The sequence below is a fragment of the Rhineura floridana genome, chromosome 7 (genome assembly GCF_030035675.1).
Source record: "Rhineura floridana isolate rRhiFlo1 chromosome 7, rRhiFlo1.hap2, whole genome shotgun sequence".
Taxonomy (NCBI): domain Eukaryota; kingdom Metazoa; phylum Chordata; class Lepidosauria; order Squamata; family Rhineuridae; genus Rhineura; species Rhineura floridana.
Window position 1 is genome coordinate 113,099,158 of NC_084486.1, and position 144,179 is coordinate 113,243,336.

Below are 144,179 nucleotides of genomic sequence, written 5' to 3' on the forward strand. Positions count from 1 at the left end.
GCAGACTGTGCCTCATTGCTTTTTCAGGCTTTCTGGGTGGCTGGCCCTGTGTTGGTAAAGAATAAAAGCCTACCTTTTTGCTTTAAGCCTGTGTCATAAATTACTTAAAGGACCGCCAGCAAAGATCCCATAGGAGAAAAGAAAAATTCTCCATCACCTGCTCCCATGGTGCATTCACTATAGCTGCCCAGTTTCCCTGATTTTTAAAGTTTGATGGACATTTGGTACGGTCTTAAATCGCAAGGTGTTTTTTTCTCCTATTAGCGAATTATTCTATTGTGCAGCTGGACACATTTTGTAAAATGTCAAAAAATGTGCAGTGTTAAGTAAGTTCTGGTGCAGTTGAGCACATGAAATTTAATAAGGCTAGGTAGTTTCTAAAAAAAGAAATAGATGAGAAAATATAAAAACTAGGTCTTTTCAACTTTTAATAACGTTGATAAGTTATGAGACTAATTATTTGACTAGACTGAGGGCGAGCAGTGCGCTGGCTGCTTGTGCGGTGGGAGAAAAATTCTTAGAATAAACCCTGCAACTGTGGTGAGGAGGAAGAGGAGGAGCTGCCCCTGCCATGGCTGGTCTGGCAAGCAAGCAGGTGGAAGCAATGATGAGGCAGAGGAGCAACACTAGCTGTCAAAAATGGCAGTGAGGGGGGCTCATAGAGTGTGTCGTGCCCGAGTGCCCCCCTAAAATCTGGAGCTACCGCGGGATCACTCTTTCCTGTAAGTCCTCGGAGGCAGGAGACCAAATGACAAGAAAGAGGGAGACGTAAAAAGGAAAAAATCTGTAGCCCGGAGGGAACAAGTGGCTCTCGGCACAAGCCAGGCGGAACTTTGACGCACCCTCCTCTCCCTTCTCCTGCCCTGCAGGCGAAGGCTGCAAGACAGAGTCTGTCGCGCGCGATCAGGCTCCCTTACCTAGGCCCAGCTTTCTGAATCTCGCGCTCGGCTATCGGCTCGCCGTGCCTGCTCCTCCTCCTCTTCTTCCTTGGATTCCTGTCTTCAATCCGTGGAGTCGGTGTTCGATTCTGCGCCGCTGAGACTTGAGCGGGGGACAGAATCAAGATGGCGGACAAGACGCCTGGCGGTTCGCAGAAGGCCAGTGGGAAGGTGAGGCCGGTCTTGGGACTGAGTCAGCGGCGCTGCAGCTTTGGGGAAAGCGGGGGGCAGACAAGGAAGCGTCGGCGGCTGAATACGGAGGGCTGGCGGGGGAGTGTTTGCGTGGAGGGCCATGCCGCCGCTGGGGGGATGGGTGCGCAAGCAGGCGAGAAATCAAGCTCGCGGGTTGGGTTCGCGGCCTAGTCTCCTCTCCTTCCTCCCCAATCCTCAGCCGGTGGTAGTGCGAGCCGGAATGGTAGAGAAAATAATGGGGAGGAAGCTGCGTACAAATCGAAGGGGTCGAGTCGCCTCCGTTTCCTTAAACGTATATGGTTTTTTCCCTTAGAGGGCCAGGTGGATATATGTCTTGTTTTCCCTTTCCTCTCATACAAAGTCTGTTCAGGTTTTATGGGAAACAGGCTGCAAAAATGTGGGATGTATATATGTTATTCCATTTTGCATTAATTTCTTAATGGAGTTCATCTAGTTGTGGACTCCCCCCATATTTTTAAGCCTCCCCCGCTGTTCTTTGCCCGCAAAGTCTGGTCTCGTACCCAAGCTTGTTAACATCCTATCTACCTCTGAGCGGTCCTCTTGTGTGTGTGAATTCAAGTTATGTCGCCTAGTGTTCATTTTTTAAAATATTAAACATGTGTTCAGCCTTCTGTGACACAAGTTATGTAAAGCAGGTAACAATGTTATTTTTAAATATATATATACGCTGGCACAGATGAGGTATTGTTAAAAATGGCGAAAATGATCAATGCAAAGATTTACTAAGACTGAACCATTCTCATGGCCACTTCATGAAAGATCCCCCCCCCTTTATAAAGTATAACAACTTATACTTTATGTAGAAAAAGAGTATATTCTGTTTTATCTGTGCAGGGGAAGTCATGATTGTCTCTGGCTTCGTATTGCATTTGCACACCACAAAGTTACCTATGTGTGTGTTGGTGATGTATAAGGGTTTTTTCTATATTAAAAAAAACTATGTAGGAATATGGACTAAAGTGAAGTGGTCCTCAGTATCTTACATGTTAATATAATTTTAGAACAATTTCTTGTTCCTTACATGAGCTGTGTTTCAGAGTTTAGTTGACTGATTTTGTTCCAAAAAATGCAAGATAAAATATTTAATTTTTTCACTTAAAACTTTTATATCATACTTCTGTTGTTGATGCATATCTTTTTACATGTGTTAGGTATATATTGGATTTGTGGTGCCACCTTACTTCTGCTATGGGAATTAAGCAGTATTTATTTTAAAAGGGGGTACAGCGGTGATGACTTATTAAAAGTTGGCAGTATGCATATTTTAACTTGGGAGAAGTTTTTGTTTCAGGTTCTTAGTCCTATTGCCTGGTCTTTAGGTAGTCATTTCCTTTGCCTTTTTATACAGGAATTGTTTGATTTCTTACTTTCACTATTCTGATAGTTTCATGTATCTTGTGTGCATGCAGATGTAAGATTGGAGATCAGAGATCATCTAGATTGGGGTAGCCAACATGAAGTCTTCTAGAAACTGTTGAACTCAGTAAGCCCCAGCCAACATTGCCAATAGTCAGGAATAACAGGCGTTGTAGTCCAACAGTGTCTGGAGGGGGATTACATTGGCTATCCTTGTTCTAAATAAAAAGTCACAAAATGATTGGAAGCTCTGGGGAAATATGTTATCATGGCACTATCTTGTTTTTTTTAAAATAGTGCCTATGGTTTCCTAGATGCAGTACAAAGATTTAAAAAACAACACAAGGGAATAGAAAAGCAAAGCAATTCCTGGTGCTAATTCTTCAACATTTAATGATTAGGTGGAGTAGCTTTTGAGAGAGTTCTGATAGGAGTGTTGCCATGTTTAGTCCAAGCTTTTACTACATTGGCAGTTAAATGTTTACAAAGATTTGCACATAGCTGGAGTTTTCTGCTTTTCTGTGTGATAGTTTGTGTTAGGATGCAGGTAGCCAGTGTCATGCTCTCCAGATATTGCTGGGCTACAACTTCAATTGTCCTTGACCATTGTGCATGCTAGATGGGGCTGATGGAAATTGTACTCCGACAACAGCTGGAGGGCACTGATTTTAAAATCCCTGCACTAGGATTTGTTAGTGGTAGTAAGAAGCACCAATGGCTTCATAAAATAATGGTATATGAAGCTGGGATTATTATGTCCAAACTGATCAAATGTTGCACACCACCACCACCACAGTGATTTTAGTTGAATTAGTGCACTTTCTGTGGCAAAAAGTTAGTTTTTCCTAAAATAGTATGACAATTTGAACAAATACAGTGCAGTGATTATTTGAACAGATGGCTATCACTTTATTATTATTTCATGTGTAACTGAGTGAAGTTAATCTTACTGGCCAGAATTCAAAGAACTCTGAATCCTAACCCTTAGTTTTCTCTTTTCTCCCCCTAGCCCTCAACCTACCCTGCCACATCATCTGAAATTGAATGGAGCTTTAAAAGTACTTCCTGGTACAGATAGGGCCCAGCAGTTTAAAGAGGGGAGAGAATAATGATTTCCACTTGCCTAGTGCAAGCCCCTTGTATGAGCTTGAGCAGCTTTTTGGAATGTAGCCATTCCCTGGAATGGTGTCTTCAACTGGATTATTCTGTAGAAAATGTTGGCAAACTTTTTTCTAAAATTCTAAATATTATCTAAATAATACTTGCAAAGGAAATGCGGTACTCTTCTTGCCTTTATTTTAAGAGGGAAATGTTTCTACTTCCATTTTATGTAGATGCATTAAAAGATCTGTTTTTAAGTCCCATAAATCACAAACTTTAGGTTGTAGTCCTATCCTGTTAAAATCAATGAGAAATATGCTATTGACTGCCCTTTAAGTCTTTAGAGAACTGAACAATAATATGATGCATTACTGGAACCTGCTTCATCATTTCCAGATGCAAATTAATTTTTTTACCAAACTTCAGTGCTCAGTTTTCAGTAAAGCATGGTAGCCTTTTGTATTAGAAAATTCATTACCAGGTTGTGATTGTTTAAGTTATTCCCTTATTTTCTGTATTCACATGTGTATTGAATAAGGAAGTTAGACTGAGGTTAACAAAGATTTTTCTTCATAAGATTTCAAAATAGATTAGTTTTGGAAATTTTGGGTAAGGATCCAGTGAACCATAAAACTAGTTCTGTAGTGTGTTTTTCTCAAAGTGCAGATAGTTTCAAAAACAGTATAGGGTTCATCATATGCAAGCTGAAGCTGCTTTTCTGATCCCATGCTTTTCCTTTGTTTTGTTTCTTTTCTAGCTTCATGAATGAATTTAGCTTTTGTGTACTAAGTGGAAAAATGGATTAAATTTTCCATGAAATCATGTCATTTTTTTTTCAAGGGTACAGTAGGGCCCCGCTTCCCAGCGCTTCGCTTCCCGCCGTTCTGCTAATGCGGCAGCTTTGATTCTCCATTTTTAAAGCCGATTTTGCCCTTTTGCGGCATTTTCGCGTGACTCGCCCCATTATATTCAATGGGGTTCTGCTTTACGGCAATTTCCACTTTACGGCGGGGGTCCGGAACGGAACCAGCTGTATAAGCGGGGCCTGCCTATATAAGGAATGGATTAGTTTTGGCCAATAAAAATAGGAAGAATATCAAACTTTGCTAAAATGCTATAAGACATATGTCATAGCAGGTGGGTTACATAGATATGAGATAGATAGAGGAGTTCTCTTGGTCAGCAGATGGCTAAAACCTAGTCACATTGGACTGTTATGGCATAAACAACTTCATGATTACAGCTGGAAAGACTTGCACAGTGAAGGAAAGTGATATATCAGTGATCCTACATGGTGACTGCATGACTGCTTTGTGCAGTTAAAGGTTTGGAAAAAGAAGTCAGTAGTACAAACATGAAGTTGTTTAAGCTGAGAGCTATGAAAGCTATAGTAAAGAGTCAAAAATCATATCTCTAACTTAGATTAACTAAAAATGTGTCAATGTATAAAAATATTTGGGTGTGTGTAAATAATGGGCTTATATTAATGCCACATTGGAAATTGGTTATTACTGCTCAGTAAACTTCTTGATGGTCATTTTAGATTATCAAATTTTATTTTCTGTTGCTTTGCTTGCAGATTGTTTAAGCAAAACAGAAATTTGCAAGGAGGCAAGCTGTATCATGGCTTTTCACTCTTCTGCTTGCTTGACTTTAATTTGTCATTGGTATTCCTGAAACTGTGTTATATGGCATTATCTAGCACAGGATTGATGCTTTGGTTCCATGATAGAAGAAAGGCAGCATATAAATGTGAATGAATGAATAAATAATAAAATGTGCTTTAATGGGGTCCCTTGCATTTTTGTGTTGTATTTTTGGGATTTGTCAGTACTTTTGAATATATTGAAAATGACACCAGTGACACTTAACTTGCATGCTAAACTTTTAGCTGAGGGTCTTTCAGAATCTATTTGATTTAAAGTAGAGATGAACAGCATGCAAGTTGCACTTGACTCCAAAATGTGTTTTTGCCTGTGGTGATGGTTCTTATAATCGTTGTTATTGTTAGTTAAAAACTAGGCATCCTTCACAGCTGTAAACCCAACAGCTGTACTACCTCTGGGCAGGGCTGTGGAGTCGGAGTCATGGAGTCGGAGTCGGGAGCAATTTTGGGTGGAGTCGGAGTCGGTGGAAATGTACCGACTCCGATTCCTTCATAAATGGCAAATGTATATTAACTAGTAATAACAAATTTACTGTAGTAAAATGGTAGCACAAGGCATTTCATCACCACCACGTGAATCCAGAACTTGGAAAAGTTACTTTTTTGAACTACAACTCCCATGAGCCCAATCCCTGGGGCTGATCTTCCATTTTGTAGTTCAAAAATGTAATTTTTCCAAGCTCTGGATTCACATGGTGGTGATGAAATGCCTTGTGCTACCATTTTACTACAGTAAATTTGTTATTACTAGTTAATATACATTTGCCATTTATGAAGGAGTCGGAATTGGACAGTAGAAAAATAGAGGAGTCGGAGTCGAAGGTCTGGCGTACCGACTCCACAGCCCTGCCTCTGGGCTTATTTAAATTGTTTGTACTCTGCTTTTCCAAGTTTGGTGAAGGTGGCTAAAATCAACCATCAGGGTGCTGCTTTGCGTTGTTTAGAAGAACATTGGCTCCTCCTTTTAAAAGCATTTTGTCCTTTATTTATAGGACTTAGATCATTTTAGAATCCCAGGAATGGATAATGACTGTATTCTTCAAATAATTTTCAGAATGGTTAAACCTATGAGTTTTAAGTTAATAGTGGAAGCAGTTTAAAAGAAAATTGAATTTTTATGCATGTAACATATCAGTGTGTTGAAAATCAATAAATGCTTTCAGATAGTGATTCTTGTATATCTTCCTTTTTTAGCCCAGGCCGCCAGACACAACACGTTCCACTGTCTCTCCAGAGACTCATGTAAGTTTCAAGATGGATGTGCTAAAGTCTAAGTAGGTCTGTTCTTGTCCCCACTGGTGGATATGTTTGAGCTGTTGTCTGCAAAAAAAGATTATACATCTACATTGTTTTCCATGCTTTACTTTTCCCTCTTAAGGGTTTTTGCCAGTCACATTACAATTGAATATAGTACAGTGCTCTGTAATGTCTTTTATCTCATTTTATACTGTTGGTGCAATTTATTGTAATTAAGAATTTCAAGAAATATTCTGTAAAACATATTTTAAAGCCATTGTTAATTGATACAGATCTTGCTTCATTGATAACCCAGAAAAGCACCAAATAAAAGAAGCACCTTCTTTTATTAGTAGTTACATTAATATAATTTGGTATACACTTAATTTATCTTTTGAACACTTTACTTCCATCCCTTCTATAACTTATGATTTCCCCACTATTCTGTCTCCCAGATCTTATTCTCTTCTCTCCCACCCCAAAAAACTTTTCATTTGGTCTGTAAACCCTAACCCAACCCTAACCCTTCCCTACCCAAAAATAGTCTGATCTCTCATCCTGAAATCTGTCTTGTGTGTTCAAATAACAGATCCAGGTTTGGATAGACTTCAGTCCCTGTAAAAATCAAAGTTGCTCATCTCCTGAGTCCAGGTTCCTCTCATAACATCCTGTGAGAGGGACTTCCCACTCTGCAGATGGAGGAGGACTTATCCTCAGGAGATGTGCATCAAAGGGTTTTCATTGGCCAAGACTTAAAGGAAGAATGGGGAACCTGTGGTCCTCCAGATGGTGAAGAGCCCAAGCTCAGTGGTAGAGCATCTGCATTGCATGTGCAAGGTCACAGTTTCAACCTCCAGCATATCCAGATAGGGCTTGGGAATGTCCCCTGTCTACAACCCTGGAGAGCTGCTACCAGTATCAGTGTAGACCATGGGTGGGAGCCTCTGGGCCAACCAAGTCCCTTCAGGAGGACGCATTTGGCCCCTGCAGCTATTTTCCCCAAACCACATCCACATCAGCTGATGGGCAGGAGGACAGGGTTTAATCTTGCCTTGGCAGAGTGATCCTGTTCCCTGAATGGAACAAGATCGCTCAGCAAAAGCACCAGGAATTAATCCCAATTTACCAGTAGAACGGGGATTAAAGCCTTGTGCAAAAGTGCTCTTTGAAGCAGCTTGCATGCAAGCTACTTCGCAGATCCTTTTGTAAAAGCTTTAAGAGGGCTCCTTTGCTCCCATTTTCTCAAACAGGAGCATGGGAGCTGCCTTAAAGCCTTGTCCAAGTCTTCCCCTTCCCCTATTAACTTCCCGATATTGGGGACAAAGGGGGAGGGGAGGGACAGATTGGAAAAGCCTTTGCGAGTCTCCTTCCCTCTTTCCACAAGTCCCTGATGGACTTAATGTGAGACGGGGGGAGACTCGGAAAAGCTTTTCTTCATTCCCTTTAGGCAGTACAGAAAGGGAGAGAAGGAAGCCAGAGGGATTTCCAAGCGCCAGCTATAAGCGCTGGCTTCCTTCTATCCCTTCTGGCAGTGTGATGGAAGGGATTGGGGGGGCACAAATTGATTCCCTCCTTGCCACCACTGGTAGTGGAAGGGAAGAGTAGGAAGTCAGTGCTTGCTGCTGGCACTTGGGAACTCCCCACAAGGGATTTTGACAGGTGGGTAGGGTTGCTTGCCTGTCAGTCACATAATGTCATAACGATGCCACGTGGTTGATAGGCATGTGAGGCCAATCCTGATAAGGATATCGCCTGTGGAGCCAAAAAGGTTCCCTACCTCTGGTGTAGGCAATACTGGATGAGGCAAGCCAGTGGTCTGATTTGGTGTGTGAGGCTTCCTATGTTCCCACGTTTTTGGGACTGCCTGTCCCACCATCTGTGACCATCGGCCACACTGCTTGGGGCTTATGGGAATCCAACAACATCTGGAAGACTACAGGTCCTCTGTCTATATATTATTACGCTTATATCCCACCTTTTCTCCAAGGAGTTCAAGGTGATGTATATGGTTCTCCCGCTCCTGATTTTATCCTCCCAACAATCCTGTGAGGTAGGTTAAGCTGAGAGGGTGACTGGCCCTAGGTCACCCAGTGAGCTTCATAGCCAAGCGGGGATTTGAACCTTGGTCTCCCACATCCCAGTCCGATGCTCTAAACACTACACCACCCTGGCTCCTGTTCCTCCCTTATAACTAATTTCCCTGCTAGGAGCTTACTGGGGGAGTGGCTTGGAGTGAGGTATACCTCCCTGAAAGGAGCTCTAGCTGCTGGTATAGAAGGGAAGTTAAAGACATTACAGGATTTGTTTATCTGCTTTATCCCAGAATGTCAGTTTTTAATAGTAGATGGGGATGGGGTACAAGGAATTTCCCCTCTTCAGCATTGTAGCAGCTCACCTGCCTTTCAGCTGGCAGTGGGAGATTACAGCTGGGAGTGTGTGTGAAAAGGTGAATGGGGATAGTGCAGTTGAGTCCAGAACTGAAGTGCAGATGGTTCAGTGGTCCAGGTGATTGCCACTGAAAAGAAAGAGTTATTGTGAGTTATTGTTCAAGGCCCAATAATCCTTGACTTGGGTCTGAAATTGGAAAAGCAAGGGGCTATGACTCAGCCATCTTTTAAAAAACTTTTTTGTATGTGTAGTGTATTTTCTTCTGCTAAGCTTCATCACAATATATTTTATGCTGAACTTAATTTTGTTCATCATCATCAATCTTACAGTCAACTGACCACAAATACAAAGCATAATACTGGGAGTTATAAAATAAGACTACATAGTAACACAGGGTACAACAATCAACAAACTGGGTTATATAAACAACTCAAATTATTTGATTACCATTGACAATCATAGAGGGTCTAGTCTGGATGGCCAAGTTCAGGAATTTTGCCACTTGCTCAGTAATTGCCTTATCTGAACCCTCAAATAAAACAATCAAAAGGGACTCAAAAGAACGGCTTGGAAAAGACTGCATAATAGGGTATATTAGGTCTTTCCTTAATTTTGTGTCACAAAATTTCTTTGGATGGTGAGCATTGTAGTTTTCAGTGCCTTTTGGAGGCCTAATTATAATTGAAGTAATAAGTCTGTGTCTGGGCTTCATGCTACAACCTGTGGGAATAGTTGTAGAATAGCTTTCTCCTTGACATTTAAGTTTTTGCGTGGAGGAAATTTTTTCATGTAGTTGGTCCTCACCTGCAATCTGAAATGGTGCAGCTAAAACATAGGTTTACCATGTCTGTGAGAACCAGATCAAAGTTTAAGGAAATGATAGGATTTGTCAGTGATTGAAATGGAGCAGCATTTCAGACATGGCTTCAACTGGGTCATGCTTCACAGTGTTGGAGAAAAACTGCACACGCTTGCTTCATCCAGCAGGTGTGGTGCGACAGTCCTGCTTATGTGCCCTTTGTGCAGCAACATATTAATTGAAACTTTAATAGAACATCTAAGCACAAATGCATGATCCTTCCTCAGACACTTCAAGGGTTAACAATCACAAGGATTGGGCTGCTTATTCGGAACTTCTATGCAAAAATTGCATCTAATGCATCATTGTCTAGCTGTCTAATGCATTGATGTCTAGATAAGCTGTTTGTTTATCTAGCTTATGTTGCTTATGTTGCATGTTGGCACTCTGTTCTTCCAGCTTAACCCTTCTGCTTCAGGTTTCACTCTCTCTGCTAAAAACCCTGTCTGTGAGTCCCACAGCATGCCTCACTGACCAACAGCTTAATTGTATTTATTTATAAAAGTGTTTATAAAACATCAGGATGTTGTTTAGCAACGTAAAAATATTTAAAAGCAATAAAAAACAATCCTTAAAATGACTGGCTACTCCCGAAAGGAATAAAAAGTGGCTATAATTATAAATATTAACAAATTATGTAGCATGCACATATAAAATGATGGCAATGGGAAATGCAAAGCACTTTTTAAAAAAAGCATCCATCCGTCTACACACTCATAAAATTTCCTGCTTGGACCCACGTTTTAACTTGCCTTAAAAAATAAATGGCGTTCTCACCCACCCACTAGGTACTTATAGTTGCGGCAAAAACTCTAAGCAAGGCAGATTCTTGTGTCCCATCAGATCTTGCTTTGAAGGCAAATAGCTTTCCTGAGCAGTTTTAACATGGGAGATTCATATGGAAGGAGGCACTCTTTGAGATATCTTGGGTTCACTATAAATTGCCTTTATAGAATTCCCAGGGCTGCTTATAATGAATATAATAAAGAAATAATTTCCGTCATATGGTACTCTGTACATGCCAGAAGGCGTGTCAAATTCTTTCTTTTTAAAAATATATGACTGAAGCTTTTTTGATAAGTGTTTGGATTCTTTCGTATTAGAATACTTAAAGAGTGACCTTGCTTTGTATGTACACACGTAGCTTGTTTATTTCTAAGTAAATAATTGATTTTAAGTAAACCGTAATTTTTACATCTATCGAAAAAAATGTTGCTTCAGATGGTATGAATACGTTTTAAAATCCCATTCTTAAGAACCAGTTAATATTTTTCTCTCTTGCAGCCACTTTTAGAAAGCAAGCTTAAAGCATTCAGTATTGGCAAGATGAGTGCTGCCAAGAGAACTTTAAGTAAGAAGGAACAGGAAGAATTGAAAAAGAAGGTAATGGTCTTCAAGAAACTATTGTATTTATTCAGATGTTGATTTCTACTTATTGCTGTTTGTCCCAGATTGCTGATATAACCAAAATTTTTTATTTGGATAATACTAACCTTTTTAGTTTAGTTTAGTCTCCTTTGCTGTACTCTTTTTGAATTGTATCTTGTTAAGATTTGCTACCATATGCTTTAAAACTGTGTATGCAGCCTTTTCTCTAAACCAACAGATGGACTCCAGACAGGAAATTTAGGCCCCATTGAGTGTAAGATAGTGCTGTAGGATATGTTGTGGGGGTCTGCAGATGGAGGAGGGTCTTGATAGAAATCACCTCCTTTGAACTAAAGGAAAAGCAATTTAGGATCCCTGCCAATAATACTTAGATTTATGATATAGTTTATTTTTAGATTTTTTTTCCTCCTATGGAGAAAAATATAATAGGAGAAGTTCTACCCCACATCATTGTTTTATAGTGCAGTTTAGGATGAGAACAAAAATGAATATAATCCATGAGAAAATGTCTCAGGCTTAGTAACTTGCTTAACATTTTGGTGAGCGTAGGAGGATGAGAAAGCAGCTGCAGAAATTTATGAAGAGTTCCTCGCCGCTTTTGAAGGAAGTGATGGCAATAAGGTGAAGACATTTGTCAGAGGAGGCATTGTTAATGCATCTAAAGGTAAGACTTGCTACAATGCTACATAAAAAATAAATACTTTCAGCTTCCTTAGAATTAATTCTTAGCAATACTTATTTCTATTATTTCTTAGTAATATGTAGATTACTTTTTTATTTTACTTAAAATGTTTGGGTTATTCTCTGCTGATGGAATGGAACAGGGATCAAGGCAATCTTCAATGACTCCCCCTCATTCCTGGAGCCCCTACACCTCCTCCCACACTGTTTCAAAGCACCCCCAAACCTCCAGAGCAGATTTGAGGGGAGTGTGAGGGACTGCAGAGGGGAGGGGGAATATCCAGATATCTCCTTGTCTGCAGATAGAAGGCTTTGCTGGATCAAACTGCCTTCTGTCAGCAGAGGAACATCAGTTAGGTACCACCTTCCTATTTTTATATAGGTGCATTTGTAGATATTTGTGAAGGTGCTGTTGTACTGTTAACCTAGGGTTGTATCCAATGAAGTTATCCCGTTAGTACAAAGTCTTCAGTCTGCACAATGGAGCTTTCTCTTCCTCTCCCTACCCGCTCCCATGCCCCCCCCATCTGCTCCAGAAGGTTGGGTGAGCCAAAGAACAGATTTTGGGAGGTGCAGGGACACACAGGGAGAGAAACTCCTTTTGTGTAGGTGGAAATCCTTGTGTTAACAGGGTGACTTTGTTGGATGCTTTCTTACATGCAAGCTAGTTAGATCACTTTATGATGAAAGTGTACTGTTCATAATGTTGTTACATGTATAGAATTTATTTATATGCCTCATTTAAATTGAATATAATAGTATTGCTCTTCCTGGCACCTAACCTAATTGATAACTTTGAGTGCAATTGTCAAAAGGGTGTACGTGTTAGGATAGTTTGTAGTTGCCTTTCTGTTCGCCTCCACTGGTGGAGAGGAGTACCAGTGGTGGTGGGTGTTGTCCCATGGTAGAGATCTCAGTTTTGCGCTAGCAGACAGAAAGCCCCAAAATGGGATGTTTTGGGGGTAGGGTGTTGATGATTTTGGATGTATTAGATGAAAAGCCCTGTGAATTCCTCAAGGACATTGGGCTTATCAGCTATGCAGATCTAGAGCTAGAATAGCAAAAAAACAAAACTCGCCCACCCACTTCCACTTTGGCAATTGAGCTGGCAGGGCTTTGGATGTGGTGGTAGATCTCTGTTTCCACCCCCTCATTAGGATTGCTCTGTTAATGTCTACAGCTTTAGACTAAGAATGATTACTGACATGGTCTCTTCCAATGAAGAAACGCAGGAGTCCTAAATAACCACGCATCTAGGTTATTTAGGTGCTCAAGTTGGCTTTGGGCTTGAGTTTTGGACAGCAGTACTCAGATTCACATGCAGTCTAGCAACCTTTCTTTGAAAAGGGGTGCATTTGTGGTACTGCAGGATGGCATGCTCTGTTTAAAGGGGAGGAATCAAATGTCGCATTGCTAATGAAATCAAATAGACATTTCAGTAACTATCAGACTGTCTTTCAGAAGAACATGAAACTGATGAAAAGCGAGGAAAAATCTACAAACCTTCATCAAGATTTGCAGATCAAAAAAATCAGCAAAATCAGTCATCCTCTAATGAGAGGCCTCCTTCACTTCTAATAATAGACACCAAAAAGCCGGTAGGTTTAGATAATTGCAGAAATCTTAGTTGCTATCTCTTTTTCTTAACCAAAATAATTAATTAATATTTTTTATTTATGCTTTTCAGATGAACCTTATAAAGTGATTTAGACAAAAATTATAGAATAAAAAAGAAAGAACAATAAGGAAATTCTTGTAGCACCAATCCATGGTTTAGTTTTACTTATGAAATGTGAAATTGTTGTTATTATTTATTTCATTTATTTGCCCCTCACTATGCAAAATCCGTCAAAGCAACTTAGAATTCTAAAAGCATGCAGAATACAAAATTTAAAATATAAAAAAGGTAAAAGAACATTAAAAGCTTCTCTTACTTTGAAGCTATTGTGTGGCCTTTGATTTAAGAAATATTTCTAGAATAGGGTTGCCAGGTTCAGGGCCTGAGACTGATGCTGTATCTTTAGGAGAAGAGAAAGTCAGCCAAGTGCAGGTGTTCTTGCAACCCTGTAATGGGAAAAACCACAAAGTGGAATTCTCCCTTCCCCCGGCACAACTTTTAAAGATACAGAAGACCTCTTGGAGACTGGGCCTGGCAATCAAGAAGTCTTCTGTATCTTTAAACGTTGTGTAAGGGGAAGGGAGAATTCCACTTTGTGGTTTTTCCCATGACAGGGTTGCAAGAACACCTGCACTTGGCTGACTTTCTCTTCTCCTAAAGATACAGCATCAGTCTCAGGCCCTGAACCTGGCAACCCTATTCTAGAAGGATGTGCATTATTGTATTAGTTTCAATAAAGAAATTCATCGATAAGGGAAAAAATGTTATAAAATGCTAGTTGGAAAAATAGTATGTTTCCCCCCTTCTGTGCAAACACAATAAAAGGCATCTTGTTAGTCACTAGCCAGCATAAGATAATGCTACTGTTGGAAACTTGGGGATATCCCAGGGCTGCTCTGCAGGTCTTAAGATGGGGTGCAAGTGACTGGTGGCAATGCTGCCCTCCTTTTCACCGTCTCTTTACCTGAAATAGCTCTAGGCATAATGGCCTTGCCGCCCTGGACTCCTACTGGGAGGAAGGACAGAATATAAATTAAATAAATAAATAAAGTGGGGCATCTCTCAGTGTTGAATAGTAAGCCATTTCAGTATTGAAGTAAGATCCACTGACACTGAATAAGTGTGACTATGATTGCATTTCTATTTTATTTGTTGCAATACTGTGGGTTGGGATGACCTGCCTATTGTTTGCGTCTATCCTCTGATGTGGTGGGAGGGAAGGACCAACTTTGCGTCCTTTTGGTGGTTCATTTTTGAGCATTGGCACTGATCATATTAATTGCACTTAAAGAACAGAAGAAGAGCCTGCTGGATCCAGCATCCCGTTCTTACAGTGGCCAACCAGATGCCTATGGGAAACGCACAAGCAGGGCTTGAGTGAAAAGCATTCTCCCCTCCTGTGGTTTCCAGCAACTGATACTTGGAAACATACTGCCTCCACCTATGGAGGCAGAGCATAACCACCATGGCTAGTAGCCATTGATAGCTTTTTCCTCCATGCATTGGTCTAATCCTCTTTTAAATCCATCCAAGTTTGTGGCCATCACTGCCTCTTGTGGGAGTGAATTCCATAGTTTAACTATGCACTATGTGAAGAAGTACTCTTTTGTCTATCCTGAAACTTCCAGTATTCAGCTTCATTGGATGTCCACGAGTATTATGAGAGAGGGAGAATGTTTTTTCTATATTCACTTTCTCCATGCCATGCATAATTTTATACTGTTCTATCATGTCAGCTCTTACTCACCTTTTTTGTTAACTAAAAAGCCCCAAATGTTACAACTTTCTTTCATAGAGGAGTCTCTCCATCCCCATGATCATTTTAATTGCCCTTTTCTGAACCTTTTCCAACTCTAAAATACCCTTTTTGAGGTGAGGCAACCAGAACTCTGTACCCAGTATTCCAAATGTGGCTACACCATAGATTTATATAATGGAATTACAATATCAGTTTTATTCTCAATCCCTTTTCTAATGATCCTTAGTATGGAATTTGCCTTTTTCACAGCCACTGCACACCGGATCAACATTTTTATCTAGCTGTCTGCTGTAACCCCAAGGCCTCATTCTTGGTCAGTCACCGCCAGTTCAGACCCCATCAGCGTATATGTGAAATTAAGATGATTTGCTCCAATATACGTAACTTTACACTTGTTTACATTGAATTACATTTGCCATTTTACTGCATATTCACTGCAGAGAGGTCCTTTTGGAGCTCTTCACAATCCCTTTTTGTTTTAACAACCCTGAACAATTTGGTATCATTAGCAAACTTGGCCACTTCACAGCTCACCCCTAACTAGATCATTTATGAACATGTTAGAAAGCACAGGTCTCAACACAGATCCTTGTAGGACTCCACTTTCTAAATCCCTCCATTGGGAGAACTGTCCATTTATTTCTACTCTCTACTTCCTGCTACTTAACCAATTCCTGATCCACAAGAGGACCCCTCCTCTTATTCAATGGCTGCGAAGCTTACTCAGGAGTCTTTGGTGAGGTACCTTCTCAAAAACCTTTTGAAAGTCTCAAGTACATGATGTCAACTGGGTCACCTCTATATGCTTGTTGACACTCACACTCTAGAATAGTGAGACAGGACTGCTGGTTCTGTTTGAGCGGAGGTCGCTCTTTTATGTGCTTGGTTATTTTATCTTTAACAGTATTTTCTACCTGTTTTCCTGGGACAGATGTTAAGCTAACTGTCCTGTAATTTCTGGGATCCCCCCGATCCCTTTTTAAAGATTGGCATTACATTGGTCACTTTCCAGTCCTCAGGTGTGGAATATGCATTGATACTGGTTTTAAAATCTCATTGTAGGAACTTTCATTCTGGTGCAATGGTGTATGGGGTTGGGCTATTAGTTGTTCTTGTTACATGTTCTTGTAACATATTCTAACTTATTCTAGGATGGTATATTCTAAATACCAGACCGTATCTGTATTGGGTTTGAAATTGTTCTTATCTATGTAATTGTGTTGTTTGTATGTATGTAATTGTTTTTATGTATTCAACTGTTTTATATAAGTATTTTATTATTTTTGAGTATTTTATTTTGAAACTGTGATGCTTCATAGAAAGTGATTCATAAATGAGATAAAAATAAAGATATTCTATAATTTAGATAAGCTAATGTGTTAGTATTTGCATTATGAAATAGTCATTGTGTGTTCCTATTATTCAACTTGTGCTTTTAGCCTTTGAAGAAGGGGGAGAAAGAAAAGAAAAAGAGCAATTTGGAGCTTTTTAAAGAAGAACTAAAACAGTAAGCGATTCCCTTTAGTTTAAGATATAGATAACTATTGAAGATGGATACTATCTATCAGAAGCAGACTTTTAGTGTGTGTGCAGAATTTGTCCTAAATTGATGATTAACAGAGATCAGATTGTTAATTAATGATAACCTGTTAGTGTATTGTTTTAATATGATGTTGTCTTACAAAACTAACAAAACAATTAATGGCCAGGAATGGCTGTAGTCCTATAATCCCTTCTATGTAAGATTTGGAAAGTTGCAGAAAATGTAAACAGAATATTTATGAATTAGAGAAGATAAAAAGCATGTTGAGTGTTCTGAAAAATCCTGGTTCCTCTTTAAGGAGAAAAATAAATATGTAGCTATATGTTCTCTTTTGTGTTTTTGTGTTTATTTCTCTTATGCGTATATGCTGTTTTCATTTGATTTAATAAGATGGAAAAAAATGCCAGCAGAGAGAGTTTCTTAAGGCGTTACACAGTGTAGAGAATGCAGAATATATAATAAAATTGGCGTAACGTGAAATTACTATTTCCTTGCATCTTAAAAGGTTTTTCTGTTAATAAGTAACAACTGCAGTGTAATTAATTGTGAAATAGGGCTGCTATCAGTCACTTGCACTGTAATGTTTTATTTTATTATTTATTAATAAAAAAATTATTCCGCCTTTCTGCCAAATGGTGCTCAGGGCGGTTAACAATAATAATATAAATATAGTACAATAAAATAGCAATAATACAAAGACAGTGTTGAAGTAAATTATAAAATACTTAATGAAAACAAAAGTTTAGGGTAATATTCAACTAAGTCCTACGGGGAGTAGACCCACTGCAGTTAGTGGGCCTAAGTTAGTCATGTCTGTTAACTTCAGTGTGTCTACTCTGAGTAGGACTAACATTGAATACCACCCAATGTTTTGAAAGCATAGATTTCATCAGACTTCCCCAGCCTGGTGCCCTTCCTATGCTGTGGGCTACAAATCTCATAATTCCTTATTGACTGCACTGGCTGGGATTGATGGAAGTTGTAGTCCAAAACATCTGGAGAGCACCAGGTTGGGGAAGGCTGCTATACATCAAGGGAACAAAAACACCCCCTATGAAATTTGAATTGTTCGTATAATTGTTGGATCCAGGCTCTTGAATTCAATTCCTATTGTAACAGGTTCCATTGCTTTCTACTAGCTTAATTGATTTTAGTGAGATCTAAGTCAATTAACTTAGTCCGGATCCAAACCACTGTAGCTTGAGGGGGGAAGTTTCTCCCCTTAAATGGAAACCTAAGTTTACCTTAACTAGGTAGTTTATAGAAGTAGCTTGAGGTTTTACAACAGCTGCTAAAATGACATTAAAAATATACGAAAGTATCTAATTCCAAAGCTAGGGGCTAAGGATTGAATGTCCAGGAGTTATAGCTTAGATTGTATTGGGCCTCAATGAAGATATTTTTGAGGGACTGAGAAATTGCTACACAAACTTTCGTGCATCAAGAAGTGCTTGTGCAAGTGGAACTGTTTAGTTGAATACACCTGATTTGGTGATCTTAAAGATGTCTGTACTAGAGTTGGATCTAACATTACATGCTAGTCGAGGAAGTGTTCTACATTCTGATTGCATATCTAGCCCTGCATCCAGCCAAAATCCAGCAGGAATTATAAAGAGCACCCTGCTGTGCATGGACAGTATGGAGCTTTTGGATCACTCAGAGTAGGAACTGGGACTTCGGGTGGTGGATCAGTAAAAAATGCAGCAGAAGCCAAATCTGTTCAACCCACTTGTGTCCCATAATGGTGAAATTTGTAAAAGAAAGTGAGCTGATGTCATTCATCATAATGCAGCCACAGGTGGTGTGACTGTCATACAACACTGATGAAGCCACCTTGGGGGTGAGCTGGAGTCAAGGATTAATTATTAGCAGTCTTCTGCTTCCCCTCATCTTCTCATAAGTGGCTAGGATGAAATTTTCACCTTTTCAGGAATCCTGATTGCCGTTCAAGTTTGTATAGTTTTTTTGTTAATTAAACCTAGACCTAAGCAGTGGATGTGAAACATAGCTAGTTTTTAGTTTTGAAGTGTGGCACCTGAAAATAGACCTTTTTATTATGAAACTAAGCATGCTTATCAGGAGGTAACTCTTATGGGTAAGTCCTAGGATTTAATTCTGACTAAACTTGCTGAGGATTGTACTGTAAGACATGCTAATACAAATATAATCACAATGATTTGAGTCCTAGGATAAGTTAGCTTAAGGAAATTCACAGGAGGAAAGTTTCCTGCCCCATCCCACGCTGCTCAGGACCCCCCAACACTCTGGAGAGCCTTTTGGGGTTGCTGCTGGCTGGAGAAGGGGATGGGAATCTTTCCTTTTGTGAACTTCCTTAACTTAAGGTCCAAACCCACATATTTATATTGCATTTGTAATGTCAGAATATTTTATAGTTTGATTCTGTTTTTAATGAGAAGAAATAGGGAAGTTATACTTGTTTGAAATAGACCTTCTCTAGGGCTGAACTTGACATCATGATGGTTGAGCAATTGTCCTGTGAGACATTCAGTTTTAAGAATTTTTAATAGTAAAATACAAATGCTTAAGTGTGTGTGTATGTTTAAAAAAGCCTACTTAACTATTGCCGTTAGGATTGCAGCCCGTTATCACTTTTATAAAATATCTTCTATAGAATTCAAGAAGAGCGTGATGAAAGACATAAAACCAAAGGTAGATTAAGTCGTTTTGAGCCACCTCAATCAGATTCTGATGGCCAGCGCCGTTCCAGTAAGTAGTCATATTTTATTGTGGTGTTTTAATTCTACAAAAACTTTGGACTAAATAGGCATCCTTTCTTTCCCTTAGTGGATGCACCTTCAAGAAGAAACAGATCTTCGGGTGGTAATATAGTTTCATAACTATTTAATTAAGATATTTCGTTAATGTCAAATGTACACTTCAGATTACATCTTGTTTTCTCTGTTTTTAGTATTGGATGACTATGCTCCAGGATCACATGATGTAGGAGATCCAAGTACAACAAATTTGTACCTAGGAAACATTAATCCCCAGGTAACAATTACAGTAGTTGAGGTTTGGACCAGTCCTATCTGTGTTACCTTTACATATGTTCCCATGTCTGAATGTACAAATGTTATTGGTTGAGTAGAGATTTGGGTCCAGGCCTCCTAGTTCCAGCCCCACCTGCTGCAATTAACCGCCATTTATTTGTTGAATTTTTGCAAAAAATTGCTACAAATACCTGCTCCTGTCCTTCATAATGAAAAATATGGCACATACTATAACAACATGACTGAGGAGCTTCACAAGAACCTCTTTGTTCTCCACTCTCCCACTTAATAAGACATTGGTGGAGCTAAATAGCCAGCATTCCTGTGTCATGCATAAAAACCATAGCCCCTTTTCCCCACTTCCACGCCCTGTTGATACCTTTCCTGTAATTCTCTCTGCTTTGAGATTAACCTTTCCCTTGTGGATTCATTCTCTTCCTCTTCTCCCTCTCCTTAATTCCTTCTTCCTGCTATGTCTGGGGAAGAGTGGCCAACTCTTTTTCCCCACACAGCCCAGGCTTTTGGACCAGCATATATGTGCAGCCTTTTCACCATCCATTTCTATTTCTTGGGTTAAGTTGAGGGATAAATTGCCGCATGCTATGTCAATAGACAAGGAAGTCAATCTGTTGCAAGTTAAAGATATTGCTAGCTACAGTAGACTTGTATGTCTTACGGCTGGTTCCAAACCATGGCTTGGTGCTATGAGAATGAGCCTTCAATGTGTCTCAGGCTTATTCATGGCATCATAATACTTTTGTAATACACAGTCCTTCAACTGTTTTCGTCTTGCATCAAGTTGAAACGAAATACTTATAGTTCATTCTGGTTTCTTCCCATTTCCTATAGATGAATGAAGAGATGTTATGTCAAGAATTTGGACGCTTTGGGCCTCTAGCAAGTGTCAAAATTATGTGGCCAAGAACGGATGAAGAAAGAGCAAGAGAGAGGAATTGTGGATTTGTTGCATTCATGAATAGGAGAGATGCTGAACGTGCATTAAAGAATTTAAACGGTAATAGAGGATTTTGAAATAACTTCAACAGATGTTTCCCAAAGTATTTGGAGACGCAATATCTTTTTTTTTTTTTTAGTGGAAATTAATTGGGGGGAGAAACTATTTTAGGTGTGCTCCTTTTTTTTTTCATTGTGAGGCTCTCTGTATTAAAAAAAAAAAGACCTCCCTGAGCCAACTGTCTGAGCATCAGGCTTGATGACTTTTCTTGTGGCAGTTAGTCATTCCCTTATGTGGGGCTCAAGCCAATCAAAGGAGTAGGGTGGGAGTGCATTTGGAATGCATTTCAAGATACCAGAGGAAGCAGTCTAGGAAAGGAAAAAAAGGGAAAATAAAATAGAAGATTTATGTACAGCCTGTGCAAGTATATTGGGCACTTCATGAAAATAAGTTGAGTGGGTATACAGTTGTTAAATGTTAGATGTTGAAGGCATATGAATGATACTGCTTGCATTAGTTATGAGTTGCATCGGTAGGAGTTGGGTAGAATCTGGTATACCCCAATATCTCCTTGTCTCTCTTTAAAGAGTGGCAGATTTGCATAAAAACCTTGAAGAAGAGGTGATGCTAGTAGCCATTAGCGAAATTACTAGTTTTCAGATTCCCTGATGTCTTTCAAATATCTTTGAAATTGTTTAGCACTTACAGATAGTTGCAAAATAATAAAACCAGACCAAAAATGCATTCTTCATGTACGAATTGTCTGAAATGCAAAAGCTTTAGTGTTGCAATAGTACTAGTATTACATCTTTTAGATGTAATAAAGTATTACTATATTGGCTAGTATTTAGAGCCTGTAATGCTTAGTTATTGTAGACATAGTGGGCGGTTTTCTGCTAGTGCTAGAGTTAATGCAAACGCGATGGGGTTCCTCCATCCCCCCACAGGGCTGTGGAGTCGGTACGCCAAACCTTCAACACCTCTATTTTTCTACTGTCTGACTCCTTCATAAATGGCAAGTGTATATTAACTAGTAATAACAAATTTACTGTAGTAAAATGGTAGCACAAGGCATTTCATCACCACCACGTGAATCATCAGGCTAGATTGATAGAACATAAAATATATTTATTTGATTAAAATTTCTGAACAAGAAACCTTTCCTAAATTCCTATAAAAGTTTTTATTTTGAGGCTGGAGTCGGAGTCGGTACATTTCTACCGACTCCGATTCCACCCAAAATTGCTTCCGACTCTAACTCCACAGCCCTGTCCCCCCACATGCCCTGCATTGTCCTCAGATCTGTTCTGGAGTGTTGGGAACCTTCAGAACAGATTTAGGGGGAGGACAGGGGGAGATAATTTTCTTTGCCTAATGTCTTTGCCTAATGTATCAGCCTTGCGCTGATACACTGATTGCCTTAGAACTACATTGAAAACAACCCAGTATGTGTAGGCAGATTCTTAATACTGTGGTACAGAAAACATCGCTCATCCACGACATGATCGTGGATGAGAACGCAGACCTAATGTGTATTACGGAAACCTGGCTGGATGAGGCCTCAGCTCCTGTGCTTGAGGCCATGTGTCCAGCCGGTTTCCAGTACGCGCAGCTGCCGAGGATTGGTAGGCGGGGAGGGGGAGTGGCAGTCATATACCGGGGGTCCTTGAGTTTTGCCAGACTCCCTCTCCATGAGACCAAGTTTGTTGACTGCATGTGCTGGAGGTTGGGCCCTAAGGGCAGTTTAGGGATCCTGCTTGTGTACCGCCCATCCCGCTGCACAGCTGCCTCCTTGACCGAGGTGCTCGAGGTTGTCTCGGGCGTGCGGGTTCTCTCCCCCAACCTTTTGGTTTTGGGGGACTTTAACCTGCATGCCGAGGCAGCTCTCATAGGAGCTCCTCGGGATTTCATGGAAACCATGACTTCCTGGGAACTGCACCTTAGTAATTTTGGGCCCACCCATGTAGCCGGTCATGCTCTGTCAGGAGGATGAGCTGGGCTCCTGGGGGGTTGTCAGAAGAGGATTCAAATGGCTGGCAGAGTGAGGAGGGAGGAACTTACCCTCTGTGGAGCGAAGCCGAAACAGAGGACATGCCAGAGATAGGGTCGCCTAGCAACGGGGAGCCTGAGAGCCTTGAAGTTTTAGAATCCCCCCCAGACATTCCCAGGCCCTCCCTTCTCCGCAGGTCAGAGCAAGAGGGAGGGCTGATCACAGCAGAAAGGCGGAGAGATGGTTTACCCTCAGCTCCTCCTTTATCACCTATAGGGGAATCGGACACTTCAGAAGAGGAGGAGGTGATGCCTCCCCCCTCACCACGCACACGCAGACGGTTGAAAAGACAGGAGAGAAGGGGGGGAAGGCGGGCAGTACCTGAGGGGGAGTTAAGGAGGAGCGAAAGGTTGCGTGCCCGTTTAGCCCCTTCTTAAAGAACAGGCGGGAAGCAGCCCCTTGCTCTGTCAACTTTCTCCCAATGTCGCAGGACCTGTATCCCTGTATTGCTTCATGAGAAAGCGCAGTCTTTGTTGGACATTACTCTAATAAAACACGAATTAACTACAACCTCTGGTCTGGTTCCTGAGTCGCATCCTGGGCCTGACATGCTCTTGACCTTGTGTTTGTCTCGGGGGGAGGGGGGAAGAAGTGCTCTGAAAATGGGGGCTGTTTCTTCGAACCCCGTGTCATGGTCAGATCACTATCTGGTGAACATGGACCTCTCATTGCCGCACACCCTCCGCAGGGGAAAGGGACCTATTAGGATGGTCTGTCCCAGACGCCTGATGGAGCCAAAAGGATTCCTGAATGCCCTGGGAGATTGGGAGCCGTCAGAAGGTCGCCCGGTCGAAACCCTGGTGACAGAGCGGAATAGGGAGATCACCAGGGCAATAGACTGGGTGGCTCCGAAACGTCCTCTCCCCCTGAATAGAACTCAGATTGCACCCTGGTATACACCACGCTTACGGGGTCTGAGGCAGGAGGTGAGACGACTAGAGCGCCGGTGGCGGAAATCTCGCTCCGAAAACGATCGGACACTGGTTAGAGCAGCAATAGCTGCCTATCAAGTGGCAACAAAGGCAACAAAGAAGGATTTCTTTGCTGCCTCTATTGCATCCGCAGAGTGTTGTTCCAGGAGGTTGTTCCAAGTGGTCCGAAGCCTGGTCGGTCCAGTTGCGCAGGAACCCTTGGAGCATTCTAAAGCCTCCTGTGACACATTTGCCAAACACTTTGCTGATAAAATCGAGCGCCTGAAGAACACGATTCCGTACGCCGTGGACACAGGAAGTGGGCCAGAGTCGGCCAGTTGCATTCCGGTCCGGTGGGATCAGTTTCAGCCTCTTCCCTCTGAGGAAGTGGACAAGGTGCTCTCTACTGTGAGGCCGACCACCTGTCTGTTTGACCCTTGCCCTACGTGGCTCATTGTGGGCTGCAAAGAGAGACTGAGTGAAGGGATCAAGGCAGTGGTAAATGCTTCCTTGGAAGAGGGTGCACTGCCATTAGCCCTTTAGGAGGCAGTAATCAAGCCCATTCTGAAAAAGTCCTCCTTGGATCCCCAAGAGTTGAACAACTTTCGCCCAGTCTCTAATCTACCATTTTTGGGCAAGGTGATCGAGCAAGTGGTGGCCACACAGCTACAGTCACACTTGGATGAAGCAGATTATTTAGATCCATTCCAATCGGGCTTCAGGACTGGACATGGAACTGAAACAGCCTTGGTCGCTCTGGTGGATGATTTGAGGAGGGCGTTGGATAGGGGAGAACATGCCTTCCTCGTCCTCCTGGATCTCTCAGCGGCCTTCGATACCGTTGACCACGGTATCCTCTTGGATCACCTGGAGGGAATGGGAATAGGGGGCACTGTTTTACAGTGGTTCCATTCCTATCTCTCAGACAGGCACCAACGGGTGGCACTGGGAGATGAGGTTTCAGACCCTTGGCCTCTCAATTGTGGTGTGCCACGGGGTTCTATCCTCTCTCCCATGCTATTTAACATCTATGTAAAGCCGCTGGGGGCCATCATCAGGAGATTTGGGTTGCAGTGTCACCAATATGCGGATGACACTCAGCTCTATCTCTCATTTAAGTCCTCACCAGAGTTGGCTGTGGAGACCATTTCCAAGTGCCTGGAGTCCGTAAGTGAATGGATGGGAGGTAATAGGCTGAAACTGAACCCCGACAAGACCGAGGTACTGCTTGTGGGAGACAAGAGGAGGTTGGGTGATATTGACCTGGTGTTAAATGGGGTAAGATTGCCCCTAAAGGACCAGGTTTGCAGCCTCGGGGTCATTGTTGACTCCCAGCTGTCCATGGAGGCTCAGGTTTTGGCAGTGAGCTGGGCAGCTTGGTATCAATTACATCTAATACAGAGGCTGCGTCCCTACCTTCCTGTCCATCTCCTCCCACGGGTGGTCCATGCCCTGGTCTCCTCTCGCTTAGACTACTGTAATGCGCTCTACGTTGGGTTACCCTTGAAAACGGTCCGGAAATTACAGCTGGTACAGAATGCGGCGGCACGTTTGATTAAGAACAGCTGCCGCCGTGATCATATCACTCCAGTGCTAGAAGATCTGCACTGGTTACCAGTTGTTTACCGGGCCCAATTCAAGGTGTTGGTATTAACCTTTAAAGCCCTACACGGTTTTGGTCCAGTTTATCTAAAGGAGCGCCTCCAGCATCATCAAATATGCCGCCTGACGAGATCAGCCTCACAAGACCTTCTCTCGGTCCCGCCAGTTAAAACAGCTAGGCTGGTGCGGACCAGAGAGAGGGCATTCTCGATTGTGGCCCCCACCCTCTGGAATTCTCTGCCATGTGACCTTCGCCATGCCCCCTCCCTGGTAGGTTTCCGCTTAGAATTGAAAACCTGGCTGTTTAGGCGGGCCTACGGGACTTTTCGGTAATCTAGTTTTATTCTGTAAAGATGTGGGTGGATTTAGATTAAGTAGAGTTTGATGTTGTATTTGTATTTATATGTTATTTTAATTTTCTGTACGTCGCCTAGAGTGGCCGTTAATTCGGCCAGATAGGCGACTTAGAAATAAAATTTTATTATTATTATTATTATTTTTCTTAAGGATTAGAAGCATACATTTCTCTTAAAAAATCTCAGAGTATGTGATTTACGGAGAGAATTTGTGTTTTGACAGCAGGCAACATTGATTCTTGGATAATATATACTTGGTAAAATTAATAAGTGAGCTTTAATGTGGATATCACCTATTTTCACTGAAATACTGATATTGCTATCAACCTACATGTTTCTCAATCAATGTAATCTTTCATTTGCCAGGCAAGATGATCATGTCTTTTGAAATGAAACTAGGCTGGGGCAAAGCTGTTCCTATTCCTCCACATCCTATATACATTCCTCCTTCAATGATGGAGCATACTCTCCCACCACCACCTTCGGGACTGCCATTTAATGCTCAGCCCAGAGAGAGATTGAAGAACCCTAATGCTCCAATGTTGCCACCACCAAAAAACAAGGAGGATTTTGAGAAGGTAAAAAATCAAGCATGGCCATCCCTCATCTTATAAATGCTAAAGCTATGGTAGTCTTTAAAATTGCTTTTGTAGAATTGCACTGTGCAGTTATTAGCTAAAACTGAATTGTTCCCTGCCTTAGCTTAAGGAGCCTCATTTCTGAGGCATTGCCTTGGTTTGTTTAAGCCACAGAATTGGGCCTTGTTTTTCATTGAACTTTTAAATCTGGCCACTGTGGTTTTCCCCCTCCACACTCCCTGGGTTTTTTTCTCCTATGTCCCCCTTTTTGGTAGCTGCCAGATTTGCAGTATCTAAATTATTTCATTTTAGAGACTAAATTTTAAATCCAGGCAGATAAATTACCACTAAAATGAGCTCACAAATAGTTTTTATGAAGAAAATTATTTCAGACATTGAGTCAGTCGTTGAAGATAGGTGTGAAGTCAGAATGTCAGGATATTTAAAAGGATATTAGTCTTTAGTAAATGGTAAGTATCTCTTAAACACAAGTTAAAGGTCACATTGATTTAATACTTTGTAAGGTTTCTTAGGGTTGGAAACGAGGAGCCAGTTCAAATGTAACATTCCTGATTGAATTGATAGCAGGCTGCAAAGTTGTGTGCTCTTTCCCCCTTCCCTTTCTGAAGTGGAAATAACCACTCTTGGCCTTAACCACGGTTAACTGCTGCATTAATAACAATGTTAATTGTGGTTAAGGCTACCCAGGGATCCCTCCCCCAAGCAGGATCTGAAACAAAATGTCCAAGCTGGATTCAAATCCTGGTTAAGCGAGAGCCCTTAACTAGCCTCAGTATTACTTGCAGATGTAATGCTTAGCTGTGGCTAAACCCAGTGGTATAGGTTATGGGGAATTCAATCTTCATAAAGGAGAGAATGGAAAAGAGCACATAATTGCACAGCCTGATCATTTAAGCACGGCTAAGCAATCATAAACATTAGTTTGTACAGGACCAAAGTAGTAAATAGAAGAAAAGATGATTTAATATTTTTTTTACATTGGCCTTCATCCAGGAAGCCCTTTCATATGCATGCAGTGGACTTGCCAGGGCACAGTAGGGTTTTGATTCTTTAAAATTTCTTCAAAGTCTTTTTCCTGTGCTGTACTGGAAAGCTGTTTCTAAGACTTGAGGCATTTGGAAATGGCTACTGATGCAGTAAGAATGGCTACTGCTATTCTTAAAGTAACAACCCTACTGTGTGCACAGATCCTCCTAGTCCTCTGGATTGCTGCCATTATCAGTATAGTACCTATTCAGTGCATTGATGTGCATTCTGTCAGGAATGTTCTTGTACTTTGAAATTAGTGAACCTTTTGTGGTTCGCTGCACACAGCCATTTGCTCTTTATGTAAATGCGTAGTGTATAACTTCGCAGCAGTGATTGCCTGCAGAACTTGTGATAGATGTGTAGTATTTTCAATGCATATGTATTTTTTGCTTGTTACTTGTTAACAATACTCACATATTCTATGTTTATTATCTGATGTGACTTCATATACAGACTCTGTCGCAAGCCATAGTCAAAGTGGTTATCCCAACAGAAAGGTACATGTTTTTCTTTATTATTACTGATCTAAATATAGAAAATATCCCCTTTGGAATTTTACAGAAAAAGTGTGATGTTGAGGAAAAGCTTACACTTGACTGAGCAATGGTTTATTATACTACCTATATAGTAAGTGAGAATGCTGGGTCTATATTAATATTGAGGTTTCGTTTATTATAACCAGTATTTCAGTTCAGATGAAGATTTTAAATGGATTATATATGGAATTATTTTTACAGGTGGACATGAAGACTAGTGTACGTCAGTAAAATTCTCAGTGGTATTAGACTAATTGATAGCTTAATGGTGGTATAGCAATACAGCCTCACTTATCCAGATAGCTTGGGAGCGTCCAATAAATTTTGCGGGTCTAACCTGTGGCCCTCCAGATGTTGCTGGACTCACAACTCTCATCAGCTCTGGCCAGCATGACCAATGATCAGGGATGATGGGAGTTGTGCTCCAACAACACTTTGAGAGCCACAGGTTAGATACTACTGCTCAACTATACAGAAGATCAGAAAAATAGAAATGCTGCTTATGCTGTCAGATGCTTTCATGGAGGGTGTCAAATTAGGATCATCGGGAGACTCAGTTATTACTGCAGGGAAGAGGTATTCTTTTGTGTAATAAGGCTATAGCTTATTCCTAAGTAATGGTGTTATTCTTCTCCAAGTTAGAACTCTTGTTTTCTAGAACTGTCTAAACAGCGCAGATAGCCACATAGCCCTGTGATCTCCTGATACAGAGTGTGCAATTTATGTTTAGAGTAGTGTTAAGTGCTAGGCATACCCTTGCTCAGCCAAGCATAAAATTCTTCTCAAACATAGCAACACAAACATTTAATTAAAAAAGAAAAAAGAGCACCAAAGAATTCCAAATTCTCTTTGACATTGGCCTTGGTGAGCAACACCAGCTGAACTGTCTGCGGCAGCGGGGGACCAGGAAAACATCATGGGATGGATTGGGAAAGTATACAGTTTTTGACCAGACATTGGTACGATCAGCTCCAATTAATGTGGTTTTATTATAACTGAAAGCCTTTTTTGTTGGCCAACTTAATGTTTGAGATTTTTAAACTATCATCCTATCATGCTACACTGTTTTTTGTCATGAACATTTGCAGTTCGTTTGTAGCAAGGCTGTAAGCTTTTAAGAGAGCAATGGAAACATCATTTCCATACTGTACATAGTAGTAATGTAGAGGAGTTGCAAATTCCATTGTTGGGAGTACTATTACTATGGAATAGTTGAGATGGGCCAATAGAACATTTGCAAATCTTTCGATTTTTTGTTGGTTAGCATTGAAATGAGTATTTCATTATCTTTAGAAAATGTAGTGCTCCAAATTTTGCTCACTGCAGCATTTTAGAGTCTGTGCCATAGAAAGTATTCCTATGCACTTCTGTGACTGTATTTGAAAATATTACTGAATTAACATTTTGAGCTGCCTCCTAGAAATTCTGTTGATATGATTTTGGTGAAATTGTTAATGAAGAATTCCAGGACATGTTTTGATCTAGTTGGGGTCTCTTAACATTTCCAGTAAAGTTGTTTTATCAGTAACACTGTTTGGCAACCAGAATGTAGAACATTAGCTTTAAACAGTAGGCAGTGGTAAAACAGCAGTTCCTTTTTAACAAGTTAGGCATCCTATCCTGTTGTCGCTTCCGAGTATGATGCAAAGTTCTCCGTAAAAAACTTCATTTGCGGTATGCTGGTATACAAAGAAAACACGTTTGGGAGAAAACACAATACAACTTTGGCATGTACCAAAGGAATGCAAAGAAAAGAGTCCAGTTTGTGCTATGGGAAGAGTGGATCACCATCTGGGCTTATTGTGAAGCTTAGCCCTAAATCACAGAAACTTGCCCTATAGGGTGCAGTAGCTTTGAGGAGGGTTTTCATAAAACAGGTCCTGTGGGCAATGGTGTAGCAATGGTAAAATTATTGTCCCTGTCATAAAACTTGGCTTTCTGGTTTGATAATCAAGATTGAATGCCTTCCTTCAGAAAAAGACTTGAGCAAAATCTGAAGTGGATTTAGTCAGAAGTTCTCTAGGTCTTACTCCATACTAAGTGTGTTTAGAATTGCAAGACTTGAAAGAAAAGAAAATAAGGGAAAATGCTCCTTGATCATAGCTTTAAAACTGAATCTCTGCTGGGAAACTTGGAATGCTATATTTTTATAGGCTGCCCTATAACAAAAAGGTACCTAGCCAGCTCAAAAAATAAAAATAAAAATATTAAGCTAAATACAAGAACAATACAATAAAGGAGATGTAAATGTACTACCTTCAAGTCGATTCCGACTTATGGAGACCCTGTGAATAGGGTTTTCATGAGGCCGAGAGGCAGTGACTGGTCCAAGGTCACCCAGTGAGCTCATGGCTATGTGGGGATTCCAATCCTGGTCTCCCAGGTCGTAGTCCAACACCTTAACCACTACACCACACTGCAGCATTAAAACACCAGATATGATCAAAGACAGACAAAAGAGCAGATAAGAAAAATCACAAAGTTAGGACAGCTGCAACATGATTTCAAAAGGTCTCAGAAAATAAGGTCTCTGAGTGGTGACAAAAGACCATTAACATAGACACCATGTGTGTGCCTCTGTGGATGGCGTTCTATAACCGGGGTGCCATTACTGAAAGGCCCTTTCTTCTGTGTACGTGAGATATGCTCAGGTGGGACTGGAGTACCCCCTAGTTGTTGAAGTCAGGAATTGCTGTTGTCATCCAAAAGCTTCATCTGAAGCTATTTCCAAGTATTGAAGTCCCAAAGTCTCTTAATGGTCAAAACCAAAATTGACTTCCTTGCGTTGGTATTTTCAAATACAGTTTGCTTATGCTCAAATATACTTTCCACTTGAGACTTTCAGAAAACTGCAGTGAATAAAATGATTACTAAATTATTTGGAATATGTGTTGAGCAGCTGTTCTAGGATGATCGTAGAAAATTAAGCTGAACTGAGGATAAGACTTACAGGCTGCTTCTAGTAGTTAACAGCATGTTTTAACTGTAGTGAGAATAGTGCTAGTATTCATAAAGGTAAGGACTAGATTTTTCTTTTTATTTAAGTTGTCAAACAGATGTGCATTATTACCTGTGAGCAATTAATATTAAGATTAGACAAAGTCCTAATATGAATTTTATGCACATTGAAAATTCATGAAAACATTTAAGCTGATTATAACACTTAGGAATAATTGTAGTTTTAAAATACTGGGACATGCATCTTGCTTAGTTGAGTGTGGTAGAGAGCCAATACTACCTTGATTTAATGGAAATGACATTTATGGTAGGATAAAATTGGGGTGACGGGGGGAAAATGAACTGCTTTTATTCTAGCACCTCGTATGTATTGTGAAGTCTGTCTTGGTATATAACTGAGCAGCCCAACCCAGTGAGGCCCTTTTCATGTGCAAATGAGTATGCATGTGCAATGGGCTTTAGTATGGGTATTTAATACCTACCCCTCATAGCGTAATGGACTTCTTTTTAAATTCTGGAAAGCATAAACTGCAGTTTACATCATAGCATGAGGTACTGTTATTCCGCAAAGTTTATTTTAAAAAAACAACTACCACCACCACCCCACACCCATTGCACGTGGATCTCTTTGCTCTTCTCTGGATTGGGGTCAAAGGCTTGGGTCTGAATATAAATTAATTTAATGAACTTCATGGAAGAAAGTTTCTCATCTCCTCCTCTTCCTACAGTCTCCTGCACTCCCTAAAAAGCCTCTCTGGAGGGTTGGGGTGGGGGAGCTCCTCAGCAGTGTTGGATGGCATTAGAAGCTTTTCCTTTCGTGAATTGGCCAACTGGGTTTTGGCTGTTCCCCCTCACCACCACCACAACCAGAAGTCCCCTACACCTCATCCCACATTGTTGAGGAGAGGCCCTGACATTCCAGAGAAACTTTCTGGGAAACTCAGATGGCTACAGAGGGAGGAGGGAACAAGCAACTTACTTTCCATGAACTTTCTTATCTTAGGATCTAAGCAAATCTGGGAAATTTCAAAATTAAGAACTGCTCTTTCTATATTGTAATAGTTCAATAATTTTTTTTACTATTTCTCACTAGTTGTCTTACATCTTGAATGCAATTTGAAATGCTTAATGATTTGAATTTCTTTAAATTCTACTTGGTAAAGAAGTATAACTGTATATGGGACTTCAAACGTGTGGCTCATTAACTGTTACTAAATGGAATGTTGTCATTAATGATGACTTCCTGGCATTAGTTTTAAACACTTGAAGAAAATAATTCTTCCTAATGTCCTTTAACATAAAATGCTATCCTATCCAAGGAACTGATTATGATCAAATCCTTATCCACTCAGCTTTTAGCACTGCTGAAGCTTAAGTTCCCAGACTATTTCCTGCCCCCCATTGTATTTTGATTGTTAGTATTTGTACACATAACTGTGCATCAAGTTTTTTAGTCAACATTTAATTTTTTATTGGGCTTAAACAGATTTTATCAAGCATTGTTTCAAGCATTTTTGAGCACAGTATTGACTTACAGTGCAATCCTATGCATGTCTCCTCAGAAGTAAGCCCCATCAAGTTCCAGTAGACTTACTGTCTGCTAGTGTGCATAGGACTGCAATATTATATTTAGAAACGACTAACACACCATTTTTATAGCATTGTATTAGTCTTGATTCAGGAAAAATGAGCAACTAATTGGGAAAAAGTTACTGGAATTATATTATAAATATAAATGCTTGAGCCACAGGGCTTTCTACTACAGTTTCATTTTTGCCCATCATTGACGGTTAGAACACTGCTCCAAATTTTTAAATTGTATAAATCTTCTTAACTGTACAGGAAAAATAATCTTCTCCATTTATTAATACCTTAGGTGGAGTGTAGTTTGTTTAGTGTTAGGTCTGAATCAATTTTTCTTTAACTGTGTTGTTGTTGTAGGAATTTGCTTGCGCTGATACATCGAATGATAGAGTTTGTGGTGCGTGAAGGACCTATGTTTGAAGCCATGATTATGAACAGAGAAATCAACAATCCAATGTTCAGGTGGTTATTTCTGTTCTACTTCTGTTCAGTATTGAGCAGTACTATCTGTATTGCATGTACTGTTGTTGTTGCTGCAGTACTGTTGGTGTTGCATGTAGTTAATCATAGGGATTGGTACAAATGCCCCATACTACTTAAGCCAATCTTTTCATAAACAGAAGATGAGGTTGTAAAGCTATGTGTGGAACGTACTTTTATATACTGAAGGTGGGGCTCAGATGATTGACTGTTCCCCCCCCCTTTTTTTTACGGCACATAGAAAAGTAACCTAACCTTTTATTTGACATGCCAGTTCTTTGTTTATATGAATCCTTTTTTAATGATGGAGGAATAGTGCATCATGTGAACATTCACCTGTAGTCTGAACTGGTATAGTTCAGGCACAGATTTAAAGTCGCACCTGCTGCTTATTAGAACGAAGTCTTGTAAAAGTGAATTTTGTTGGGTACATATTCTGGTAGGGGTGTGCTATAGCGTCAGAAACCTTTGTGTTTTTGTTTGGAGGCTTCTCCTTATGTTAGCACTTGACTATGGTCTCAGTAGAAGCATGCTTTGATTTCACACTTTGCTTTTTGTTTAGGTTTTTATTTGAGAACCAGACTCCAGCCCATGTATACTACAGATGGAAGCTTTATTCAATTCTGCAGGTAATTTTTTTTAACTTCTAATACTAACTTCTAATTTCTAAAATTACCTATGGTAACAGATTGGTGGCTTTGACCATGTTTCTTTGTTAGGGTGAATCGCCAACCAAATGGAGGACTGAAGACTTCCGTATGTTTAAAAATGGATCATTTTGGAGACCACCTCCTTTAAATCCATATCTCCATGGGATGTCAGAAGAACAAGAGCCTGAAGCATTTGTAGAGGAACCTAGCAAGAAGGGTGCACTTAAGGAGGAGTAAGCATCTTTAAAGTACCTAATATATCATCTTTTCATCTAGACAAATTATAGCTCATCTGCGCCATTCCACTGTGTTTAGATAGGAGCTAACTCAAATTCCAGTTTGTGGAAGAGCTGCGCAACTTTCTTGAAAGTGTTTCTTAGAAGTAACTAATTTCTAAACATCGCCATTTCCCCTCCTTTGAGTACAGATGAAAATGATAAATTACTACTAAAATTATCTCGTCTCTGTAAAAATGTATTGCAGATTGTTCTCGATTATTGTGACTCTGAAGTAGAATGTTCAGTAAGGCTCATTTATAAATATACAGAAAAGGTGTTGCAAAGTTTTCTAAAAATTTGAAACTGGAATTTTAGACAGAGGGACAAGTTAGAGGAAATCCTGCGTGGGTTAACACCGCGTAAGAATGATATTGGAGATGCAATGGTTTTCTGTCTTAATAATGCTGAAGCTGCTGAAGAAATTGTAGACTGCATTGCTGAGTCACTGTCCATCTTGAAGACTCCACTTCCTAAAAAGGTATGACTCATCTCTCTCAACAGTTTTTCTTTATAACTTTGTGCATTGTTGATTGACACTGATGAATTGGCAGCAAATATATATAATAAAAACCAGATATAAAAGAATTTTCTTTACTGTAGTTGTAACATTTCATAATATCCAATTTTTTTCCTGTGCTTTCCCTCTTTTCTTTGTTTTTTAATTGACAGAGGTGTCTGCTTTCAGACAGATTGGATCAACTGTTCATGAAAAATCTTTCTACAGAAGTTGGACATTAATGTTTTTGTGTTGAACTTCTGATAATTTGGTGTTTTGCAGCAGCAGTTGATATCATGTACCTTTGAATACGCTTTTTTAAAAAGCTGTTGGTGTGCTATTCTCTAAGATGGCAACATCAACTGGATTTTCATGGCTTTATGCTACTGCTATTGGTATAAGATAACTTATTTTATTTGGAATAGTAACACTGGTAACAATTCTGTTTTCTTCGTAGATTGCAAGATTATATTTGGTGTCTGATGTGCTGTACAATTCTTCTGCAAAAGTTGCCAATGCTTCATATTACAGAAAATTGTAAGTATCGACATTTTAAACTTTAAAAAACCCCTTAGATTTAGAAGTTTGCATGTGCTACCTAGTAGTACTGTCTGGTACCTTGACATAATCTACAGGATTGTCAGGGCCATTCTTACTAAGATGTTTGTACTGCCCATTGATAAATGGCATTTGTATCTCCTCACCATTTGTTCCTCCCTCCCAGCCAGCTTAAAACTATTTAACTTTACCTTGTAGCATGCACTTGATATTAAAGTAGGGTTAATTATTTTATTTATTTTATTTTATTCAGCTTATATCCCGCCCGACTAGCAAACAGCTCTCTGGGCAGCAAACATAGAAACATATACAATAATAAAATTACAAGATCAATATAACAAATATAAAAGTACATCATCTAAAATACCAATTACATTTACATAAATAACTTAGATTAAAATGCCTCAGAGAAGAGAAAGGTTTTAACCTGGCACCGAAAAGATAATAGTGTCGGCGCCAGGCGTACCTCCTCGGGGAGACTATTCCACAATTCGGGGGCCACCACTGAGAAGGCCCTAGATCTTGTTACTACCCTCCGGGCCTCCCTATGGGTCGGGACCCGGAGGAGGGCCTTCGTAGTAGACCGTAGTGTACGAGCCGGTTCATAACGGGAGAGGCGTTCCTGCAGGTATCGTGGTCCCGCGCCGTATAAGGTATAGGTTAATACCAACACTTTGAATCTGGCCCGGTAGCATATTGGAAGCCAGTGCAGGTGAGCCAGAACAGGTGTTATATGCTCAGACCGCTTAGTTCTTGTTAGCAGTCTGGCCGCCGTATTTTGCACTAGCTGTAGCTTCCGAACCATCTTCAGAGGTAGCCCTACGTAGTAGTACATTGCAGTAGTCCAAACGTGAGGTTACCAGAGCATGAACCACTGATGTAAGGTCCTCCTTACTCAGATAGGGACGTAGCTGGGCTACCAACCGAAGTTGGTAAAACGCATTCCGTGCCACCGAGGCTACATGGGCCTCGAGTGATAGGGAAGAGTCTAAAACGACTCCCAAACTACGAACCTGATCCTTTAGGGGGAGTGTAACCCCGTCCAGGACAGGGTATGTATCCACCATCTGACCAGAGAAACCATCCACCAGCAGCATCTCAGTCTTATCCGGATTGAGTCTCAGTTTGTTAGTTCTCATCCAGTCCATTGTCGCGTCCAGACAACGGTTCAGCACATCGACCACCTCACCTGAAGATGAAAAGGAGAAGTAGAGCTGCGTGTCATCAGCGTACTGATGACAACGCACTCCAAAACTCCGGATGACTGCACCCAACGGCTTCATATAGATATTAAAGAGCATGAGAGACAAGACCGAACCCTGCGGGACCCCATATTGGAGAACCCACGGGGTCGAGCAATGTTCCCCAAGTATTATCTTCTGGAGACGGCCCGCCAAGTAGGAGCGGAACCACTGCCAAGCAGTGCCTCCAACACCCAACTCCACAAGCGTCTCCAGAAGGATACCATGGTCGATGGTATCAAAAGCCGCTGAGAGATCAAGGAGAATCAACAGAGTTACACTCCCTCTGTCTCTCTCCCGATATAGGTCATCACACAGGGCGACCAAGGCCATCTCAGTGCCAAAACCAGGCCTGAAACCCGATTGAAATGGATCTAGATAATCGGTTTCATCCAATAGCGCCTGGAGCTGGTCAGCAACCACTCGTTCCAAGACCTTGCCCAAGAATGGAACATTTGCCACTGGTCTATAGTTGTTAAAGTCCTCTGGGTCCAAGGAAGGTTTTTTCAGGAGTGGTCTCACCGCCGCTTCTTTCAGACAGCCAGGGACCACTCCCTCTCGTAAAGAGGCATTTATCACTTCCTTGGCCCAGCCAGCTGTTCCATCCTTGCTAGTTTTTATAAGCCAAGAGGGGCAAGGATCAAGTACCGAAGTGGTTGCACATACCTGTCCAAGCACCTTGTCCACGTCCTCGAACTGAACCGACTGAAACTCATCCAACAAAACATGACTAGACTGTGTTCCAGATACCTCATTAGGACTAACTGTCATAAAATGGGAATCTAGGTCCCGACGAATGCATAAGATCTTATGCTGGAAGTGCTTAGCAAACTCATTACAGCGGGCTACCGATGTATCTACCATGTCCTGTGGGCCAGGGTGGAGTAGCCCTCGGACAACTCTAAAAAGCTCCGCTGGGTGGGAGAGAGATGACTTAATAGTGGCGGCGAAATGTTGTTTCTTCGCCGCCCTCACCGCACCTACATACCGCTTGGTAGAAGCACAAACCAGCGCATAATTGCATTCGTCGGGAGTTCGTCTCCAACTCCGCTCAAGCCGTCTCCTATCTTGCTTCATCGCTCTTAGCTCCGGAGTATACCAAGGAGCTGTATGAGCTCTACAAAGGGGAGGGCGCGCATACATGTACTCTGTGTTTTGAAAGGCTGGAAGGGATACAACAATTTTTCACATTTGTAGTAACTATTCTACAGTCCTAAATATTTTATTCATGAAGCTAATTTGAGACCTACTCCTAAATAGGTGTGTTTGGGGGCCTCTTTATAATTGCAAAATTGGGGGCAAGTTGTAAATTGTAAGGTGTCACTGTGAGTTACTTCATACTGCAGAGTCTTAATATATGGCAATTTTCATTTCAGTTTTGAGACAAAACTATGCCAGATATTCTCTGATTTGAATGCTACCTATCGAACAATACAAGGCCATTTACAGTCTGAAAACTTTAAGGTATGCACATGATTATTTAATGAATTTGTTTACTGCAGTCCAATAAGTATTTCCAGGGATAAAACAGCAGTCTGTTGTGCCTTGGAGACTAACCAATTTATTGTGGCACGCATTTTTCTGGATTACAGGCCATTTCATCAGATGGATTATATGTAATCCTGAATTTGCAAGCATATATACACTTGTGGTGATGGGTGTGGGTGGATGGGAGACGGAATAAAGAAGAGTGATTCAGAGGGAAATGAAATACTAAACGACAACTAACAGACAGTGACAAGTATCTGGAGACAAAATAGCTGTAGTGACCAATTAAACAAGGTAGCGTTGTTTATAAGTGTAATCTCAATTCTAGCCACAGGTGATACAATTTATCAAGTGTTACAGTTCTGATTCAGCATTTTTCCTTTGAAGTTCCTTTGTTTATATAAAGATATGAAACTATTAATACATAGCACATAATATAAAACAGCAAAAAGAATTAGCATAATAAAAATATTAGTACTAAATGAAAAAAAGCACTTGCTTGGTGCCAAAAAGTCATTAATGTGAGCCTTTCTGGAGAGAAAATCTTGTAAACCTGTCCTTCAATAAATAAAATTCAGCTTGTGCGTACTTTACTTTGAAAATAAAAACTGAATTAAATGTAAATAGTGCAATCTGCATCCCATTACAGATTTGACGCGGACTACAGTTTTTATTGGCTGTTCCCAAAGGGTGGCATCTGAGTTATAGTCAGAGTAGACCCACTGAAATAAATGGATTTAAGTTAGTCATGATCAAATCCATTGATTTCAGTAAGTCTGCTAGTTGGATACCACCCATTAAAACTAGTATGAGTATTCTGGGAGAGACGCAATGCTAAATAGGTTTATGGCATTGTGCTTTGTAATTTTCTTAAAGTACTTCTCAATACAAATGACTAGCATTGTTTACTACTTTTAGCAACGGGTAATGACATGCTTCAGAGCATGGGAAGACTGGGCGATTTATCCAGAACCATTTTTGATCAAACTGCAGAATATTTTCTTGGGGCTTGTAAATATTATTGAAGAAAAGGAAGTAGAGGTAAGTGTGAGATCAGACCCTTACTGGTACTATTGGTGTAGAAGCAAACGAGAATCCGAAGCCTTACAGGTAAGGAAACTGCAGCAGAAGTTTACAGCTGGACTCTAGGGCACGAAGGCATCTCTAGTTTTCCAATGAAATTTCCCTTTGATTTGAAGTTGCATAAATACAATTTCCTCCCTAATATGAATGTTAACATTGTCCATACCTTTGCCTTTGAACTAGCTCATTTACCCCGTTACGTATTGGAATTTGCTTGGAACCTGAAGCACGTGCATTGCCTCTTTATCAGTATTCAGGTGTGTGTGTGTGAGTGAGAGAGAATTTTAAAATACCTGAATGCTTGAGGCGAGCCTCTAACCTCTTCCATATTATGTGGTTACAGTTGGAATTAATGGAATTAAAGACATGTTATCTATAAGGGCATTTGTGCCAAGTATTTGGAAGGTGCCTAAAAGTTGTTGGAGCCAAGAATTTCTGACTTGTGGATAATTTCTCATAGGTGCAAGGAGAAGCAATTTTGAGAAATGTCTATGAGAGTTGGTTAATTTTGTAATTAGAGCAGAAGATACAAACTACCATAAATTATCTGCTTCACATATCACATGAAAACAAAGATAAACTGTGGTTTAATATGAATGAATGAGGTTTGTTCTTAGTTTATTGCTTGTGGTTTGTTAGCCCGGGTTTGGATGTAACAGCAAGCCAAGTTATGGTTTGCTTCCTCCCACATGCAGTAACAATGGGGAAGGAATGAAGTGTCCATGATTTCAACAGCATGCTACTTGTTCATGTTTAAACCATAGTTTATTTTAACTATTGTTTCATATGATGTGAAAACTGGGTCAGTGTGTTGGTTAAAAATGATTGGGCTTTAAAACGATTGGGCCACCCAAAGTATCAATATATGCTAATTGGTGTTTACTAATGCCAGATACCTTTTGTGAGGGAATTCAAGAAACTAAGGAGAGACTAAATCTTTCACACGTGGGCTTACTGCAATGTAAACATTAAATGATGTTGAACTTTAAGCAAACTACAGTTAATATGGGTGCTGGGCTGTCTGGTATCTGAAAGAAAACATGGAAACAAACTATTTATGCCTAATATAAAAGGGTTCCGCACATGCAGATATTGCTGTATCCTCCCCCCGAGCAAGGCAGTGTGTGCCTATAAAACCTATGGACCTTTAGGCAGATGTATTTTATCTGTAACCAGGGTTTAGCTACTTTGTGCACAATGTTAGGTGGTGGTTGCATCAAGTAAATCCAGAAACGTTCTATGCATGGTGAGCTACTCATCTGACATTGCATGTGCAGTAGAATTTTGATGCTAGCATACTTCGATATATCCATGTGTGCAAAACAATATACTGGTTACGCTGAAGCATCCACTCATTACTTGAGGTTGAGATTGTGGTTTTTTGTCATATTGTGCAGCTGCCCATGTTACATTTTATATTGGGATGAGACACAGGTCCATAAGAAAGTGCTAAATTTGTGAATTGTCCCATATTAGATGTGTACATGCTAACTATTTGGGCACAATTTAATGTGAATTATGTGCACAAAACTTAACCTGAAATAAAGCGGTAACAACTTGAGGAGAACACTAGGTGTGTGTGTGTGTGTGTGTGTGTGTGTGTGTGTGTGTGTGTGTGAGTGTGTGCAGATGTCTATATAAATGTATGTATATATACATTTAAAAACTTATACTTGGATTATAGGAAGTACCTGATGATCTTGATGGAGCCCCCATTGAGGAAGAGCTTGATGGTGCTCCTCTAGAAGATGTGGACGGAATTCCTATTGATGTCGCTCCGATTGACGATCTTGATGGAGTCCCTATTAAATCGCTTGATGATGACCTTGATGGTGTACCTTGTAAGAAATATCTAAATTTAGTGTGTACTTAAAAGCCTACATTTTCGTGCTGTAAAATGCACATTTAATGTGCAAATGGAGGCACCATCTTTCTGGCACTTAGGCATTTAAAATGCAGTGTTGCTAAGATTTCACAGCAGCTGTTTTTACTAGAAACTTGGCCTTCTATAGAATACTAGGAGAAAAATGGAAGATGTGAGGTGCATTAGTTATTACCATTCTGTCCATGTTCAACATTGTATAAATAAGAACTGTATTACCTTGCATGGCTGTAAATCTTCTTGAGGCTGAAATCCTAAGAACATAAGAACATAAGAAGAGCCTGCTGGATCAGGCCAGTGGCCCATCTAGTCCAGCATCCTGTTCTCACAGTGGCCTACCAGGTGCCTGGGGGAAGCCCGCAAGCAGGACCCGAGTGCAAGAACACTCTCCCCTCCTGAGGCTTCCGGCAACTGGTTTTCAGAAGCATGCTGCCTCTGACTAGGGTGGCAGAGCACAGCCATCATGGCTAGCAGCCATTGATAGCCCTGTCCTCCATGAATTTGTCTAATCTTCTTTTAAAGCCATCCAAGCTGGTGGCCATTACTGCATCTTGTGGGAGCAAATTCCATAGTTTAACTATGCGCTGAGTAAAGAAGTACTTCCTTTTGTCTGTCCTGAATCTTCCAACATTCAGCTTCTTTGAATGTCCACGAGTTCTAGTATTATGAGAGAGGGAGAAGAACTTTTCTCTATCCACTTTCTCAATGCCATGCATAATTTTATACACTTCTATCATGTCTCCTCTGACCCGCCTTTTCTCTAAACTAAAAAGCCCCAAATGCTGCAACCTTTCCTCGTAAGGGAGTCGCTCCATCCCCTTGATCATTCTGGTTGCCCTCTTCTGAATCTTTTCCAACTCTATAATATCCTTTCTGAGATGAGGTGACCAGAACTGTACACAGTATTCCAAATGCGGCCGCACCATAGATTTATACAACGGCATTATGATATCGGCTGTTTTATTTTCAATACCTTTCCTAATTATCGCTAGCATGGAATTTGCCTTTTTCACAGCTGCCGCACACTGGGTCGACATTTTCATCGTGCTGTCCACCAGAACCCCGAGGTCTCTCTCCTGGTCGGTCACCGCCAGTTCAGACCCCATGAGCGTATATGTGAAATTCAGATTTTTTGCTCCAATATGCATAATTTTACACTTGTTTATATTGAATTGCATTTGCCATTTTTCTGCCCATTCACTCAGTTTGGAGAGATCTTTTTGGAGCTCTTCGCAATCCCTTTTTGTTTTAACAACCCTGAACAATTTAGTGTCGTCAGCAAACTTGGCCACTTCACTGCTCACTCCTAATTCTAGGTCATTAATGAACAAGTTGAAAAGTACAGGTCCCAATACCGATCCTTGAGGGACTCCACTTTCTACATCCCTCCATTGGGAGAACTGTCCGTTTATTCCTACTCTCTGCTTTCTGCTTCTTAACCAATTCCTTATCCACAAGAGGACCTCTCCTCTTATTCCATGACTGCTAAGCTTCCTCAGAAGCCTTTGGTGAGGTACCTTGTCAAACGCTTTTTGAAAGTCTAAGTACACTATGTCCACTGGATCACCTCTATCTATATGCTTGTTGACACTCAAAGAATTCTAATAGGTTACTGAGACAGGACTTTCCCTTGCAGAAGCCATGCTGGCTCTGCTTCAGCAAGGCTTGTTCTTCTATGTGCTTAGTTAATCTAGCTTTAATAAAACTTTCTACCAGTTTTCCAGGGACAGAAGTTAAGCTAACTGGCCTGTAATTTCCGGGATCCCCTCTGGATCCCTTTTTGAAGATTGGCGTTACATTTGCCACTTTCCAGTCCTCAGGCACGGAGGAGGACCTGAGGGACAAGTTACATATTTTAGTTAGCAGATCAGCAATTTCACATCTGAGTTCTTTGAGAACTCTCGGGTGGATGCCATCCGGGCCCGGTGATTTGTCAGTTTTTATATTGTCCATTAAGCTTAGAACTTCCTCTCTCGTTACCACTATTTGTCTTAGTTCCTCAGAATCCCTTCCTGCAAATGTTAGTTCAGGTTCAGGGATCTGCCCTATATCTTCCACTGTGAAGACAGATGCAAAGAATTCATTTAGCTTCTCTGCAATCTCCTTATCGTTCTTTAGTACACCTTTGACTCCCTTCTCATCCAAGGGTCCAATTGTCTCCCTAGATGGTCTCCTGCTTTGAATGTATTTATAGATTTTGTTGTTGTTGGTTTTTATGTTCTTAGCAATGTGCTCCTCAAATTCTTTTTTAGCATCCCTTATTGTCTTCTTGCATTTCTTTTGCCAGAGTTTGTGTTCTTTTTTATTTTCTTCATTTGGACAAGACTTCCATTTTCTGAAGGAAGACTTTTTGCCTCTAAGAGCTTCCTTGACTTTGCTTGTTAACCATGCTGGCATCTTCTTGGCCCTGGCGGTACCTTTTCTGATCTGCGGTATGCACTCCAGTTGAGCTTCTAATATAGTGTTTTTAAACAACTTCCAAGCATTTTCGAGTGATGTGACCCTCTGGACTTTGTTTTTCAGCTTTCTTTTTACCAATCCCCTCATTTTTGTGAAGTTTCCTCTTTTGAAGTCAAATGTGACCGTGTTGGATTTTCTTGGCAATTGGCCAGTTACATGTATGTTTAATTTAATAGCACTGTGGTCACTGCTCCCAATTGGTTCAACAACACTTACATCTCGCACCAGGTCCCGGTCCCCACTGAGGATTAAGTCCAGGGTTGCCGTCCCTCTGGTCGGTTCCATGACTAACTGATCTAGGGAATAGTCATTTAGAATATCTAGAAACTTTGCTTCTTTGTCATGACTGGAACACATATGCAGCCAGTCTATGTCCGGGTAGTTGAAGTCACCCATTACTACCACATTTCCTAGTTTGGATGCTTCCTCAATTTCATATCTCATCTCAAGGTCTCCCTGAGCATTTTGATCAGGGGGACGATAGATCGTTCCCAGTATTAAGTCCCTCCTGGGGCATGGTATCACCACCCACAACGATTCTGTGGAGGAGTCTGCCTCTTTTGGGGTTTCGAGCTTGCTGGATTCAATGCCTTCTTTCACGTATAGAGCGACTCCGCCACCAATACGTCCTTCCCTGTCCTTCCGATATAGTTTATATCCAGGGATAACCGTATCCCACTGGTTTTCTCCATTCCACCAGGTCTCGGTTATGCTCACTATATCTTTTTTTTTTTTTTTTTTTCAATAATTTTTATTCAGATTTTCATAAAACATACAAGACAAAATCATAAAACATTCAAAGACAAAAAACAAAATCAAAAATAGTTAAACAAAAAGAAAAAAAGAAAAAAAAAAACAAAAATAAAAAATAAAGAGTAAAATATTGACTTCCCATTTGTCAAAGATCAAATCAGTTATAAGTCTATAATATATAACAATCCTGTCTCTTAAGTCATATTATAAAATCACTTTCCTCCAGTAGTTATCTTACTTAATCATCAAATCTCATAAACATTACTTTATTCTTTCCACAAAAAGTCAAAGAGAGGTTTCAATTCTTTAAGAAATATATCTATCAATTTTTTTTTCCAGATAAGCATATCGATTAATCCATCTCATTACTAATTATGATAATCTTATTGTCATAACCATAGTCAAAATAAACATTTCAATTAATCCATCACATCAGAATCTGTTAGGTTCAATAATTTCAGTAGCCATTGTTCTATTATCTCTATTAGTTCCATTTTCCATCTTCCATCTTCAGTAGTCTTGTTAAGTCCAGTAATTTCAATATCCAATCTTCCATTATCAGTATTCCATAATAATCTTGCTGTCAAAGCCATAGTCATATAGTAAGAGTCTGATGGGAATTACCTCTATCCCAAATATTTTCTTGCCATCCATTCTGAATAGGTTGCTGAAATACTGCTGTAAAATCATATCTCTGTTCTTTTTTTCAAAATACACTGGGTCATCTCTTAAAAGTTTTTCCATTGTCACATGGCTGCAGTTAATTCCATAGATTTTCTCTATATTGGGCTCCATCACATCATTCCAGTCCAGAAGATTATCCATGCCATTGATAACTTTATCTCTAGAATCTTCATTCATTTCTTCAGAGATAACATTGAGTTCCAAACAATAGATTTTATTTCTAAAGTCCATAGACTCCAAATCTTGTTCCTGTTCCACGTTGGTTCCAATCTCCGGGATCTCCTCTCTCACAGGGACCCCTATTCCAGTCTCCAGGGTCTCCTCTCTCACAGGGACCCCTGTTCCAATCTCCGGGGTCTCCTCTCTCACAGGGACCCCTTCCAGGGTCACCTCTCTCACAGGGACCCTTATATCTTTAATCTCCTGCTTCATTTTACTCAATTCAATTTTCATTATCTCAATCTCATCCATTATTTTCTGAAACATAGTTATTTCCAGATTTTCAGCCACTTTCTTAATTGCCATTTTAAAAGAAAAATATAGGAAAACCACTTCTTATTTCAGCAACAATTGGGTTAATACTCCAAACTTGGTGACATCACAGTATAAACAGAGCAGACAGCCTTATCTCTCCAATAGTTAAGTAAACAAAATGCAGTTCCCAGGATCGAAACAATTAATGGCAATCGTCAAGAAACAGATTCGTCAAAATAAAATAGACCAAAAAGAGAGTAGTCTCAAAACAGTATAATATTTTTCAAAATAAAAATCTGGAATAGAAATCCCTCTTCTGTGTATATCTTTAGAATGCAAATCCAGGACAGCTTTTTGCAACAAAAACAGAGATAAGCTATTAATTAGTGCGTAGCAGAGAGAAGTTATGGCTCCCCAGTGAGATGTCAAAAACTGATCAATCTGGCAAATCTCTTTTAAACAGCAACAATTTAAGTCAAGTAAAAGAAAAATATAGAAAGAAGGGTGCTTGCCTGTTAGTGCGTTCTCTCTTAGAAGATAAGATGAACGTTCGCTTTAACAGATAGAGCTTGCTGTTGAAAATCCGTCCCACCTTCGTCGGCTGGACCTCGTCCCATAAATTAATGAGATCTGGTCGTCCCAACAAAAATAGGCTTTGAGGTTAATCTCTTCGTTTCTCCCTACCCGGGAGAAGTTTAATCAGTCAAAAAAAAAAGAAAAAACTGACTGATATATCTGAATAAGCTTCTTTTGAGGCAGGAGCCCGTCTCAAAAGCAGGCACAGGCTAAGTCACCCTTCCCGGAAGTCCGGTTATGCTCACTATATCAATGCTCTCCTCTAAGACCAAGCACTCCAGTTCTCCCATCTTGGTTCGGAGGCTCCTAGCATTAGCGTACAGGCACTTGTAAGCAGTGTCTCTCTTCAAGTGTCTTTGGCACTTGTGGTTTGGCCTGTGGTAATTTTGCTCTTCTGAATTTATATCCTGTGCCCCTGCTCTCACAATGCCTACTTCTAGGCCTACCCCTTTTAAAATTTCATCATTTCTTTGGTTTTTATCCCAGGGGGGAGGTTTATTCCGAACCGGACCTTTCTCAGCTCCTGTCGGGTTTCCCCCCTCAGTCAGTTTAAAAGCTGCTCTGCTACCTTTTTAATTTTAAGTGCCAGCAGTCTGGTTCCATTCTGGTTCAAGTGGAGCCCATCCCTTTTGTACAGGCCCGGCTTGTCCCAAAATGTTCCCCAGTGCCTAACAAATCCAAACCCTTCCACCTGACACCATCGTCTCATCCACGCATTGAGACTGTGAAGCTGGGCCTGTCTGGCTGGTCCTGCACGTGGAACCGGTAGCATCTCAGAGAAAGCCACCTTGGAGGTCCTGGCTTTCAGCATCCTACCTAGCAACCTAAATTTTGCTTCCAGGACCTCACAGCTGCATTTCCCCATGTCGTTGGTGCCAACGTGCACCACGACCACCGACTCCTTCCCAGCACTGTCTACCAAACTATCTAAACGACGGGCGATATCCGCAACCTTCGCACCAGGCAGGCAAAACACCTTGCGGTCTACACGCCCATCACACACCCCACTGTCTATGTTCCTTTTTTTTTTAACAATAATTTTTATTCAGATTTTCATACAACATACAAAACTAAACATTCAAAGACAAAAAACAAAATCAAAAATAATTGAACAAAAAGAAAAAAAAAATAAAAAAAATAAAAAGTAAAATATTGACTTCCCATTTGTCACATATCAAATCAGTTATAAGTCTATAATATATAACAATCCTGTCTCTTAAATCATATTATAAAATCACTTTCCTCCAATAGTTATCTTACTTAATCCTCAGATCTCATAAACATTACTTTGTTCTTTCCACAAAAAGTCAAAGAGAGGTTTCAGTTCTTTAAGAAATATATCTATCAATTTTTTTCCAAATAAGCATATCGATTAATCCATCTCATTACTAATTATAATAATCTTATTGTCATAACCATAGTCAAAATAAACATTTCAAACAATCCGTCTCCTCAGAATCTGTTAGGTTCAATAATTTCAATAGCCATTATTCTATTGTCCCTATTAGTTCCATCTTCCATCTTCCATCTTCGATAGTCCTGTTAAATCCAGTAATTTCAGTGTCCAATCTTCCGATAGTCCTGTTAAATCCAGTAATTTCAGTGTCCAATCTTCCATTATCAGTATTCCATAATAATCTTGCTGTCATAACCATAGTCATACAATAAGAGTCTGATGGGAATTACCTCTATCCCAAATATTATCTTGCCAACCATTCTGAATAGGTTGCTGAAATACTGCTGTAAAATCATATCTCTGTTCTTTTTTTCAAAATGCACTGGCTCATCTCTTGAAAGTTTTTCCATTGTCACATGGCTGCAGTTAATTCCATAGGTTTTCTCTATATTAGGCTCCATCACATCATTCCAGTCCAGAAGATTATCCATGCCATTGATAACTTTCTCTCTAAAATCTTCCTTAGTTTCTTCAGAGATAACATTAAATTCCAAACAGTAGATTTTATTTCTAAAATCCATAAGCTTCAAATCTTTTTCCTGTTCCACGTTTGTTCCAGTCTCCAGGGTCTCCTCTCTCACAGGGACCCCTATTTCTTTAAGCTCCTGTGACATTTTGCTCAATTCAATTATTCCAGTCTCCAGGGTCTCCTCTCTCACAGGGACCCCTATTTCTTTAAGCTCCTGTGACATTTTGCTCAATTCAATTATTCCAGTCTCCAGGGTCTCCTCTCTCACAGGGACCCCTATTTCTTTAAGCTCCTGTGTCATTTTACTCAATTCAATTTTCAGCTCCTTACAACCCTGTCGCAGGTCTTTTTCCTGTTCCACGTTTGTTCCAGTCTCCAGAGTCTCCTCTCTCACAGGGACCCCTATCATTTTGCTCATTTCAATTTTCAGCTCCTTACAACCCTGTCGCAGGGTTCGTTTCGTTATCTCAATTTCATCCATTATTTTCTGAAACATAGATACTTCCAGGTTCTCAGCCACTTTCTTAATTGCCATTTTAAAAGAAAAATATAAAAGAACCACTTCTTATTTCAGCAACAATTGGGTTAATACTCCAAACTTGGTGACATCACAGCGTAAACAGAACAGACAGCCTTATCTCTCCATGCTTAAGTAAACAAAATGCAGTTCCCAGGATCGAAACAATTAATGGCGTCGTCAAAAAACAGATTCGTCAAAATCTGAACTAGGAAAAAAGTAATCTCAGACAATATAATATTCTTCAGAATAAAAATCAGGAATAGAAATCCCTCTTCCGTGTATATCTTTAGGGTGCAAATCCAGGACAGCTTTTTGCAACAAAAACAGAGATAAGCTATTAATTAGTGAATAGCAGAGAAAAGTTATGGCTCCCCGGTGAGATGTCAAAAACTGATCAATCTGGCAAATCTCTTTTAAACAGCAACAATTTAAGTCAAGTAAAAGAAAAATATAGAAAGAAGGGTGCTTGCCTGTTAGTGCGTTCTCTCTTTGAAGAAAAGATGAACGTTCGCTTTATCAGATAGAGCTTGTTGTTGAAAATCCGTCCCACCTTCGTCAGCTGGACCTCGTCCCATAAATTAATGAGATCTGGTCGTCCCAACAAAAATAGGCTTTGAGGTTAATCTCTTCGTTTCTCCCTACCCGGGAGAAGTTTAATCAGTCAAAAAAAAAAAAAAAATCTGACTGATATATCTGAATAAGCTTCTTTTGAGGCAGGAGCCCGTCTCAAAAGCAGGCACAGGCTAAGTCACCCTTCCCGGAAGTCCAGTCCCCACTGTCTATGTTCCTAATGATCGAATCACCCACTACAAGGATCCCTCCACCCCCTGGAGATATATCCTCGGCACGAGAGGATAGCTGCTCATCCCCCAAGGAATGGGTCCCTTCTAAGGGATCATTTCCCTCTTCCTCAGCTGGATGCTGTCCTTCCCTGAGACCATCGTTGTCCATGATAGCAGGAGAGCTATCATCGTTGGAGTGGGACACAGCTATAACGTCCCTGAAGGCCTCCTCCACACACCTCTCTGTCTCTCTCAGCTTTTCCAGGTCCGCCACCTGGGCCTCAAGGAAATGAAGTCGTTCCCGGAGAGCCAGGAGCTCATTGCACCGAAAGCACACCCACGACTTCTGTCCAACAGGCAGATAGTCGTACATGCTGCAGGCGGTGCAAAACACTGGAAAGCCCCCACACCCCTGCTGGCTTCTTACCTGCATAGTTTTGTTTAAGGTTTATTACGTTAATGGGTTGGAGACTGCGGTTTAGTAGAGGTCAGGGAACAGACGGGCAGAGTGGGGGGCCCTGGCCTCCTCGCCCTGCTGCCGGCTGCCGAACTCGCTCTGCTGCTTAACTCGCCTTGACGCTTCGTCAGCTGGGGCTCCCTCTAGCTTGTGGAGCAGGCTCCCTCGCTAGGGTGCTCTGACTTTATATGTGTGGCTGGTTCCTCCCAGCTACTGCTGCCAGCCAATGATGTGTTACTTGAGGCTGATGGCTATCAGCTGGGGCTTAACTCTTTAGTATTCTCTCAGGCTTCCTTCCTTCCTGAGCGAGGGGCGGGGCTGTTTAAGCTTTTGGCTGCTTTTAATCTAATCAAGGGGCTGTGCCTTCCAGGCAAGTCTTTTGTGTTTGTTGTTTTCCCACCTAGAACAGCCTGACCTTTCTTTAACCTAGGGAAACAGAGCTTGTGGTTGTGTTTCAGGAAGGCTGAAGCTGCCCTTTTTAGCAAGGACTGAGCTGACTCTCTCCCTGTATGTGTCGGTGGAGTTTCCTTTTCCCCCTTCTCTCCGACTGGAATTTAGCCTTGTTTACAGTGTTCCCTGAAGCTTTCCTGCTAGGGTGGTGTTGAAAACTAGCTTTCTATGGGCTTCCTTCTCCTAGGATCTGTTTCCTAAGATATAGGTTCTTTCAGGATTTGGCTCCTAGCTCAGGGTGACCGTGGGCTGCCCTTATTACTTATTGCTCTGAGCTGTTTTACTTCAATTAAATAATGGAATAAATGGGAGCTACCCTCTTTTCGCTCTGCTGCTTAACTCGCCTTGACGCTTCATCAGCTGGGGCCTTGACGCTTCGTCAGCTGGGGCCTTGACGCTTCGTCAGCTGGGGCCTTGACGCTTCGTCAGCTGGGGCCTTGACGCTTCGTCAGCTGGGGCCTTGACGCTTCGTCAGCTGGGGCCTTGACGCTTCGTCAGCTGGGGCTCCCTCTAGCTCGTGGAGCAGGCTCCCTCGCTAGGGTGCTCTGACTTTATATGTCATGTATATATGTATATATCCTTTTAGTATATGCTTATCTTGAATGTGTTCTGAAATTGATAGCTCCATTGCCAAATAAGGGAAAGCCTTGATCTAGCAACCCCTTTGCACAGAATAGCTCTAATGTGCGTATTTGGATCCTGCAGAACTTTAGATCAGGCCTCCTGTCATTTGTGCTCTGATTCTGGAATTTAGAGTGGCTTCAAATATTCAGAAGGAGTACATGATACAGTCTCCCAGAATTATGATTTCTGTATGTGTATGTTAGAGAGCTAACTGGGTCTCTCTCACATACAAGCTTTCACATGCAGAAAGCTTTTATGTGAAGTGAATCCTCTTATTTATACTTTGAAATGGTGTGATCCTGATAGGATTGTACCATGTGCCCTTCCTGAATGTTCAGGGCTGCCATCATAAAACTAAGTTCATAAACCTCATTACTGGGACGCTTCTGAGTAAACTTGCAAAGACTTGCTCTGCACATAATCTCTTACATGCAAGTACATACCCTGAAGACTACACCTTTTTCAAATGCTCTAAATGAGAGAGAGCATACTAAGTAAGGCTACTTGGGAACTTTAGTGATTGCTTTAATCTTTTCTTCAACAGTGGATGCTTCTGAAGAGTCTAAAAAGAATGAGCCAATTTTCAAAGTTGCCCCTTCGAAGTGGGAAGCAGTGGATGAATCTGCACTTGAAGCTCAAGGTTTGTGTCATGTCTAATTTCTGCCACTTTTGTTACAGATATTGGTTAAATGTATTTTAGTTTAGTATTTGATGCTAAATGAAGCAGTACTTTAAACTCACTAGTAGATATCCAAGTATTGTTTTTATTCTGAAAGAGTACCATTAAATAATTAACTATGCTATGCTGGACAGCTACAAATACCCTTATAAACATATATATAATTTCATGAGACACTTGGTAATTTTTCTTTTGCAATTTTCTTTCTTCCTAGCGGTAACAACATCTAAATGGGAGCTATTTGATCAACATGAGGAATCTGAAGAGGAAGAAAATCAAAAGTAAGAATTAAGATGTTCTGTGTGTGTCTCCCCCTTTTGCCCTGTCCACTCTGGTCCTAAACATATTACACAGTAATAAGGATGGTTTCAAGCCATGCTGGTGTGAAATTTCCATGCTTCTAGAATCCCATAGTGGGGGGAAAGGGGGAACCTATCCATGGAAAGAGATGTGCAAGTTGTACCCTCATTAGCGCACATGTTTCCCTTTTATGCTAGACTATGGAAGCTTGGACTGAAGGAGTGTCTTATACATATTCTATTCCTTCTGCATATTGTGAAAAACTGTTTGAAGTACGTGGATTAGGATCATTGTAAACCTGTATGGAATTTTCTAGAAAGGAATTCTGAAATCTGTTCCTCATTAATATCCTAAATATGAATGGGCCTTGGTGCCAACACATCCAAGAGAAAAGGCAGGAGTGGTTTCCTAAGTATGTGGGGGACCCTGGTAGAAACAGGCTGGTTTTTGGAAAAAAACAAAACAAAACCTTATCTATTCAGAAATCTGGGAAGAGGAGCTGGGAGTTGAGTTGAAGAGAAGCAAGCTGCTTACTTCGCATCAACTTGAGTCTAAAATGGGGGCCAGAGGAGATGAGATGAAGCCTTATATCTAGCACCAGTTTTATCTCCTACATGTGAAGGGTACTGAGAGTTGCTAGGAGATGCCTTGTTCCCCTCACAGAGCTTCAATCAGAGCGGCTGACTATTAAACCACTCTGGCCACTGGAGCTCTGTCAAGGGAATAGGAGTGTCCTCTCAGCCCCCTTCACAAACTACACTTCCCAGGATTCTTTGAGGGAAGATGACTGTCTAAAGTGAAATCAGGGTCTGGTGTGGGTGTGGCCCCCTGATTAGGCAAGCCCAGCAGCTTTGAGTCTGGCTTTTAGAACACTGATAGTTGGTTCTTACTGAGCATGCCCAACGTTATCACAGGGTTGCAGCCAAAATTTCTTAAATTAATTAAAAATCAGCCAGGCATTTTTTAACTTTTAAACTGCAGAAGATGAAGGTCAGAGTATGGGGCAAGGTCAGTAATAGGATTATAGGTACTCTGTGAAAATGGCTGATTTTAATTAATTTCAACAAATTATGAGACCACTGACAGAATAAAGTCCAAGGGTCTGGATTCCCCCCCCTTTTACACTTTGAAAACTAGATTCTCTCTGAGTGTTGTGTATCGCCATGAAAACTTAGAGGGTTGTTAAGCAAATGTTTCTGAGTTCAGGGCTATATGTTTTGTAAGGTTTTGTTTTGAAATGAGTTTATGGGAAGCATCAGAATGGCATGGGGGTATTTTCAATTTAACATTGCGGAATCCTGGCTGTATAATTATGCATATGTGGTGGGAGGAGAGGCATTGACCTTGGAAAACAAAATTTTTGAAAATATGCCTTGTTGCCACTTTGGCCCTGGTCTTCTGCATTCAGGCAGCAAACAGGTCTTCCTGTGTGCAGAGGATGAATGTGTTGCTATGCTTACATCGGGGTTGAAGAGTCGGAAGATCAAGCTCTTAATCAATAGTTTCTGCCCCCAGAGACATAGTGCAGAATAGGCTACTGCCACTGCAGGCTCTCTTCTCAGACAGTGTGCTTCCTACCTGGATTAGAGGGGAACCGAAGTGGTAGTTGCCCCTTAATTGGTCCATGGAGCTAAATTAGCACCAACCCACTGCACTCTCTGTGGAATCCAGACACATCCTGGCTTAAGCTTCGGCTATAGGGTGGTACTAATGTAATAAATAAATAAATAAGCAGCTGTGCTTCATTTGTGGTCCATAGAGCCAGGTGTCCCAATTCAACCAAGGAAATGCTGCAGAACACATGTAACAGAACACAAGTAGGATCAAAATACACAGACCCTGAAGTTTTGTCCATGGACCTGTGCTTGAAATTATGTAATGACAAAATGCTTATTGTGAAATGTCAAACACTGCATATTTTTTCCTGCAGAGTAAGTTGAGAGAATTAATTCCTGTACTTCTTTATTTAAAGCCAAGAAGAAGAAAGTGAAGATGAGGAGGATACTCAAAGTTCTAAATCAGAAGAGCATCACATGTATTCCAATCCAATCAGAGAAGAAATGTCAGATTCAAAATCTTCAAGCAAATACTCAGAAATGAGTGAGGAAAAGCGTGCCAAACTCAGAGAGATTGAGGTGTGTGTGAAAAACATGATAATAAAACTTACCTTTGTACCAAAGAGCTCAGCAGAGTGGGTTAAGTATGTAAACAATATCAGCTTGCCTGCTTTTGAACTTTTCATTTGACTTCAGTAGTGTTAATCAAATTTTATCATATTTAAGTTTTGCTCATATTTGTTAATTTGCACTGTGTAGGTATGAAGTAGGCACTTGTTCTATCTTAACAGTTTGATAACTGAAAAAATGTAACATAATTGCAAGAAAAATATAGGGTGACATATAGGTTGGAGGATCTTCCAGGGCAAATCTTGGGGGCATGTTGTGGGAGGAGAGGAAAAAGTCCTGTTGCACAAGCAGAAATCTATTATGTAGTTAGGTGGGCATCATTGAATGACACTCAAAGATAGCAAATGTTGGGAAATAGAGAAGGCCAGAGAGCCAACAATAGAATTGGGCCATATCCAACAAAAGCCTTGAATGTTTTCACCTATGAAACCCAAAATGTACTGTGCAGGTATAATTCTAGGCTAGTTATTTTGCATAATTCTTGGCATTAATGTTTCTGTTCATTATTAATTAACCTTGATTTAAGGATGAAATTTGGTCTCTTTTCCTCCCCTCCAAAGATTGAAGAGAAGCAATTTTTTTGTTTTTGAATTTTTAAAGTACTTGTTGCTTGGAAGCACAATTGAGTAAAAGTGTGTTTTGGTCATAACTACTCAGAAAGTTTAGAGTGTCCTCTGCTGGTAAGAAGAGGATACATGGGTTTTATACTATTTTGCTCTATGAAATTAGTCTATTGGAGTACCATCATGGATTATTTTAAGCATTCTTTTTCCAAATTTGTTCTCAAACATACATTCAAGTTTTGAAGCAGCACTAGCTGTTTATTAATAATCCTGTCATTTAGTTCAAATTTAGCAGCTGTGTTGAGATGTAATGCTGAGCCATTAAGCATTACGTGAATGAGCCCTGGGCTCTATAGGGATATCCTGGGTCCCTCAGCCTCACTTCATGCACACACAGATTGCCTTAATTCTTTGCTGCCACCAATTCACACAAGATACTTTTATCATCTTCCTAATAACATGTATGGAAGGCTTTAGGCATGAAATAATACCACCTCTGAGAAACAGTATAAATCTTAAACAATGTTTGTAGGTTTATTAAAGGGATGCTATTTACAAAAGGGAATACTGAAACTTTTTTTGGGACTTTAAAAGTGCTTGCTGATGGGTTCTAAAGACTCCAGAGACACCGTTGCTGTCACCAGCCTCTAAGTGGCTCTCCCTTCAGGCCAATTTTCCTAAACCGCCACTCCAGCCAATTATTCCCATAACCCAATCCAGCTACTGGGACCAATCTGCCTCTGTACCCCAAAGCTCCTCTGGTTGTGCTCCCAGCTGCTTGGATAGTTCAGCCAGTGTCAAAACCCCACTGGTGTCACTTCCCTCTGGCAAGACCTTTCTTCAGGACAGCCTCTCAGACTACCTCAGTTAACTGGCTCCCTTCTGATCTTCACCAGATCGCTATTAATGCCGCCCTAGGTATTAATTGATATGCCTCATTCCTTCCCTCTGCTATTCTCACCAACCAACTCCCCACTTCGACTATCACCAACTGCTCTACCCAACTGACAGTTAACTCCCTACTGCCTGGACCCTCTAGCCAAGCAGAAAGAATTCACCTGCTCAGGCCCCATCTACTAGAATCTTAAAGCAATTATGGCTCTTGCCTCTCGGAACCTGCCACCAAGCAACCACTGCCAGCAGGCTTGCAACAATGTAATAACACAAGCTTCATGGCAGTCACAGAGAGAATATCACATTTTTTTAAAAAAAACAAATACATATAATTTCTCTACAGGTGTGTGTACCTCCCCCCCCCCTTTCCTCCTCCAGTGTGGTTTTCAATTAATCTCGTTTTGGTATTCCCCATGATTTAGGGTTTGGGCAACATCTTAAACTATGGCTTATTGAAAGAAGCCAACTTCATAAACTGGGGAAGTGTTGTAGGTCAGTGGTAGAACATCTACTTTGTATACAAAAGACCCTAGGTTCATTCTCTGGCATCTCCTATTAGGGCTGGTAATGTCCCTGTTTGAAATGCTAGAAAGCCACTGCCTGTCAGTATAGATAACACTTGAGTTAGATGGACCAATAGTCTGTCTCGGTATAAGGTACCTTCCTGTAGTTCTAAACTGGTTTGTTTCAGTGGTTAAGACTAGCAACATTTTGTCCAGACATAATGTTAAGCTGCAATCGGTTAAGCTGTGAAGCTTCAGTTCTCCTGTGCATGTAAGATCATCTCAGGTGGGACTTGAACTCCACCTTGTGGTTGAAGGCAGAATAGCATTGTTTGATTTTTCAGTCTCTTAGTTTCCTCTTAGACTCAAGGAAACAGTCTTTTCTGGCTTCACCGTGTGTGGCACTCTGTGTCCGCTCTAATCATTTAGGCCTGTATTTGTTCTCTGTCTTTTCTTTTGCCTTACTTGAGTCATTCCTGGTATTTCTCACCACTCCGTCTTTCAGTAGGAAAAAAAACCCCTCTTCTTCAGCAAACTTTCAGTCTGTGTTTTGTCTCCAGCTATTTTTTCTTCGCTTTCATTCTTAATGGAAAAAGAAGACTAATTCTCTGTCTTTATTTTCAGCCCCCCCCAGCTAGTTCCTTCCACCCCAGTTTTCCTTTGTTCCAGTTTCCCCCTCATATACCTCCCCCATGTCAATGGCTCCTTCACTCCCATAAGCCCTGCTCAAGCATAGCAACAGAGCACATAGTAACAGTATGCTTATAGTGGTGTCAAGCCTTCCCTTCTTCAGGCCATGGGAAATGCTAAGAAAAATTGGCCGCACCAGGCAAGAAAAGCTGGCCACTACTGCCATTTCCTGCCTCATGTTCCTCCTCATCAGCTACAGTAGATCAGTGCCCAACTTCAGTGGCAGTTAGCACCAACCCCTTCACCATCAGGCTGGAGGGTACATCGGCCTCTATGATTATGGGCAGGAAAACTCGTGAGTGCTGCATCAAGCATTTTCTCTCCATTGCTAAGCCCCTTTGAGACAGCGGGTCTATGGGATCAGTGATGTTCTCCCTGGAATGCAAGTCCACTCATCATGGAGGATGAGGGGGAGAATGCATTTTGACAGAAAGCTCAAGGTCTGTAGACAAATCACAGTGCCTGTTACACAGGTCACCAAGGGATGAGGAGCAGCTGTCAGAGAAGGGTGAGCAGCCTCTAGGGGACCAGGAGCCCATTTTTTCTGAGGATTCCAGAGGCTTTGGGGATTCCTCTAAAGCAGCCTTTCCCAACCAGTGTGCCTCCAGATGTTGTTGGACCACAACTCCCATCAGCCTCAGCCAGCATTGCCAATGGTCAGGAAAGATGGGAGGGGTGTTGTTTTTCGGTCTTGCATATGGACTCTCACTCACACTGGTCTTTGTGCAAGGGTGGGAAGACTCATAGCACGAGTTTCCATCTGAAGGCGCACTTTTTGGACTATACAGATGAGAAGCCTTATTGTAACTGAGTTAGTCTCTATGTTATTGTTTAGCTTTCTTGCTTAGTGTTTGGTGTTTTTGATGTTTTATATGTTTTTTGCTTTGTACGTCGCTCAGAGTGGCTGGGTAGCCAGCCAGATGAGCGACTAAGAATCAAATAAATAAATAAACATCTGGAGGCACACTGGTTGGGAAAGGCTGCTCTAAAGCATTGCCTAGATTTCCAACCCTACTGCAGCACAACCCACCTCTGTGTTGTCTGTTCAAGCACTTCCCATATTGCCTGTGCAGGTCCCTACCGCACAGGTACGTCCTTTGCAGATGTGCTGCAATAATTGAAGGAGGTTTTATTAGCAGACCAATCTAGGAACCTGGCTGCTACTTTTCATAGTTTGATTACTACTCGTCAGCTGCCTACTGCACTTGAATTACTCCTGAGCTGATTGTCCAGTCTCAGTCTCTACCCCAATGCACAGTTACTCCATCTCCACATTTATGTCAGCTGCCAAGGGACCAACTGGACGCTTCCCTGGACCCTCATTCAGTTGCCAGGGGTGTGGTGATTAAGCTACACTCTGAATCATCCAGAAGGGACCCTCCTGACAGGGCTGATGACCCTAATCAGGGTTTAGTCATACTTGATGAAGAAGAATGGAGTGGGGAGTCAAGAGACAGAAGTTTCTTTCAGTAGATTATTCCAGGATCCTAACCATCTTCCCTTGCTCTGCAAGGCTACAGCAGCCCTTGATTTGAGCACTTTGGAGGGTAGATCTGGATGCGCAGTTAAGGATGTGGTAGAACAGTAGCGGGATTTGGGTCTCAGACATGTTTACGATACAAGTGCCCTTTCAGTCCGTGCAGCAGCTTCTGCTTTGGAATTTGTAAGAGCTGCACTTTGGTTGGAGGACCTCTTAGATGATCTATACTGTGCCCAAGTATGCAAGTCTCTCCTAAAGATTTCATGGGCTGTAGCCTTTATGGCTGAAGCTTTGATGGATGTGGTGCAATTTTTTTCTCATGCCCTGGTGGTGGGAGTCTTCATGCGATGGACTCTTTGGCTATGTCATTAGGAGGCAGATGCCAGACCCCGCTCCAGTCTAGCTATGGAACCACATGTAGGAGGCAAACTCTTTGGTGATGTTGCTTTGGAGATTGTTATGGTTGAATCCACTAGTAGAAGATGATGCCTTCTTCTAAGAAGAAAACGAACAAACACAATCTTCATGTGTCTTACAACCCCTACCTTTCCAGTCAGTCCTTTTGCCCTTCCAGACCATGTGCAAGAGGAGTTTGGTCCTACTGCCCCTCCTGGGCAAGACAAAGTTTAAACTCTTTGAGGTCAACAGCAGTACTCAGGCACGCTTGCCTGAGGTAATAAGCACCAGTTCTGAAGCATCCCTTCCTCTGATCAGAGGCTGTTTGCAGCTCTTTTCAGACAGATGCCAAGACTTCGCCTCGGACCACTGTGTGCTGTAGACACTCAGGCAAGGCCTCTACCTAGAATTAACCTTGAGTCCTCTGCACAGATTTCTTCTTTCTCCTTTTCTCTCCAACCTGGAAAAGAAGACAAAGGTTCAAGAGGCCATTCACCATTTCCTGAGGATTGCCGTGATAGTACTGGTTCCTCCTGGTGAGTGGTTCTTAAGTATCTATTCAACCCTCTTCACAGTAGAAAAAAACAAGCAAACAAAAGGCTCCTTTTGGGTGGTCCTGGATCTGAAACATCTCAACAAATGCATAAGGTCCCACAAGTTCTAGATGGGAACTGTCCATCCAGAAGGCACTCAGGCAGGGGACTTCTTATCATTGATCGTCCTCAAGGAGGCCTGTCTCCATGTTCCTTTTTACCATGGTCACCAGTGCTACTTCAGGGTTGTAATGGATGGCCAGCACTTCCAGTATTCCCTTAAGTCTTGCATCAGCCGCCAGGCTGTCTCCAAGATTGTGATCACCCTGGTGGCCTACCTCCATCTGTAAGGAGTTCACATCTATCCTTATCTAGACGATCTGTTGATATACTCTCCATCTCTTCCACAAGCTTTGGAAGACCACCATGTAATGCTGGCATGCATAAAGGACCATGGTTTCCTCATCAATCTGTTGAAGAGCCGGTCTGTCCATCTCATGCATTCTCCACCTGGGAGCTCTAATAGATATAGGAGAGGAACTCGTGGTGCTTTCTCCAGAACACATTTCTAGAATTTAACTAGCTGTACATTCCATCGTGGCTTCTTCATCAGTGGGCCTTATGGTCTCAGCAGTATAGGTGACCCCCTAGGTGAGACATCAAACCCTTCCTCTCCAGTGGGCACTGTTGTCTTTTCAGAGCAACACTGCAGTCAAACATTTGCTTCAAGTGCTTCTGTCTTGCTCGATCCATCAGTCCCTGCCCTGGTGGCCACAGAGATCCAATCTGCAGAGTGGAGTTCTTTTCAGAGATTCCCTTCCTCCTGGATGATTGTCACCTCAGAAGCCAATCTGCTCTGTGTTGACAGTCGGATGGTCCAGGGTGTGTGGTCAGTAGATCAGTGTCTCCTTCCTATCAGTCTTCTGGAACTACATGCAGTCTGGCTTGCGTTACAACACTTTGCCACATTAAAACCTGTGGGCACCGTTTTAGTGAGAACCAACAATGTCACTGCCAAGGCCTATGTGAATCACCGAGGGGCACCTTGTTGAAGAGTCTTCAATTGGATGCCTCTGCCCTTCTATGCTGGGTGAAGACTCATCTGGACTCCCTGGTGGTGGAGCACCTAAATGAAAAGGACAATCTTCAGGTGGACTGGTTAAGCTGGTAACAGATTCATCGAGGAGAGTGGTGGCTTCACTCCAAATTGTTCAAGGAAATTACAAGAACCTTTGGAAGGGTCTGAGTAGACCTGTTCGCTTCACCACTGAACTATCAGGTCAGGAGATTCTTTTGCTGCTATATGGCTTCTGTGGCGGAAGCAATAGATGCTCTCATCTCTCTATGGACTCTAGGAACTCTGTATGCCTTTCTTTCAATCCCTCTCCCATTATGAGTCCTGAGAAGAGAGGATAAGAGTGGTACTGAGTAGCACAGTTTTGGCTTCAGAGGCCATAGTCTTCCAAGTTAACCAATTTGGCAACATCTTCTCCTTGGCCTCTACTTGCCAGGAGGATCTACTGTCCCAGACTTGCCTGTACCATCCAGACCCGGCTTTGCTGTATCTTCATGTGTGGAGATTTGAATGGAGACGACTTCAAAGCAAAATTCCCAAACTCATGGATGGACATTACATCCCTCCACTCTCTGCCTCTGGAAGGTGTTTTCATCATGGTGCTCCAAGAAGCCAGAAGGTTTTCTTCAGGATGGCTTTTCTGTGAGTCTCAGACCTAACGCCCTAAGGCAACAAGCTTAGGCTCTTACTTTTATTCTTTCAAAATCTGTGGATAAGTCCTTAGGTTCTCATCCTTTTCTAAAGCGTTTTCTTCAGGGAGCAACCATATCTTCACCACCAGCTCAACACCGTTTTCCTACTTGGGATTTACACAAAGTCTTGATGACTCTTCATAAGCCTCCATTTGAAACACTGAACTCTGTCTTGGTGCGTCTCCTGTCATTCAAGGTTCTTTTTCTCATGGCCATCACATCTGCCAGGAGGGTGTCAGAACTTAATGCTCGGTCTGTGGATAAACGCTTGTACCTTTCAACAGTGACAGAGTTGCCTTACACACTAACCCTTTTTCTCATCCCAAAGTCCTTTCTTCTTTTCACTGTCATCAAGAGCTCATTCTTCCTAGTTTCTGGGCTTCTCCTGCCCATTCAGCTGAAAAAGCACACCCAAGGATTTTCTTTGACCATGCCATTTTAAATAAAATATCTAACCAGTTATAAAGAATATAAAGTATACATTAAAATTGTCAGTAAAAGTCAAAGTTAAAAACAAGTTTTAAAACTCAGCATATTACATATTAAAATACATGTCAACTTTACATATATTTTACTATAGTGAAGTACCAGGTACCAATTAATTGTTTTGAACTCTCCATTGAAGAGAAAGTTATGAGAATGTGCCCTGTGGTTGAAACAAAATAAATAAAAACCCTTATTTGAATTTTGTATATGTTACAACTTTGAGACTTTCAGGTAACTCTTGTGTGTATTTTCACAGCTCAAGGTAATGAAGTTTCAAGATGAGTTAGAATCTGGAAAAAGACCCAAGAAACCAGGCCAGAGTTTTTCAGAACAGGTTGAACACTACCGTGATAAACTACTCCAGAGAGTAAGTAGCGCTACTGTTTTGGATTTTTTTTAAAGTTAATGTTAAGTTTTAGATTAGCATTTGTAATAGTGATAGGCCAATTTTGAACATAGTGCCAAGCTTTTGTTTAGCATAATGTGCACAAGCAGCAGCAAGCCTCATGCTCATGCCCACTAATGGTATGAGTCCAACCCATTGAATTATACTGGCCTCACGTTGCCCTTGGTAGACTTTATAATAAAGATTTCAAAGACTGGTGGTGATGGAACAGCTAACAGTTTGCCTGTTTAGTGTTCTAGACCTGTCCAGATAGGTTATTTGTTCTGTCTGTGATACTTAAAGCCTTATTTCTGTGGGTGATAGTGTAGGACTGCATTTTAAAATTGAGTATGAGTATATAGAATCTCATTGAAGGCTTTATTACACTGTTAAGTATATACAAACAATAGATTATGTAAGCTACCAGAAACATAGTCTGTCATTTATGTCCTTGTAATGGATTTATTATATTTCTCTTCACTGTATATATTTTGAAAGCGATTTAGCAGTAAAATCCCAACGTTAAAGGTTACACAACTCCTAACAGTGTTTACAGTGCCATACAATGTTTACTATGTTTACTACTCCTAACAATGTTTATAGTGCACATGCAATTCAATACCATTTTTAAAACCAATAACTGTTTGTAACTTTGATCTAAAGATGTTTGAGGACTGGAATGACTGTGATTAAAAAGACATACTTTAAAACAATTTGTATTGTATTTTGTTTTTGTGAAACTTTGCATGCAGAAAGCTCCAGATTCAATCTCTGGCATATCTAGGTGGAGCCTGAGTGAAAACCTGCAAACTCATTGCTAGTCAGTTTAGACAGCACTGAGTTAAATGGATCAGTGATCTGACTTAGGAAGTTGCCTTTTACCATTTCTTGTTCCCTTAATTTCAGCGTTACCTCTTGTTTTTGTACAGCTTGAAAATGGATTTTCTGTTGCTGTATGTATGACGTACCCTAAATTGTCTAAAGTACTCAAATACTTTTCAATCTAGGAAAAGGAAAAGGAGCTGGAGAGGGAAAGGGAAAGAGACAAGAAGGACAAAGAGAAATTTGAATCCAGATCAAAAGAGAAGAAGGAGAAAGAAGAATGTACACCAACAAGGAAAGAAAGGTATATTATTTTATTATTTTTTAAATTAAATTTATATTCCACCCTTCCTCCCAGAAGCAGCCCAGGGCAGCAAACAAAAACACTAAAAGCACTCTAAAATGTATTGAACAAAAGACTTTAAAACATACTAAAACAAAACATTTTTTAAAACATTAAAACAAAGCAGTTTTAAAAACACCTTAAAAAGCAAATCCCAGTCTGCGTTTGTGTTGGAAAACATCTCTACTTAAAAGGCTTGGTGAAAGAGGAAGGTCTTCAGCAGGTGCCAAAAAGATAACAGAGATGGTGCAAGCATTCCTGGGTATGGCAGGTTATTATAGGAAGTTCATCAAGAGAGTTCAAGGTACAGCTACTCCATTGTTTGAGTTACCTAAAAAGAAACAGCCTGGGAAAACTGAATGGAAGTGTTAAGAGGGTTTCGACCAGTTAAAACAAGCCTTTGTGTCAGAGTCTAGTGTGTATAGCTCCTGATTATGAGCAACCTTTCATTGTGGCCTCTGACCTGGGCCTTGGAGCTGTGCTGACGCAGGAGAAGAAAGGCACAAATCATCCTGTTACCTTCTTGAGCAGAAAATTAACACCAAGGGAGAGAAGTACTCTTGTGCAAAAGCTCATCATGTGGGCTTTGAGTAAACTACACTCCTCTGTGTGGGGAAGAGGATCTAGAATCACCACAGTAACACCATGCTTCAAAGATGGTTGTGAGCACTGCAGGAATATCAAATGGACTTTATGTATATCAAAGGAAAGGACAATGTGCTGGCAGACAATCTAGACAATCATGGACTAGAGACTTCCATCACCTGACCCTAAACTGGGACTGTGTACATTCTTGTCCTGAGTGCAAGGAACCCTTTGGGAACATGTATTATTCTTGGGCACAAGAAGAATACTATGCTTCTAATATTGTGGGGCGGGGGGGGGAGATGTGATGCTTCAATATGTACATATCATGATATCTCTACTTAAAAGGTTTGTTGAAAGAGGAAGGTCTTCAGTAGGTGCCAAAAGGATAACAGAGATGGTGTCTGCCTACCATTTAAGGGGAGGGAATTCCAAAGTGTTGGTGCTACAGCATTTATAGAATTGAAGGTTACATGTGTGCTCCTGCAGGGATGGGGAACCACTGGGCCTCCAGATGCTGCTAGATTAGTTTCCATAATCCCTGACCATTGGTCATACTTGCTGGGGCTGACATGAACTAGAGTCTGTGATGCTTCAATATGTATATATCATGATATTTATGGTAGAGATTGGTAGTATATATGGTAAGTGTTAGTAAAGAGAGGGGGAGTGAGTGAGATGGAATGTGGGTGAATGCTGTGTTTGATTGGCTGAGAGAATGAGAGATGGTTGGTTTATATTTGAGAAAATGACAGTTGACAGTTGGATAGAGCAGAGACTTGAGAGGGATAGGGTTGGAAGGATGGTTAATAGTGAGTAGTGAGACAGCGTTGTACTTAGTGTTAAAGGAACTTAGTGAGTGTATTTTATATGAACTGAGGAACAGCAGTCGGTAACCACACGTTTGAGAAACAGAGTTAAAAGTATTTTTGTTTTATTCATACCTTCTGTTAAATAAATCTGTTGGTTTTAAAAGACACGCCTGGTTCTTGGTCAGCTCGCACAAAGAATACAAGTGTTGGCAAAAGCTAAACAAAGGTTGAAACAGTATCAAATTGTGGCAGTGGAGTTTACCCTAGAGAGTAACTGTAACAGATTACAGGGGATCAATGCAAGGTTGTGATCTTTTAGAGACATAGAGATACACAGGGGGTTGGGGCTTGACTGTATACATGGACAATCTGTTAGCAAAGACTTTGGGTTGGAGGATAAGGCAACATCACTAATAGCATTGTTATAGAGAGTGAGAGTGTGAGTGCGTGCGTGCATGCGTGCGTGCATGCATGCATGCATGCAGGAGAGCGAGCGAGCAAGCGAGTGCGCCAGTGTGGTGTAGTGGTTAAGGTGTTGGACTATGACCTGGGAGACCAGGGTTCAAATCCCCACACAGCCATGGAGCTCACTGGGTGACCTTGGGCCAGTCACTGCCTCTCAGCCTCAGAGGACAGCAATGGTAAACCACCTCTGAATACCACTTACCATGAAAACCCTATTCGTAGGGTCGCCATAAGTCGGAATCGAATTGAAGGCAGTCCGTTGCAGAATGCTGTCATTCTACCAAAGGTAGAGTGATAGCAGGTGAGAACGCAACAGAGTCCAACATCATCTTGGAGCACACATTCTCCACTCCTGCCCAAATGAAACTAAACCTATAATCTAGTCTCCACCTCACTTTAGATGGTAAGCTCCTCAGGACAGGGACCTATCCTCCTGTCCTTTGCAAGGCACCATGTACATTAATAGCATGCTGCATATAAAAAATACTATATTTGTGGTTATAGGTCTACCAATTATTTATTTATTATTTGATTTATATCCTGCCCTTCCTCCCAGCAGGAGCCAAGGGCAGCAAACAGAAGCATGAAAAACACTTTAAAACATCATAAAAACAGACTTTAAAATACATTAAAACAAAACGTCTTAAAATTTATTTATTTACTTATTTATTTATTGCATTTGTATACCACCCTATAGCCGAAGCTCTCTGGGCAGTTTATAAGAATTAAAAACATTAAAAACAAATACACAAATTTAAAAACACATTTTTTAAAAAGCAATTAAAAACACATGCTAAAATGCCTGGGAGAAGAGGGAAGTTGTGACTTGGTGCCGAAAAGATAACAGTGTTGGCGCCAGGGGCACCTTGTCAGGGAGATCATTCCATAATTTGGGGGCCACCACTGAGAAGGCCCTCTCCCTTGTTGCCAGACTCCCAGCTTCCTTCGCAGTTGGCACCCGGAGGAGGGCCTTGGATGTTGAGCGTAATGTACGGGTGGGTTCATGTCGGGAGAGGTATTCCATGAGGTATTGTGGTCCTAAGCCGTGTAAGGCTTTATAGGTTAAAACCAGCACCTTGAATCGAGCTCAGAAACATACAGGCAGCCAATGCAAGCGGGCCAGAATCGGTTTTATATGTTCAAACTGTCTGGTCCCTGTTACCAATCTGGCCACTGCATTTTGCACAAGCTGCAGCTTCCAAACCGTCTTCAAAGGCAGCCCCACGTAGAGCGCATTGTAGTAATCTAACTTGTAGGTTACCAGAGCATGGACAATTCAAGCCAGGTTCTCCCTGACCAGATAGGGGCGTAGCTGGGCCACCAACCAAAGTTGGTAGAAGGCACTCTGTGCAACCAAGGCTACCTGAGCTTACCAGATTTTATGTTAGAATTGTTTTTTGGGGCACCTAAATTTGGATATACTTTAGGTAATGGCAAATAATACTTACAAATGTAATTTACAGTGGGGTGTGAGTTGTCATGTTTGTTATAAAGACAGTATTGTTTTTGTAAGCTGGTCATTATGCTGTAAATTTTACAGTCAGAAATGCTAAAGTATCTTAGCCTTTAGAATGAAATGATGATCCAGTTATCTAGTTTAACTGTGACAAACGTATACAGCCACTCTAAAATGAAATATTTAAAGCCATTGTTGCTTTTATCAAATGGCATAAAGGATGCACACAAGACATAGTATCTGAAAAACAAGATTGTTTAAAGCAGTGGTGGGGAACCTCTGGATTGTGGGCCTGATTAGCTCCAGCAAAGATACACATTTGACCCATGAGATATTTTTCTTCAAGCCACGTCCACTAGCCTATATGTGATGTCAGGTGTGGGGCAAGTAAAGACATGACTGCAAAGGAACAATTGGGGGCCTTAAATGTTGAATGGTGCTGGCTAAAGCCCCGCTGGGATTTGTTACACTCTGCAGTTTCCAACCAGGAAAGCCAGAGTGTACCCAATCCCTGCCTAAAGCAAGGCTTGAAGACAGCACTGTTCAATATTGGGAACTCTGGAAGGTAGCTGATCCAAGTGGGACTTGAAGTCACTGCTGATTCAGTTAAATTGAAATACTTGTCATTACTGTTAATGAGAGTTCTGTTAGAAACAGAAATCTGAAATATATTGTGCCTCAGGTTTTTGTTTTTTTTGTAAGCACAGCAGCCACAGTTTTTATTTATTTATTAAATTTATACCCTGCCCTTCCTTCTAGAAGGAGCAAATTTGATGGGCAGCCTTATTGTCTTCAGTGCTTTGCAAATGTAACTCTCGCTGCTGTGAGAATGTACATAAGGGAATTCTGAATATTTATGCATTTAATGTTCCTAAACTAATTGTTAAACTGTGTTTATATAAATTATGAGGTGATAGACATCTTTGTGTAGGTGCTCATAATTTCTGTTTTTGAAAAAAGGAAAAGGCGACACAGCACATCACCTAGTCCATCCCGCAGCAGTGGAAGTAGGCGAGCAAAATCACCATCACCAAAATCAGAACGCTCGGAGCGATCAGAAAGATCCCACAAAGAAAGCTCACGCTCCAGGTCGTCTCACAAGGATTCTCCCAGAGATGCTAGTAAAAAACCCAAAAGGTAAAGCAGCTTGTTTCTGGAAATCCATTTTGTTATGCAAGGGCTTTACACTGACATTTATAATTACTTCATGGTGAGGATTTCATCTGATTGTGTAGGTTAATGAGATACATAAGACTGCTGAATACACCATGGTGGTATTATTGTTGGTATGAAATATTGGGCTAATGTAGATTTCATGACTAGTATGCAAAAGGCCTGATATCTTCCATTTCTGTTGGTTACTGTCAGGCCACATTGTATGTTATTCCAAAGCTAGCCGCAAATAGTGGGTTTAAATGCTTTAGGTCAGGGATTGGGGGGGGGTGCCTGTGGCTTCCCAGATAATGTTGGACTATATATCTCATCATCCCTTACTAGTGATCATGTTGGCTGGGACTAATGAGAGATGGAGTCCCAAAACATTTGGGGGGTCATATCCTCCCCATCCCTGTTTTAGGCTCTAAAGAGTTTGTGTGTGTGTATATGAAGTGGTGGAGGAGGTGATTAACAGTTTAGTGAGGCATAACTTTGGTTTGATATGAGACATTAAGCAACCAGTCATATGCCTATCTATTTAGAAGTATGCCCTACTGTACCAGTTAAGTGTTTGGAGCATTGCGACCTGAGGTCAGTCTGCGTGCAGTAAAAAGGTAGAGATCATATGTACATATACATATACCAATACATACAGGGAGAGAGTAAGCTGTCTTTGCTAAAAAGGGCAGCTTTAACCTTCCTTAAACGCAACCACAAGCTCTGTTTCCCTAGGTTAAAAAAAGGTCAGGCTGTTCTAGGTGGGAAAACAAAAAAAAACTCACCTGGAAGTCTCAGCCCCCTGCTTAGATTAAAAGCAGCCAAAAGCTAGTCTACTTTGTCCAGGCCAGAGTGCAAGGCACCACTTAAAACTACAGGGGAACTTGCACTGAAAGTGGTTGTTGTCAGCAAATAAAATAAAAATAAAAAATAGAGTAAAAGCTAGTTAACCTTTCTTAGTACCACTAGTCAAAGTCCTTAAACAGCCCCCCCCCAAGGAAGGAAGCCTGCCGACCTTCAATGGAAGAAAGCCTGAGATAATCCTAAGAAGTTAAGCCCCAATTGACAGTTGAGCCATCAGCCTCAGTTAACACATCATTGGCTGGCAGCAGTAGCTGGGAGGGACCAGCCACACATATAAATTCACAGCACCCTAGCCCCCCACTCTGCCCATTTGTTCCCTGAGCTGAGCTAAACTGCAGTGTCCAACCCATTAACTTAATAAACCTTAAACAAAACTATGCAGGTAAGAAGCCAGCAGGGGTGTGGGGGCTTTCCAGTGTTTTGCACTGCCTGCAGCATGTACAACTATCTGCCTGTTGGACAGAAGTCGTGGGTGTGCTCTCGGTGCAATGAGCTCCTGGCTCTCCGGGAACGACTTCATTTCCTTGAGGCCAAGGTGGCTGACCTGGACAAGCTGAGAGAGGCAGAGAGGTGTGTGGATGAGGCCTTCAGGGACATTATAGCTGTGTCCCACTCCAAGGATAATAGCTCTCCTGCTATCATGGAGAATGATGGTCTCGGGGAAGGAGAACATCCAGCCGAGGAAGAGGGAAACGATCCCTTAGACGGGACCCATTCCTTGGGGGATGAGCAGCTATCCTCTCGTGCCGAGGATATATCAATGGGGGATGGAGGGATCCTTGTAGTGGACGATTAGATCATTAGGAACATAGACAGTGGGGTGTGTGATGGGCGTGCAGACCGCAAGGTGATTTGCCTGCCTGGTGCGAAGGTTGAGGATATCACCTGTCATTTAGATAGTTTGGTAGACAGTGCTGGGGAGGAGTCAGTGGTCGTGGTGCGCGTTGGCACCAATGACATGGGGAAATGCAGCTGTGAGGTCCTGGAAGCAAATTTTAGGTTGCTAGGTAGGATGCTGAAAGCCAGGACCACCAAGGTGGCTTTCTCTGAAATGCTACTGGTTACACGTGGAGGACCAGCCAGGCAGGCACAGCTTTGTAGTCTCAATGCGTGGATGAGACGATGGTGTCGGAAGGAGGGATTTGGATTTGTTAGGCACTGGGGAACATTTTGGGACAAGCCGGGCCTGTACAAATGGGACGGGCTCCACTTGAATCAGAATGGAACCAGACTGCTGGCACTTAACATTAAAAAGGTGGCAGAGCATCTTTTAAACTGACTGAGGGGGGAAACCCGACAGGAGCTGAGGAAGGTCCGGTTCGGAATAAACCTCCCCCCCCCGGATAAAGACCAAAGAAATGATGAAATTTTAAAAGGGGTAGGCCTAGGAGTAGGCATTGTGAGAGCAGGGGCGCAGGATTCAGTTCAGAAGGGCAAAATTACCACAGGCCAAACCAAAAGTGCCAAAGACACTTGAAGAGAGACACTGCTTACAAGTGCCTGTACGCTAATGCTAGGAGCCTCCAAAGCAAGATGGGAGAACTGGAGTGCTTGGTCTTAGAGGAGAGCATTGATATAGTGAGCATAACGGAGACCTGATGGAATGGAGAAAACCAGTGGGATACGGTTATCCCTGGATATAAACTATATCGGAAGGACAGGGAAGGACGTATTTGTGGCGGTGTCGCTCTATACATGAAAGAAGGCATTGAATCCAGCAAGCTCGAATCCCAAAAGAGGCGGACTCCTCCACAGAATCATTGTGGGTGGTGATACCATGCCCCAGGAGGGATTTAATACTGGGAACGATCTATCGTTCCCCTGATGAAAATGCTCAGGGAGACCTTGAGATGAGATATGAAATTGAGGAAGCATCCAAACTAGGAAATGTGGTAGTAATGGGTGATTTCAACTACCCAGACGTAGACTGGCCGCATATGTGTTCCAGTCATGACAAAGAAGCAAAGTTTCTAGATATTCTAAATGACTATGCCCTAGACCAGTTGGTCATGGAACCGACCAGAGGGATGGCAACCCTGGACTTAATCCTCAGTGGGGACCGGGACCTGGTGCGAGATGTAAGTTTTGTCGAACCGATTGGGAGCAGTGACCACAGTGCTATTAAATTAAACATACATGTAACTGGCCAATTGCTAAGAAAATCCAACACGGTCACATTTGACTTCAAAAGAGGAAACTTCACAAAAATGAGGGGACTGGTAAAAAGAAAGCTGAAAAACAAAGTCCAGAGGGTCACATCACTCGAAAATGCTTGGAAGTTGTTTAAAACACTATATTAGAAGCTCAACTGGAGTGCATACTGCAGATCAGAAAAGGTACCACCAGGGCCAAGAGGATGCCAGCATGGTTAACGAGCAAAGTCAAGGAAGCTCTTAGAGGCAAAAAGTCTTCCTTCATGAAATGGAAGTCTTGTCCAAATGAAGAAAATAAAAAGGAACACAAGCTCTGGCAAAAGAAATGCAAGAAGACAATAAGGGATGCTAAAAAAGAATTTGAGGAGCACATTGCTAAGAACATAAAAACCAACAACAAAAAATTCTATAAATACATTCAAAGCAGGAGACCATCTAGGGAGGCGATTGGACCCTTGGGTGATAAGGGAGTCAAAGGCATACTAAAGAACGATAAGGAGATTGCAGAGAAGCTAAATGAATTCTTTGCATCTGTCTTCACAGTGGAAGATATAGGGCAGATCCCTGAACCTGAACTAACATTTACAGGAGGGGATTCTGAGGAACTGAGACAAATAGTGGTAACGAGAGAGGAAGTTCTAGGCTTAATGGACAATATAAAAACTGACAAATCACCAGGCCTGGATGGCATCCACCCGAGAGTTCTCAAAGAACTCAAAGGTGAAATTGCTGATCTGCTAACTAAAATATGTAACTTGTCCCTCGGGTCCTCCTCCATGCCTGAGGACTGGAAAGTGGCAAATGTAACGCCAATCTTCAAAAAGGGATCCAGGGGGGATCCCGGAAATTACAGGCCAGTTAGCTTAACTTCTGTCCCTGGAAAACTGGTACAAAGTATTATTAAAGCTAGATTAACTAAGCGCTTAGAAGAACAAGCCTTGCTGAAGCAGAGCCAGCATGGCTTCTGCAAGGGAAAGTCCTGTCTCAGTAACCTATTAGAATTCTTTGAGAGCGTCAACAAGCATATAGATAGAGGTGATCCAGTGGACATAGTGTACTTAGGCTTTCAAAAAGCTTTTGACAAGGTACCTCACCAAAGACTTCTGAGGAAGCTTAGCAGTCATGGAATAAGAGGAGAGGTCCTCTTATGGATAAGGAGTTGCTTAAGAAGCAGAAAGCAGAGAGTAGGAATAAATGGACAGTTCTCCCAATGGAGGGCTGTAGAAAGTGGAGTCCCTCAAGGATCGGTATTGGGACCTGTACTTTTCAACTTGTTCATTAATGACCTAGTATTAGGAGTGAGCAGTGAAGTGGCCAAGTTTGCTGACGATACTAAATTGTTCAGGGTTGTTAAAACAAAAAGGGATTGCGAAGAGCTCCAAAAAGACCTCTCCAAACTGAGTGAATGGGCAGAAAAATGGCAAATGCAATTCAATATAAACAAATGTAAAATTATGCATATTGGAGTAAAAAATCTTAATTTCACATATACACTCATGGGGTCTGAACTGGCGGTGACCGACCAGGAGAGAGACCTTGGGGTTGTAGTGGACAGCACGATGAAAATGTCGACCCAGTGTGCGGCAGCTGTGAAAAAGGCAAATTCCATGCTAGGGATCATTAGGAAAGGTATTGAAAATAAAACAGCCGATATCATAATGCTGTTGTATAAATCTATGGTGCGGCCGCATTTGGAATACTGTGTACAGTTCTGGTCGCCTCATCTCAAAAAGGATATTATAGAGTTGGAAAAGGTTCAGAAGAGGGCAACCAGAATGATCAAGGGGATGGAGCGAGTCCCTTATGAGGAAAGGTTGCAGCATTTGGGGCTTTTTAGTTTAGAGAAAAGGCGGGTCAGAGGAGACATGATAGAAGTGTATAAAATTATGCATGGCATTGAGAAAGTGGATAGAGAAAAGTTTTTCTCCCTCTCTCATAATACTAGAACTTGTGGACATTCAAAGAAGCTGAATGTTGGAAGATTCGGGACAGACAAAAGGAAGTACTTCTTTACTCAGCGCATAGTTAAACTATGGAATTTGCTCCCACAAGATGCAGTAATGGCCACCAGCTTGGATGGCTTTAAAAGAAGATTAGACCAATTCATGGAGGACAGGGCTATCAATGGCTACTAGTCATGATCGCTGTGCTGTGCCACCCTAGTCAGAGGCAGCATGCTTCTGAAAACCAGTTGCCAGAAGCCTCAGGAGGGGAGAGTGTTCTTACACTCGGGTCCTGCTTGCGGGCTTCCCCCAGGCACCTGGTTGGCCACTGTGAGAACAGGAAGCTGGACTAGATGGGCCACTGGCCTCATCCAGCAGGCTCTTCTTATGTTCTTATTTTATTTTCTGCTCCACTGTTATACATAGTGTGTTATAGAATAGAGTAAAACCTGTTTGGGGAAGATTGCATCCAGTTCAGCATGGTTAAGAATTATCTCCTTCTCTCTCTTTCTCTCCCCTGCCCTTTGCAAAACAATAAGAATGGGATCAATATTGGCAGGCAGAAATCAAATGAACAACCTACTGATATTAGACATTTATTTTTAGGTCACCATCCGGCTCAAGGACACCCAAAAGATCAAGAAGGTCACGATCCAGGTCTCCTAAAAAGTCAGGGAAAAAATCCAGATCTCAGTCCCGCTCTCCACACAGATCCCACAAAAAGTCAAAGAAGAGCAAACACTGACAAACTCTTAATTTTTATGCTGTCACTTACTGGAAATGCGGTTTTGTTTTTGTGCCTGAAGAGTCTGTTTAAAAAACAAAACAAAAAAGCATTCCTAATTTTTTTGTGAATGCACGTGTATACTCATGAGTAACTGCATCGCTAGACCTGTCATTGTTTTATATTGTACAAAATACTTTCATTGTGGCTACTTCCCAGGAAGAAATTTTGTGTTTAGAAACATCATCTGAAATGTGTGTAACTGATCTGCTGGCAGTAGTGATATTTTGTTTTAGAATGTTGTGAGTTAGGAAAAAAACACACAAACACTTGTTACCCTCCTCTCCCCTTTTTGTAGCTTTGACAACTTGAATTAGATTTCAAATAAAATCTGAGAAGAAAATGTAAAAAATTGTGTTTTCTTGCCCCTCTGACACTGATTTCCTCCCCAAGCCATAGTTTGCCAACACACAGGGCTGCAGGTATGTTGGGATTTATCTCATCTATATTGGCAATATATTTTACCTAACATAGGAACACTTTGTCGTGCATATGTTCTTAAATGTTCTGAGCTTTAGCTTGAATTTCCAGGCATAGCCTGCAGGCACCTTGAGGAGCCTTATCCTCTGCCTGCCTCACTTTCTTAACTTATAGCCTGGCAGCCAGAATGAGTGTAGATAGTTCTTTCCAGAAACATCAGGTCTGCTTCTTCCACACCTACAAAACTAGGTGATATGATTGTTTGCTGGAGAGAGACAACCACTGTTGCAGTTCCTTGTCTGGTGCTATAGATACTTGAGCAAAAAAATACAGTGTGGCAGAAAAGAAGGGTGGTGGGTATAAGGGATCCCAAATGCACATTTAGGTGTTGGCCTATGGTCTCTTCTATTTGCTCATAAACTTTCTCTTGACACCATAAATCTCTTGAGTCACTCATAACAGCAGCATCACAAATGATTAGACTTCGATTTTAAATTTCAACCAAATGCATTAGGGCAGTTTTAGTACACATTTCTGGAAATGAGAAGGCTGATTTCTACTATCCAAACTCTTCACGCATGCTGTATTTTCCCTTCATCTCAGATGTGAAACTTGCTGTTTGCATCTGAAATGCACATGGTTCTTCATTGAATGTGAAGTCCACTCGGTTGTCCTCTTAGGTGAAATGGTATTGAAGCCACAGTATTAAGTGTGTTAATTACTTTTCATGAAAGAAGTGACAAGAGAACAAATCATATTTCCCCTTACAACAAATACTGTCAGAATGGTCATAACTCTAAAATGCACATCATGAATTGTCTTTATAAAGTGGATTTTATTCCAGAAGGTGACCTTGTAAATGCATTTTTGTATTGAATTCCTCCTTTGACTGTGAAAATTGTTGAAAGAGTAGCAGAAATTAGATTTTTTTTAACTTGTATCTTTTTCTAATATACTTGTATTCTTCTTTCTCCCCCCCCCCCATTTTTGGATGCCCTTTTGTTTTAAACCTGTTTTTTCGCGTTTGGCATTGATATAACATAGCACCTCCTCTGGGTCACTTAACTTTTTTTCCATGAAAGAAAAGTCACAAAGGTTCACTGTTTGTTTCCTGGAGGAGTGGGCAGATTGTAATAAAAATGCAAAGTTTAAAAGGGACCTGGACTCTGGTGAAGTGTTTTTTTAATCCATATTTAACTTTATATAAAGTTGCTCTTTTCTACTATATATGGGATTTTTAAGTGTTATAAAAGACAAAACTTGTACTCGTTAGAGGACAATTATACACAAATACCTAAAATGTACAATTTTTTTTATAAGATCCTGTTTGTGGGCCTAAATCACTTCCACATGCTCCCAAAGGTTCGGCTGATTTCCATTCTTGCTGTATCTCTTCATGTCTGTAATTGATGGAGCTAACCGATTAAGTAAAAATAACAGGCCCTAGCTTCTAATCCATTTAGTATTTTTATGTACTGCATTAATATGCTGCCTTTCTGCCAAGGCATTCAAGGTGGTATACAATTTAAACAGCAAAAAATAAAAGGTAGAAAACAGCAGAACATTCTTAGGCTGATGGTGGTTTCTCCAGCAGTCAGGGCCAGTTCTAAAGGGTGGCCAGGTTGGGCACTGGCCCGAGGGCCCCTGGAGCTACAGAGGGCCCTCTGCGATCCGTGGAAGCAGGACAGGAGCCGTGGATTGGGGAACAAGAGCTTCCGAACCGCCTGCCATCCCCCCGCTTCGATTACCTTTTTCTCTGCTGTTTTTTGCAGTTTGCCATCAACCAAGATGGCGGCATAGGCTTCAGCCCCTTAGGGAAACCTTGGCTGCCATCTTGATTGATGGCAAACCTGCACGCGCAGCTGCAAAAGCAGAAAGGTAGGTGAAGCGGGGGGGGATGGGACGGGACGGTGGGCGACTCAGAAGTTCCTGTGCTGCGATCCCTCCCGAGGCTGTTTCCGTGGATCACGGAAGCAGAATGGAGGGGCCCTGGGCACGCTGGTGCCCAAGGGCCCCATCATGCCTGGAGCCGGCCCTGCCAGCAGTGTTAAATTTTAAAGTGCAGGACCTCAACATGACAGCCTCCATAGCCATGTCAGCTGCGTTGATCCCCCAAAGGCAGCAGTACATAACTTAATACCCATTTTTTTAGGGATGAACTGACAGCCAAACAATAAGGAGTTGGCAAATTATGGTGCAGTGGCTGGTCTTTGACTTGGGGTTAACTGGGTGACTTTTGGCCAGTTATTGTCTGAGTCTAGCACCTACTTAACGAAAGGACCATGTACCAAGACTAGACCTGTCCACTACTATCACCACCACCTGAATTCACAGCATTAGAAAATACTGTTCTGGCAGATGATGGCATTGTTCCTGCTGTGAAAAAAGTACATCTATTCTTCCTCATGCTCTTCTTTCACAATAGCACTGCTCCTCAGGAGTTGATGGTATGAGTTCACTGACCTTAGATTCTGTTTGGCTTTCCCTCAGGCTGTGTAGACCTTTGAGTAGCCCCTGGGAAACTGCCTTGCCTGAAGTCTCTTAACAGAAGCTACTTCATTCCTGTCTCAAGGTCTACTTCTGGTACACTGCACTAAATGCATTCATATCAGTATATGAAATAACTGCTCAAACTTAAGTCTACAAAAATAAGCTAACCTCACAATTCTGAGATTAGCAATAGTAGACATTGAGGGACTGAAATGAAATCCAACAAAAATGCTGTTCTGCATAAATCCTTGGATACCATTTCCATGTTTTTCAGTATTTTATAGAGTTACATTGCTTGAAGAAACTTAAGATAACATGAAAATCATCTATGAGTGGACAACTGAACAGTGACTTTAATGTTAATAGCTAATCAAAGTGCAAGGTGAAAGTGATGGCCCTTATAACTGGATGGAGGGCAAATCAAATTGCTGTATTTGTGTACTGGCTCTTACCTGCAAGCATTATGTGGTTTGGATTTCCCTCTTTGTTTGATTTCAGCAAAGCTTATTAATGATAGACCTTCAATTGCTCAGATCTGTAAACCTGAGCTGTGATTACAGTTTTTTAGATGAAAATAATATCATTTGAATAATGTTTGTCCTCTACATACATGCAGCTTGCTTTTATTGTTAATATGATAAAAAGAATTTGATGTCTTTTTATGACTAGGAAATGTCTTTACTGCAGGAGATGAGCTGTGGGTAAACTTGGTGGAAAGTGTAAACCTCTTAAAAACCTATTGCAAGATTGGTGTTTGTGTTTAACAGCAATTCTTATGATGGGTGAGAGAGAGTTTTGCCCTGTAAGCCAGGATTACACACCAAGATCAAATCTTGATTTGCAAGCCATAGATTACTGGTTTGGATATAGCCTCCAAAAGGAGACTTTCCTGCTCTTGATCCTTTTTGGAGATACTTTTTTTAGGAATGGAAAATCAATTTGAAAAGTAGGTAGTTCTTGGTTCTTGCCCCATTTGTCCTGGGTGTTTGGGTTTCATGTATGTGCCTTTTGGAACGTGAAGCATTATTTGGCCCCATATACCATTTTCTTTGGCCACCACTTCATTCTTTCTAGAATTCAGAGGAGAGTGAGGCACATTTTGTTTCGTAGCCTTCCGCTAAATACTTAGATACTGCAGTAATGCAAGTTATGCAAGGATCTGGTAAATTAGCCATTAAACAAAACTCCTTAAATTGTCTAAAAATCTAACAAACATAGTGACCTGTGTTACCAGTGATATAACATTTAGGTAAAAATGTAGGTAACTACTTTCCCCTCTGACTGGAAGAATGAGATCTGCTTTTAGTAGCAATTCCATTGGTACTTGATGTCAATACATCTCAAGGAGACCCAGTCAATGGCATTTTTCTGGAACATGTGTCCAGGCTGTTTGGGACACACACGTACAGCAAATACCTGGCTGCAATGTAAAGTGAGAAACCGTATTAAATGTGTAAGCAGTTTTAAGGGATAGTTGACTTTCATGGATGGGAAAAGCATGCATGCACACTAACCAAACATTTTTCTTTGAACTACTCATGCATCTCAAATGACAGCTTGTCACCCTTATTAGCTATTCAAACATGCCACTTTTGCTTTATTTTTTTGTTTCTAGCAAAACAACAAAAATGTTTCTCTTTAACCCTATTGGGTGCATTTATATTCCAGAGGGCTTGATGCCTTTGCACTACTGAATTTGCTTCCTACTTACTCTAAGGCTATCTGGAATTGACCTAGTTTTATTTTTTTTAGACAATCCCTCTAGGGTTATACTGATACTGTCTTGTCCCAATTATAATATTTTTAAATTAATAAGTAGTACTTCTCCCCTGTAGCTTTCCATTCAGACCATCGGTACTGTAGAATATGGGTTGTTGGGAACTTACATTTTTCTAAAGCCTGTTCAGGTGATATTCCTCCTCCAACCTGTTTCACTGTTACAGCCTTCAACTGTGAAAGGGCTGGATTGAAAAATGTATATCTTTGTCATTTTTTTGAAATTCATATTGAAATCCAATCGGGTAACAAACAATACTTTAGAGGTAGTACAGGTAGTATTAACATACATGGCATTATATACAACACAAAGTAAAAAAATAATCACAGACACTTGCCCCAAGGATCATACCGTCTTGAGATTCTGCAAGGAAGATGACGAAAGGCAACATGAGAGACGAGAGAAACATGACAAATGCAAATAAATGTAGTTATGCACACTTATGCTTGTTTCAGCTGGGGGCAATTAATCGGGGTGGGGGGATTTTAATATGTGACTAAACTTTTACTTGATTAATCAAACAGAATAAAGCTTGAAGATGTAGCAAGTTGCAAATTATGTTTAAAATATTTTTATATCTGTTCTCTGCTGAATTTTGCAGTATTAAGCACTATTATCTGATAGTTGCCAGCCTGGTAGTGTACTTTTTTTTTTTTAGAGATCATGCAGTTAGGGCACAGCAAATATTTGAAAAATGTTGGAAGATACTGAATTGCCTTGAAGAATATTGCACAATTATATGACTCTAGAAGGAATTGCTATTTCAGCGCAACTCTAAAATGGGGATTTACTCATACTAGTCTCCCGAGGACATTCATAACATTTACGTTTCTCTGGATGCAATAAAACACAATAAAAGCAAGAGGCAAATCCTGACTGATCATGCCACTTTGCCAAAATATAACAGATAATGATTGATTTGGCTTCCTGATTATTCCACGTTCACTATAGTGAAGAGTAGCCTTCATTTGTGATACTGGCCATTTTGCATTGTAGCATTTCACATGTTATTTAACAGAAATAGTTTTATATTATTTACATGCCCCTTCAATTAAAAGCCCTAGATGAGACAATAGACTAAAGTGCAATGTTTAAAAACTGCAGAAACAGTTTTTCTGCAAAATAAATAAAATTGGTCAGATGGGAAAACATCAGATTTAGTGCCAGGTGAGCCACTCCAGGGACTGTTTCACATATGGGTCACCACAGATGAGAGAACTTCTCTCCAATCACCACCTCCCTAACTTTAAAAACTTGGGTTGGCAGCAGAACAGACTCTAAGAAAGGCCTCTGAAGATGATTGTCAAGTTCAGGTGGACAGAAAACGATTGCCCTTCAATTACCTAGGCCCCATGTCATTTAAAACTCTAGTTGACCATCAAAACCTTGTCATAGTTTTATTATCTGAGAGACATTCTGGAAGACTACCGAAAAAGGAATGGATGCATTGACAGACAGATTGCTACATTAACAGAGAATCAAGAGCCACATCCACACTACATCTAAAGCACTGTAAAACCACTTTAATGAACATGCCCCCCCCAAAGAGTCCTGGGAACTATAGTTTTGTTAAGGGTGCTGAGAGCTGCAGACCCCTATATCCCTCAAAGAACTATAATTCCTGGAGTTTCCTATGAAAAGAGATTGATTGTTAAACCACTTTGGGAATTCTCAGCACCCTCAGCCAACCATAGTTCCTAGGATTCTTTGGGAGAAGCCATGTCTGTTAAAATGGTATAACAGTAGTTTAAATGTATGGTGTGGCTGTGGCCTAAACTCAGGCATGTAGAAAACTACCAATGATTTAACTACAGAAAGCAATGAATAAGCTATTGAGACATAGGAGCAGTTCTAAAAAGAATATTGTATGACATATTTGTGTTGCCCTTTACACATACACCCTTTCTGAACGACTGTATAGATCTTTCATTGTAAGAAACGCATTGAGCACTTATTCATTAGTGTACATAACCATTTCATTCTTTCAATTTTCAATATGCATACCCATTCAGTTACTGCTCAAGTATGGTGATAAGTACAGTGCCTCTATAATAATAATAATAATTTAATTTGTGTGTCGCCTATCTGGCCTATGGCCACTCTAGGTGACGTACAATTCAATTGCAAAATGCATCACAATAAAATACAAATAAAATACAATATAACAGTAAAATAGTAACAGTTCAGAGTAATAGGCAATTTGTGATAAAAATTAACCCTCCCCGGAAGTCCCAAAGGCCTGTCTGAAGAGCCAGGTCTTCAAGGCTTTGCGGAATACGTTCAGGGAAGGGGCATGCCGAAGATCGTATGGGAGGGAGTTCCAGAGAGTGGGGGCCGCCACTGAAAATGCCCTCTCTCTAGTCCCCACCAACCTAAATGTTTTAGTTGGTGGGACTGAGAGAAGGCCCTGAGTGGCTGATCTTGTCGGGCGGCATAATTGGTGGCGCTGGAGGCGCTCCATCAGGTAAACTGGGCCGAAACCGTATAGGGATTTAAAGGTTAATACCAACACCTTGAATTGAGCCCGGAAAATAACTGGAAGCCAGTGCAGATCGAACAACACTGGGGTGATGTGTTCCCGGCAGCGACAATTTGTGAGTAGTCGAGCCGCAGCATTTTGTATAAGTTGCAATTTCCGGACCGTTTTCAAGGGTAACCCCACATAGAGCGCATTACAGTAGTCTAAACGAGAGGTGACCAGGGCGTGTACTACTAGTGGGAGCTGATGAACAGGCAGGTAGGGTTGCAGCCTACGAATGAGGTGTAATTGATACCAAGCTGCCCGGCTCACTGCCGAGATCTGAGCCTCCATGGACAGCTTGGAATCAAGAACAACCCCAAGGCTGCGGACCTGGTCCTTTAGGGGTAATCTCACCCCATTGAACATCAGGTCAACATCACCCAACCTTCCCTTGTCTCCCACAAGTAGCACCTCAGTCTTATCGGGATTCAGCTTCAACCTGTTCCTTCCCATCCATCCACTCACGGATTCCAGGCACTTGGACATGGTCTCCACAGCAAACTCTGGCGAAGATTTAAACGAGAGATAGAGCTGAGTGTCATCCGCATATTGGTGACACTGCAGCCCAAATCTCCTAATGATTGTCCCCAGCGGCTTCATATAGATATTAAATAGCATGGGAGAGAGGATCGAGCCCTGTGTGAGGAATGCTGCCTACATGAATAGATAGTACCAATGCAGGTCCCAGGGTAATGGCCTACGATTTCCTAGTGTTGTAGCGGAAGCTGAAATGGAAACAATGTAGACAAAATAGTACTATTGATGACATTCAATAATACATAGATTTATTTATTTTAACCATTTATATACTACTTATCACCATAGTCTCTAAGCTGTGTGTGGTAAGGTTACAAGATATAATAAAAATAAAATAAGTTAAAATTGACCATAAAAATCAGAAAACATACTTAAAATGCCTGCATAATTAAAAGTTCTTCCCCAAGTACTAGAAGTCCAACATGTTCTAAATGAAGAATATATCTGCTATTTAAATTCCCAATTTGATTAGATGCTACAGCAGGCTCCCACATGTACTACAGAATCATTGCTTAAAACCTTGTTTATCCTCCAATTTTGAACCTAACCTGGCTGGAAGAAACATGTCAGGATTCCTAGAGACAGCCATATGTGCTTAGAATGTCAGTTCATTTTGTGGGTCTTTATTATGTGTTAGTCACTTTAGATAGACTGTTTCTGAACTCATTAGAAAAAAATGTGTCAGGCTCTTTGAGCATTTCAGGACACTTCTGACTGGAAATCAATGGATATGTCTTCGTATCAAGACTCCTTGTTTTGATCTCTTCAACTGGCTTCTGTTCACTCTCTCCCCTCCTCCAGCTTCTCTTTCCCCCACCTAACACATTGGGAAAAAAACTTGCTATTTGGCTAGTTTTTAAGTCAGATCCAGTATTTGCCTCTTTCATCCAACTGATTGAACTATGCTTTGGAATTAAACTGTCTGTAGAATATGTTCCAAAGCATTTGCTTATGTGATTATAAAATCAACTGTTTTGGAAAAGCATTATGGTTGCAAAGAGGTATACACATATCAGAAGTAAATAAATAAAATTACTCAAGTAGCTAATGCAGACCAAGGAATTTCAGAAGAAAATCACCTTGTGCTTTACAGCAAAGCATTTGATTGTGTAGATCATGAAAAACTATGGAATCCTTTAAAAGAAATGGGGGTGCCACAGCATCTGATTGTCCTGATGTGCAACCTATACCCTGGACAAGAGGCTACTGTAAGGAGAGAATATGGAGAAACCAATTGGTCCCCTATCGGAAAGGGTGTGAGACGGGTGTATTTTATCACCCTATTTGTTTAATCTATAAACAGAACATATCATATGGAAAGCGGAATTGGACCAAGATGAAGGAAGTGTGAAAATTGGAGGGAGAAATATCAATACTTTAAGATATGCAGATGATATCATACTCTTAGCAGAAACCAGTAATGATCTGAAATGAATGCTGTTGAAAGTTAAAGAGGAAAGCACAAAAGCAGGACTACAGCTGAATATAAAAGAGACTAAAGTAATGACAACAGAAGAGTTATGTAACTTTAAAGTTGACAATAAGGACGTTGAACTTGTCAAGGATTATCAATACTTTAGCACAGTCATTAACCAAAATGGAGATAATAGTCAAGAAATTAGAAGAAGGCTAGGACTGGGGAGGGTAGCTATGAGAGAACTAGAAAAGGTCCTCAAATGCAAAGATGTATCACTGAACACTAAAGTCAGACCATGGTATTCCCGATCTCTAGGTATGGATGTGAAAGTTGGACAGTGAAAAAAGTGGCTAAGAGAAAAATCAACTCATTTGAAATGTGGTGTTGGAGGAGAGCTTTGCGGATACCATGGACTGTGAAAAAGACAAATAATTGGGTGTTAGAACAAATTAAACCAGAACTATCACTAGAAGCTAAAATGATAAAACTGAGGTTATCATACTTTGGACACATAATGAGAAGACATGATTCACTAGAAAAGACTATAATGCTGGGAAAAACAGGAGGGAGTAGAAAAAGAGGAAGACCAAACAAGAGATGGATTGATTCCATAAAGGAAGCCACAGACCTGAACTTACTGTTAACCCTTAAGCAATACTACCTCTGGTTGTTTTTCATCAAGTCTGAAAGCTTGGAGCAAGGAAGAGTTTTTGTTATGTCTTTGTAGGAACTCAAGGTCAACCGGTTCCTAGGCAACCGGGAGATAGGGCTGGAGTGAGAGCAGCCAGCTTCTCTGCGTTTTTTCTGTGGGGGTTTTTGTTCTTGAAGGAGCAACAGCTTTCTGTATGAGCTCTTGCTTAATGCCTTAATGTCCTGAGTAAATGGACTCTTAACACTATGTCGTGTTCTTGGATTTATTGACCACTTATACTCTACTGTAACAGCGCTTACAATGCAAATTCTGCACACATCAACAGGGTTATGGGCCCAGATCCAGCGCGCGTTACAAAGGAGTAAGTGGTCTGAGCTGCAGACTGAGTTCCAGAGAGCAGCGTGATTGATTGTGCCAGACAGAGGTGAGCGAACATGGCTGTAAACATGGCTGTAAACATGTCTGGAGGCATGCCAATGGAGAGACTTAATGAAAATAATTACGCCAGCTGGAAGATGAGAATGCAGGCTTTCCTAATAAAAGAGGATTTATTTGCTGTGATTGAAGGGACCCCACCGGTACCACCAACAGCGGCCTGGCAGCACAGAGATGAGAAGGCGCAGGCTTTTATTACCTTGGCTCTATCCGACTCTCAACTGCTGCACGTGAGAGATGAACCCACAGCCAGACGTATGTGGGACGTGTTGCAGGCTCTTCATGTGCAACAGACAGCGGGATCCAAGCTGTGTCTGGCAAGGAAGCTGTACCAGATGCGTTTCACGGATGAGTGCACCATGAGTGAGCATCTTACTGAATTCAGGCGTCTATTTGCTGAATTAGAGGACCGAGGCGTGGAACACAGTATCCTTCAGAAAACGTATATTATCCTGGCATCACTTGATGGAAGCTGGAATAATTTTGTGATGGTGATGGAAGCAATGCCAGATGGCGGTCTAAACGTTGGGTTTATTGAGGAAAAATTGACCCAGGAGTGGCAGCGGAGACAGGAGGCGAAAAAGGACGAACCGAAGGAAGCTGTCAGAAGCAAGCAGGAGCAGCAACGGCTGAAAACTTGTTATTTTTGTGGAGCGCATGGACATATTCAAAGAGACTGTGCAGTCAAGCAAAGGAACAGAGACGGAGGCTGGAAGCAGAGCAGTGTGAACTTTGTCAGCGCAGAAAAGCCTCAAGTTGATATAGACTGGATTTTGGATAGTGGAGCGTCCCATACACTCGTAAAGGACTTATATTTATTTCACATGGCAAGAGAGGTGCAGGACTCTGTTTTACTAGCTGATGGATCGAGACAAACTGTCAAGGCGCGAGGGACGGTGAGATTGGATAAGATTGGCATAATTTCTGATGTATTGTATGTCCCTGAATTGTCTAGTAATATTTTGTCTGTTTGTAAATTGACCAGCATTGGGTTTTCAGTGGTGTTTGAAAGAGACAAATGTTTTGTGAAAAGAGGGGGTGAAATATGCATGCAAGGGAGCCTGAAAAATGCACAGTTTGTAATAAAGAGCACTCAAGCAGGGTGTGCTGTGTTAAATGCTGAAGCACAGACACATAAAGGCTGTGTGCATGATTGGCACAGGAGGCTGGGGCATGCAAACTACGAAACAATTAAGAAAACTCCGAGTCTGAGTGAAAACATGAAATTAACAGATTGTGGTCAGTTAATTGATTGTGATGCCTGCCATAAAGCTAAAATGACAATTGTACCAATAAACAGGGAGGCTGAAAGCTCGACAACTGCTCCCTACCAGCTCATTCATGTTGATTTATCAGGGCCAATAAACAGTTCACGAGGAGGTGCGAGGTACTTTATGGTAGTGGTCGACGATTTCTCCAGATTCACTCATGTTTATTTGCTGAAAAGGAAAGATGAGGCAGAGCAGAAGTTGCGTCTGTTCATCAAGAAAGTTCAAACGCAGCATAATGTCACGGTGAGGGCGATACGATCAGACCAGGGAGGGGAGTTTACAAGCAACACATTACATGCATACCTTGAAAGTGAAGGTATAGAACAACATTTCACAGCTCCATTTTCTCCGTATTCTAACGGGATAACGGAGAGAAAAAACAGAGTGCTTCAGGAAGCTTTGAGAGCCATGTTGGAGGATTCTACTCTCACACACTCTTTCTGAGGAGAATGTATTCTGTATGCGAATTACATACACAACAGGGTGTTACATAGTGCCATTGGAATGTCACCCTACGAGAAACTCACTGGGAGAAAGCCGAGGGTGCAGCACATTGAGAGATTTGGAGCCCGTTGCTGGGTCCATATTCCACAGGGAAAAAGACATGGCAAATTGGCACCAAGAGCACAGGAAGGCTTTGTGCTGGGTTTTCAGAATGCATATTACAGAGTGTGGATCCCACAAACGCAGCAGGTTGTTCTGAGCAGAAGCATTAAAGTCTCAGACAAGCCTTGGGATCAAAAGCAAACAGTTATTCTCAATGGGTCAGATGACACAACACCAACACCAGGACCTACACCTACACAAGGGGTGAAAGTGGAAGGAACAGATATTCCACTGAAGGATGCATTAAATGAACTGATATGGGGCAAACGTAAAACAAAGAAACGTAAGGCTGACGAGATGACATATCCTGAGCAAGCCATGCCAGGAACAAGTTCTGGGGGTGCAGTGGGAGCAGCAGCTCCAATTCCATTAAGGCGCTCTGAAAGAGCTAACATTGGGAAACCTCCTGACAGATTTACTGTGGCTTTAGTCAGCAGCCCGGGTATGCACAAAGAGATACAGATGGATGCAGAAACGTTATATCTGACTTGTGTACAACCAAAGTTTGATTAATAATTGAACTGTATTACTGTATGTATTGTAGAACTGTATTGCTGAACTTGAAATGTTATAATTGCAAATGTTATAGATGCAGTCTTGATGAAAAAGGTGGGAACTGTTAACCCTTAAGCAATACTACCTCTGGTTGTTTTTCATCAAGTCTGAAAGCTTGGAGCAAGGAAGAGTTTTTGTTATGTCTTTGTAGGAACTCAAGGTCAACTGGTTCCTAGGCAACCGGGAGATAGGGCTGGAGTGAGAGCAGCCAGCTTCTTTGTGTTTTTTCTGTGGGGGTTTTTGTTCTTGAAGGAGCAACAGCTTTCTGTATGAGCTCTTGCTTAATGCCTTAATGTCCTGAGTAAATGGACTCTTAACACTATGTCGTGTTCTTGGATTTATTGACCATTTATACTCTACTGTAACAGCGCTTACAACGCAAATTCTGCACACATCAACACTTACAAGATCTGAACAGGATGGTTTATAACAGATGCTCTTGGAGGTCACTGATTCATAGGGTCACCATAAGTTGAAATAGACTTGAAGGCACGTAACAACAAAATCCCATACTGATAAGAACAGAATAGGGGTAGTATTCCGCTAATGTGTCCTATCAGCACAAGGATTTCTGCTTATGCAACTTTGGGGACTTTCCTCCCTGCCCCAGCCTCCTCAAATCTGCTCCAGTGGGTTGTGGGAACCTCTAGATTTAAAAGGCATGCAAGAGGAGGAGAGGAGGAAAACATTTCACTGCAGAAGCAGAAATCCTTGTGCTGATGGAACGTTGGCATAGCACTATGTTGAATACAACACTTGAAATTTACTTATGGGTTTACTTATGTGAAAGACGTGGTTTCTAAACATAAAAGACATATTACTTTTCTACATGCAGCGTTTCCCCTATCTTCCCTTCCACTGACAAATTTCTTCCATTATTATTGGATATGTGTCACTTTTATTATCTACTGTATGTGTGATTGTTTTGCATTTTATGCCTTGTAAGCTGCCTTGTAAGGGTACTTACCCTAAAAGGCAACCTAAAAATATTTTAATAAATAAAATATGAAAACCAATAGGACTTAAATGCTTAACTCCGACTGCATCATCATCATGAACCTTAATCAAAAAGAAATAATAAAATAATGTCTTATTTCTTTCTCCCATTATTTTTAAGCTTTATTCTGTTAGCAGAGTTTTTATTCTCCCGTGTCAACTGGAATGCTCTTGAACTGAGTTAACTAATAAAATGGTTGTATCTGTGCCAAAAATTATTAGTGCCTGTCTTGCTGATGTCTGGGGCTATCTGTGGCATGTATCAAATGGGGAAAACAATGGCTTGTTTATTTCTTAAATGAACTATATTGCTTGGTGCGAACTGACATTTATAATTGGTGTCTCTCTTTTGCCGAGGCAAGATTATCAAGCATTTTTGGGTATCATGTTGCTTAGAGCCACAAAGGGAAGGCCTGAATCCTACGTCCTGTACAAACAGGACAAGTAGTGGGGTGAGAGGGACAGAACCCTTGTTAGGTTCTGGAACAAATTGTTAAACAGCACCAAGGAACTGCAGCAGCAATTGTAAACCCATTTACCTGGGAGTAAGTCCCATTGAACTCATTGGGTCTTACGATGTATCCTATACATGCTTCTTAGAATGAAAGTAAGGTAGTAGTCCTATGTATGCTTACTTGGGAGTTAGCTGCACTGATACAGTTAGATTTAGAGTAAATATTCATAGGATCAGGCCACATGGCTGCAGTTCAATGAAAAGTCAGATATAACGTGATATGACATGGAACTTTCAATGTATTTTTCTATCACATGAAGCAGCTGAGGAGGATGGGATTGGTGCTGCTTCATGGGTGGGTGGGCTGTGTGATGGATTTGATCCAGATCTTTTCCCTGAAGCTGCTATTAATGATACAGCGACAAACCTATGGATTTAAGATCCTGTAAGTTTTCCTTTCTGTGGTCAACAGCAGCCTTGAGAGCATATGTGATTTGGATCAGGGCCATGCCATAGGGACTGATGGTTAGAGACATCTCCTCATCACATGCCATGTCCTGGAGCCAAGTCTCTCTTACACAGTCTCACTCACACATACACACACTGGAATTCTCAAACATGGAAGTCCCATACCACACTTGAAAACAAGTTGTGTTTCATTCAATGAAACTTATTTCTGAGTAAACATTCATAGGGTTGGGCTACATGGTGATCTTGGGCCAGTCACTGCCTCTCAGCCTCAGAGGAAGGCAATGGTAAACCCCCTCTGAATACTGCTTACCATGAAAACCCTATTCATAGGGTCGCCATAAGTCGGAATAGACTTGAAGGTAGTCCCACACAGAAAAGCAGAATCTAAATGTGCATTAAAATGCAGATTTAGTATATTTGCATTTGCCCGCTTTATTTTTCTGCAGTAAGCTTTTAAAACTTAGATGATCAATTTCAAGTGGTGTAGTTGTTAAGGTGTTGGAGTATGACCTGGGAGACCAGGGTTTGAATCCCCACACAGCCATGAAGCTACCTGGGTGACCCTGGGCCAGTCACTGCTTCTCAGCTTCAGAGGAAGGCAGTGGTAAACCCCCTCTGAATACCGCTTACCATGAAAACCCTATTCATAGGGTTGCCGTAAGTCGGAATTGACTTGAAGGCAGTACATTTACATTTAACAGGTATGAAGCACCTCTGCTTTGACTACTGGATATCTTATTCAGTCCTCTCCTCTGAGTATGGAGATTTGCCTGAGCAATATCTGGTAAATATGAACCCTATCTTTGCAGGAATCAAAGCTGCTTTGCTTCCAACTTTTCAAATGTTAAATATAAGAGAACATAACAGAAATCCTGGAAACAGGACTAGTTCAGTGGATCATATTCCCTTCCATTTTAAATGGCAAGTCCTGGTGGCTGGGGAAGGGAGGAGCTCATTGCTCCCACACAAAGAAGACTCGTGACACAAGACTGGAATAATGTTATATTTATTAAAATATAACATCCTGAACCCAATGCAATACAGCCAATTATTCAAATATTCAACTCTTCAGGCAGGTGAGGCTAAACCTAACCATGAGGGATTATACCCTCACCTTCTAAAGGCATCCATTCTCTTCATTACGTCACCCCAGAGTCAAGGACGTGGGTGAAATCCTCCCTCCTTGCTCTTGGAGCCAGCTGTGTGGTTCCAACCTCCACACCATGGCCCTGCCGTACAGGCGTTCACCATGATTCGCAAGCAGGTCCCACAAGGACACAACCAAGATCGCCACCAGACACCAAGCCCTGATGGTTCCCTGGGGAGTGCCCCTATTTCATGATGCCTTAACTGCCTAAATTTAACCCCCATATACCTCACCTGCCTGAATTCTATGCCACAAGAGGGGATTAGCTTAAGCTTGGTCCCCTCCACCCAATGAGGATAACAAACCCTTTAATTCCCCCATAAGATCCTCCAAAAACAGGTCACCTCCTTTCTCTGAAAGATGAACACCATCCTCACGAAACAGATGTGGGGCATGGAACTTGATCCTATCATGAGGAATAACTGCCCCACCAAGGGACAAAACTAAATCCCTAACCTTCCTATTAACCCATTTCCTAGTTCTATCTATCTTATTGGGGTACACAGCACCCCTCCAAACCCTTCTAACAATCATTTCGGACCATACAATTATAAGATTGGGATATGAGCAGATAAGCCTCGTGAGATCATGCGTAACTTTAAGCAGCAAATCCAACCCAGGATGCTGCACCAAATCATTTTCGCCCAAATGAATCAACAATATATGTGGCCTATCATCCAAGGACATGATCCGGCACACAGAAGGCAGCAACGCATCCCATAACATGCCCCTTCGGGCTTCCCACTGAACCGTCGCTGTGGCTGAAAGCTGCAGCTGTGTTCCAGGAACTGACGAGGATGCCCTCCGATGAGCCCAAAACAAAATTGAGTGGCCACACAAGACGATCCTCACTGGAATCGGAATGTTTGCCAAACCTATAAGAAACAAAAACACATTTCTCAATTAAAACCTAACGTAAGACTTAAATGCATCGGAACGCCACCTGCAGATCGCCTGTATATCGCTTATACACATGCCCACGAGGGCCGTGGCCGTAGCCTCACCAATCCGGAAAGAATGCAGCCCATAGACTCTCGCATCGACACCACTGGCCAACAAGGCCCGCCAAACAACGGCCCAAAATTGAAATTGAGTCAGGGCAATTCCATCTTTGTGCATTAACAAATAACGCTGGCCCGCTGGCCGAATGGATAAGAATTGACGCATTGCAGACACAGGGCACAATACTGGGACCTGGCAACTTCGTAAAAGCACAATACTGCCATGGCCCTTTTGATCGGTCTTAGAGACCCGCAGGGAAAAACCTCACTACATTAGCACCTAATGTGCATTTGCCAAAGCATAAGGCTCGATAAGTCACATCGCGCTTAGAAGGGGACAATACTTCACTAGGGCGAAAAGCACCGTAAAACATCGTCAGAGTTACTGCGGCGAACAGGTGCGACATACTGAGATGAGCATGAAGAATCAAATAATGCCAGGATCTGGAGGAGAACATCGGGCGTGATTGGCCTCCTCCGGTCAGCAGGCCTGGGAGCGGAACGCGACCAACCCTCAAGGACCGTTCTGACCCTAAAATCTACAGAATGATCCGGCAGCCCCTGTGCCTTAGATATAAAGGCCAGCACCGAGAGGTGGCCGGCGATAGTCGAAACAGAATTATTGTGCCCTTTTAAATCTATCATAAACTGCAATAAATGATCCACAGGAATAGGCAACTCCAAAGGCAGCTCCGTGCCAATGCGGAAATGCTGGAACTTCGCAAATGAACGCTCATACGCATTTTGAGTACTGGGAGCAAGAGCAGCAGCAATAGCAACCCCAACTTCTAGTTGCCAAGGTTCCACAGGAAAGGTGGAATTGTTACTGGATTGAGAGCAGCTCCAGGTGCAAGCTCCCGAAAGCATGCCATCTGAAAGCGTGAAAGTGCATCAGCAACGGTATTCTGTAAACCAGGAATATGTCTGGCCAGGAATAAAATATTAAAGTGCAAGCATTGCAACACAAAAGCACGCACCAAGCGCATAACACGCGGAGACTTAGAAGTTTGGGCATTAATGATGCTAACTGTGGAGAAATTATCGCACCAGAAGTGCACTGTGCGATTTTTAAATACCATTGGCTAGATATGAACCGCTACCACTATTGGAAAAAAAAATCCAAAAATGTCAAATCTGAAGTAATGCCGGTAGTCTGCCAACTGTCAGGCCATCGCTCAGTGCACCACTGTGATCTAAAAATTACTCCGAAGCCAATGCCACCGGCAGCATCAGAATGCACCTGTAATTCCGCTTCTAATAGCAATTCCTCCCGCCAAAAGGAAAGGCCATTGAAATCCGACAGGAATTCAAGCCACATGTGCAAATCCTCCCGCATCCCTAATGTAATCCTTATGAAATGGAAGCGAGAGCAAACCCCTTTCATGGCGTCACATAAACGCCTGAGGAAAGCACGACCAGGGGAAATGACTTTTGAAGCAAAGACTAAATGGCCCACAAGCTCTTGTAACTGGGCCAATGTGATCTTTCTCAACTCTAGTACTGAATGGAGCAGTTGACGCAGTACCACCAACTTCTCCAGCGGTAAACGTGAAGACTGAGCCACAGTATCTAACTGGATCCCTAAGAAAGTAAGGGAAGTAGTGGGGCCCTTGGACTTTTCTGGAGCTAAAGGAACTCCCAATTCCTCAGTTAATATGGCAAAGGATTGCATCAGATAGAGGCAATGAGAAGACCCAGCCGGCCCAACAAATAAAAAATCATCAAGATAATGAGCAGAGAAGGAGGATGATGCTTTCCTCCTCAATGCCCATTCCAGAAATGTGCTAAATGCTTCAAAAGCAGCACATGACACTGAACAACCCATTGGCATAGCTCTGTCTATGTAAAACTGACCTTGAAATTTGAAAACAACCAAATCAACATCATCAGGGTGCACTGGCAAAAGGCGAAAAGCAGATTTTATATCACACTTTGCCATTAAAGCACCTCTTCCTGCTTTCCTAACCACTCTTACTGCTTCATCAAATGAAGTATATCTGACTGAGGCATATAATGGGGAAATGCCATCATTGACCGATGCTCCTTTCGGGAATGACAAATTATGAATAAGGCGATATTCCCCAGCCTGTTTCTTAGGAATAATACCTAAAGGGGAAATCCTCAAATTTTTCAAAGGTGGAAAGCTAAAAGGGCCTGAGATACGATCAGCAAGTATCTCCTTATTAAGCTTGGCCAACACTACAGGCGCTAACTTACTAAGAGAGGGCTGATTGACTAATGATGTAGCAATCCTCGGACCCTCAAAAGGGATACGAAAACCATTCGTAAAACCCTGAAGTATAAAACTAGCAGCCTGCCTATTAGGATAATGCTCCAACAGCTTTGCCAAAGGAGCCAGCTTGATCGGGCTACTGGCTTTGTGACGTACCGCTGCTGTTGCCAGACCCTCGTTTAGGCTGTTGATGCTCCCCTGTACCCTGGCGAGGCGTACGTGCCTTCTGGCAAGTGGAACTAGCGTTGTTGCCTCCACACAGTGCACAGACGTGTCTGAACAGGGACGTCTAGAGCAGCGGCCGCTGCTATTAAATATCCAACAGACTTGCTGGGATTGAACCCAATGCCCGCCCTGGCTGTAGTCAGAGGCGGAAGTCTGCATATGTGCCAATAAATGCCCACTTTCGGCTCTATCACCTATAGTGGGCCTGGCGGAGGTCATGGATCGCAGCCACAGCCCCATATGCTCAATGTCCCAACGAAGGGTGGGATCCAATGCTGCTCTTTGCCTAAAATTCACATCATACCTAAGCCAAGCGGTTCCAGAGAATTCTCGGAAGGCATGATGCACAATATCCTGGTATTTTATCATGGACAATGCCCTAGATGGATAAGCCTGTGTCATAACTCCCATATAAATCGTATAGGCATTCAACCAATTAGGCCACACACGATCGACCTTCCTTTTTATCACTGCCTCCCACTCTTTAACTTCCTGACCATCCTTAAACTTATCCTCGTGTTCACGAAACAGGAGAGTAAACAGATCGATATACTCTCCTCTCCAAATTTTTTCTTTTGTTCCTAACAATAAATGATCACCCAACAGAAGGGAGGTATCGCCATGAGGATAAACCCCTTGTGGAAGAGGCAAATAAGCAGGCGATTGGGGAGAGGAAGTCAAAGGCGACTGCCAAGGACTCACGGCAGCCTCCGGCCAAGGAACCTGTGGGTGCTGGGGTACTAACACCCCTCCCATGAACACTACGGGTTGCGTAGCCTCTCCTAAAGTTGAACCAGCCGGATGTGTATCTCTGCTAAGGGAATTGGGATCCTGTGCCTGTGTATTAGGAGCATGTGAGTGCATACTTTGCTCACCTGTATACGCAGCAGCAGAGGCAACCGCGGGCGGTGCTGCCAACCCCGAAACTCTAGGAGTAAACCCAGCAGCATCATGCGGGACTGGCAGCTGAGCATGCATAGGCGCAGCAACAGTCGGGACTGAAGGCGTGACAGAGGAAACCGAGGCTGGAACAGTTGGTAAACTGGCTGGAGTTGTATGAAGTGCTGGCTCCTCGCTTGGTGCTGCAGCTTCAAGAACCACGATCCTAGAAACTAAATCAGCAAGAGTACGATTTTTAGGCATTCTGGAAGCCAACCGTGCAGATTTCTTACCTGCAGGAGCAGAACTTGTGCCAGCATCAGCATCCAGCGGCTGCCTGCGTTCCTTTTCCAGCGCCTCCACCCTAGCCACCAAGGCATGTATGGTCCCCAAATCCTCCTCTTCGTCACAAGACAGGTTCTGTTGTGGTGGAGGGCGCTTTGTAGTTTGCTTCACAACCCGCACCCCTTTTTTCTGCTGAACCTTCCTGGGTGGCATTTTGTAAAAGCAATCAACAACAATTATGCAACGTACCAAAATGATATGACAACCTAATTATAAATTTTACTTATCTTATTATTATTATTATTATTATTATTATTATTATTATTATTATTATTATTATTAATATATTATTTATTTATTTTTATTTTTATGTATATATTATCTCTACAATGGGGGGGAGGGAAGGATAAAAGGTAAAGGGAAATGGGAGGAGGGGGGTATAGGGTTTTATTTATTTAACTGCAATAAACTGAACAAACAGCGACTCTTCAATGAAATATAAAACTAATACTATATCTTAACAATTAACTTAACACAAGCAATAATTATGAATTTAGCTGAATTTATTCAATAAATACAATTAGTTAAACACCAAACGAACCAAAAGGATCAACAAACCAATCTGAAATCACGCCACATAAAATTAAGGGGTGGGGGGTGGGCAATAATAGAACGTGGACGAACACAAGGGCACAATCAAATAAATACACACAAACTACAGCAAAAACACAGAATTAAACAACTCGAACCATCATAACAGAAACTTAAAAAGCAATAACCATAAAAGTAACACAACCAAGAAGTAAAGAAGCAGGCGTGCCCACCCGCCGCTGCGGGCGCGTGGGCGGATGCCTGCCTCCCAGCTGATCGTGGGAGATCAGATAAGAGCAAGAAATAGCTTAGGAAAGAAGAAACGAAGTACAAACTAGTACTAGAATCACTAGTAAGGAAAATACACAAAACGAACGCCCAAACCGCAAACGGAGCAACAGGGAATGAGGATTGAACGCAGCTGCCGCAAGGCGAAAAAGGCAAGCGCGGGAAAGACGGAGCAGCTATATATCTGCTGTTCTGCGCCCTTCCAATTGGACGAGTGGTCTCACGTGGCACCTAACGCTTGATTCGAGAATGTTCCCAAGTCTTCCCTGTAAATCTGGTGGAAGCAAATACGCCCCTAATCAGGAACGCCATTGTGGTTCTGCCAGTCTCCCTGAGCCTTATGCACCTGAAAATCACATGTTCGCTAAACCTGAGTGTGTTGTGGGAAGTGGGATAACAGCAGCAGGCTCTGCCACTAACTTATGCATGTTCTGCAATGTGGGTTGGTTCAGAATATATTTGAAAGATCCGATCCAGTTTTATTCATCACCACCACCCCAGCCATTCAGAAAGGGTCAGCCTATTTGATTGTGAGTTCCACACACCAAATTCTACATACATACATAAGCCAAAATCAGGTGGTTGATAACCAGATACTAATCTGGAAACCAACAGTGTGATTTTGTACTCTGCACTTAGGATTTAATGTACATTGCTGCTTGCAGACTGGCCTGAACTGTAGAGGGGGTGGTGGTACGCTGGTTCCACATATAGGACCAGATCAAACTTCTCAAGTATAATTTAAATCAGCTTTTGAATACAGTTCATGTGTCTGCAGCTTTCTCAGACACCCTAGAAACCCTAGAAAAGCAAGGCTCCCAATCATGTGGGGAGCTCTCAACACATGTATTGTAGTAAGTGCATAGGCTCTATTTATACCATTTAAGTATTAGTAAGATACAGCTGTGGTGTAGGAATGTCAGCAGGAACAATCCTGCTCTCTCCCCTATGTGTTTGGTGAACACATGAAGAGAACCTTGGCCCTCCCTTCCAACCAACCAGCACAAATTTAAAAGGAATTGGCAAGTTTCGAATCTCCCATAGCAAATAGCATGCTTTCACAATTATTTATAGATGAGTTGTTGTGTTCCTGACCCACCTTGTTGATAGTGATTTCATTGCACAAACAGGCGTGTAAACTTCATAAATGATACTGACAGCAATGTGACACAGGAATAAATGCACAAGAAAGATACACTGAGAATATGCTGAGTTTCAGAAAGCTGTCATGTACATTAGGATGTATTTGTTATTGAGCTTATATGGGAAAAGCGGTCTGATTTTGTTCTGAATTAGTCAATCAATAAGTCAATCAATCAAGTGAAGTGACAAATTCCAGCTAAACTATTGCAATAAGTAAGCATCAGTTTGTCCTTAGGCAAATGGGAATATTAATATTCTACTTTACATAACCATTGTGAAGTTAATGAGGGGAAGCTATAAAGCATTTCTTAAAGTTCTGCTTCCGCTGTGAACACCAGTTGCTGAGAATCACAACTGGGTAGAGTGCTCTTGCACTCGGGTCCTGCTTTCAGGCTTCCCATAGGCATGTGGTTGGCCTCTGTGAGGACAGGATGCTGGACTAGATGGTCATTGGCCTGATGCAGAAGGTTCTTCTTATATTTGTACATTCTTAAAGACTGGCATCTACTGTAGTATGACATGAAGTTGTCCCCCTGGTGTGTTACCTGAGGCATGTTGGAGCAATGTAAGTTTTAATGTCATTCTTACAGCCAATTGCCAATCATCAGGTCCATGGGGTTTCATCAGTATCAGGGCCAGCCCAAGACATTTTGCTGCCTGAGATGGAACAGCAAATGGCACCACTGCATACACTAAATCGAGGTGTGTAATACCTCTGAATATGCATTTTGGTTTTAAAGGAACATTTTATTTCAAAACAGTAGACAGAAAAAAACATAAACCATATTCCTACCTCTTCTACCAGTAGTGCTGAAGATAAGCCTCCCCACTCCCCAGCAAACCCAAAGAACTGAGGTGGAGCCAGTGATAAATAATTTCTATAAGGTACAATATATCCTATAAATTTATGTGTATCCCCCCTTTTTTGTTGCATTTACCCATGAAGAACTACTTGTGCAGACTGATTCTCTCTGTGTTGGAGAGGCTCAGGAGGAACGGCCAGGAGAATCTGCTGTTTGAGGTAGCTATCTCATTTGCCTAATGGTAGAGCCAGCTCTGGCCAATGGCTTCCATAGCAAGTAGCATGCTTTCACAATTATTTATAGAGTTGTTTTGCTACTGTCCCACCTTGTAGATAACTATTTCATTGCACAAACAGTTTTATGTGACACTACTGTGTAGAGTTTGATTGCGGCATCTATCTCTAGCATGGTAATAACAACCCCCTTCCATCTGAATGGAGACATAGACCTATGGGTTAGCCAGCAAACCGCCACACTAAACTGCTGTTCGTTGGCATGCTGGTTCATAGACTTTGTTGTTGCTGTTATGTGCCTTCAAGTCGATTACGCCTTATGGCAACCCTATGAATCAGTGATCTCCAATAGCATCTGTCATGAACCACCCTGTTCAGATCTTGTAAGTTCAGGTCTGTGGCTTCCTTTATGGAATTAATCCATCTCTTGTTTGGTCTTCCTCTTTTTGTACTCCTGTTTTCCCCAGCATTATTGCCTTTTCTAGTGAATCATGTCTTCTCATTATATGTCCAAAGTATGATAACCTCAGTTTCATCATTCCAGTGATAGTTCTGGTTTAATTTGTTCTAACACCCAATTATTTGTCTTTTTCGCAGAGTTGATATATTTAATCTGTCCAAAGTTTATTATAATTTTATATCATTTTTTTTACAGCTGTAAAAATGGTATAAAATTATAATAAACCTTGGACAGGTTAAATATATAAACGTAGAAGCCACAAATAATACTAAATGGAAGCTGGTTCTCCTTTTAAATCATTTTGTTTTATGGCTCAATTATTTTAATTTGCATTGGTGGAAACTTTGCCTGGAAGTTGTCAACATGACACATTATTTCCTTGGAATTTGATTTTAGATTCTTCACTGACCTGCTGTAGCTGAAGCCTCCCTCAATTGTGAAGATATGGAGGGGGGGTGCAAGCAAAGTTGGGGCTTTGCTGTTTTTCTTTACATAAGCTTTACTAACAGATGTTGCAGTTCATAACTATAATTGCCCCCCCCCACCGTGACATGTATTCCACTGGTGAGGGAGAGCTCTTTGTGCATAAGATGATGGAGAACAGATTCCCCATTATATCAGATGAAACTTTCTCAAGATGAAATTTCCCAAAAGACATTTTTTCAGTGTCAAATTCTGAGATGTTTCTTTCCTACCCCTCCCCCCAAAAGAAGACTTCTATACAGAATTCACTCTCTGTTGCCTGTCTTGCAACTTGAAAAGAAGGCAGGGTGAGTAAGTAAACAGGGCAGTGCAGAGGGTGTGTGTATGTGTGGTTGGTCCCCAGAGGTCAGGGCCCCCTCACACCTGGCAGTGGCTCTGAATTGATGGCCACAGCTACTACATCTCAGTGGGTGGTAGTACCCACTGATTCCCAAGGGATATTTTCCATTGCTTTGCATTGGATGTGCACTGCATCTTTTGCCAGTTTGTTCTTGCTCTTCGAAAGGTTATTTATTGGTGGTGCTGGCCCCAGCATCTGAAAGAGATGGATGCCTTTTTGAGAAAGTATCACTGTATCAGACACTTAACAGTTTATATTAGCTTGCATATCTAAATTCTATATATGCCAGTAAACCAAGTATATTAAGTAGTTTGCTAAGTGATATAGGGGCATAGAAAAGATATGTTCTGCTATCAGACAGGTTGCCATCTGTATTAGGCAAAACAAGGAGTGCAAACAGAGGTCAGCAATTGAAACTAAATACAAAATGTTGTATTCAACTAAGTTATGTGCAGAGTCAACCCACTGAAATTAATGGACCTAAGTTAGTCATGTTCATCTGTTTTCAGTGGGTCTGCTCTGAGTAGGCTTAACACTGGATACAATCCATGTACACTAACTGCCCCTATCCCTCAGGACAGCTCCAATTCTGTGAAAACTACATTGTCTCCATTTGGCCTTCGTGGTGAGATGTTTTGGATACCTTTAAAAAAAATATTCATGTGCACAAACATGCACTACAGTTCTTCAAGTTCCAGCCCACTCCCCAAAGTCTCTAGAAGTCAAATCTTCATGGGGAGGCAGCTATATCTTGTCTCTAGTTGATATCCATCTAACTGGGCTGGTTCCAGGTTTTGGGAGATTCTCAGCATAGTGTCCTTTGGGGGCTCCCTTTTATATCTGTGGGCCCCCTCACCTGTAGCTTATAGGCAGGCAATAGGCAGCTGCACTACTCCAATGAACATTGGGTGGTTTGGAGCTGCCATTTTGATTTCCCGCAATGCCCTGGAGTGATGCTATGACCTATTTCCCAGGGCATTATGGGAAATTTAAATGATGACTCCAAGCCACCCAAGAGTCATAAAATCATAGAATAGTAGAGTTGGAAGGGTCCTATAACACCATCAAGTCCAACCCCCTGCTCAGTGCAGGAATTCAAATTAAAGCATACCCGACAGGCTTCCTCTTGAATAGGGTTGCCAGGTTCAGGGCCTGAGACTGATCCTGTATCTTTAGGAGAAGAGAAAGTCAGCCAAGTGCAGGTGTTCTTGCAATCCTGTAATGAGAAAAACCACAAGGTGGAATTCTCCCTTCCCCCTGCACAACTTTTAAAGATACAGAAGACCTCTTGGTTGCCAGGCCCGGCTTGCAAAAGGTCTTCTGTATCTTTCAAAGTTGTGCAGGGGCAAAGGAGAATTCCACTTTGTGGGTTTTCCCCATTACAGTGTTGCAAGAACTCCTGCACTTGGCTGACTTTCTCTTCTCCTAAAGATACAGGATCAGTCTCAGGCCCTGAACCTGGCAACCCTATAATGTGTCTGGTATTGGAAAGCCCACCACCTCCCTAGGTAATTGGTTTCATTGTCATGCCGCTCTAACAGTTAGGAAGTTTTTCCGGATGTTAAGTTGAAATCTGGCTTCTTGCGGCTTGAGCCCATTATTCTGTGTCCTGCACTCTGGGATGAATGAGAAGAGATCCTAGCTCTCCTCTGTAGGGCAACCTTTCAAATACTTGAAGAGTACAATCATATCTCCTGGCTTCTCTTCTCAAGGCTAAACATGCCCAGAGTCATTGGAGTATGAGGAAAAGGGGGATTTATTAGCACCGGGGGTCTCAGAAGCTGCCTGAGCATGCTGGGTGCTGAGACCAGCCCTGTTTATCCACATGCTTGAACATGATGAATGTGTCTGACTTGCAGCGATTGTATTATAAGTACAACCAGATCTGTGTTTTGAGTTGCAGCTAATACTTACAACTAGGTCCCTGTTTTGAGTTGCAGCTCAATGAACGTGTTTGAGTTGCTGTGATTCTGTAAGTAGGTAGAGCCAGATTCATGATGATGCAGGTAAACACTTTCTGTAGAAGCATACAGGACAGAGTAAACGAATACAATGTACAGCAGACAGGAAAGAGCCTTCAGCATTGTATAATGAGGGAGAGTATGTCTTTGTGTGTGTGTGTGTGTGTGTGAGTGTGAGAGACCTCTGTGATACTTGATATGAAAAAATAGAGGTGTTACAGTCAGAAGAACAGAAGTGTGTCCCCAATTTCATCTGTGAAGCATCGAAGGATGTGTAAATAGTAGTTATGGCACAGGCGAGGCACAAAGCCTTCTTCAGGTTGTGGAAAAGTAGTTTAAATGAGATTGGAGTAATTCAGGAAAGACTTTGCTGAAGAAGCAGGTTCAGCAAAAGGCCTTGCCCCCCCCTTTTTGTTCTAATGAGCATGGCCTTTAAATTCAAAGAACACAATTCATTCCTACTGTGACCACAGGTACCAAACTGCCACATCTTCATAGAGACTGAAAGTAGATGTTGTTCTCTTTGGTGTCAAACTGGGAGCGCAGCTGTGAATCTGGTTCAGTGAAGGACAAACTATCCTCTTCCTGTCTGAGTCCGATATCTTTGGCATAATCAGTATGGGATATTTCAAAATTGACCAGTCTATGAAGGAAGTATCTATTTATTAGAAATCATGAACTAGGGCTACTTCCCACAATCGTGCATGTGTGCGCATAGGCACATTTGATGTGTGTAAGGGAAGAGTCCCGGGGATCCAAACATATTTTCTAAAGATAAAGCTGCTTTATTTGGGCTGTTTGCAAGCCATGAACTTCCCCTCTTCAGTGCTAAAGTGCAAGACCCTCCTTACAATAAAAACATCACTGAACACTATCCCTGAATTAAGGCCTTCCCTGTAGTAAGTCAAAAAAAGACTTGAGGAAGTAATCTTAAGTCTTAAGAACATAAGAACATAAAAAGAGCCTGCTGGATCAGGCCAGTGGCCCATCTAGTCCAGCATCCTGTTCTCACAGTGGCCAACCAGGTGCCTGGGGGAAGCCCGCAAGCAGGACCCGAGTGCAAGGACACTCTCCCCTCCTGAGGCTTCCGGCAACTGGTTTGTCTTTGGAGTGCATTTTCTTTGATCATAGTGGAAAAATCCCCTGTGAAGCCAATGGAATTTCTCACAGGCAAAAGGCTTTGGGGTTGATGATAACGATGGTACCATTTTTTAATTGATTTTAAGTTAATGTTATAGATGGGGAAATACAAAAGGATGCTGCATTGGTGACATTTCAGAAGATGGTTTTGTTAGGATTACTTTATGGGTGGGATATGGATCCCTATGACAAACAAAGAAGAACTATTAAGAATGAAGTCCAGATGTTATGGGTTAATTAATTTGAGAACAGAAGTTTTTTATATCCAGGGTGACAGAAGCATTTCCATTTATGTCACTGGATTTGGGATTCCAACTTAAATGACAGGGATTTCACCAATTCTGTGTATTATTGGTTGGCTCTGATAAAGGGATTGTCATTATACCAAGATATGACAAGCCAAGATGTTGTTACTTATTATTACTTATTTGAGCATTTATGCCCCATCCTTCTAGTGTAAATAGGCCACTCAGGACAGCTTGCAACACATCAAAAATTTCAGTTTCATAAAGTACAATATGCAACTATTTCAAAAGAAACAAGGTTAGCATTTTTAAAAATAATCAAAACGCTGTCTTCCTCATGAAATAAATGCCTGCCAGAAGTTTTTAATTGCTTTCCCCTACTATTAGAATTCCCCCCCTCCTAGTATTCCTACCTGAAAGGTCAAAGTTGTGATGATCTAGGCCAGCCTTTCCCAACCAGTGTGCCTCCAGATGTTGTTGGACCACAACTCCCATCAGCCTCAGCCAGCATTGCCAATTGCTGAGGCTGATGGGAGTTGTGGTCCAACAACATCTGGAGGCACACCGGTTGGGAAAGGCTGATCTAGGCTAGCTTTCACCAACCTGTTGCAATCCAGCTGTTTTGGACTCCAACTCCCACAATCCCCAGGCCCCCATGCAGCACAGCTGTGATTGGGGAAGGCTGATCTAGGTATTCTAACCACAAGCTTCTTCACATGAGTATAAATGCTTTTTGGTTTCTATTTCTTAATGAATGCATATATATTGTTCAGTGCTGTGTCTCTCAAGAGAATTGAAAATGATCAATTAAAAAAAATATCAGAAGGAGGGATAACCAATTTTTGAACATTCCGTAGTTAATTAGAGCAATTTTCAAGCAACCCAGTGCAGCTAAGAAAGCTCCATTCTGAAGGAGCCTATTCTTTGTCTGTTGAAGCTCTAAATAAGCTGTGTATGAAGGCCACTCGTCATTTTCAAAATCCTGACCTGTGAGTCACTGTGCTTCAGCCTTTTATAAAGGCAAAAATATCAATAGAAGTAAAACATGAATTCTTCAGATTGGGAGGAAAATATATATGGAAAAGTAGACTGCAGTGTTACCTAAAATAACTCATCATAGACAATGGCTATATCCCACAAAGGATTTGCAGAACCACTCAGCTAGACATATATTTTTCAGCCCTGTCCCCAAACTTCAGCAATCAAGGAGTTTCATTGCAGATTAAAATGTTAGTCTATGTGATCACCTTCCAGGAGTCATGAGTTTGAAAATGGCCACATTCACTGCTCTAATTTTTAGGGCAGAGGTTGTGGGTGAAGCACCTATGATAATTGGTCACCAATTCACTGGCAGTGTTTTAATCAACCTCTGGGTACAAATATGATCCTGAGCTATACAGGTGTTTGCTTTGCTTTGCTTTTATTTTATTTTAGTCTTTTATACCTCACCCTTTAGCTGAAAAGCACTCTTATAGTAACTTCAAAAATCTATACTGATGGTAGAGACTTACTGTGCTGCCAGTTCCAGTGTGCCTCCACCTCTCTTCTCTGAAAACAGGGGCACACGACGCTAGTCAAACCCCACCTCTTTTGACTGTAAAACCTGGTCAGAGCAGCTCGAGTGTTTTTTTTAATTCAGCTTCAAACAGAGTTTGCAACTATCACCGGATCAACCTGTTGCACCTCTAGGTGTGGCCAATTGAAATGCTTTGCTGTAGGTGGCTAGTATGCTCACAGCCTGAAACGGTCTCTGGTCTTAGGCTCACAATCGAAAAGACATGGCACATGAGGAAAAAGGAATGCAAAGGGGGAGGGGAAAGCAATTTTCAGATATTTATACACTGCACTTTCTGTATTGAATGAAATAGTAATGACAGCTTACATCAGTTCAATTAAACAATTAGGGTGCAATCCAAATTCACCCCTCCCACTGCTGGGGCTTTGCAGAGCAGAGGGACTACTACTACATCTGCAGCCACTGTAGAAGGTGGGTGAGACAGGATGATTGGTTTTCTATTATTATTATTATTTATTATTATTTTATTCAATTTTTATACCGCCCACAGCCAACGGCTCTCTGGGCGGTGAACAGCATAAATTTAAAATACAATATAATAAAATCACATATCAATACCACACACATAACAAAATTCAAGGACTAAAAACATATTACATAATTGTTCTAGTATACTAAGATGTAATAAATATACTAAGAATATTAAAATATTAAAATGCCTGGGAAAAGAGGTACGTTTTAACCTGGCGCCAAAAAGAGAGCAAAGTTGGCGCCAGGTGCACCTCGTCAGAGAGACTATTCCATAGTTCGGGGGCCACCGCTGAGAAGGCCCTAGATCTTGTCGTCATCCTCCGGGCCTCTTTATGAGTCGGTACCTGGAGGAGGGCCTTCGATGTTGCACGCAGTGTACGGGTAGTTTCATATCAGGAGAGGCGTTCCATCAGGTATTGCGGGCCCACGCCGTGTAAGGCTTTATAGGTCAAAACCAACACTTTGAATCTGGCCCGGAAACATATAGGCAGCCAGTGCAAACGGGCCAGAACAGGTGTTATATGTTCGGATCGTTTGGTACTAGTCAACAATCGGGCCGCAGCGTTTTGCACGAGCTGCAGTTTCCGAACCATCTTCAAAGGTAGCCCCACGTAAAGCGCATTGCAGTAGTCCAATCTTGAGGTTACCAGAGCATGGATAACTGAAGCAAGGTCGTCGCTGTCCAGATAGGGACGTAGCTGAGCTACCAACCGAAGTTGATAGAACGCACTTCGTGCCACCGAGGCTACCTGGGCCTCAAGTGACAATGAAGGATCTAAAAGAACTCCCAAACTACGAACCTGCTCCTTCAAGGGGAGTGTAACCCCGTCCAGAACAGGTTGAATATCCACCATCTGATCTGAGAGACCTCTCTAGCAGATCCTGAGTCAGCCCCATCCTTTCTCCAACTGTTCTAGGGCTTTCCGCTGGCTCCTGCAAGCAGGCCTCCTGTGCAACCATTTGGCTGACGGAAAAGAGATATCAGTGCCGATGGAGTGACCCTTGTATCTCTCCATTGGTGCCAGGCATCCAGAGGCCAGCTGAGCCAGGAAAGCTGGATGGAGGGCACCTCTACCTAATCCAATCCCCAGCCCAGCCTGTTGTAAGGGGTGGGTTTGAATCGCTCTGCCCATCAGGTACAGATAGACTAATATGATATGTTCAAAGAGATTATCTATGAGGAATGAAGACATCTCAGTTACTAGCAGTGAAGGCTGGTCCATAAAGGCTTATGGGCTGCTGTCCCACAAACCTAAGTCTGACCACAGCCGCCCCCACCTCACCTCTGTGTCTACTGACAACCAGTCCAATGAGTGTCCCTGACTGCCGGCCTCCTCCTCCTTAATCTCAGTGTTACCCTTGTACAACTCAGCTGGGAGGAGGATGGGGACAAAATTAGGATTAGTTAGCTCTGCCTGTCATTGGCTGTGGCTCAGCTTTCTGAGGGGCTCCCTGCTTTCCGCCCCACCAGTCCCAATAGGCACCACCCACCACTGGTTACTGGTATTCAGCTACTCTGGTGAAAGTTTGCCTCTCCAAAAGCAGCCAGATTCAAATCTCTACAGCTTAGTGGAAGACCACCACCAGGTATTCAATAGTACAATAAAAATAAAGTGGAACACCATTTAAAGTATAATTAAAACATAAGCTAATAGCACCCGAAAGCAACCATGAGCATTGCTGCTACCCCATGCAACCCAAGGAATTTTCATCATTTGAAGAATTTACAGTGTGGATGATAACTGTGAGTATCATTACTATACCTGCTGAACTGCAGATACAATTATACACATTCATTGACATATTCTCCCCATTAAGATTTCAGTGGGTTTGGATAAAAGGGAAGAAAGGAAAACCTGTGCAAATATAAATTGATAATATGTTATTGAATTATTAAAAGTCATAAGTTTTGGTTTCTTGGTTACTAGCTGAAGTTAAATCTATTTCTTATTAGATTATTCTAAATTAAATGATCTTGGATGAGATCCAATGTATTCATGAGCAACTCTCCTTCCACAAATGAAAGCACCTTCTTTTCACAGAACAGGTTTGGTCACATCCACATCATATATTTAAAGCACTATTATACCACTTTAATAGTCATGGAGAATCCTGGGAACCAAAGTTTGTTAAGGGTGCTGGGAACTGTAGGATAGTGAAGTCAGCACCCTTAACAAACTACAGCTATTAGGATTTTTTAGACTTTAGACTGGGGTCTTGTGCTATTCTTACTTATCCCAACCCATTTGCTTTCACATTGCCACAAGCAAAGTGAAATTGCAGTTTGCAGGTCAATTGTACAAATCCCTTTGCTGATGAAAAATTGTGACATTCCTATGTAATTCACTGTGGTTTTACCATTTAACCTTGAATTATATCCAAGAGTGGCCTTGGAACCTTGCTGAATCTTGATATCCCCTTCCCTGGAATCTTGATCTTTGGGTTTAGTAAAATGGTGTTCCCAACATCTCCTTTGGGAAAGCATGATGGATGGATAATTGGTCATGATGCCTGGACATAATCTGTCCCTCCATCCCCACACGATCAAATGATCTAGTTTATTTTCCATGCCTTTGTATCATGTGGCTTGGCTTTCTGTTTTGAATAATCTAGTGCTATCTCTGCATTGCATATCTGATCTTTGGACAGTAGCACACTGTTATTTGAATTGCATATATTCATCTGTGGAACAGTGAGGGTGAGATGATCCTGCCTTGCAGCATAGTATATAGGAAAAACAGCCTACTAGTCCCAACTCCTTTCAGCTCTATTGTTAACTGGACTCATGAATTGTTTTTTCTGCTTATGAACACATAAGGTGCCTTCTACCAAATCAGAGCATCAGTCCATTTGGCTCACTATGAGGCTGTCTACACGGAATGGTAGCAGCTCTCCAAAGTATCAGACGGGACATTCTCAACCCTAACTGGAGATGCTGGGGATTGAACCTGGGACCTTCAATGTGCAAACCAGATGCTCTACCACTGAGCTACGGCCTTTCCTGTTTTTCAGAAAAGGCAAGTGTAGACGGGAAGCTCACTCATGTAAAAAGAAGAACTTGCCTCCTCAGGGCCCTGTCTTTCATCACCCTCTTCTGAATAAGAAAAATGTGGCTAATGTGTTAAGTGGCTCTTCATCTCTAGCAGAGTGATGTGGGAAGCTGCAATAGACACAGAGGAAAAAGAGAAGAGTGGGAGACATTCCACGGGGGAGGGAAGGCAATGGTTCAACCCAATGACTAGCTGAATTTAACTAGAGCTCTATGTTTACTATATGGTCAGTTGGTTAATTCAGGAAAAAGGATGTATCTCAAAAAAATTATTTCATTTCAGAAGTTGTCTTGGCACTCATAACTGCACATCTCTTAAAATTGGCTGCCTAAGTTAGGTCCTGGATTCTTTGTTTAGGCACCTAAAGAAAAATCACATAAACCAGCCTTCCACAACCTAGTGCCCTTTAGATACTGTTGGACAGAGCTTGGAAAAGTTACTTTTTTGAACTACAACTCCCATCAGCCCCAGCCAGCATGGCCACCGGATTGGGCTGATGGGAGTTGTAGTTCAAAAAAGTAACTTTTCCAAGCTCTGCTGTTGGACTACAATCCCATCATCCCTGACCATTGGCCATGTTAGCCATTGGGAGATGGAGTCTGCTACCAGGCCAAGTTCAAGGTTGTAGTTTTGGTGTATAAAGCCCTATACAGCTTGGGACCAGGATACCTGAAAGACTGTCTTATCCCTTATATGCCCAGTCGATCACTGCGCTCTGCAGGTGAGGGCCTCCTGCAGATACCATCTTATCAGGAGGTCTGATCCGCACAACATAGGAAACAGACCTTTAGTGTGGCTGTACCTACCCTTAAATATTAGACAGGCGCCATCTCTGTTATCTTTCCAGTGCCTGTTGAAGACCTTCCTCTTTCAACAAGTCTTTTAAGTTGAGACCTTATCCCAGTCTGCATCTGTGTTGGAATTGCTTTTTAATATTTTTCAACCTTTTTTTAAAAAAGCAATGTTTTTAACCTTTTTTAAAAAGATGTCTTGAAAGCTTTTTAAAAAAAATGTTTTTAAAGATTTTTTTAATGTATTTTAAAGTCTGTTTTTATGATGTTTTAAAGTGTTCTTAGTACTTTTGTTTGCTGCCTTGGGCTCCTGCTGGGAGGAAGGGCAGGATATAAATCAAATAAATAATAATAACAATAATAAATAAATAAATAAATAAAACATTTGGATGGTATCAGGTTGGGGAAGGCTGATTTGAACTATTCAATTGGTTGATTGGAATTGGACAGTTTTTAAGATGGAACCAAGTTCTTAACTTTTATTGTACTTAATCACATTTATATCCCATTTTTCCTCTAAGAATCTCAAGGGGGCATATACAGTTCTCTCCCCTTTCCCATCTTATCCTCACAATGACCCAGCGAGGTAGTTCAAGCTTAGAGACAGTGGCTGGCCCGGGGATTTGTAAACTAGGATTGTATTCAACATTGCACTAAGTAATCGATATGTCAGTGCAAGGATTCTCCTTTTGTGATGGAACAATCTTCCCCTCTCTTTCCCCTGCACACTTTCTAAAGGGCTTTTTCAATTGTGGCCCCCACCATGTGGAATTCCCTCCCTAATGATCTCTGCCTTGCCCCCTCTGTAATGAGTTCCACCAGGCTGTAAAGACCTGGCTCTTCAGGCAGGCCTTTGGGGAGGATTAGATTTTATTATTATTATTGGCTCAGATTCTAATGTTTATTGCACTGATATGCTAATTTGTATGTCGCCCAGAGTGGCTGGAGAACCAGCCAGATGGGTGACTAAGAAATTTAATAAATAAATAAATAAATAAATAAATCTTTTCTGGGTTTTCCTCCCAATTCTCCAGAGGAGATCTGGAGACTGCGTGTGGTGCATGTGGGGGAAAGAGAGGGGGAAAACCCAGCTGCGTTAGTGCCAGCTCTAGCACTAGCACAAAAAGTTAGTTTAATACCTCCCCTAGTCTCCCAGGTCTTAGTCTGTGTCTTTCTTGATCTCAAGGAATGCTGCTGTCAAATGAGCATTTTAAAAATGGCTGTGTCTAGATACCTCATGAAGGGCCACATGGACCATAATTTGATGTTTATGGGAGTTTAATGTAGCACAGATCTGCTGGTCAAAGAATGTGGCCCATGGTAAATATTGAGGAATGTTCTTGTGATCGAACAATGATTTTAAAAAAACCAACAACATTCATGGAATACTTCTAATTAATGAGAATGTTTTGAAGAAATGGATCTACACATAAATATTCAACAAGCAGAAAAATAGGTTGCATTTGTTAAATAAATTATTAACTATGAATTTTTGATTTGGCCTTAGTTAATTCTAAGAACTGGGAAAAGGATCAGTATACCCAGAATATGGTGGTTCAGTAAGTAAAAGTAGGATTGGGGTTGGAGAGGAAAGTGACTAAGCACAGCCACAGAAGGTGCCAATCCTTTTACCTGGCTTTGCTGGAAAGCCACATACAACATTCTCCCTGAAGCTTTCAAACAATTAAGTGCCGGTTAAAAACAACCATGTAAAAGGTATTTGGCAAACTGTGTCCGCTAGTATAAACCAGCTGTGGACACATCTGTAGCTAAGGAAAAGAGGCTTCTCTGAGGAGTGTTTTATAAGGAGTTGGCCTGAACAACACAGCAGGAGCTGCCACACAAAGAGGTAAAGACAGTATGAGAAACAGAACTTAGATCATATTTTTGTGCAGAGCAGGTGGCCTTCTGGTGTAATCTAGCAACACTGCCAAATCCGTTGTGTCTAGAGGAGAACTGTACCTCTAAGCTGACAGCAATTGACCCCCCCCCCCGTGTAGCAAATGAAGCAATACATCAAGATGTCTTGGGAGGTGTCTGATCCCTTGGACCAGGGATAGGATGGAATTAAGGCTCCAACTGTATACATATTTGGGATGTTACTGATGTTTAAAATGTATGCTGTTTATGGTGAGTAGCATCTGTTTGAGTGAGTCAGGGAGTGAGTATTTTCAAGTGAATGGTGATTGGTTGAAAGGAGGGGGGAAGAGAAGTCTGATATAGAGAAAGTGTGTGTGTGCGCGCTTGTGATTCAGATAGGGATAGGGCTTGGAGAGTGATAGGGTCGGACAGGCGATAGGGACGGGTAGGGCTGAGTGACAGAGACTGTTAAGACTGGTTTAGAGACAGAGAGATATAATCAGTGTATGGTTAGGTTCAGTTAGAACTGTGACTTTTTATTGTGTTATATTTATCAGACATATTAATTTCATTTTCATCATCCCATGCCTAATGCTCAGTTACTACAGGGAGAAAGGGAGGGTAATACAGTATATTATTATTATTATCAATTAAATTTATATCCCACCCTTCATCCCAGAAGGAGCTAAGGGCAGCAAACAAAAATACTAAAAGCACTTTAAAACATCTTAAAAACAAAAAGCTTTAAAACATATTAGAACAAAACATCTTTAAAAACATATTAAAAGAAAACATCTTAAAAATATCTTTACAAACAACTTTAAAAACATCTTAAAAGCAATTCCAGAACAGATGCAGACTGGGATAACGCCTCTACTTAAAAGGCTTGTTGAAAGAGGAAGGTCTCCAAAAGGCGTGGAAAAGATAACAGAAGTGGTGAACTTTAATTTTAAAGTTCACAACATATCCTCACATCCTGAAGTGCATAAGAATTTGGACCTAGGGTAAAGGTCCTGGTGGCAGCGATATACGGTGTGGGTTAGAAGGCATTGCCTGTTGTGGTAGAGGCCTGGAAGGACCGGGTATTGCCTTTTTAAAGTGAGCAGGAATGCCATAATACTTGAAGTGGGATGGGATCAGACCATCACGAATTTGCTGCTCTGCCCACCCCCTACTAACATGGAGAAGGAGAAAGCAGGAGAGAAGGACTCCCCTGGCCGAATGATACAGCAGAGGCCTTGGCAACAACCTCCTCAGCAGGGCCAGGCTGCAGGGGAGAAATGGGAAGATGAGGCACCACACTGCAGGGAAAGCGACAGGCTGCAGGGTGGGATGGGCAAATATCTGCCTAAGTCCAACCATGGGGGGGTATTGCAGTGTGCTGCCTGTCGCTATTCCTGCAGTGTGGTGCCTCATCGTTCTGTTCTTCCTCTGCAGTCTGGCCCTCTCGGGGAGGCTGTTGCCAAGGAATCTGCTGTATCGTTCAGCCTGGGGGTCCTCCTCTCCTGCCTTCTCCTTCTCCGTGGTGGTAAGGGAGTGGCAAATTTGTGTGTGTGGGGGATTTGATTCAGTTCTCATGTAAAGGCAAATCTACCTAACCCACACCTTCCAAAACAACATGTGAATATATGAAACACAGCCATCCCTCAAAATTTGCACTTAATAGCAAACTGATGGGGCTTACTTCTACGTCAGGGGCTCCCAAACTGTGGTCTGTGAGCTTCATTATGGTGTGTCTGGATCTGTGGTTGAAGACAGGAGATGCCACATCCATCACATTAAATATTCATATTGATTTTTAATTGTATTTGAATTGCTTCCTTTATTTCTTTTATTGCATTTTATTGTGTTACAATTTGAATGCTATGGAACGCAAATTGGAATACAGTAAAATACAATATATAAGAAATAAAAGAAGCAATTATAAGAAATAAAAGAAACAACAAATACAATTAAAAATCATACACCACAGCACATTACAACTGCTACAATAGGCAGAAAAATCATTAAGTGGTCTACCAAGACCCTCAGTAATTTTCAAGTGGTCTGTGGGGGGGAGGGAGCTTGCGAACCGCTGTTCTACGTAGACATATATAGGATTGTGCTATTAACTACTGAAACAGGGTCAGGAATAGAGTGAGTGCTCTACAGAAACAGTTGGCTGCACAGATTCTAAGAATACTGCAATGTATTGGCCCTGTGAATGTCTGGGCAACCTTCCCCAACCAACCTGGTGACCTCCAGATGTTGTGGACTACAACTCATGTCACATTGGCTGGGTCTGTTGAGAATTGTAGCCCAACATCATTTGAAGGTACCAGATTTTGGGAACGCTGGTCTGAGTCTGGCCACTCCTGATTCAGCTAAGGAAGTGTGGATATGGATGAGGGAACACTAGGAGTCTCAAACTAAACATAAGAGGGGAGTGTCCAATGAAACAGCTCCATCAGTGCAAGCACTTAAGCCAAAACTGCATCCACTAGCAAAACTGTTTATTTATATTTGTTTATTTATGGCTTAATTGGATACCACCCATACTTTAGTATTTTGTTGATTTATATGTTGCTTTTTCATGGTATACCTTGCCCAAAGTGGCTCATAGAAAGCATCAAATAAATATTAAACTTAAGTACTAAATTGTAAAAACAATCAATTACAAAATATATCAAATTCAAACACAATGTCAACAAGTCAGATTGAATATTACAATGAAACAATCAGGACCTGCAGCAAAATGTAGCAGTGTGGAGTGCTCCTATTCAGGGTTCTAGCCAGCCAACCATGCCCTCTTCCATATTACTCTACCTCTACCACTTCTGGCTTCCCATTTCCCCCCAAGAGATACTCAACAAAGTGTGGCCATTGAGCATGCTCAATATGCACTGAATTGAGTTTGGATCATCTTCTCTGTTTTTTGTTTTTGTTTTTCTAAAGCATGCCAATACACCTCTCTTCTATGTGGATGGTGCTGTTTTGGCTACATAAGGATTCTTCCTTGAAAAATAGCTCATTGTTAGTATATAGCAGAGGTAGCCCTTCAGATGTTGTTAGACTCCAACACCTGTCATCCTTGGCCATTGACCATGCTGGCTGAGGCTGATGGGAGTTGTTGTCCAAGAGCATCTGGAGGTTACCATGTTGGCTGCTCCTGGTATACAGGATGATACAGTCACATTTAATTGATACATATTAAATATAAAAAAACAAGATAAAAATGAACAGTAAAGCATGAATTGCTCGCCCAACACTCACTTCTAATGCTGGTTCTTGCTGTGCTCCAAGGGGCAACAGTAGCCTGGTTTAAGTAAAGTTAGCAACCTTAGGTGCAGGGTCATTGTACCAAGCTAGATGGTTCAGGGCTGACTCCTTACTCCTCCTAGGAGGCACTGGAAGCAGCAAAGGGAACATGGTAAGAAGTGGATATAAAAGCAAAGTGTAAGTATAATAAATTCATAGTAAGAAAGAAAAAGAGAAAAGAAAACTATAACGGACAGTGGGGAAATATAAGCTCTGTGTTATTTAATTGAAATAGGAATAAAAGGGATGTTATTGATTAGTTCTTCGACCTTTCATGAGAGTGTGTTATGATTTCTGTGGCAAAGCACCCTCCGAGGCTTCACTCCTAAAATGGATACCAGAAAGTAAGCCACGGTGAACACAGTGCTATTTCACTACAGAGAAAAATGCATAGGATAGCACTCTGACAGTGCCATCCTATTCATATCTACTCAGAAGTTAATCCCATTGAGTTCAGGGGAGGGTTAACCCCCCGGTAAGCATTTGTCTGCAATCTCATGTGCTTTTACTTGGGAGTAAGGCCCACTGAACTCATTTCTGAGTATACGCAAATAGGATTTTGCTCTATGCCTATTTCTTTTTTTGCATAGAGTTACAAATGTCACAGTTAAAGACAGTGGCCTGACATTAGACTGATATACTTTTAAAAATGTATCATGATTAGTGTGCCTGGATAAGGCACAGAATCCTCATTTTCTTATCAAGCAAGTGGCAAGAACGATTTGGACACCAGAGGGGGCAGATGGTGAAAACATATGAATAATATAGGCTGCAATTCAAATCTGAATTTTCATTTAACCTTGTTGGGCAGCGCTGTTATGATCCACATATTCTTCTGCAGAATAGATAATAGGACACAAAATTGAAGACAAAACATATCGCAATATTCTAACAGTGAAATCATGTGTTAACAAAGAAGACAGTTAAAATGCAAAGACTGATATATCTACAAAACATAGATCAATCATATTTTGTGGCTTACTGTTAATTCGGTAAAATGCAGAACTTCACATGAGCAAAAATGCATTTATGCAAGGAAAATGAGCCTCCTTCAGAAAGCTAATGAGGTTGTTGAATCTGAGCCAGATGAGCATACAAAGCTAGGCAGGACGAAAGCCAAGGGATAAAGATTCGACACAGGACTTTGAAAGGGACAAGGAAAGACTATCATTAAGAGTGAAAAAGTGGGACTCTTAATAAAGGCGTCTCTATCATAGCAATAGCTCAGGCTTTACATTTCAACAGGTTAGGATTAGAATCGTACAGTTCTGCATGCATATGTGAACCTTTAATTAACTGAACACAATGATGAACATACTGTATGTCTCCTTGGTCTGGCTGCAGAAATGATGAGGTGTCTGCAAATATCCCCCATGCTGGGGACTTGTTTGTCTATCCCTGGGATCACAAGTATGGCATCTATGGGCATAATAGTGCTCCCACAGACTTCCCTGGTGCCCACAAAATCTGTGAGCCCCCTTTTTCCTCCACTCATTGCTCCCTTCATAATGAAGTGGTGAAGGTGGTTACCTTTCTTACCCCTCAAAAGAAGATAAAGCTGAAAGAGGAAGTGGAGAGAGTGACACTCTTTCACACTTCCTCTTACAGCTGCATATGCGTTGTTTTCTTCACTTCCTCTTTCAATGCTCTATGCTTCCCCCCCCCCCTTGCTTTTCTTCTGAAAATCAAAATTTACAAACACTTAAGACCAAACTCAATGAGAAGAGAAATTCACAGGAAAGGGGAAACCTGTGTATCTACCATTATGTGTGCAAATATTGCTTGCATATACACAAATTAATATAACTTTCAATAGCTATTTATTTATTTATTATTTGATTTATATCCTGCCCTTCCTCCCAGCAGGAGCCCAGGGTGGTAGCTATAATCCTTCAGAGATCTATTTAAGAAAAAATCAAAACAGTAAATATACATATTTATAAACAGCTGAAAAAACTAAACTAAAACTAAAATACTAAATCAGAAGACCAGTACATGAAGTGAAATTAATGCTAATTAAAATGCTGTTTCTGTACTAAGTAAACATTGTGGTTAAGGATAATCCAAAAACGGTGTGTTTGAAATTTATGTAAATCTAGACACAAAATGAGCACCCGGATCTTACTGTTTATAGGGAGTAAATTAAATATTTACTTTCTTATCCATTGAAGGTGAATGCATCAAGATCACAATGCATACTATGTGAGGCATAAAGGAACCTATTTAATATTTACATAGGCAAGTGAGGGATAGTGGAGGTCTCCTTATACTCTGAGACTGAGCTGTAGGGTAGCCTTGCAGTAGGGAAGAGGAAGAATCCAAGCTAGAGGGTAGACAAAACATTGAGGGGCCTTGCAATGGACAACATATATGGGTCTGAGTCATATCCTCAAATATGATATCATAATATGATATCATATTATTCCTGGATGTGCTCATTTAAATTTAGGTTTTTAATATATAATGAATCCATATGCTTTCCCAACAAATGTAGGTTGAATTAACAGTATATTGTGTACCTGAGGCAGCTATTTCCCTTTTTCAGTGTATCCAAGAGTTCTTAGTCATTGGATGGCAGTCATGTCAATAGGTAACTGCTAATATTACGTCTAGCAACAATGGAAGCTTCCCAAATGAGTACAGCAACACAAAAAGAAGCATGGAAGAGCAAAGTGCCAAAACAATGTATTTGGGACCACAAAGGGAGCCAGTGTGGTGTAGTGGTTAAAGCGTTGGGCTATGTCCTGGATTTGAATCCCCACTCAGCCTTGAAACGCACTGGATGACCTTGGACCAGTCATTGTCTCTCAGTGTAACCTACCTCACAGGGTTATTATGAGGATAAAATGGGGAGTGAACACCTTGAGCTCCTTGGAGGAAAGGTAGGGTATAATGTAAGAAATAAAAAATAAATTACTCAGGGGATTTGTGTATATTTTGCAGATACATTTTTAGAATGAGTGTGTGTAAAGATTTTGTTCTATATAAATATGAGATGGATCCAGACTTAAGTCATGCTTAGAGTGAAAATGGAAATGGACTGCCCTCAAGTCGATCCTGGCTTATGGTGACCCTATGAATAGTGTTTTCATGGTAAGCGGTATTCAGAGGTAGTTTTCCATTGCCTTCCTCTGAGAGGCAATGACTGGCCCAAGGTCACCCAGTGAGCTTCATGGCTGTGTGGGGATTCAAACCCTGGTCTCCCAGGTCGTAGTCCAACACTCTAACTACTACACCACACTGGCTGTCATGCTTAGAGCAGACCCATGGAAATCAATGGGACTTAATGTTAGTCAAACCTTACCTCCCCCATCTCTTTATCATGTACAGCTGCAGCACTAGGGGGACTGAAGAAGACCTGCCCTGGGAGTGAGTCTCTGAGCATCTGGGTGCTTGCTGCTTGCTCCTTTGGGTTGCTGTCTTTTGAGATAGCTGAGGTCCCTGGTAAGTGCTGCAAGGACTGGGACCCTCTGCCAGTAGCGTAATTAGCTTTTCATGTGCCCTGTGCAAGGTTTTATTTTTGGGCCCTTTAATTTTTTTGGGGGGGGGAAATAATAATAAAACAAATACGATATAACAATTGTTTATAAATAATTTTCATTTCAGCAATAATAATAATAAAACAAATACGATATAACAATTGTTTATAAATAATTTTCATTTCAGCAAATCCATTTCAGGGGCCCCTTCGTCCTGGGCCCTGGGCCTGTGCACCTGTTGCACCTGCCTAGTTACGGCACTGCCCCCTGCCTCACCCTGGCTCCAGAGAGAGGCTGCAGTTAATCGTGCAGCCTCTTGTATCAGCTCCTGGCTGGGTCAGGAGGCATATAAGCCCAGCTGTGCTTGGGGAGCCACTTAGGGAGTCCCAACGGTGTGGGTGCTACCCTCTGCTATTGCTTTCTTTCTTTTGTTTGGGTAGTGGGGAGGATGTGTGGCTCATGTGTAGTTCCTGCGCAGGGCGAGAGCCTGTGCAGTGAACTGAATGACAGGACAAAGTTGTCAGATGCCTTCAGAGTGAGAGTCTGTAACTGGCAGAAGGCTGGTCCTCCCTGGGTGTGGGATGGGGGGGAGTATATGTCCCCTATGTGATAAATATTGAGTGGGTCTGACTGTTCCCAATTCTCGCAGAGGCCTACTGGGATAATTGGCTGAGATAGGTTTTGTTGGTGGGCTCTTATTGGGTCCATATTACGTGTATAGGAGGAGTCTTAGTAAGGAGGGACATGGTTGATGCCGCCCCAATTTCAGTGATCACAGGTAGAGGGAAGTATAGCCATGGGGGGGGAAGGTGAATTATCATATAAGACAAAGGCAAGGCTAGGTATGCCTTGTTCTTCCCTCCCACTCCTCTCATGGATGGGTCCCTCATTGCTCATCTGCTGTGCCCACTGGCCTGTGTGTGTTGTTGTTTAATGCCAAATCGGTACACAATAAGACCACACTCATCCATGATTTGATTGTGGATGAAGGTGCTGATTTGGTGTGCATTACCGAGACCTGGGTGGGTGAGCTGGGTGGAGTTGATCTGACCCAAATTTGCCCACCTGGATACTCAGTGCAAAACCAGCACAGGATTCAGGGACGAGAGGGGGGTGAGTTGCTGTGGTCTACAGAACTTCCATCTCTGTCACCAGGAAACCGCTCTGTCTTGAAGCTGGCTGTGAGAGCCTGCACCTGGTGTTGGGACAAGGAGACAGTAAACTAGGGTTGCTGCTGGTGTACCATCCACCCTGCTGCCCAGCAGTTTCTGTGACTGAGCTGGCTGAGGCCATCTTGGCTGTGGTATTGGAGGAGCCCAGAACAATAGTGCTGGGTGATTTCAATGTCCACGCTGAGGCTGTCTCTAGTGTTCCGGCTTCGGATTTCATGGCTGTCTCAAGTTGTCACTGGCCCAACACATAGGGCAGGGCACACCCTCGACTTGGTTTTTGCTCCAGATGGTGGAAGGGATGGTCTGGAGATAGGGGGTGGATGTCACCCCATTGTCATAGTCAGATTACTTCCTAGTGATGTTTAGACTTATGGCTCCAATCCTTCCCTGCAGGGGTGGTGGACAGATTAAGATGGTCCACCCCCAGAGACTAATGGAATCTACTGGATTGCTGAATGCCCTGGGGGAGGTCCCAGTACATAGAGCAGGTGACCCTGTTAAATCCCGTGCCATGCTGTAGAACAGCGAGGCGCATCGGGCTCTTGATACGGTTGCCCCCGAGCTCCTTCTCTGGCATTGTGGAGCCCGGTTTGCACCTTGCTACACCAGTGAGCTAAGGGCAATGACACAGGCTGGATGATGGCTAGAGCGCAAGTGGCGAAAGATGTGCTATGAGGCTGATTTGGCACGAGTAAAACATCATAACTGTGCCTACTGTGTGGCAGTGAGGGCAGTGAAGAAGGCCCACTTCTCTGCCTCCATGGCATCCTCAAGTAGCCGTCCAGTGGAGCTTTCCGTATTGTCAGGGGTCTGTTGACATCAACTCCAGGAAATGGAGTCTTAGACCCTTTGGAGGCCTACTGTGAATTGTTTGCAAGGCACTTTGAGGGTAAAGTTGCTCGCCTCCGTAGTAGTCTTGATGCCCTCTCCACATCTGCTATGGTCTAAAATGAGTTGTCCAGTGCAACGTCTGCTGCAACTTCTTGGGAACAGTTTCAGTTGATGCAGCGTGATGATGTGGACAAGGTGCTTGTGATGATGCAGCCAGCAACATGTCCTCTTGACCTTTGCTCTTCTTGGCTTATTATAGCTTGCTGAGGGGGTTTGACCGGGTGGGTCCAGGGTGCGGTCAACGCATCATTGTGGGAGGGAGTGGTTCCAGCTGCCTTGAAAGAGGCGGTGATCCTACCGCTCCTGAAAAAGCCCACCCTGGACCCATTGGTTTGTGACAACTACCGACCGGTTGCAAATACCCCCTTCTTAGGGAAGATGATTGAGAGGGTTGTGGCGCAGCAATTGCAAGTAGTCTTGGATGAAACAGATTATCTTGACCCATTCCAGTCTGGATTCAGGCCTGGTTATGGGACTGAATCGGCCTTGGTCACCCTGATGGATGACCTTTATCGGGAGAAGGACAGGGGGAGTGCGACCCTGTTACTCTTACTTGAACTCTCAGCACCTTTTGATTCCACTGACCATGGTATCCTTCTGGGCCGACTTGGTGAGCTGGGTATTGGAGGCACTGTTTTACAGTGGTTGTAATCCTATCTCCAAAGTCATTTTCAGAGAATAGCATTGGGTGATTGTCTTTCACCTCCCTGGCAGTTGTGCTGTGGGGTGCTGCAGGGTACCATCTTGTCCCCCATGCTGTTTAACATGTATATGAAGTCCTTGGGAGCGGTCATCAGGAGATTTGGGGCGAGGTGTCAGCAGTACACTGATGATACCCAGGTCTATTTCTCTGTAACATCTGAATTGGGAAAGGCCGTGGAAGCCCTGGACCGCTACTTGGGCTTGGTGGTGGGCTGGATGAAGACCAATAAACTGAGTCTGAATCCTAGGAAGACGGAGGCGCTGTAGGTTGGTGGTTCCCGAGTTGGGATAATTGGTCAGTTGCCTGCTTTGGATGAGGTTGTACTTCCTCTGAAAGAGCAGGTTTGAGGGTGAGGGTGCTCCTGGATCCATCTTTGTCGCTAGATGCCCAGGTGACCTCCGTGGCTAGGAGTGCCTTTTACAATCTTTGGCTGGTAAGACAGCTGCCGCCATTTCTGGATCAGGATAGCCTGACCACTGTTGTCCACGCACTGGTAACCTCCAGGCTGGATTACTGTAATGTGCTCTATGTGGGGCTGCCCTTGAGGTTGGTCTGGAAGCTGCAGCTGGTGCAAAAGTGGTGGTGAGACTGCTCCCTGGGGCAGGGTATCACCAACATGTCACGCCACTGCTGGAAGAATTGCACTGGCTGCCCATTTGCTACCAGGCCAAGTTCAAGGTTCTAGTTTTGGCGTACAAAGCCCTATACATCTTGGGACCAGGATACCTGAAAGACCATCTTATCCCTTAGATATCCGGTCAATCACTGCCCTCTGCAGGTGAGGGCCTCCTGCAGATACCATCTTATCAGGAGGTCCGTTCTGCACAACATGGGAAACGGACCTTTAGTGTGGTGGCACCTACCCTATGGAATTCCCTCCTTTTAAATATTAGACAGGCACCATCTCTGTTATCTTTTCGGCACCTATTGAAAACCTTCCTCTTTCAACAAGACTTTTAGGTTGAGACCTTATCCCAATCTGCGTCTGGGTTGGAATTGCTTTTTAATACGTTTTAAACCCTTTTTTAAAAACAGGATGTTTTTAACCTTTTTTTTAAGATTCTTGAAAGCTAAAGATGTTTTGTTTTAATGTATTTTAAAGTCTGTTTTTATGATGTTTTAAAGTGTGTTTAGTGCTTTTGTTTAATGCCCTGGGCTTCTGCTGGAAGGAAGGGCGGGATATAAATCAAATAACAAACAAACAAACAAATAAATGTATATATCCTCTAAACCTGATCACATTGCATTCAGACTTGGCCACAGCACTGCATGCAAAACCTAACTGATGTAACGTTACAGTGTGAAATTTAACATCTTTCCTCTCTTTGTTTCTTGTTTACTTCAGTAAATGGACTCATGGGTGATACCTCTGCTTTTGGAATGTCTGCACTGACTTCTCCGTTTCATCTTGCAAAATGTCCCCCCCCCAACCATCATTTAGCTTCTTTGCAACCAGCTCTGTGCCTCTGGTGGAATGGGCTTTAATCCACAAGGTAACATGACTTTTGTTAGCTTTTAAGCTGCTCCGAGATTCTCTGTTGCTTTTGTGCCGACAGGCAAAACAGTGCAGTCTTGAGCATGTTTACGTATGCAAACATTACATTAAGTTCATTGGGGCTCAGTCCCCAGAAATTGTAGAGTTATCATTTAAGGGCATAACCATGTATGATGTGGAAGATCTGTAAACAGGATTTCCTGCCATTTATTTACACTGAATAGCAGTGGCTGGAGTCCTGATTTGAACTGGCACCAGGGCAGTGGGGAAGGACTGCTTAACCATGAGCTTGTTTGCTGGGGGTGGGGGTGGAAAAGCAAAGTAAAGATTGCTTTCTCACAAACTAAAAGATTAGTTTTTCACAAAAAATGAGAATAACAGTGCCTGTACATTTTGCCTCGTATCTCATGTCCTATAAATGCTAGAAACTCTCTCTCTCTCTCTCTCTCTCTCTCTCAAAAGAAAGTTGGGAATCTGGGGGGTTATGGTTCGGGGGGGATGACAGCCCCTTCCCACCGTGAACACCTGGGGGAAATAGGGGGAGAATATATAGAGGCATTTTTCATTGGGAAAAAATGGCATTGTGGAAAAGGTTAAGCCCTTCCCTTGTGCTTTAGTCCCAATGTGAATCCATTCCCTGCAGCTAGAGATTTTGGTCACAGATCTCTCCTGTCATCTCCTGCTTGGCTGTCAGGGCCAAACCACCCATTTCACTGGAGATCCATAATTGGATCTCCTAAAACTGTTTTTTTTTTAAAATTAAAAACGTGCAGAAGGCTCCAAATGTGGTTGAAGCAGGCTGGGGGTGCTTAACCTTTTCTCATGCACCATTTCCTTGATTTTCCACAGGCTGCTGTTAGCTCTGAGATGAAGAAACGAGAAACAATATCTGTACTTGTGATTCTCTCTGTTACAGTGATCGCATCAGCTTGGGGGGGTAGGAGATTAGATTGAGGAAGGAAAGGAAGGTTAAACTTTCTGTCCTGTCGCCCCATGCTGTGGCTGCTCCCATCAAATCTGGCCATTTAAGAAAGAAAGAAAGAAAGAAAGAAAGAAAGAAAGAAAGAAAGAAAGAAAGAAAGAAAGAAAGAAAGAAAGAAAGAAAGAAAGAAAGAAAGAAAGAAAGATGAAAGTGGGGCGTCCAGCCACCTGCTTCAAATGTAGCTTGGTCCAATCACATCGGCTTCCTTGCATTTCCTTTGTGCGAAATTGTGGGCAAATGTTTAACTGTACCTGAACCTGGTACCGTCAGTGTGCCAGGCAGCCATATAACATGGTGGACTCAATAGAGCTGCTGAGCTGTCAGCCCCATCTTAATTAGGGGAAGAGCTGTAGCTCAGTGGTAGAGTATCTGCCTGGCACACTGAAGGTCCCAGGTTTAATCCCTGGCATCTCCAGGTAGGGCTCTGAATGTTCCCTGCCTGAAAGCCCGGAGAGCCTCTGCCAGTCAGTATGTAGACAATACTGTACTAGACAGTCAGACCTGGCCGGACACAGCTTCCCATGTGCCTAAGTAGCCAAATTATTTCATGATCCAGTTAACCATAGAGCTTAAAGGAGCTGGGCTGGTCCTACATGCACTATGCTGCTAGGGAGGATCATCTTCCTCTCACTGTTCCAGCATAAGGCAGCTTCCTATATAAACATAACCCCCCCCACACACACACACGACTTAGGCTGCAACCCTATGCACTCTTTCCTGAACAAAGCAGGTAATTTTTTTTGGATGCATACACAAAATTGTTCTGCGTTTTCAGTTTCAAACAGTTGTCTGCCTGCCTGATTCTACCCTATCTGGTATCACCCTATTGTGGCCTAACCTAATTATTTAGGGTCGATGCTGATGCCTTGCAGGAGCTATGGTTAGAGGCGCAAGATCAAACTTTCTTTCTTTTAAAGGGATTTCTGTGCAACCAGAGACTATCTGACTGAAGAGCATCGGGACCTGTGGTGCAGCGGATAATTTACTGGAAAGAAGACGGGAGAAGATTCCTTGTAGGCGACGGAAGCTCAGCTGCCAAGGCTGGCTCGACTTTGGAGGAAAAAAACTTTCCTCGCGATCCATCTCCAGCAGGAGGGGATGTGGTGGTGGGGAATGGAGCAAGGCGAGCTTAGCGGGGCTGTTTTGGGGGCAGATGGCAGCACACACGAGCGGGAGGGCCGTGTGGCGATGCGGGCAGCCAGCTGATCACAGTTGCCCTTCCTCGCCAGCCAGCCGCGTCTCTCCGCAGCAGAACCTCAAAATCAGCAACAGCCCTGGCCTGGGAGGGAAGGAGTGGGGGGGAGGAGAGTCAGCGAGTGGCAGGCGCGGCATCCAATGGGGAGGCCAGAGGAAGGCCGCGGGGGCTGGCCGGGGGTGATTGCGTTGGAGGCTGCAGCTCCTCGGCCATTCAGCAGAGGGGGAAGCGAACCGGGCGGGCGCTGCTGCTGCTGCTGTTGTCGCGACTGTCGCACCGCCGCTGCCTGTGCCTCTTGGCTCCGGTTGCGTCGCGCACTCTGCCTCTCGCGTCCCGGGGGCCGCGCGAAGAAGTGGTTCGCGTCCAAAGTCTCGATGGGCTGGCGATGGAGCGGCGGAGCCTGAGCATCGCGGAACCCGCGCCGGCAGCTGCTGCAGGGAGGCCGGTTCTTCTGCCTCCTCCCGTCCTGCTGGATCCAGCGCCTGGCGGGCGTTTGGGAGCGATGAGCAGGAGCAGGCAAGTTGGAGCGATATCCAGCGAGCCATCAGCCGCACTTCGCATTCGGCCTCCTCCTCCGTCAAGCACCTCCTGGAGCCCTCACCGGTGCAGGGGAATCCAAGCTTAGCCGGGCACACAGGAGGACTTGCTGCCTCTGCGGTTTAAGTCCGCCCCCCCCCGGCGCCCCGAGGCGCAAGGCACTTTCCCGGCGATCGGCAGCTCGGCAGCCTGTTAAAGTTTACCCACTCTCCCGGCTCTGCCTCCCTTCCCCGCCTGGCGCTTCGGCTGCAGAGCGGAAACTCCTCAGGCTGGCGGAGGAGCCGAGGACCAGCCTACCTGGGATGATGCGTTAACTTGGTGCAAAGGAGTCCCCTCTTCCTCCTGTGCCCCTCCCCTCTCCCCCCCCCGCCTGGGCGCTTGCCTGGGCACTGGTTGGCGCTGGGTGGCTGCTTCCAGTCCTGCGAAGAAAGACCTTTCCGGGCAATCCTCGGAGCTTGCAAAGCGAGAAAGAAAACAGTGAGGAGTTCTTGTTCTTCTGATGAACCCTGGGTGGGGGAAGCTGCAGCAGGAGGCGCCCATGTCCAGCCGGGCCCGGCGGGTATCTCGGAGAGCAGTGAAGGGCTGCCCGGAAGGAAGGCTGGTCTCCTGGAGAGAGGGGAAGATGCCCTCTTTCCCTGGGGGGAAGCCCTGGGGTGGCCGGAGGCGCCCCGGCCCATTTGCTCACCCAAGAGTTTGCCTGTGATGTGCAACAGTTGGCAGGGCTGGTTCCCTTGCCCCGGCTCCAGCCTGCCGGCATGAAGGTTTTCCGCAGAAAGGCGCTGGTGCTCTGCCTGGGCTACGTCCTGCTCCTGCTCCTCACCATGCTCAACTTGCTGGACTATAAGTGGCACAAGGGGCCACCGCAGTGCAGCGAACCCTCGCCCGCCCGCCGCACCCCCTACCCACAGCAGCTGCCTTATTACACCTACCAGTCCCGATCAGATACTCGGGCCCTCTATGGGCCCCCAGTGCCCCTTGCCCGCAAGCGGCAGCTGGTCTACGTTTTCACCACTTGGCGCTCGGGATCCTCCTTCTTCGGGGAGCTCTTCAACCAGAACCCAGAGGTCTTCTTCCTCTATGAGCCAGTGTGGCATGTGTGGCAGAAGCTCTACCCGGGTGATGCTGTCTCCTTGCAGGGTGCAGCCCGGGACATGTTGAATTCCCTCTATCGCTGTGACCTCTCTGTCTTCCAGCTCTATAGCACGGCAGGGGCAGGGAAGAACCTCACCACCTTGGGCATCTTTGGGGCAGCCACCAACAAGGTGATTTGTTCCTCGCCGCTCTGCCCGGCCTACCGCAAAGAGGTAGTGGGCATGGTGGATGACAAGCTGTGCAAGAAGTGCCCGCCGCAGCAGCTCAGCCTGCTCCAGGAAGAGTGCCTCAAGTATCACACCCTAGTCATCAAGGGCGTGCGGGTCTTTGACATTGGAGTACTGGCACCGCTTATGCAAGACCCATCCTTGGCTCTCAAAGTCATACACCTGGTGAGAGACCCCCGTGCAGTGGCTAGCTCCAGGATCAAGTCCCGCCATGGGCTCATCCGGGAGAGCCTGCAGGTAGTGAGGAGCAGGGACCCCCGCATCCATCGCATGCCCTTCCTGGATGCAGGGCATAAGCTGAACAGCAAGAAGGAAGGGGGAGGTGGCTCAGACTACCACGCCTTAGGGGCCATGGAGGTGATCTGTGGCAGCATGGCAAAGACCTTGCAAACTGCTTTGCACCCACCTGACTGGTTGAAGGGTAGCTATATGGCTGTCCGCTATGAGGACCTCGTAGTAGACCCCATCAAGACTTTGCGGCAGGTGTATGGATTTGTCAACCTAGCAGTGAGCACTGAGATGGAGAAATTTGCTCTCAACATGACCAGTGGGCCTGGGTACTCCTCCAAACCCTTTGTGGTCTCTGCCAGGAATGCTAGCCAGGCAGTGAATGCCTGGAGGACAGCGCTAAGCTTTCTGCAGATTAAGCAAGTTGAGGAGTATTGCCACCAGCCCATGGCCATTCTAGGCTATGAGAGAGTCAGTGGTCCAGAAGAAGTAAAGGATCTCAGCAAGACCTTGCTTAGGAAACCAAGATTGTGAATGGACTGCAGGCTTCTATAGAAAGGGGTTTCATTTAGAGAGCAATCTACAACTTTGCTGACAGTTCTGTTTACTTGAGAGACAGAGAGATCAAGCAAAATGTGGCTCTTTCTTAAGGACATGTGTCCAGGAAGACAATTGCAATCTACCCAGGGACTATTGAGGATTGCACACATTTAATGTTTTTGCATTGCTGGGTTGTCAATAATTTAAAACGCACACATACTTCAGTGAGTATTTGTAAGGCCTTTTCCCTCTCCAAAAGTGTGCAAGGCACGTGTTTCAGTATGTACTAGAATTTTTACATACTTCTTGTTGTGATGGTGATCATGAAGGACTTGCACAATTGCTGAAACATTATTTTGGGTGGGGGTGTGTGGTGAGGAGGAGGCTGAAATGGGGGAATACCCAGTAAAGCAACATGCAGAGGACTGGACTTTTGTGTAAAGATTTAAATGTGAGGTTAATGAAGAAATCAATAAAATATGCTCATTTTACAATGACTTAATTGTTTGGGAGTTGCACATATTGATTATGCCCATCTTGAAAATACAGGTGATAATTGCAAAAATATTGGTTATGTTTTCTTGAGAAAACAGCTGTGGATGCATGCTTTTTTAATAAAATAATGCTACTATCCCTATGAAAGTTAGAAATAACTATTCAGAATGTATCCTTAACAGCCACTGTACAGGTGGAGGCTTAAGTGCCAAGTAGGCACATAGTTTAGTAAATACCCCTCAGTGGAAAAGCAAAGTAGAACTGAAATAGCTTTTAAGTTCCACTTTTAAGTCCGACAACCTTTTGCCGTTCTAGTAATATAGTTTCTGTACATAATTAATATATAATTACATTTATTTCAGTTGTGAGATACAACAGCTGCTAATTCAGTTGTGAAATATGACAGAAATATATAGATATTTCTGTCATGGCATTGTTAGACAAGTGTAAAAAGGAAGCAGTGAGTCAAGTGGCCATTTCTCTATAGAAAGCACAAATCATGTTAGAATGTTCTTCTCGATATACTTGCACTGATCATGTGCATTCAGTGAAGTAAAATGTATTGCTCATACAATGTTGTAATGGGAGATCCCAGAGTTGTTACTAAAGTAAGGTTTTGGAGAGAGCCCCACCCCATCCACTGAGAGTTTTACAGACTCATAATCATATCTGATAAAAGAAGCTTTCAGCCTTGCTAATTTGTTGGAGGAACCTGGATTTGCACAATCCAAAATGATGCCCTTTGATGAGCAGACTATAGCTACTTTGTTTGAGTATTGTGACATTGTTCTCTGAAGTGGTTTTTTTTTTAAATGAAAGTAATTTCATACAAGGTCTGCTTTAAGGTCTGAGGTTTAAAGGGATCAAATTACTTCCTTTCTGTTTCCTGTCAATTAATGGATACATGGACGTTCCTAGGGAAAAGCCCATGGATGTTGCCTACCTAGATATCATGCCTTGAGAGAATAGAAATAATTTGTCAAAGGAATACAATAAGGACAAAGTCTGGGAAAGCTGTTTCTATGAGTGATGGTGTGTGAAAGCTGTAATAAAGTTTCTTATCATAATAATGAATTTTAGGCTAAAGAAACACAGACAATAGACAGGCTAATACATTCGTAATAAAATAATTGCAACTGGGAAAAGAAGTAAATGATGTCTTACTTGGGACTAAGCTTCATTCAGCCCAGTGGTATGTAACTTCTTAATAGACGAGTTTAGGTTTGGGCTGTAAATTACCAGTTTAGTTCACTGAAAAAAGTATCAGATGATGATGATTTTAATGATAGTCCCTTCATAAAATTAAAATTACTCTTGGTTGACCAACAGTGTAAAGAGAAATACCATTGCAGCAGCTCTTATTGTATAATGGGAGTTTTAAAAATAGTCCTAATGGAAAGCTCACAGAGTTAGAACACATCTCTGGGGATGCCAAGTGATGACTTCTAGAGTTAATGATCAACAACGTGTATCTTAATTGAATTATCCTAACAGCAGAACTAAATGTTTGCTACCACATCAGTATTCTAGGTTTGTATTAAGAGGATCCCAGGCATTCTGTCTTCGGCTGTTTGCCTCAGTTCATTTGAATTCCATCTCCAGAGGTACCATTTGATTTCAGGCAATTAAGCCTGCAATCCTGTACATGCTCACCTGGAAACAAGTCTCACTGAATTCAGTGGAATGTGGAACTTAACTTCTGAGTAGACATGCCTAGGATTGTGCTGCTGGAAGCTTGTTTCCCCCCTACAGTGGTCACCTGCTGTTACATTAAGTGCTTCTCTTCTTCCATTGTATACACAACCATATACATTTTATTCACCTTTGCCAACTTGGTGCCCTCAGATGTTTTGGACTACACCTATTAGCTGTGCTGGTTGTGGCCAGTAGGAGTTGAGGATGGTGAAAGCGGTGCTGTTTCATAGCTGATACACTCAGTATCCATAAACACTCTGATCAGGGAGATAGGCTGCCTCTACTGGGATTGTAGTGCCATTCTACACTCACTGCCATAAAGAAAGGAAGCAGGCTATTCTGCTGAGGACACTGCCTTTTTTAAAAGTCCTGCTGAGTTAAGTGCTAGTGGACTTGGAATACTGGTCCCTGGCTTTCTTCTACCAGCAGTTCTGACTCCTGAGACCAAATCTCATTCACATTTTTTCACCAGGAATAGGTACTGAACCATTGGGACAAATGAGTTTGTTCTCTAGAGTATGAAAAAAGACATTCACACAGCACTGTCAGTCACTGTGATATAGCGGTTAAGAGTGTTGGACTAAGACCCAGGAAACCCAGGTCCAAATCTTCACTCAGCCATGAAGCTCACTGGGTCAGTCACTGTCTCCAAACCTAATCAACCCCACAGGGTTGTTTTTAGGGAAAATGGGGAGGAAGTTCCTTGGTGGAAAGGTGAATTATGCCTGGGATGCAATTCTAACCTACCTTTCTGAAATGTATTTCCAATCCCCAAATAGCCTCCCCCTCCCCCTCCACCATTCAAATGCCCTCCTCCTGAGAGAGCTTAGCTGTTCTTTTGGATATGACACATTTGATGTAGAAAGCAAAGATCATCTCTGTAAAAAGGAAAGGAAAACAATCCAGTTGAAATATGATGCCATCAGGTTTAACTAGGGAGTGTTTGAGGATTTTGAGTTTTATTGTGGAAGGGTGTTAGAGAAGAACATGGATACGTGAATTAGTGAAAGCATCTTGTGTACTTCTTTATCACTTACCCATCCTTAAGGCTCTTTTCAAGGAAGGTAGCAACATGTTTTTTTTTAATTAAGTGCAGCCTGGCATAATTCCTTTTTGGCAGATGGGGATCTGGCATGGAGTGATAGCAATTTGCCCAAGGCTTATCGGAACTTACGAAATTGCTTTATATAGTCAAGGCATTGGTTCTTCTAGCTCAGTATTGTCTAGTGAGACTGGCAGCAACTCCCTAAAGTCTCAGGCAAGGGACTTTCCCCATAATTGCTACTGGGCAAGCCTTTGACCAGAGAGGCCAGGGACTGAACATAATCTCTTTTGCCTGCAAAGCAGGTGCTCTGTGACTGAGCTATGAGCGCCTTTCCCTTGTCAACTCATGGACCTCTCCCATCCAGTGAGTAATGCTGCCCTGTAATCTGTGGTTGCACTATAGATATAGGTCTGTGTCCATATTTTTTATCCCCTGGAGTGGTGTGCACATATATGCAAGCATTGCTGTCTTTCTGAATACTTCCCACCAACTACCTAGACTAGAGAATAGGACTAGCTTGGTGTACTGCAGTTACTTTGTGCACCTGTGATAATGTTTTAATTATTTTAAGTGCTCTTGAAAGAGAGATAAGTGGTATTGGCATAAGCCAGATGATGCAGGATTTCGTTGCATAGATCAAGTTATCCTATATTTCTCTATATGACTAGCATGCAAGCACAATCATGCACAGCTCCTAAAACACAATCATGCCTCCATTATTGCAATGTGAGCATCTCTGTAAATGAAAAGCATAGCAGCATTTGTTTTTATTGTTTTTTAAACATGAGCAAACTCATAAAGGGATGTTCCCTTTTACTGGGGATAGTCAGTGAAAATCTCATCAGTGTTTGTCAGCGAAGTGAAACTTCTGGTATGTTCTTTCTCCTTGTTCATGCAGTAAACATGATTTAAACAGTTGTCCAAGTGACTGAAAATGGAGATGCAAAGGATCTGAGAACAGTATGAAAGAGGCAATGAATAATTTAAGTCAGAGGTGTTTAATCTGCGGCCCTCCAGATGTTGGGGTACAATTCCCATAGTCCCTAAATATTGGCCATGCTGGCTGAGGTTGATGGGAGTTGGAGTCCAACAACATCTGCAAGCCACTGGTTCCCTGACCTTGATTTACATTAACACAGGGTTGGACCCAGACTTATTCATTCTTAAAGTAGACCCATTGAAATTGATGGGACTTCAGTCAGTCATAATTTCAGTGAGTCTGCCATAAGCATCCAGATGTTCCTTCAGATGCTGTTGAGCTTCAGCTCTCATCAGCACAGCCCATGGTCAAGGCTGATGGGAACTGTAGCCCAACAACATTTGGAAGGCCACAGGTGATTTATTTCCCACCTTTCTATAAAATAATCAAGGTGGCCAAACAATATAGCCATAAACAATTATGCAACTAATTAAAATGTTTTTATAAACAATGGGAGGTATTCAGTTAAGTACTACTCAGAGTGGAGCCACTGAAATTAGTGAACCTAAAAGGTCAACCAGAATGATCATGGGGATGGACTCCCTTGGGAGGAAAAGTTGTAGCATTTGGGGCTTTTTAGATTAAAGAAAAGGTGAGTCAAAGTCGACATGATAGTAGTATATAGAATTATGCATGGCATGGAGAAAGTGGATAGAGAAAAGTTTTTCTCCCTCTCCCATAGGACTAGAACTCATGGACATTCAATGAAACTGAGTGTTGGAAGATTCAGGACAGACAAAAGAAGGTACTTCTTCACGCAATGCACCGTTAAACTATGTAATTCACTCCCACAAGAGGCAGTGATGGCCTCTAATTTGGATGGCTTTATTTATTTATTTAAAATATTTCTGTCACACCCTTCTACCTTACAATAGGGCACTCAGGGTGGCTCACAATAAAATAATACACAATAAAATCACAAAAACATTAAAACAGATAAAATACATAAAATACAACCAAGAAATACAGAGGAGTGATATTAAAAGGGGCTAAAGAGGTAAATACTAAAAGGGGGGCAAACTAAAATCAGTTACAGGCTCGACCTTCAGCCCTTCCCAAAGGCTCTCTGGAACAAGATGGTTTTCAGAAGTCTCCGGAAAACTATTAGGGAGGGAGCAGAGTGGTCTTCTTGGGGTAGGGTATTCCAGAGCTTGGGGGCCACGGCTGAAAAGGCTCTCCCCTGTGTGCCTGCCAGTCTGACATCTTTCATTTCAGGCACTCAGAGGAGACCAGAGGCAGCCGATCTTAAATCACAGGCAGGTACAGACTTAAGTGGTCCCTCAGGCACATTAGTCCAAGGCCATTTAGGACTTTAAAGGTCAGAACCAGCACTTTGAATTGGGCCCAGAAACAAATTGGGAGCCTTCTCAGTCAATAAAGCACAGGGGTGATAAGCTCTCTGTGCTGCAATCCAGATAACATTCTGGCTGCCGCATTTTGAACCAACTGCAATTTCTGAACTATTTTCAAGGGCAGCCCCACGTAGCGTGCATTACAGTAATCAAACCTCGATGTCACCAATGCATGTGTCACTGTGGCCAGGTCAACTGCTTCCAGGAACAGGCTCAGCTGGTAGACCAGTTTGAGTTGACCAAAAGCACTCCTGACTACCACAGCCTCAGGGCAGGATCCAGGAGTACTCCCAAACTTCGGACCTGCTCCTTCAAAGAGAATGTGACCCCATCCAGAGTAGGTTACTACTGACCAGCAACACTTCCATCTTGTCTGGATTAAGTTTCAGTTGCCGGCCCACATCTAGCCCTTCGCAGCCTCAAGGCACTAATTTAGGATGAGTACTCCCTCCCTGCAATTAGGTGGTAGAGAAAGACAGAATTGTGTGTCATCAGCATATTTATGACATTGAACACTAAATCTCCAGATGGCCTCTCCCAGTAGTTTCATATAATAATAATAATAATAATATTTAATTTGTTTGTCGCCTATCTGGCAATTAGCCACTCTAGGCGACGTACATTAAAAAAGATAAAATACAATAATATCAGATGCAATCACATTAAAACAATAGATAGAAATACTGGACAGTCATCAATACATATATAGATGTTAAAGAGCATGGGAGACATGAGGGACCTCATAGGCCAGCGGCCAGGGGGTCAAGCAATAGTCTCCCAGCACCACTTTCTGGGACCTGTCCATCAGGTAGTACTGGAGCCACCATAAAATGGTGCTTCCCAATCCCATCCCAGCTAGACGGCCCAGAAGGATACCATGGTCGATGATATTGGAAGCTGCTGAGAGGTGCAGCAGCACCAACAGGGATGCAATCCCCCTGTCTGATGCCTGACATTGGTCATCAAGCAGGGCAACCTAGGCAGTCTCTGTCCCATGACTGTGCCTGAAGCCTGATTGAAAAGGTCTAGGCAATCAGTTTCGTCTAGGAAAGCCTAGAGTTGAGCAGCCACTGCCTTCTCAATCACCTTGCCCCAAATGGGAAGATGAGAGACTGGGCAGAAGTTGTTAAGATCCGCAGAGTGTAATGAAGGCTTCTTAAACAAAGGTCTTATCACAGCTGCCTTCAACAATGTTGGCATAGAACCTTCCTTGAGGAAGGTATTAATTAAATATGCCAACCAGCCAGCCATTCCCCCTCTGGCAGATTTGATTTATCAGGATGGGCAAGGGTCAAGAGAGCAAGCAGTGGCCTTCATTTCTCCCGGTTTCCTGTCCACATCCTCAGGCTTTATAAACTGAAAAGTATCCATAGGAAAATGACCAGAGGCAGCCTCAGGGACAGCTAGCACAACTGTAGTTAATAAGCAGTCCAAGTCAGTTCGAATGCGGGCAATTTTATCTGCAAAGTGCCTCGCAAATATGTCACAGCTAGCGACTGAGGGCTCAGGATCCGGTGCAGGGCCAGACTTCACCAAGTGGACACATTGGTGGCAGAGAAGTGAGCTTTCTTTGCTGCCATCACTGCCACATGATAGGCTCGAAAATGAGCTCTAGCTTGTGTTTGGTAGGAAGCCGACTGAGTTTTCCTCCATCGTTGCTCTAGCTGTTGTCCTTGTCATTTCATTAGGCCCAAGGTTTGAATAAACCAAGGTGTATTATGAGCCCTCTGTGGTGGGAGAAGGCGCTTAGGAGAGATAATATCTGCTGCCTGGGTCACCTCAATTGGCATCAAGATTAACTAGGACTATAGCCATCCTTTAAAAGAGGATCAGACAAATTCATGGAGGATAAGGCTATCAACAGCTACTAGCCATGATGGCTGTGCTCTACCACCATAGTCAGAGGCAATACGCTTCTGAAAACCAGTTGCTGGAAATCGTAGGAGGGGAGAGTACTCTTGCACTCAGGTCCTGCTTGTGGCCTTCTTGTGGTCATCTGGTTGGCCACTGTGTGAACAGGATGCTGGACTAGATGGGTCATCAGCCTGAATCAGCAGGCTCTTCTTATGTCATTATGTTAATCTCAGTTAGTCACGTCTATTAACATCAATGGGTCTTCTCTGAGTAGGTCTAGCATTGAATACCACCCTAGTTTTTATATTACTTAAAAAAAAAAATCAATTCAACAACCAGTCTATCAACACTTTAAAAATGATAGCAGCTTACCACAAATAGGTTCTGTAGGCTTGAAAAACCTAGAAAACCTATTTAAGAGACCATAGCATGACCTAAAGCTCCCCCATCCCCAAGGGTATACAGTGATGGCTCTACCATCCCATCTTCAAGCCTTGGAAACATATGAAGGTGCTTTATAGTCAAGGCATTGATTCTTCTAGCCCAGTATTGTATGCACACAACCTGTGTCTTTCTTCATCTTACACAATTAATTTGCTTTCTCCCCCATAGCTGCTACAAAGACCCAGGGTTATCAAATGTGATGAATATACTGCCCATCATATAATGTCATTGTCTACAAGAAGCCAATAACATTTATATTTTTATTAAGTGAACCCACCAATGGAATTTGTCTTTGTTCTAACCCCCAAGACATGGCCTGAACTATGCAAGTATCCTTGTGCAGCATTGTTTTCCATTTCTTGAAAGTCCCATGCCCTGATTTATTCAGTGTATGGGTTGTGAATTAGTGTTATGCTGTGACACACAAGACACGGTATGCAAGACAACTATACTAGGCTTGATGGCTGGGGAGAAATCCTTTGTTCCACTCCTTTTTCTTTTTTTGCAGAGAATGCCAACAGCATGAAATTAGGATCTTCTTACATATTACACAATATACAGACTGAACTTGCTGTCCTGTATGTTCCATAATGTGGAGATCCTTTACCATATGTTCCACTCTTATTTCTGCAAAACACATTGGATGGTATTCAGTGCTAGTCGTACGCAGAGTAGACACATTAACTTAATAGACATGGCTAACTTAAATTCATCAATCTCAATGGGTTTACTCTGCCACTCAGAGCTGAATATGACCCATGTATACAAGATTTTGGGAGGAGTTGCTGTGCTTATCTCTCGCAGCAAAATCACCAAAGAGTCTTATGGTATGGTAAAGGCCTAACAAACAAGCTTTCTTAGACTACACTCCATTTCATCAGATTCATGACGTATTATCCTTTTTTTTTTTTTTTTTCAATAATTTTTATTCAGATTTTCATAAAACATACAAGACAAAATCATGAAACATTCAAAGACAAAAAACAAAATCAAAAATAGTTAAACAAAAAGAAAAAAAGAAAAAAAAAATAAAAAATAAAGAGTAAAATATTGACTTCCCATTTGTCAAAGATCAAATCAGTTATAAGTCTATAATATATAACAATCCTGTCTCTTAAGTCATATTATAAAATCACTTTCCTCCAGTAGTTATCTTACTTAATCATCAAATCTCATAAACATTACTTTATTCTTTCCACAAAAAGTCAAAGAGAGGTTTCAATTCTTTAAGAAATATATCTATCAATTTTTTTTTCCAGATAAGCATATCGATTAATCCATCTCATTACTAATTATGATAATCTTATTGTCATAACCATAGTCAAAATAAACATTTCAATTAATCCATCACATCAGAATCTGTTAGGTTCAGTAATTTCAGTAGCCATTGTTCTATTATCCCTATTAGTTCCATTTTCCATCTTCCATCTTCAGTAGTCTTGTTAAGTCCAGTAATTTCAGTATCCAATCTTCCATTATCAGTATTCCATAATAATCTTGCTGTCAAAGCCATAGTCATATAGTAAGAGTCTAATGGGAATTACCTCTATCCCAAATATTTTCTTGCCATCCATTCTGAATAAGTTGCTGAAATACAGCTGTAAAATCATATCTCTGTTCTTTTTTTCAAAATACACTGGGTCATCTCTTGAAAGTTTTTCCATTGTCACATGGCTGCAGTTAATTCCATAGATTTTCTCTATATTGGGCTCCATCACATCATTCCAGTCCAGGAGATTATCCATGCCATTAATAACTTTATCTCTAGAATCTTCATTAATTTCTTCAGAGATAACATTGAGTTCCAAACAATAGATTTTATTTCTAAAGTCCATAGACTCCAAATCTTGTTCCTGTTCCACGTTTGTTCCAATCTCCGGGATCTCCTCTCTCACAGGGACCCCTGTTCCAGTCTCCAGGGTCTCCTCTCTCACAGGGACCCCTGTTCCAGTCTCCAGGGTCTCCTCTCTCACAAGGACCCCTATGTCTTTAATCTCCTGTGTCTCCAAACAATAGATTTGGTTTCTAAAGTCCATAGACTCCAAATCTTTTTCCTGTTCCACGTTTGTTCCAATCTCCGGGGTCTCCTCTCTCACAGGGACCCCTTCCAGGGTCACCTCTCTCACAGGGACCCCTATATCTTTAATCTCCTGCTTCATTTTACTCAATTCAACTTTCAGCTCCTTACAACCCTGTCGCAGGTTTTGTTTCGTTATCTCAATCTCATCCATTATTTTCTGAAACATAGTTATTTCCAGCTTCTCAGCCACTTTCTTAATTGCCATTTTAAAAGAAAAATATAGGAAAACCACTTCTTATTTCAGCAACAATTGGGTTAATACTCCAAACTTGGTGACATCACAGTATAAACAAAGCAGACAGCCTTATCTCTCCATAGTTAAGTAAACAAAATGCAGTTCCCAGGATCGAAACAATTAATGGCAGTCGTCAAGAAACAGATTCGTCAAAATAAAATAGATCAAAAAGAGAGTAGTCTCAGACAGTATAATATTCTTCAAAATAAAAATCTGGAATAGAAATCCCTCTTCTGTGTATATCTTTAGAATGCAAATCCAGGACAGCTTTTTGCAACAAAAACAGAGATAAGCTATTAATTAGTGCGTAGCAGAGAGAAGTTATGGCTCCCCAGTGAGATGTCAAAAACCGATCAATCTGGCAAATCTCTTTTAAACAGCAACAATTTAAGTCAAGTAAAAGAAAAATATAGAAAGAAGGGTGCTTGCCTGTTAGTGCGTTCTCTCTTAGAAGATAAGATGAACGTTCGCTTTAACAGATAGAGCTTGCTGTTGAAAATCCGTCCCACCTTCGTCGGCTGGACCTCGTCCCATAAATTAATGAGATCTGGTCGTCCCAACAAAAATAGGCTTTGAGGTTAATCTCTTCGTTTCTCCCTACCCGGGAGAAGTTTAATCAGTCAAAAAAAAAAGAAAAAACTGACTGATATATCTGAATAAGCTTCTTTTGAGGCAGGAGCCCGTCTCAAAAGCAGGCACAGGCTAAGTCACCCTTCCCGGAAGTCTCATGACGTATTATCCTGAGATAGACATACATATATATGCACGTGCACACACATACGTGGTTGGGGTAGAAAGTTTTAAAGAGTGATATCAGAAGGAAACAAAATGCAGAAAAGTACAAAGGGAGATGATTACATTATAAACAGTGGAAATTCACAAAAAAACAGTTGTATTCATAACACAGGCATCCTGGCATTGGTCAATGAACACAAATATTGTGATAAAAATCCATTGTACTGATTCAATCCACAAGTGATAGCATTAAACCTCTTAATGTATTGTAATTCAGCATTTTCACATTGCAGTACTCCATGAAAACTTATGCTATAATAAATTTGTTAGACTGTTTGTTGTTTTTAAGGATACATTCGGGCTGGTGTTATTTGTTGCATAATGTGTGAATGTGTGGGTGTCCTGATAATTTACAGGCAAAACGAGGGCAAGGGAAGTGGCTGCTTGGATCACTGGAAAAATACAGGCCTGAAATCTTTCTGTCCTGCTGGAGTACCAGCGAAGAATCCCTCCAAGCAGACAATGGGCTTCTTTAATCTCTGCTTTGATCATCAAGGAAAAGGAAAGCTCTCATTTGCCTGGAGCAATCTTTGAACTCAACAGTTCCATACTGAAGGGCTCTTATTTCCTCTTCCTTGTAAGGAAAGGGGTGTATAGCTAGCCTAGAGCTATGTGTGTTTTTGTCTTTTCTTTTCTGGGTAGAATGTGGACATTCCCACACAGAAGATACTAATATTAAATGTCTTTCCAGTAATTGGAACAGTAGCAGAAAGACAGCTTAGAAGCAAAAAGAACTTCATTGCATACACACTTTTCCTCATGGTGATCCAACCTAGTTCCATTGGTACATTGTGTGACCCATAAGTGGACCACAACCTAGCCTGAGAAAGGTTACCTGGGGTCAATGGGAGGTAGGCTTATAATTTCATAGCACAATTGAGTCACCAAGTTTACTTGCTCAGGAGCACAGGAAGTTACTTCAGTGAGGGCTTGCAAAGAGTCAATTTCAAGTCTGCAACCAGCAAGCTAGTTTATTTACAATCTGGATGCCACTGGACTCATAAGCTTGAGTCATGTGATTATTCTGCATGTAGAAAAGTCACCATACAGTTATTTTCCCTTGGAAATTTAATAAGGTGAAGTAGTTTTGTGCCTTGTTGTCCCTGGCTAATAATTACTATTTAGTGGTACACCACAGGTGACACCAGCTGTGGAAACCATATCTTACTAGCATACTTGTGTATTGTTACATACACACACACCTCCAAATTATCTACCTAGTGAGAACTCCAGAGATGCAGTAGTGTGTATCCAGATTTTGTTTTCCTTGGAATGAAGTCACTTGAGGTCTGTGCCATTTTTGTGATACATGGTTTTATTTGCATGTGTATATATGGGCAGGGCAGACGTGAAGGATACCGCTTATCTCCAGCAGATGTTCCAAATTCACTGCTCCCCATCAGCCTTCTAGGGAAACCACCACCAGCATCAGATTCTCATAGAGAACAACTTACCCCTCTCGTCCCTCTCATAGCCTGGCCCACAGTTGCAGTCTCAATTCACAGGGACCCAGCTGGAAGACATCACCCCCCCCCACATGCACACACATGCACAGGGAGTGGGAAGTTGGGGTGGGAAAAAATCCCTCTTCTAGAAAGAATCTCTGGCTATTTCCTTAGTTATGGAAAGGCCAGCCATTAAGACCCTCCCAGCAAAAGGGAATCCACCTGGCTACGCTTGTCCAGTCTCTTTTCACCCACTCTTGCAGTCTCTTTTTCAAACTTTTTTTAGAGTCAGATGGTTGGAAGGGTGATCTTTGAGTGATCATTCAGATCAACCCTCCCACTTCTGTACACGATGATATTTTCTCCTTATCTTAGGAACACAGGAAACTGCCTTATCCTGTGTCAGACTGTTGGTCCATCTAGCTCAGTATTTTCTCTATTGCCTGGCAGTGGCTCTGCGGGGTTTCAGGCATGAGTCTCTCCCAGCCCTACATAGGCTGAACCAGGGGCCTTCTGCATGCAGAGCAGATGCTGTACCCTTCCCCTTATCACCAGTGGGGTATGAACTCCTTTGTCCAAGGAAATTCTCTAAGTACCCTAGTAGATTGCTGCTGCTATCTATTATTATTATTGTTAGATTTCTTACCTGTCTTCACCATGAGGTCCTAGGGTGGGTTAAGAGAATAAGGTGGGTCCTAAAATAGATCTCTTATAATAATGCTACCAATGTGTACACACTCAACAAGAGTTAAATGTCAGATGTATACCAGTGGCATCATGACTGCTTTCTGAAATGTTTTTTGGACACCTAATAAGAAAACATGATTCACTAGAAAAGACAATAATGCTGTGAAGGAAGACCAAACAAGAGATGGATTGATTCCATAAAGGAAGCCACAGACTTGAACTTACAAGATCTGAACAGGGTGGTTCATGACAGATGCTCTTGGAGGTCGCTGATTCATAGGGTCGCCATAAGTCATAATCGACTTGAAGGCACATAACAACAACAACTTCTCCTAGCCCTCATAGGATGCCTGGTGTCAATCAAAAGTATTTGTTTTTGCTTGATGTTAAATGAGGTTGCTAGTGTATTAGTTAATTTATGAATGCTTCTTTTTAAAATGCACTTTTTCCCATACAAAGTAAACAGTCATTTGCTGTAATAAATGTGTGTCCTGGCAACATAAAAGTTTCTCACTCTAAGAGTAGACTCTGCAAAAATAGATTCTTAGTCATGTTTTCTGTTATTTACAAATGACATATGCTCAGTCCCTAATTTTTTTCTCCCTTTTGTAGCTCAAGTTTGGGAAGACTACAGGTAAAAGCCCTGAGGTGCTTGGGAGAGTTGTCACCCCACTCTGGCACCCCAGAGAGCCACGAGCAGCACAATCCTAACCATGTCTACTCAGACGTAAGCTCCATTGGGTTCATTGGGACTTACTCCTAGGTAAGTGCGTATTGAATTGCAGCCTTGATCAAATTACACAGGAACACAGGAATCTGCCTTATACTGAGTCAGAACATTGGTCCATCTAGCTTAGTACTGTCTGCACTGACTGACAGCAGCTCTCCAGGGTTTTGTACAGGGGTGTCTCCCATTTCTACCTGGAGATTCTGGGGATTGAATTTTGGACCTTCTGTTTGCAAAGCAGATGCTCTGCCACTGAGCTAAGGCCCTTCTCCTGAATCAGATGGGTGCCTTGTTTACTGCTGGGACTAGATTTACCCTCATATAGCCCAATGAATCACTTAGCTGCTGCCATCACTGTGTTTAACAAAAGTAGACTCTGAAGTATCATATGGGCAGATTCTAATTGGCACACTGATTTACAACTCTGCCAGTTCTCCCATTCAACTCCACTGCAGGGTTAGCATACTTTCTCAGTAATTTGGCTGAGAGCACAAAGGCATTAACATGTGGTGAGATAAGGCTTCCCAGAACCCCGCCTACCTCTGCAAAAAATCAGAATAACTTGTTTAATTAACTGCAAATTTAGGTTTAGTAACAAAATACACACGTTATAAGTTTCAGTTTTAATTTCTAATATTGGTCCTAGGTTAGGGTTGCCAGGTCGGAACCATCCAAAAACCTGAGAAAATGGGGGCGGGCCCTAGTGACGTCACGGGGCGGTCCTTAGTGATGTCATGGGGCGGTCCTTAGTGACATCATGGGGCGGGCCCTAGTGACATCATGGGGCGGGCCCTAGTGACATCATTAAACATGATACATTGTATCAACCACAGTTGCTTGGAGCATACCATTCAGAAAAAAATTCTCTGGAGATTAAAATAGAAATCTTACCTAAAATAAGGTGTTCCTAGGTCCATCTGAAGTGACAAGGTCATTCTTTCTCACAAGCTTAGGGTGATGCAAAATGGAAATGGACTGCCTTCAAGTTGATCCCAGATAGGGTCTTCATGGTAAGCAGTATTCAGACAGAGGTGGTTTACTATTGCCTTCCTCTGAGTCTGAGAGGCAGTGACTGGCCCAAGGTCACCGAGTGAGCTTCATGGCTGTGTGGGGATTCAAACCCTGGTCTCCCAGGTCACAGTTCAATGCCTTTAGGGAACATTTAATCTAGCTTACTTGCTTCTGGCAAGAAGGGTTTACGTGCCCTCAGGCCAGGCCATTATTGGAAGAAAGAAGCTCAGTGTTGCAGAGATGTTAGATGGGAGAACAGATGGATGCCCCTGAAGGCAGCAACTGTAAACATGCTTATTAAGGAACTAAGCCCCATAGAACTCAATAGGACTTACTTCTGATAAGATATTTTTTGATGTTTTTATTGTGATTTTATTGTACTTTATAGTTGTAATAACTTTATGCTGTGCACCACCCAGAGAGCCTTCGGGCTTTGGGCGGTGTAAAAATTGAACAAAATAAATAAATAAATAAATAAATAAATATGGTTGCAGCCATCTTAAACAAATTAAACCAGAACTATCACTAGAAGCTAAAATGATGAAACTGAGGTTATCATACTTTGGGCACGTAATGAGAAGACATGATTCACTAGAAAAGACAGTAATGCTGGGAAAAACAGAAGGGAGTAGAAAAAGAGGAAGGCCAAACAAGAGATGGATTGATTCCATAAAGGAAGCCACAGACCTGAACTTACAAGATCTGAACCGGGTGGTTCATGACAGATGCTCTTGGAGGTCACTGATTCATAGGGTCGCCATAAGTCGTAATCAACTTGGAGGCACATAACAACAACATAGAAGGTAAAATTGATTGCCTCTGGCCAGTGGCCACGTTCACTACTGGGACATGGCCCTCAGAAGACTGCCCAGAAAGGAATGCGGCCCTTGGGCTCAGATTGGCTCTACGGTGAGGATGGGGGAACCTGTGTTCTTCCAGATGTTGCTGGACCCCAAACTCACATCGCCCTCAATTATCTTTAGGCCTGATGAGAGTTGTGAGCTGACTGTAGTTATTACAGGACTGATGGACAGCCAAGCACATTTACAACCTGGCAAAGGAGATACAGTGATGAAAGCCGTGTCTGGAGGTGGGGTGTGTTTTTTTTGTCTCTGTGTGCAAATTTACATCACGATGCAGCCACACAACCCTCTCGGGAGGTTTAATAGCTAAGAATGCAAAATAGGCTGCAAAATAGAACATTTTAGCACCTGTCTGCACACTAACAACAACAAAAAAATAAGGCAGTATTCCTCAACATGTTCCTCACAGGCAAATTAAGGACAGTGTTTGTTGTTTAAAATCAGGACAGCAGAGTGCACACAATGCCACATTCACACCACACATTTAATTCACTATTAAACTGCTACATCACACAATAATTTGCATTAATTAACTTATTTTGTAGAACCCAAACTTTCTTGTAGATCTGTAGGAGTTTCATAGGCACTAATGCAGGGGCCTAGTGGGAAATCCAGCCCTGCACACAAGTATGCCACAATGCTGCTGGAGGAGCCCTGTTGGATCAGAGTAAAGGCCCTTCATATCACAAGGTATATGGCTCTGTGTACCATTTGCTGGGAATCACAAGTGGGGACAGCGCTGCTGCACTCGGGTCCTGCTTGTGGGCTTCCCACATGCATCTAGGTGGTCACTGTGCAAACAAGACGCTGGTCTAAATGGGCCTTTGGCTGATCCAGCAGGGCTGTCCTTATGTTCTTCAAACCCAGCATCCAACCCTGGCCAGTCAAATGCATCCTGTAAGCTCACAACCAGACAGCAAGGCGATAGACCAGGGATTTGCAAACTCACCACCACCACTACTTGAACATTACTGAGGGTCTTGGCAGACCACTTAATGACTTTTTTGCCTGCTGAAGCAATTGAATGGTTTTTAATTGCATCAAGATGAAACGTCTTATAAAAGATTATACAAAATAAGAATAATCTTTTATAATGCTTGGGAAAATAGCAGGGAGTAGAAAAATAGGAAGGCAAGACATGGATTGATTCCATAAAGAAAGCCATATGATTCCATAAAGGCATGCCTACCAAGATCCAGCTGTGCGTGCTTCTCGGATGTTCTGGACCTCGTCCCGGCTATCTACAGCAAGATAAAGGTGGAGGGACAGGCACATCAGCACTGAGAATTGTTCAGCCCACAGCCGCCCCCCCCTGAGGTTATGCAGCCCATTGCTCTCTCTGTCCCCCCCCTCTGAGGTTAAGCAGCCCTCTCCCTGAGGTTCTTCAGCCCCTCTCTGAGGGTTATGCAGCCCTCTCCCTGGGGTTCCTCAGCCCATCTCCCTGGGCTTCTTCAGCCCATCTCCCTGAGGTTCTCCCCTGCCTGATTCTCCTTTTGGTAAACTAATTAGAAGTGAAAGAAAAGGAGAGGGATGAATGTCAACATCATCAGAAAAGGTATATTATCATAGATAGTTCTCTCTCTCTCTCTCTCTCTCTCTCTCTCTCTCCTATATATGTCTACTCAAAAGTACGTCCCATTGAGTTAACTAGCACTTTCTCCCAGGTGTGTGTTGGACTGCAGCATAAATGCATTGCCCTTGAGGACAACTTAGAAACTTCAACTGATCCATAATGCATTGGCAATGGCCAGGTTACTGGCTAGGGATCCATTTAGAGCATATATAACCCATTTTAAAACGACTACACCAGTTGCCAGTTTGTTTCTGTGCTCACATTGAGTAAAAAGCCTTAAATGACTTAGGCTCCAAATATCTGAAAGACCACCTCCTTCCCTTTGGGGTGTTAAGATCAGCAGTGAGGACCCTCTTGAGTGTGGGGAATGGCAGTCTGGGGAAGGGTTGTCTCTGAGGCAGCCCCTAAATTGTGAGATTTCCTCCCCTGAGAGGTTCGTCTAGCGTGATCATTGTATAGCTTCCACTATATGCTGAAAAAGCACCTCTTTACCCTGTCCTTTGAGCAGTAGTGTAGTGGCAAATTCAGATATACAGGGTCCCTTTATGTTTATGTTTGTCACAGCCTTCCTCCTCCTTTTTTTTTTCTGCTTGGTTGAGAATGAGGTCCTTGTTAATGTGTTATCCCACACCAACAGATGATGAAAAAGAAGACAGTTAGCTACTGAGAAGAGTCTTCTCAGTGGCTGACTCATCTCTTTTTACTCTGATTGGCTAGTATGATGCTGGAGACAGAGGCACCATGCTGGGACCGTGCTGCCAAAAAAGTAAGGGTTCTAAGACTCCCTGAGACCTTGCAAAACTACACCCCTGTCTTTGACACTGCTGATATATATGTTTGTGTGTGTAAAATATATATATATATATATATATATACACACACACATACTGTGGGTTATAGAACTAACTATAACTTTTATATATATATAACTAATCACAGTATTATTCTTATTGCAAATTGTTTTAACGGATATTAATATTGTATTTTTAGATTGTTATAACACACCTTAGGGCCTTATGGTGAAGGTACATGTTCACATTAGAAAAGAGCAAATACAGCAATCTTCTGCTCTTGTCCCGTTCCATAATGAGGCACTTAGAACTTTACAAGGTTGAAGGTTTTAAGCTAAATATCATGTTTCTGCCTGAGTAAACATTCTCCATCCAGAATTCAAGCAGACCAATGAAAGTATGAACATGAATAGTCTGTATTTAATACGTCTTTTCCCCAAAAAAGCAGTACAATGGTGATATCAAGGAGTCTTCCAAAGTAAAGGACAATTTAAAGTGATATCGCAGCTATTTCAGTCACAAAAACATCTCTCTCTCTCTCTCTCTCTCTCTCTCTCTCTCTCTCTCTGCGAGACGGCCTCCTGCCCCAGAACCAATTCCACTCCTTTCCACAACTCCCCAAGGCCTATCTACCAACAAGCCGGCCTCTAACCGCCTCCTCCAACGAAGCCTTCCGCCTACTGCTCGCAGAGGGCCTGCAACGGCGGCGACTACACTTCGCTCCCTTCCTGTCTCTCCGGAAGTCCCTCCCTCAATCACAAAGGGCGGGAAGCCGGCCAGCCGCAGCCATCACGCATGCGTGTGTCAATCACGCATGCGTGTGTCAATCACGCATGCGTGCCTGATGGAGACACTGAAAAGCCGGAGATCAACGGCTTCAAACAAACTCTAGCCGGAGGCCGGAGATGGCCCCCTTTTGCCGGAGACTCCGGCAGAAAACCGGAGACCTGGCAACCCTATCCTAGGTAGTATACCATGCAGGGAAGTTACATCTTACCTGGCACCATAAGAACCATAGTGGAAGATGATCATCAGACTCTCTCCACCTTCCTAGCAGAAAATGTAGCCTGGGAACATAGACTGCTAATTCCAGACTGAAGACAGTTAGCAAGAGACTCCTTTATAGGAGCCTGCAGGAGCTTGCCTGCAAAATGAACCAAATAAACCTGCTCTAGGATATAGGGCAGGAATGTGAAACAAAGTTCAGCCAAGATCCCCCATAGATCAGATGACTGATGGATGACCAGGTAAAACAAAGGTCAGATATTGATTTATAGATTACATGCAATTCCATTAATTTAATCTGTTGCATGTTGCAGCTTTAACTCTCTGCAACACTTGCAAAAATTCAAGGGTGTTACTAACAACTCATAGTGATGTAGTCCATTGAATGATGGCAGATGACAAAGAAAAGGCAGAAGTGCTCAACTCCTACTTTGGCTCAGTCTTCTCCCAAAAGGGAGTCTATGATCCTCCTGGCAAATGTGAAGGGGCAGAACTGCCGCTTGAGATTGATAGACAAATGGTCAAGGAATATCTAATCACTTTGAATGAGTTCAAATCTGCAGGGCCTGATGAACTGCAGTGTAGAGTATTGAAGGAACTGTCTGAAGAACTCTTGGAACCACTGTCTATTATCTTTGCTAAATTGTTAAGGATGGATGAAGTGCTGGATGACTGGAGGGTTAATACTGTCCCTATCTTCAAAAAGGGCAGAAAGAAGGAACATGGGAACTACTAGTCAGCCTGACATCAATCCCTGGGAAAATCCAGGAACAGATTATAAAGTGGTCAGTCTGTAAACACCTTGAAAACAATGCAGTGATTACTAGAAGTTAACATGGATTTATCAAGAACAAATCCTGCCAGACTAATCTTATCTCATTTTTTGACTGGGTAACCTCCCTTGTAGACTGTGGGAATGCTGTGGACATAATATATTTTGACTTCAGCAAAGCTTTTGACAAAGTGCCCCATGATATTCTGATTAGCAAGCTAGCTAAATGTGGGCTGGATGGAACAA

The 144,179-nt window shown here is 42.2% G+C and overlaps 2 protein-coding genes across 6 annotated transcripts; both read left to right on the top strand.

Moving 5' to 3' along the window:
* Positions 1 to 605: 605 nt before the first annotated feature.
* U2SURP (U2 snRNP associated SURP domain containing) lies at positions 606 to 74,018 on the top strand. 5 transcript variants are annotated; one of them, XM_061636937.1, is made up of 27 exons: positions 606 to 1,109; positions 6,469 to 6,516; positions 11,042 to 11,140; positions 11,696 to 11,810; positions 13,289 to 13,425; positions 16,644 to 16,711; positions 19,380 to 19,474; positions 19,553 to 19,588; positions 19,677 to 19,759; positions 20,608 to 20,773; positions 25,999 to 26,210; positions 27,714 to 27,757; positions 32,696 to 32,800; positions 33,381 to 33,447; positions 33,538 to 33,701; positions 34,062 to 34,224; positions 34,700 to 34,779; positions 37,418 to 37,505; positions 38,448 to 38,570; positions 40,297 to 40,453; positions 50,744 to 50,839; positions 51,093 to 51,159; positions 53,151 to 53,313; positions 60,933 to 61,043; positions 62,069 to 62,187; positions 66,505 to 66,681; positions 72,263 to 74,018. In XM_061636937.1, the coding sequence occupies exons 1-27, from the start codon at positions 1,065 to 1,067 to the stop codon at positions 72,399 to 72,401; spliced, it is 2,967 nt and encodes a 988-aa protein (XP_061492921.1). In that variant the 5' UTR covers positions 606 to 1,064; the 3' UTR covers positions 72,402 to 74,018. The 5 variants fall into 5 exon arrangements, with proteins under 5 accessions (XP_061492921.1, XP_061492922.1, XP_061492924.1 ...); XM_061636938.1 differs by having other exon boundaries at positions 19,553 to 19,585; XM_061636940.1 differs by having other exon boundaries at positions 607 to 1,109; positions 13,292 to 13,425; positions 19,553 to 19,585.
* Positions 74,019 to 121,690: 47,672 nt separating this feature from the next.
* Positions 121,691 to 124,537, top strand: CHST2 (carbohydrate sulfotransferase 2). Its single transcript, XM_061634469.1, has one exon. The coding sequence runs from the start codon at positions 122,754 to 122,756 to the stop codon at positions 124,077 to 124,079; it is 1,326 nt and encodes a 441-aa protein (XP_061490453.1). The 5' UTR covers positions 121,691 to 122,753; the 3' UTR covers positions 124,080 to 124,537.
* Positions 124,538 to 144,179: the final 19,642 nt, after the last annotated feature.

Excerpts from the sequence above, each read along its gene's own strand:
- U2SURP (XM_061636937.1), top strand. The coding sequence starts at position 1,065 with ATGGCGGACAAGACGCCTGGCGGTTCGCAGAAGGCCAGTGGGAAG. Across the intron at positions 27,758-32,695 it reads GTGGTTATCCCAACAGAAAG|GAATTTGCTTGCGCTGATAC; the intron begins GTACATGTTTTT and ends TTGTTGTTGTAG. Across the intron at positions 34,780-37,417 it reads GCTTCATATTACAGAAAATT|TTTTGAGACAAAACTATGCC; the intron begins GTAAGTATCGAC and ends TTTTCATTTCAG.
- CHST2 (XM_061634469.1), top strand. The coding sequence starts at position 122,754 with ATGAAGGTTTTCCGCAGAAAGGCGCTGGTGCTCTGCCTGGGCTACGTC.